Here is a 144,179-nt window from a genome sequence, read left to right as displayed (position 1 = left end):
CGGCGCGGCCCACGCTTGGATTGCGTCCTACCTGACAGGTCGCTCCTACCAGGTGGCGTGGCGAGAATCCGTCTCCACACCACGTGCTCTCACCACTGGTGTCCCCAGGGCTCTGTTCTAGGCCCTCTCCTATTCTCGCTATACACCAAGTCACTTGGCTCTGTCATAACCTCACATGGTCTCTCCTATCATTGCTAGGCAGACGACACACAATTAATCTTCTCCTTTCCCCCTTCTGATGACCAGGTGGCGAATCGCATCTCTGCATGTCTGGCAGACATATCAGTGTGGATGACGGATCACCACCTCAAGCTGAACCTCGGCAAGACGGAGCTGCTCTTCCTCCCGGGAAGGACTGCCCGTTCCATGATCTCGCCATCACGGTTGACAACTCCATTGTGTCCTCCTCCCAGAGCGCTAAGAACCTTGGCGTGATCCTGGACAACACCCTGTCGTTCTCAACTAACATCAAGGCGGTGGCCCGTTCCTGTAGGTTCATGCTCTACAACATCCGCAGAGTACGACCCTGCCTCACACAGGAAGCGGCGCAGGTCCTAATCCAGGCACTTGTCATCTCCCGTCTGGATTACTGCAACTCGCTGTTGGCTGGGCTCCCTGCCTGTGCCATTAAATCCCTACAACTCATCCAGAACGCCGCAGCCCGTCTGGTGTTCAACCTTCCCAAGTTCTCTCACGTCACCCCGCTCCTCCGCTCTCTCCACTGGCTTCCAGTTGAAGCTCGCATCCGCTACAAAACCATGGTGCTTGCCTACGGAGCTGTGAGGGGAACGGCACCTCAGTACCTCCAGGCTCTGATCAGGCCCTACACCCAAACAAGGGCACTGCGTTCATCCACCTCTGGCCTGCTCGCCTCCCTACCACTGAGGAAGTACAGTTCCCGCTCAGCCCAGTCAAAACTGTTCGCTGCTCTGGCCCCCCAATGGTGGAACAAACTCCCTCACGACGCCAGGACAGCGGAGTCAATCACCACCTTCCGGAGACACCTGAAACCCCACCTCTTTAAGGAATACCTAGGATAGGATAAAGTAATCCCTCTCACCCCCCCCCCCTTAAAATATTTAGATGCACTACTGTTCCACTGGATGTCATAAGGTGAATGCACCAATTTGTAAGTCGCTCTGGATAAGAGCGTCTGCTAAATGACTTAAATGTAAATGTACTTTAACAACTGTTACACGCGCGGCACTGTCAAACGAAGCACCACACTGTAAATCTATCTGCACCCACATATGCTAGTCCCAGCCTCATTCTATGACAAACACTACTTTTATTGAATTCAATACATTTCCCAGTTTATGCTTCAAAACCAACTTTGTAAGAGGTTTTAAAAATAGGTTATGTTTGACTCAAAATTATATGACAGTAAGGCATTGTTTGCAGAATAGATGGATGCAGCCAATTGCTTGATTAATATAATTAATCAATACATTTCTTGACAGTCCAAAAAATACTGCTATCAGGTTGTAAATCACAGCTGGCCTGGTACATTGTTTGCTCCCTCCACCAATTTAGGATGCACTTTCATTTTCAATGGCTCAATATTGCTAACGCATTTATTTATGTAGCTATTTACTTAGCAAGTTAAAACCATGGAACCTAACATTAGCTAGCATGCTGGAAGGATGTCATGTCATTGGAGGAGTGGGTGAGTGACCGACCGATTTTTTCCCCTCGTAGTTTTTCAGTGGCTAAAGCTAGAGATGCAGGTGTCATTTGGTTAGCTAGCAAGAAATGTGAATCACTTTGCTAGCTAGCAAGCTAGCTATGCTGAACACGAACGACTGTTATCCAGTTAGCATGTCTCTTGCGTTAGTAAATTCACTCTGGCTATCTACTCCGCTATGAATTTACGAACACACAACACCCACTGAATATGACCAGTGTCTATAAACATTGGCAAAAAAGCAAGCAACACAGTTAAGTCACTAACGCTCTAGATAACATGTAAACAGCCTAACCAGCTCTGCTATAGCGAGTAAAATTGTCAGAGTGAGATGTTCTCTCATTTGTTTCTGGAAGTAGCTAGCAAGCATAACTTAAGCCAATTAGTTGGGTGCTGGACTGCCGTTGTGAGGAACGCTTGGTTCAACCCTACTCCTCGGCCAGAGCTTTCAGTGTCAATGGTGCAGTGTGCGCTCTGAAACGCTTTAAATTTACGACAATCTGACAACGTTCTGAATTTATGAATGACCTAGAGCGCTTTTTTTTACACACTGGAGGCAATTTACAACGCACACTTAGTTGTCAATCAAATATATTTGGCATCGATCAAATGGGCGGGCAGGCAAGCTGCAGGAGGAGGAGCAGGCTACTGTTCCCCATTGTTTAGCAGTGCCCATTTTTGAAGCCAACTTGCTGAAAGAGTTTGAAAGGGGTTAGCTAATGTTCCTTCATTAGATTTTAGCTCAACTCGCTCTGACTAGCGTTAGTTGTTGATCTTGTTGTTGTTGATGTGCATAACTGAGTGAGAGAGATACTACATTTTCATGGTTTGACCAAAAGGACTGTAAAGTTCCCAAATGTAAGAGGACAATTGATTTTGTGGATTTCAGCGAATGCGATCCAATGATTTAAAGTCGCGCTATTGCTACTGACTGTAAATACAAAGTCCAGTTCAAAGTGAATGATACCAGGTCCATGTGGCTTATTTGCATGCAGGCCTATTGTTGCTTTGATTGGCTATTGCGCACCAGTCTGCTTAGACTCCGGTTCTGGACAGACAATATGTTTTTGTTTGGTTTTATTTACTGCACTGTCTATTAATCGTCCAAACGTATGGCCGCTTTCCCACTTTATATTGCTATAGAATTTTCACAAATGCCTTACTCTACATAATTCCCGTACATTCTATGAATTTAAGAAAATGATCATATCTAAGTGCTCGCTTGTCTGAAAATGTTTAAAACGTGTCATATTCTTCCAGGGGGTGTATATGAACCGATTTTTATTAAGATTTCATGTTGCTAAAACGCTGTCAGTTCCACTTTAATGTAGCCATTGGCTGTATTATAAAGCCAAAACATTAAGTAACTAACAGATTCTCTCTCTCCTTGTCTTTCTGTTTTCTTCTATTGAATTATATGTAGCAAACACTTAGCTAAGTGGCCAGGGCGGAGCACATGCCATGCACTAATTTGAAATGTGTAGTTAGGCTGTTATAGGGTATTATACTGTATAAGCCAATGGTGATGGCTAAGGCATATATTCAGTGATATTCTTCTTTTAATAATCATTAGTAGTATTTTTGCAGTCCCTAATCTAAAGTGAGTGCTATTTATACTTTATAAATGTGTTGAATGACCAGTGTAATTTCTCACAGAAAGATGATAATGCCATGGGTAGACATTCCTGCACACAACACAGGATGTTTAAGGAAATATATAACATGTGGGAATAACTAGCTTATTTACAATGTGGGAGTAATGATTAATAAATGCCCAAACTGTTTGTAAATGTCTTTATAAATACCTTATAAATGGTTTATTATGGACCCTCAAAGTGTTACCCTAGGATGTTGCTGGGCCCAGCACAGGCAGTGGGGTCCCCTGGTCGTCTGTTCCCAGTGATGCTTACAGCTCAGCTGCTGCTGCGGCAGTCAAGTGTAGTTGACGTAGGGAAAATGGAGAGAGAGAGACAGAGAGAGACGCTGACACATACTGCCAGTTTATTGATATTTTGGCTCTATAATATATATGTAATAGTACTTAACCCTTAGGATAGGGTTATGTATGACAGCCAGGCACTTATATTTGCAATATAAGTAGTTATGCTTTCATAAGGTATTATGAGCCAATGGTCATCTATTAGGCATTTATTGTAATTTTTCTTTTTTATCTTATGTGTTTATTCATTCACAACTATGATATTGTTGGGCCCAGCACAGGCAGTGTGGTCTTCCGGTACCAGTTTTGTGGGAAAGGATGCTTAGCAGAGACACTGCCAGTTCCTTAATATGTTGGCTCTATATGTCACTTAGGAGTGACAGACAGACAGACAGACAAGACAGACAGACAGACAGACAGACAGGACAGACAGACAGACAGACAGACAGACAGACAGACAGACAGACAGACAGACAGACAGACAGACAGACAGACAGACAGACAGACAGACAGACAGACAGAGGAGAACAAGGAGAAGCACAGACAGTGACAGAGAGTCAGAGAAACAGCACGTGCGGGATGTGGGCTTGTGTGGCTAAAATTCAAGTGCACACACACTTTGGACCTGGGCCTGTGACTATGACAGGCAGTGTTGTCTGCATCTCCTCTGAGTCAGGGGAAGGGAATGGAGAGGAATGCTAAGGATCCAAGAGAAGCCAAGCATACAATTTCATTCTGGGAGGGGGAGGGAAAAGGAGGGGTACGTTTATAACATAAACTCTCTTTCTTTTCTTCTCTTCTTCCTTTCTCCTCACCATTCTCTCTGTCTGCAGAGACCTTGTGTGTGTCAGCCAGGCAGTAGAGCATCCCATCTGTTTCTTTCTTCCTTATCAAACCATCTTTATTTTTTCCCTTTCCACACTCCTGTCTTTCACTCTCTCTCTCTGCTCTCTTCTGTCTCACTCTTTTTATTCTCTCTCTGAACCAGTTTTCTGTCTCTGGGCGTCCTTGGTTGCATTATTTGAGAGTTTAACAGCTCTGCATGCCTCCGTCCCCAAACGTTGAGGGGGAGAGAAAGGCAGAGAGAAGTTATAGAGGTGTACAGTTTGGAAGAGAGCGAGAGAGAGAGAGGAGAAATGGAGTTAGGGCTGGTATAATTGGCTCAAAGAGATGGTCCTAATAAGGAAGAGAGAACGATGTGGAGAATTCCAATGAGAGGGAGAAGAGGGCTAGAGAAAGAGGGGGGAGGGGTGAGTAAAGTTGGAGAGAAAGGTGAAGGAAAAGAGGCAGTGAATGGCTACAAGTTAGATGGAAACAAAATGTCTGCAAGAGAGGGATGGGATAAGATTGAAGCAAAGCTGTAGCCTAGAAGACTAGAGAGAAGGATAGAAATGGGAGGTGGATATAGACGATCGGTGAGACAGCGAGAGAAATACGAAGAGAGAGAGAGAGAGATGAGTCAGTCCTGGTGAGTGTCCATTTGTTTACAAGTTCTCCTGCCGCAGGTGTCAGCAGAAGAAGAAAGAGGAAGAGAGAAAGAGGGAGAGAGAGACATGGAGGGAAATGGCAATTACCCGGGCCGGTTTGGAGCGTTTTGTTTTGTTTGTGGAAGCAGCATTGTGTGGCTGGCCACTAACGAGGCCCACAGAGCTCGTTAATAATGAATTGGGGAGAAGGTGACGAAAAGAGGAGAGGAGGGGGGCAGGGTGCTGTCTCAATGGAGACTGTTGACATTCTCTCTGATAGGCCCACAGACTGAATATGGTACCACAGTGTTGATGTTTGATATGAATCTGAGCATACACACATTCATACAAACATACAGTTGAAGTCGGAAGGTTACGTACACCTTAGCATGCAGACACACACGTAGCTTTTTGCAGAGCATATTGCACTCAGATTTTAGTTAACCTATTATAAAATGTATCTTACCTGTAGGTGCCTATTCCTTTCACCCTCTGTCCCTTCATCTCACACTCCTCCCATCCCATCCCCCTGTCATTCCTTCCCTCATTCCATCTGTCTCATGCTGTGTGGCTGAGAGGAGAGAGGGGGAATTTGGGCTGGATTTGCTACTCTGGATCTGATGAGACAGCTGACTGGCAGCCGTGATAAGGACATCCATTCCCACTCACTCTCCCATTCCATATCCTACAGTATATTATGATATAGGTACAGTTGAAGTCGGAAGTTTACATACACAAGGTTGGAGTCATTAAACTCCTTTTTCAACCACTCCACACATTTCTTGTTAACAAACTATAGTTTTGGCAAGTCGGTTAGGACATCTACTTTGTACACGACACAAGTAATTTTTCCAACAATTGTTTACAGACAGATTATTTCACTTATAATTCACTGTATCGGGCCTCCCGGGTGGCGCAGTGATTAAGGGCGCTGTACTGCAGCGCCAGCTGTGCCACCAGAGACTCTGGGTTTGCGCCCAGGCTCTGTCGCAACCGGCCGCGACCGGGAGGTCCGTGGGGCGACGCACAATTGGCCTAGCGTCGGGTTAGGGAGGGCTTGGCCGGTAGGGATATCCTTGTCTCATCACGCACCAGCGACTCCTGTGGTGGGCCGGGCTAACCAAGGTTGCCAGGTGCACGGTGTTTCCTCCGACACATTGGTGCGGCTGGCTTCCGGGTTGGATGCGCGCTGTGTTAAGAAGCAGTGCGGCTTGGTTGGGTTGTGTATCAAAGGACGCATGACTTTCAACCTTCGTCTCTCCCGAGCCCGTACGGGAGTTGTGGAGATGAGACAAGATAGTAGCTACTAAAACAATTGGATACCACGAAATTGGGGAGAAAAAGAGGTAAAAATGTAAAAAATGTTTAAAAAATAATTCACTGAATCACAATTCCAGTGGGACAGAAGTTTACATACACTAAGTTGACTGTGCCTTTAAACAGCTTGGAAAAGTCCAGAAAATGATGTCATGGCTTCAGAAATTCTATTTGACAATAGGCTATTTGACATCATTTGAGTCAATTGGAGGTGTACCTGTGGACGTATTTCAAGGCCTACCGTCAAACTCAGTGCCTCTTTGCTTGACATCATGGGAAAATCAAAAGAAATCAGCCAAGACCTCAAAGAAAAAAATTGTAGAACTCCACAAGTCTGGTTCATCCTTGGGAGCAATTTCCAAACGCCACATTCATCTGTACAAACAATGGGACCACGAAGCCGTCATACCGCTCAGGAAGGAGACGCGTTCTGTCTCGTAGAGATGAATGTACTTTGGTGCAAAAAGTGCAAATCAATCCCAGAACAACAGCAAAGGTCCTCGCGAAGATGCTGGAGGAAACAGGTACAAAACTATCTATATCCACAGTAAAACGAGTCATATAATGACATAACCTGAAAGGCTGCTCAGCAAAGAAGAAGCCACTGCTTCAAACCGCATAAAAAAGCCAGACTACGGTTTGCAACTGCCCATGAGGAGAAAGATCATACTTTTTGGAGAAATGTCCTCTGGTCTGATGAAACACAAATAGAACTGTTTGGCTGTAATGACCATCGTTATGTTTGGAGAAAAAGGGGGAGGCTTGCAAGCCGAAGAACACCATCCCAACTGTGAAGCACGGGGGTGGCAGCATCATGCTGTGTGGGTGCTTTGCTGTAGGAGGGACTGGTGCACTTCACAAAATAGATGGCATTATGAGGAAAGGAAAATTATGTGGATATATTGGAGCAACATCAAGACATCAGTCAGGGAGTTAAAGCTTGGTTGCAATTGGGTCTTCCAAATGGACAATGACCCCAAGCATATTTCCAAAGTTGTGGCCAAATGGCTTAAGGACAGCAAAGTCAAGGTATTGGAGTGGCCATCACAAAGCCCTGACCTCAATCCTGTATAAAATGCATGGGAAGAACTGAAAAAGTGTGTGCAAGCAAGGAGGCATAGAAATGGGCCAAAATTCACCCAATTTATTGTGGGAAGCTTGTGGAAGGCTACCTGAAACGTTTGACCCAAGTTAAACAATTTAAAGGCAATGCTACCAAATACTAATTGAGTGTATGTAAACTTCTGACCCACTGGGAATATGATGAAAGAAATAAAAGCTGAAATAAATCATTCTCTCTACTATTATTCTGACATTTCACATTCTTAAAAAAGTGGTGATCCTAATTTTTACTCGGATTAAATGTCAGGAATTGTGAAAAACTGAGTTTAAATGTATTTGGCTAAGGTGTATGTAAACTTCCGACTTCAACTATATGTGTATGCTTGCACATGCTTCACCTATTACTTTGTGTAATGCTGATGGCCACCATTCATTCTTCCACATGGTAATGGAAATACATCAATACCTGGTGACACATACCATGCAGTACCCACCTGTCTATTTTTCATTATTTCAATTTATACAGTATGGAAGATCAATTTACAGTTTGAAAATACTTCACATGGACTCAACTTGTGTGGGCATGTGCATGTGTGTGTCAGAGAGAGAGAGAGAGAGAGAGAGAGAGAGATAATTATTCCTCTCACAGTGGTGTCCAAACAAAACCCCTCAGATTCCTCCAGACTAACACCCCCCTGAGGAGAGAGGGGATCAGACAGTCTGCCAGAACCATGGATCACTGAGGGTGTGTGTGTTGGTGTGCCTGTGGTTGTTTCTAGTTGGTGGAGGAAGCTGTTTTCACACTTCTTTCTTCTTTCCAACTCATCCTGCTCTCTCTCTTCTCCTTCTTTCTTCTTTCCAACTCATCCTGCTCTCTCTTCTCCTTCTTTCTTCTTTCCAACTCATCCTGCGCTCTCTCTTCTCCTTCTTTCTTCTTTCCAACTCATCCTGCGCTCTCTCTTCTCCTTCTTTCTTCTTTCCAACTCATCCTGCTCTCTCTTCTCCTTCTTTCTTATTTCCAACTCATCCTGCTCTCTCTTCTCCTTCTTTCTTCTTTCCAACTCATCCTGCTCTCTTTCTTCTCCTTCTTTCTTCTTTCCAACTCATCCTGCTCTCTTTCTTCTCCTTCTTTCTCCTTTCCAACTCTTCCGTCTTCTTCATCGACTTTCATCTCTCCCTGTTTCCCTCCCCCTATTTTCTCCCTCCATTAATGCAGTTGAAGTCGGAAGTTTACATACACCTTAGCCAAATACATTTAAACTCAGTTTTTCACAATTCCTGACATTTAATCCGAGTAAGAATTCCCTGTCTTAGGTCAGTAAGGATCACCACTTTATTTTAAGAATGTGAAATGTCAGAATAATAGTAGCTTCCCACAATAAGCTTATAAGCTTCCCACAATAAGCTTTCCACAATAAGTTGGGTGAATTTTGGCCCATTCCTGCTGACAGAGCTGGTGTAACTAAGTCAGGTTTGTAGGCCTCCTTGCTCGCACAAGCTTTTTCAGTTCTGCCCACAAATTATCTATAGGATTGAGGTCAGGGCTTTGTGATGGCCACTCCTGTCACGTCCTGAACGTGGTTCCTTTTTTATGTCTCTGTTTTAGTTTGGTCAGGGTGTGAGTTGGGGTGGGCATTCTATGTTTTGTAGTCTAGGTTTTGTATTTCTATGTGTTTGGCCTGGTATGGTTCCCAATCAGAGGCAGCTGGCAATCGTTGTCTCTGATTGAGAGCCATACTTAGGCAGCCTGTTTTCCCACTATGGGTGTGGGTAGTTGTTTTCTGTCTTTGTGTGTCTGCACCAAACAGAACTGTTTCGTTTGTTACGCTTTGTTGTTTTTTTGTTCTAGTGTTCAGTTTCTTTATTAAATCTACCATGAACACGTACCACGGTGCACCTTGGTCCTCTTCACCTTCTTCCACCTACGACAACCGTTACAACTCCAATACCTTGACTTTGTTGTCTTTAAGCCAGTTTGCCACAACTTTGGAAGTATGCTTGGGGTCATTGTCCATTTGGAAGACCCATTTGCGACCAAGCTTGAACTTCCTAACTGATGTCTTGAGATGTTGCTTCAATATATCCATATAATTTTACTTTCCTCATGATGCCATCTATTTTGTAAAGTGCACCAGTCCCTCCTGCAGCAAAGCACCCCCACAACATGATGCTGCCACCCCCGTGCTTCAAGGTTGGGATGGTGTTCTTCGGCTTGCAAGCCTCCCCCTTTTTCCTCCAAACAGAACGATTGTCATTACGGCCAAACAGTTCTATTTGTGTTTCATCAGACCAGAGGACCAGTTCCCACATGATTCAAGAGGGCCACCATTGTCCCTGTTCCCAAGAAAGCTAAGGTAACTGAGCTAAACGACTACCGCCCCGTAGCACTCACTTCCGTCATCATGAAGTGCTTTGAGAGACTAGTGAAGGACCATATCACCTCCACGCTACCTGACACCCTAGACCCACTCCAATTTGCTTACCGCCCAAATAGGTCCACAGATGATGAAATCTCAACCACACTGCACACTGCCCTAACCCATTTGGACAAGAGGAATACCTATGTGAGAATGCTGTTCATCGACTATAGCTCAGCATTTAGCACCATAGTACCCTCCAAACTCGTCATCAAGCTCGAGACCCTGGGTCTCGACCCCGCCCTGTGCAACTGGGTACTGGACTTCCTGACGGGCCGCCCCCAGGTGGTGAGGGTAGGTAACAACATCTCCACCCCGCTGATCCTCACAACTGGGGCCCCACAAGGGTGCGTTCTGAGCCCTCTCCTGTACTCCCTGTTTACCCACGACTGCGTGGCCATGCACGCCTCCAACTCAATCATCAAATTTGCGGACGACACTACAGTGGTAGGCTTGATTACCAACAACGACGAGACGGCCCTCGGAGTGTGGTGTTAGGAAAATAACTTCACACTCAACGTCAACAAACCTAAGGAGATGATTGTGGACTTCAGGAAACAGCAGAGGGAGCACCCCCCTATCCGCATCGATGGGACAGTAGTGGAGAGGGTAGTAAGTTTTAAGTTCCTCGGCATACACATCACAGGCAAACTGAATTGGTCCACCCACACAGACAGCATTGTGAAGAAGGCGCAGCAGCGCCTCTTCAACCTCAGGAGGCTGAAGAAATTCGTCTTGTCACCAAAAGCACTCACAAACGTATCACCGCCTGGTACGGCAACTGCTCCGCCCACAACCGTAAGGCTCTCCAGAGGGTAGTGAGGTCTGCACAACGCATCACCAGGGCAAACTACCTGCCCTCCAGGACACCTACAACACCCGATGTCACAGGAAGGCCATAAAGATCATCAAGGACAACAACCACCCGAGCCACTGCCTGTTCACCCCGTTATCATCCAGAAAGCGAGGTCAGTACAGGTGCATCGAAGCAGGGACCGAGAGACTGAAAAACAGCTTCTATCTCAAGGCCATCGGGCTGTTAAACAGCAACCACTAACATTGAGTGGCTGCTGCCAACACACTGACTCAACTCCAGCCACTTTAATAATGAGAATTGATGGAAATTGATGTAAAATATATCACTAGCCACTTTAAACAATGCTACTTAATATAATGTTTACATACCCTACATTACTCATCTCATATGTATATGTATATACTGTACTCTATATCATCTACTGCATCTTTATGTAATACATGTATCACTAGCCACTTTAAACTATGCCACTTTGTTTACATACCCTACATTACTCATCTCATATGTATATACTGTACTCGATACCATCTACTGCATCTTGCCTTTGCCGTTCTGTACCATCACTCATTCATATATCTTTATGTACATATTCTTTATCCCTTTACACTTGTGTGTATAAGGTAGTAGTTTCGGAATTGTGAGGTTAGATTGGTCGTTTTGTTATTACTGCATTGTCAGAACTAGAAGCACAAGCATTTTGCTACACTCGCATTGACATCTGCTAACCATGTGAATGTGACAAATACATTTGATTTGATTTTTGATTTTGATTTGCACTTTTCACACCAAAGTATGTTAATTTCTAGGAGACTGAACGAGTCTCTTTCCTGAGCGGTATGACTGCTGCGTGGTCCCATGGTGTTTATACTTGCGTACTATTGTTAATACAGATGAACGTGGTACCTTCAGGCGTTTGGAAATTGCTCCCAAGGATGAACCAGACTTGTGTAGGTCTACAATTTTTGAGGGCTGATTTCTTTTGATTTTCCCATGATGTCAAGCAAAGAGGCACTGAGTTTGAAGGTAGGCCTACATCCACAGGTACACCTCCAATTGACTCAAATGATGTCAATTATCCTAACAGAAGCTTCTAAAGCCATGACCTCATTTTCTGGAATTTTCCAAGCTGTTTAAAGGCACAATCAACTTAGTGTATGTAAACTTCTGACCCACTGGAATTGTGAAACAGTGATTTATAAGTGAAATAATCTGTTTGTAAACAATTGTTGGAAAAATGACTTGTGTCATGCACAAAGTAGATGTCCTAACGATTTTCCAATACTATAGTTTGTTAACAAGAAATTTGTGGAGTGTTTCAAAAACTAGTTTTAATGACTCCAACCTAAGTGCATGTACACTTCCTACCTCAACTATAGGTCCTGTCATAAGCAACAATCCTCTCTCTCTGTCAGTTTATCATACATCTAGTTAAAGGTGAATGCTTTCAGGTATTTGCCTGTTGTCTATGTAGTCTTTTTTGACACTACCATCCCCACTGCTTCCTTCTTATTCTCTCTTTATTAATTCTCTTTACTCTCTCTACCCTCCTCTCTCTCTCATCCAGTCTTTCTGCCTGCCTTCCACATAGACTGGGACCAACCTCTGCAATCTTATTTGAAAAACAAACTTGTATTTCTCCCTCCAGCCATTTAGCCTCTCTCTTTTCATGTCTCCTTTAATTTCTCTCCTTTTCCTCCCTCGTTCCTGTCCACCCTGAGAGAGGACGTGAGATGCATTTTGCCACTGGCCTGCTTAGTTGCTTATTTATTTGCGTTGCACAAAAGGTCTTACTGTGTTTTAGCATCCATCTCCCATGCTAAATCATTCTCTCTCTCCCTTCCTCTACTTCTCTCCTCTTCACTATCTGTCATGATTTGAGGTGTCTTTTCAAACTGTCTGTCACTTACAAAATCAAACTTTATTTGTCATACCTGGCAAATACAACAAGTGTAGACTGATGGGGGTCACCTTGGGGTCATGATAGGGGCTGCACCAAATGATTGATGTATTATAATAATTGATTATGCTTATGTTGTATTAATAGAAGGGGAAGGGCTATAAGACCCCTCCCCCACTACATTTATAGGGTCCTGGACTACAGATTAGCAATATATATATGCATTATATTGTTCCACAGTTCTTTTCTAGTCTCAGAGAGATGTGAGTTATTGCAGTCAAAACAGGGTGTCTGTGAGAAAGCACCTCATGGCTAAAGAGATGCATAGACACAGAACCCTGCATGAGAGTGAAAGAGATAAGAGACAAGTCAGACATACCACTATAAATCAACTTGGGGAGTGGAAAATAACTGCTGAGCCCTTAGAAAACACGAACTATTGTTCTCTCCTGTAAGTTTGTATAACTGTATATGCATGGGCTTGGTCTCATGAGTAGAAGGTGTTAACGTAGGCAGCTACATCACTAGGGGTTGACTGCAAGCATATTAAAGCAACTTGGACCTTTTCTATTTTCAGAACTCTGGAGAGACATAAGTTGTATGTTTGATCTTTGACTTCTGTCTACAGCTGTATTCTAATTAAAATATCTTAAATTTTGTATATATTTATATACATTCAGAGTATTCATTATTTGTTAAGTAAATAACGGAGCCCAGTGTAATGGGTGCATGCTGGTGGCAGGGAAGCCAGGCGCAGGAGAGTGAACTTGGTATAAACGGAGCAGTTTAATAAATATTCAAAAACTCCGGAAACCAACATATACAAAATAAAATAAGAGGGTGCAAAACCCATCGCACACCAGAACATAACTAGCACCAATACATACAGCAAACAATCACCGACAAGGACATGAGGGGAAACAGAGGGTTAAATACACAACATGTAATTGATGGGATTGGAACCAGGTGTGATGGAAGACGAGACAAAACCAATGGAAAATGAAAAATGTATCAGTGATGGCTAGAAGGTTGGTGACGTCAACCGCCAAACACCGCCCGAACAAGGAGAGGGGCTGACTTCGGCGGAAGTCGTGACACCCAGAAAAAAAAGAAACCCAACAAGACCTTACCCTGAAATGCGTACTTACAAGCCCTTAACCAACAGTGCAGTTCAAGAAGAGTTAAGAAAATATTTACCAAATAAACTAAAGTAAAAAATAATAAAAGGTAACACAAAAACAAGGCTATATACAGAGGGTACCTGTACCAAGTCAATGTGTGGGGGTACAGGTTAGTCGAGGTCATTTGTACATGTAGGTAGGGGTGAAAGCAGGTTTTCATCCAACCCTTTTATGCCAGTAAAGTATGTCATAGAAAAAAATGTAATGACAGGCATAATGGAAACGTTCCAAATGTCGACAAAACAAGATACGCTGGACAAGGTGGGATATTTTTGTTTGTGTTAAAATTAATTATGAGAGAAATGGCGGTGGAAGCGGCTTTATGCGCAAATATTGATATAATAATGTCCAAGTAAACGTGCAGTCAAGCGATGATAGGGTGTGTGGTCCTCCCACTACAACTCGGGAAATCATGCAGTTTTTTAGGCTACAGATTAAATTAATTATGAACTTCACAGGGTGGTGGAAGTGCACTGTGCATTGCGTGATGTTTTTTCCAATATATATCGAGGGGCTTATTCTGGTGACATGATAATCGATGCTTGGCTGCTGTTTGACAAATAAAAATGATCTCGCTCTTTTTCCATAATAATCTCATCATATAGTAGGCTATACATGCACTGTATCTACGAGTTCTTGGCTAGAGCAGAGTGGGCAGAGTGGGCACATTCCCTTTATAAAGCAACATTTTACCATCAGTAGAGTTAAAAATACAATGGAAACCCATTTCACTTGTATATTTTATTTGGGACATGGGAATTTAACCGCATACGTTTTTTTAATGTGCACTACATATCACACACAGCCTTTTATCCGCAACAAGCAAATTTGGTGAGAAAATGTGCATATTGTTTATTAATTACATGAAAATCTGTCCCAACTGGATGGAAACCTAGCTACTGAAGCAAAACATATTGTTGGTGGGGGGAGGGGTGGCGGGGAATTTAACAGACACAATTAGGGTTAAGTGCCTTGCTCAAGGACACATCAACATATTTTTCACCTAGTTAGCTCTGGGATTTGAACTTTCTGGTTAATGGCCCAAAGCTCTTAACATCTAGGGTACCTGCCAGGCTAGGTTGAAGTGACATCCCGGACTCCCCTCCACCTTTGATTGTGTGTGGGTGTGTGTGTGTTTGTCACAATTGTGTTTTTGTTTGGTGCATCTCTGTATTTGTCTTTGTTGCATCTGACTATGTGTATTTGTCTTTGTTGCATCTTTCTGTTTGTATTAGTCTTTGTTGTGTCTGTCTCTGAGTGTTAGGCTCTGTCACTGCCTGGTGGAAGGAGGTGACCTGCTGGATACATGGTGGAGCCTGGAGGGCTTTTCCCTCTGTGCTCAACGCGATCCTCAGAAGAAAGTCTCTCCTCCAACCGCCCCCACTTAAACACACACTCACACAGAGCCACACAAACACACATACACCCTGGGTTGGTAGATGAGAGCTGAGTAGATCAGGTCAAATCAGATTGTGTCTATTCCTGTCTCGTCCCCCCACCCCTCAGTATACCTCTACTCCACTGTCCTTCTTTGATGACACTGACGTCCCCGCTGGTGTGTCGTCTGACCCCCCCCCCCCCCCCTCACTCTGGGCTTGTCAAATTGACTGACAGCTGTCAATCAAAGTCAAGCCTGAGGTGTGATGAGAAGGGCTGATGGATAGTCTGAACCCCCCTCCTGGTGTTTTTCTGTCTGAACTCTTGTTCTCATTGTTTCAATGTTCTTCTCTAGTTGTTTGTTAGGCTACTACTCATTCTATTGTGTGGCTCGGGTACATTTAGCCCAAGAAAGCTGTATAATGTTAGAGTAATAAGGCATTCTATCATTTTACAGTATAGATTACCAATTTGTTATTTAGTCTGATGGACATTATTAACAGGTAAGTTGACAGTCACTTATTTAGCTGTTCTGTACCAATATTCTTGAGCAACAGTAAAACATACGGACATAATAGCTGTAAAATCAATTATTCTAAACCTTTTCCCTCCTGAATACAGTACTGTTGCTTGTAACTATTGTTATTTTAACCAGCATTTAATATTACCAGCTAACAAACATAAATATTGCATAACATCAATCTAAGCCTGATTGTGACATAAGGGATCTCATTCTTCTCATGACTGTCAGTGAACATCAAAGGTTCACTGCCAATGAACATTTTCATAAGCGTTGTAGGAAGTCATTAATTAGGCCTTAATTGGACCTGACTACCGTTAGTGTGTGGAGTGTGTTAACCACCTAGTCATAAACTATGGGAAACCCTGATTGGGATATTGTTGTGGTGTGTGCATATGCGTGTTTTTGTGTGTGTGTGTGTGTGTGTGTAATGTCAGATATGACACCAGGACCAGCACTGATCCACTGATTGGTTCTGCTTTGATCAATCAGGCCTGTGTGTGTGCATGTGTAGTTTGGTTGGAACCTCCTGCTGGTCCTGATGAAGACGAATGGGCTAACAAGACATGGCGGAATTGCTTTTTGGGAGGGGGGGTGAGTGCATTGTGAAAGGAAGGGGCGATTTGTCATTGATTTATCGTTCTAGCTAGTGCATAGCCACCGTCATCTGTAATTATGAAGTGCTTTGAAAGGCTGGTCATGACACATATCAATACCATCATCCCAGACACCCTAGACCAACAAATTAGCATACCGTCCCAACAGATCCATAGATGACTCAATCTCTATTGCACTTCACACTACACTCTCCCTCCTGCACAAGAGGGGAAATAACAATGTGAGAATGCTGTTCATAGACTACAGCTCAGCGTTCAACACCATAGTCCCCTCCAAGTTTATCACCAAGTTAGGGACCCTGGGACTGAACCCCTCCCTTTGCAACTGGATCCTGGACATCCTGACGGGCCGGCCCCAGGTGATGAGGGTAGACAATAACACCTCCGCCACGCTGACACTCAATACGGGGGCCCCTCGGGTGTGTGCTTATTCCTCTCCTGTACACCCTGTTCACCCACGACTGTGTGGCCTTTCATGATTCCATCATCATCATTTTCTGATGACATGACGGTGGCGATGAGACAGCCTACAGGGAGGAGGTCAGAGACTTAGCAGTGTGGTGCCAAGACAACAACCTGTCCTTCAATGTCAGTAAGACCAAGGAGATGATCGTGGACTATAAGAGAAAGAGGTGAGAGCACGCCTCCATCTACATCGACAGGTCTGTTATGGAGCGGGTCGAGAGCTTCAAGTTCCTTGGCGTCCACATCACTAAGGAATTAACATGGTCCACACACACCGACACAGTTGTGAAGAGGGAACGGCAGCGCCTCTTCCCCCTCAGGAGGCTGATAAGATTTAGCATGGGCGCTCAGATCTCCAAGAAGTTCTACAGCTGTACCATTAAAAGCATCTTGAATTGCGGTGCCCTTGACCCGCAAAACGCTACAAAGGGTACGTCACTGGGGCCGAGTTCCCTGCCATCCAGGACCTCTATATCAGGTGGTGTTATTTTTTTAAATTGTATTTTATTTCACCTTTATTTAACCAGGTAGGCTAGTTGAGAACAAGTTCTCATTTGCAACTGCGACCTGTCCAAGATAAAGCATAGCAGTGTGAACAGACAACACAGAGTTACACATGGAGTAAACAATTAACAAGTCAATAACACAGTAGAAAAAAAGGGGAGTCTATATACATTGTGTGCAAAAGGCATGAGTAGGTAGGCGAATAATTACAATTTTGCAGATTAACACTGGAGTGATAAATGATCAGATGGTCATGTACAGATAGAGATATTGGTGTGCAAAAGAGCAAAAAAGTAAATAAATAAAAACAGTATGGGGATGAGGTAGGTGAAAATGGATGGGCTATTTACCAATAGACTATGTACAGCTGCAGCGATCGGTTAGCTGCTCAGATAGCAGATGTTTGAAGTTGGTGAGGGAGATAAAAGTCTCTAACTTCAGCGATTTTTGCAATTCGTTCCAGTCACAGGCAGCAGAGAACTGGAACGAAAGGCGGCCAAATGAGGTGTTGGCTTTAGGGATGATCAGTGAGATACACCTGCTGGAGCGCGTGCTACGGGTGGGTGTTGCCATCGTGACCAGTGAACTGAGATAAGGCGGAGCTTTACCTAGCATGGAGTTGTAGATGACCTGGAGCCAGTGGGTCTGGCGACGAATATGTAGCGAGGGCCAGCCGACTAGAGCGTACAGGTCGCAGTGGTGGGTGGTATAAGGTGCTTTAGTGACAAAACGGATGGCACTGTGATAAACTGCATCCAGTTTGCTGAGTAGAGTGTTGGAAGCAATTTTGTAGATGACATCGCCGAAGTCGAGGATCGGTAGGATAGTCAGTTTTACTAGGGTAAGTTTGGTGGCGTGAGTGAAGGAGGCTTTGTTGCGGAATAGAAAGCCGACTCTTGATTTGATTTTCGATTGGAGATGTTTGATATGAGTCTGGAAGGAGAGTTTACAGTCTAGCCAGACACCTAGGTACTTATAGATGTCCACATATTCAAGGTCGGAACCATCCAGGGTGGTGATGCTGGTCAGGCGTGCGGGTGCAGGCAGCGAACGGTTGAAAAGCATGCATTTGGTTTTACTAGCGTTTAAGAACAGTTGGAGGCCACGGAAGGAGTGTTGTATGGCATTGAAGCTCGTTTGGAGGTTAGATAGCACAGTGTCCAAGGACGGGCCGGAAGTATATAGAATGGTGTCGTCTGCGTAGAGGTGGATCAGGGAATCGCCCGCAGCAAGAGCAACATCATTGATATATACAGAGAAAAGAGTCGGACCGAGAATTGAACCCTGTGGCACCCCCATAGAGACTGCCAGAGGACCGGACAGCATGCCCTCCGATTTGACACACTGAACTCTGTCTGCAAAGTAATTGGTGAACCAGGCAAGGCAGTCATCCGAAAAACCGAGGCTACTGAGTCTGCCGATAAGAATATGGTGATTGACAGAGTCGAAAGCCTTGGCAAGGTCGATGAAGACGGCTGCACAGTACTGTATTTTATCGATGGCAGTTATGATATCGTTTAGTACCTTGAGCGTGGCTGAGGTGCACCCGTGAGCGGCTCGGAAACCAGATTGCACAGTGGAGAAGGTACGGTGGGATTCGAGATGGTCAGTGACCTGTTTGTTGACTTGGCTTTCGAAGACCTTAGATAGGCAGGGCAGGATGGATATAGGTCTGTAACAGTTTGGGTCCAGGGTGTCTCCCCTTTGAAGAGGGGGATGACTGCGGCAGCTTTCCAATCCTTGGGGATCTCAGACGATATGAAAGAGAGGTTGAACAGGCTGGTAATAGGGGTTGCGACAATGGCGGCGGATAGTTTCAGAAATAGAGGGTCCAGATTGTCAAGCCCAGCTGATTTGTACGGGTCCAGGTTTTGCAGCTCTTTCAGAACATCTGCTATCTGGATTTGGGTAAAGGAGAACCTGGAGAGGCTTGGGCGAGTAGCTGCGGGGGGAGGGGGGGGGGCGGAGCTGTTGGCCGAGGTTGGAGTAGCCAGGTGGAAGGCATGGCCAGCCGTTGAGAAATGCTTGTTAAAGTTTTCGATAATCATGGATTTATCGGTGGTGACCGTGTTACCTAGCCTCAGTGCAGTGGGCAGCTGGGAGGAGGTGCTCTTGTTCTCCATGGACTTTACAGTGTCCCAGAACTTTTTGGAGTTGGAGCTACAGGATGCAAACTTCTGCCTGAAGAAGCTGGCCTTAGCTTTCCTGACTGACTGCGTGTATTGGTTCCTGACTTCCCTGAACAGTTGCATATCGCGGGGACTATTCAATGCTATTGCAGTCCGCCACAGGATGTTTTTGTGCTGGTCGAGGGCAGTCAGGTCTGGAGTGAAACAAGGGCTATATCTGTTCTTAGTTCTGCATTTTTTGAACGGAGCATGCTTATCTAAAATGGTGAGGAAGTTACTTTTAAAGAATGACCAGGCATCCTCAACTGACGGGATGAGGTCAATGTCCTTCCAGGATACCCGGGCCAGGTCGATTAGAAAGGTCTGCTCACAGAAGTGTTTTAGGGAGCATTTGACAGTGATGAGGGGTGGTCGTTTGACTGCGGCTCCGTAGCGGATACAGGCAATGAGGCAGTGATCGCTGAGATCCTGGTTGAAGACAGCGGAGGTGTATTTGGAGGGCCAGTTCGTCAGGATGACGTCTATGAGGGTGCCCTTGTTTACAGATTTAGGGTTGTACCTGGTGGGTTCCTTGATGATTTGTGTGAGATTGAGGGCATCTAGCTTAGATTGTAGGACTGCCGGGGTGTTAAGCATATCCCAGTTTAGGTCACCTAACAGGACAAACTCTGAAGCTAGATTGGGGGCGATCAATTCACAAATGGTGTCCAGGGCACAGCTGGGAGCTGAGGGGGGTCGGTAGCAGGCGGCAACAGTGAGAGACTTATTTCTGGAGAGAGTAATTTTCAAAATTAGTAGTTTGAACTGTTTGGGTATGGACCTGGAAAGTATGACATTACTTTGCAGGCTATCTCTGCAGTAGACTGCAACTCCTCCCCCTTTGGCAGTTCTATCTTGACGGAAGCTGTTATAGTTGGGTATGGAAATCTCAGAATTTTTGGTGGCCTTCCTGAGCCAGGATTCAGACACGGCAAGGACATCAGGGTTAGTAGAGTGTGCTAAAGCAGTGAGTAAAACAAACTTAGGGAGGAGGCTTCTGATGTTGACATGCATGAAACCAAGGCTTTTTCGATCACAGAAGTCAACAAATGAGGGTGCCTGGGGACATGCAGGGCCTGGGTTTACCTCCACATCACCCGCGGAACAGAGGAGGAGTAGTATGAGGGTGCGGCTAAAGGCTATCAAAACTGGTCGCCTAGAGCGTTGGGGACAGAGAATAAAAGGAGCAGATTTCTGGGCATGGTAGAATATATTCAGGGCATAATGCGCAGACAGGGGTATGGTGGGGTGCGGGTACAGCGGAGGTAAGCCCAGGGTGATGATGAGAGAGGTTGTATCTCTGGACATGCTGGTTGTAATGGGTGAGGTCACCGCATGTGTGGGAGGTAGGAGGAGGTATCAGGCGTATGAAGAGTGGAACTAGGGGCTCCATTGTAAAGTAAAACAATGATAACTAACCTGAACAACAGTATACAAGGCATATTGACATTTGAGAGAGACATACAGCGAGGCATACAGTAATCACAGGTGTTGAATTGGGAGAGCTAGCTAAAACAGTAGGTGAGACAACAACAGCTAATCAGCTAGCCGACAGATAAAACATAAACAAGCAGAATGGAGTACCGTGATTAATGGACAGTCCAGCATGCATCAGCTATGTAGCCAAGTGATCAGTGTCCAGGGGGCAGCGGTGGATGGGGCAGGGAAGCTGGACTGGCGAGTGTTATCCAGGTTTAAAAAAACTAACAATGACTAAATAGCTTGTAGCTAGTTAGCTGGTTAGCTTCTGGAGGTTCTTGAGTGTGTTCTAAAAATTAAAAATAATAGCGATTCCGTATCACATTGGGTGAGGCAGGTTACCGGAAGGTATAAACAAATTAAAAATCGAAAAGAGATAGAAAGTAAATATGGGTCCAGTGAGTGTTTGGGACGCGGCGATTCAGACGGTTAGCAGGCCTGTGCTAACAAGCTAACAGTTAGTAGGCCGGGGCTAAACAAGGTAGCAGTTAGCGGACCGGGGCTAAACAAGCTAGCAGTTAGCAGGCCGAATTAGCAAGCAAGGAGATAGCAAGGGCTAGAGAGTTAGCCTTTGGGGGACGTCACGATGGGGTGAGTCTGTTTATTCCTCTTCATGCGGTGACATCGATAGACCGGTCATGGGTCCGGATATTGTAGCCCAGGAGTATACTACGGTGGTAGCACAGGAGCTCTGGCCGGGCTAGCTTCAAGCTAAGTGGGTGGAAACGCTAGCCAGGAGTAATCATCCGGGGTTGCGGTTAGCTAGATAGCTAGTTGTGAAGATCCAGCTGAAAAATGTTCCGTTTGCGGTGGGAATCCGGTGGGAATCCGGGGATAAAAAAATAATAGGTCCGTTATGCTCTGGTTAGAGTCGCGTTGTTCGAACTGGCGAGAGCTTTCCGAGCTAAAGGTTAGCTGATGACTGGTTAGCTGAAGACCGCTAGCAATGTTTTGCTGACTGATAGCTGGTAGTTAGCTGGCTAGCTTCAGTTGAGGGGTTCCGGATCCGAAGTAAATATAAATACTTTAGGAAAAATAGCTACATTGAGTGAGGCGGGTTGCAGGAGAGTATTTAGAAGTTGAGGTTTAGCAAAATGTTTTAAAAGATATGCGAAGAAAAATATGTAAAAATGAAAAAAACGATATATACAAGGGACATGACACGACAAGACGTCTTACTGCTACGCCATCTTGGTTACAGAGGAAAAATTGGCAAATTGGCAAAGACTCCAGCCACCCTAGCCATAGACTGTTCACTCTGCTACTGTAGCAGACTTTGCTACTGTAGCCGGAGCTTCGACTCTCGGACCAACAGGCTCCTGAGACAGCTTCTACCCCCAAGCCACAAGACTGCTAAATAGCCAGAATAGTCAATTAATGGTACCTGAACTATCTGCACTGGCTATCTTGCACTTACCCTACGAACACTCACTAGACTTTATATACACAGCATGTACAGTGCATTTGGAAAGTATTTAGACCCCTTGACTTTTTCCACATTTTCTTACGTTACAGCCTAACACAGAACCCAAACCGGCTGCTCGCGTGCGCCATCGTGCACCACCGTGCATAAATGTATTTTGTTCCCCTACACCAAACGCGATCACAACATGCAGGTTAAAATATCAAAACAAACTGAACTAATTACATTAATTTGGGAACAGGTCGAAAAGCATTAAACATTTATGCCAATTTAGCTAGTTAGCTTGTACTTGCTAGCTAATTTGTCATATTTAGCTAGCTTGCTGTTGCTAGCTAATTTGTCCTGCGATATAAACATTGAGTGGTTATTTTACCTGAAATGCACAAGGTCCTCTACTCCGACAATTAATCCACACATAAAACGGTCAACCGAATCATTTCTAGTCATCTCTCCTCCTTCCAGGCTTTTTCATCTTTGAACTTATATGGTGATTGGCATCTAAACTTTCATAGTATTACTACACCGACCGGCAACACAGTTCGTCTTTCAATCACCCACGTGGGTATAACCAATGAGGAGATGGCACGTGGGTACCTGCTTCTATAAACCAATGAGAAGATGGGAGAGGCAGGACTTGCAGTGCAATCTGCGTCAGAAATAGGAGTTCTATTTTAGCCCTTGGCAACCCAGACGCTCGTTGATGCGACGCGTGCGGTGTGGTCAGCCTATTATTTTAAAATGGATCCAGTTGTTTTTCCCCCTCATCAATCTACACACTACACCTCATGATGAAAAGTTTTTCAGTAATTTTAGCAAATGTATTAAAAATTTAAAAAACAGATACCTTATTAAGTATTCAGACCTTTTGCTATGAGACTCAAAATTGAGCTCAGACGCATCTTGTTTACATTGATCAACTTGAATGGAGTCCACCTGTGGTAAATTCAATTGATTGGACATGATTTGGAAAGGAACACACCTATCTAATATAAGGTCCCACAGTTGAAGGTGCATGTCAGAGCAAAAATGCCATGAGGTCGAAGGAATTGTCCGTAGAGCTCCGAGACAGGATTGTGTCGAGGCACAGATCTGGGGAAATGTACCAAAAAATGTATGCAGCATTGAAGGTCCCCAAGAACACAGTGGCCTCCAAAATTCTTAAATAAAGAAGTTTGGAACCACCAAAACTCTTCCTAGAGCTGGCCGCATGGACAAACCAATCTGGAGAAGGGCCTTGGTGACCAAGAACCCGATCATCACTCTGACAGAGCTCCAGAGTTCCTCTGTGGAGATGGGAGAACCTTCCAGAAGGACAACCATCTCTGCAGCACTCAACCAATGGCCAGACAGAAGCCACTCCTCAGTAAAAGGCACATGACAGCCCGCTTGAAGGTTGCCTATAGGCACCTAAAGGAATCTCAGACCATAAGAAACAAGATTTTCTGCTCTGATGAAACCAAGTTTGAACTCTTTGGCCTGAATGCCAAGCGTCACCATCTGGAGGAACCATGGCCCCAACCCTACAGTGAAGCATGGTGCTGGCAGCATGGGTATGATTTTTCAGCGGCAGGGACTGGGAGACTAGTCAGGATCGAGGGAAATATGCACAGAGCAAAGTACAGAGAGGTCCTTGATGAAAACCTGCTCCAGAGGAACTCCGACTAGGGTGAAGGTTCACCTTCCAACAGGACAACAACCCTAAGCACACAGCCAAGACAATGCAGGATTGGCTTCGGGATAAGTCTCTGAATGTCCTTGAGTGGCCCAGCCATAGCCCGGACTTGAACCCAATCGAACATCTCTGAAGATACCTGAAAATAGCTGTGCAGCGACGCACCTCATCCGATCTGATGGAGCTTAAGAGGATCTGCAGAGAATAATTGGAGAACCTCCCCAAATACAGGTTTGCCAAGCTTGTAGCGTCATACCCAAGAACACTCAAGGCTTTAATTGCTGCCAAAGGTACTGAGTCAAGGGTCTGAATATTTATGTAAATGTAATATTTCAGTTAATTTTTTTTGCAAAAATGTCTAAAAACCTGTCTTTTCTTTGTCATTATGAGGTATTGTGTGTAGATTGATGAGGGGGAAAAAAACAATTTAATCAATTATAGAATAATTTCCTCTGCATGGAGGAATGGGCCAAAATACCAGCAACAGTGTGTGAAAACCTTGTGAAGACTTACAGAAAACATTTGACCTCTGCCAACAAAGGGTATATAACAAAGTATTGAGATAAACTTTTGTTATTGACCAAATACTTATTTTCCACCATCATTTGCAAATAAATTCATTAAAAATCCTACAATGTGATTTTCTGGATTTATTTTCCTAATTTTGTCTGTCATAGTTGAAGTGTACCTATGATGAAAATTACAGGCCTCTCTCATATTTTTAAGTGGGAGAACTTGCACAATTGGCTGACTAAATACTTTTTTGTCCCACTGTACATACCGATACAACATAAACAAAAAGTACATGCACATACATACACACTTTTACACATTTGCTGCTGCTATTCAGTACGTTATTTGACTCTTATTATTATCTATCTATCCGAATGCCTAGTCACTTTACCCTGCCTTTATGTACATATCTACATCAAATACTTTGTACCTCTGCACATTGATCTTATACTGACACTTCCGGTATATATGTGTATTTTATTTTATTCCTCATGTTAGTTACTATTATTTTTGTATATATATTTTTTTAAACTGCATCGTTGGGAAAGGTTTATAAGTAAGGATTTCATTATAAAGTCCACACCAGTTGAATTCGGCGCACGTGATAAATAAAATGTTATTTGATCTCCCTTCCCCAGTTCCTCCCAGGACCCTTGTTCTTTAATTACATCCCCCCCCACCCCTTCACCCAAGTCCTTATTAGAATCGTCATGCCAACCATCATACATCATTGCTAATGGGGGGTGGGGGTGCAATGGGGGGGAGGTGGGGGGCCCAAAATGTCACAGGAATGTTGATTTTTGCATTTCATTACTCCTTCACTCTGCCTGGGAGAGGGAGTATATGGGGGGGGGGGACAGACAAGGAGAGAGTGATGAAGAAGGGTGGGTGAAGGTCAGGAAAATTAGGAAAGAAAGCGGGTGACAGGGAGGAGAAGAGGGATAAGTAGGCGATTAAGGTGTGTAGATGATGGGAGCGAGGGATCAGGAATGTCAAATGGAGAAATGGAGAGATCCACAAAAACAGAGAGAAGGGGAGAGGGTAAAGAGACATTAAACGCTGTGGGAGACTCAGAGGTGGGGTGAGGTCCAGTGTTTAAACATGATGCAGGAGAAAGACTGGAGAAGAGCAGAGCAGACGAAGAAGAGAATATGAGAGGAGGGGAGAAAATGGTGACAAGAAAGGAGAAGGGACAAATGAATGGCATGACTGAGAATTAAGAAGGAGAGAATGATAAAGCTAAGGAGTGGAGTGTGAGAGAGGGATGACTGACTGTTATTATGCAGCAACATGTATTTGACCTGTTAACATTAAAAACACAATGACATTAAACCCCAGACCAGGTTCACACATTAACTCTGAACTCTGCTGTGAGAGAAATAGAGACCAAGAGAAAAGGGGGCCACGCTCCTCTAACACGATTTATCACCACATTGCCATTCCCACTCTAAAATATTGGCCTATTAAAACATTAATTGAGCTGATTAAACTGCAATAAAATCTAACATAACTTGTACCGACAGTTTCAGCGCCTGATTTATTCGTCCAGCGCTTTGCATCCTCAAGTATCCTCCTCCATCAGAGACCAGACAGACTGAGAATTGTGGTGGGGAAACAGCAGATGTTGCTTCCACCTACTGGTGGCTTTAGAGTGCTGCAGCTGCGTGCATTGGAACCCAAAAGAGAGCAATAGTTATGTTGTCTTCTTGTAGGCACTAACAGACTAATTGCGCCATGGCACGTTGGCCAAAGCCTATGGGGAATGTTTTAATGTTTTTTGGGATAATCGCCAAAAATAATATATATGGTAAACACAGGCTTATACATTTTGCTCTATGAGATCATCAGCAGCAGCTAACGTCACTTTTTGTGAATTTTGATGCATTTATGTAATCAATATAAGCACATAAAAGCTTCATAATTCATGAAGGTCATGATAACTGACTGATATTATCTCATAGAACCAAATGTAAGGTAGCCTAAACCTGTGTTAACATCAGACCTTATTTTTGTTGTTTTTCCTTTAAAAAAACATTAATTTCCCCCATAAATAAAGGTTAAATAAAAAATAAAAATGAATGGCTGAACGAACCAGAGATTTCATTTCCGTTTTTTAGGACTACAAACTGGCGAACTCTATAGCTTGTATCATAAGCAACAGACATGCTAAATTATGAAAACACCAATTTCTCATTGGAAAGACGCATGTAATATAACTGGTATCGTAACGTATGTCAACAGACTAGGATGCAACGACTCAAAAGGAACTTTTTGCCGGTGCGCAGATTTTCGTCACTTATTATTTGGACAAATCCCGATTTCGCAGGTGTCTTTCAAATTTCGGAAGGGGAGGAGACATTTGTACCATAGTCTTGCCCCTAACCAAAGATTGTCTATTATATTGACAAGATAGTCAAGTGACTGCTTTATCAATGGAAATCAAATCAAATGCATGTCCTCATAGATGGGAGGCAGGCAGGAGGAGGCAAGACCAGGTGGGAACATTCTAGCCAATGAGATGGCAGATATGCATGTGGACAACAGCCATTGAGATGGATAAATGACTCATCTTTGTATCTATGCCATTATAGCATCTGTGACAGCATTTTACAGTAGTAAATTTTTTTCTTCATTGGCTGGTTGCGCCTAACTCAGGAATCCCCACAATCAATCAATCAAATGTATTTATGAAGCCCTTTTCACATCAGCCCAATGTCACAAAGTGCTGTACAGAAACCCAGCCTACACCCTAAACAGCAAGCAATGCAGATGTAGAAGCACAGTGGCTAGGACAAACTCCCTAGAAAGGCCGGAACCTAGGAAGAAACTTCGAGAGGAACCAGGCTCTAAGCGGTGGCCAGTCCTCTTCCACACAGTTGACTACTTAAAATGGCGCAACAGTACCTTTTCAACCTCAGGAGGCTGTAGAAATTAGTCTTGGCCCCTAAGACCCTCACAAACTTCTACAGATGCACCATTGAGAGCATCCCGTCAGACTTTATCAGCGCCTGGTATGGGAATTGCACTGTCCGCAACTGCAAGGCTCTCCAGAGAGTGGTAAAGTCAGCCCGGGGCAAACTGCCTCTGCCCTCCAGGACATCTACAGCTCTGTCAGAGACAGTACAGGTGCATCAAAGCTGGCACAGAGAGACTTAGCAGACCACCAGACTGTTAAACATTCACCACTAGCCGGCCTCTGTCCAGTACCCTGCCCTGAACATTAGTCACTGTTACTAGCTGGCTACCACCCGGTACTCTACCCTGCACCTTAGAGACTGCTGCCCTATGTACATAGTCATTGAACAATGGTCACTTTAATAGTGTTTGCATACTGTTTTACACACTTTATAAGTATATACTGTATTCTAGTCAAGGCTCATCCTATATACAGTTAAAGTCGGAAGTTTACATACACCTTAGCCAACTATATTTAAACTCAGTTTTTCACAATTCCTGACATTTAATCCTAGTAAGTCCCTGTCAGTTAGGATCACCACTTTATTTTAAGAATGTGAAATGTCAGAATAATAGTAGACAGAATTATTTATTTCAGCTTTTATTCTTGGGGTCATTGTCCATTTGAAAGACCCATTTGCTACCAAGCTTTAACTTCCTGACTGATGTCTTGAGATGTTGCATCAATATATCCACATCATTTTCCTGCCTCATGATGCCGTCTATTTTATGAAGTGCACCAGGCCCTCCTGCAGCAAAGCACCCCCACAACATGATGCTGCCACCCCTGTGCTTCACGGTTGGGATGATGTTCTTCGGCTTACAAGCATCCCCCTTTTTCCTCCAAACATAACGATGGTCATTATGGCCAAACAGTTCTATTTTTGTTTCATCAGACCAGAGGACATTTCTCCAAAAAGTACGATCTTTGTCCCCATGTGCAGTTGCAAACCGTAGTCTGGCTTTTTTAATGGCGGTTTTGGAGCAGTGGTTTCTTCCTTGCTGAGTAGCCTTTCAGGGTATGTCGATATAGGACTCGTTTTACTGTGGATCTAGATACTTTTGTACCTGTTTCCTCCAGAGTTTGAAGGTAGGCCTGGAAATACATCCACAGGTACACCTCCAATTGACTCAAATTATGTCAATTAGCTTATCAGAAGCTTCTGAAGCCATGACATCATTTTCTGGAATTTTCCGATCTGTTTAAAGTCACAGTCAGCTTAGTGTATGTAAACTTCTGACCCACTGGAATTGTGATACAGTGAATTACAAGTTAAATAATCTGTCTGTAAACAAGTGTTGGAAAAATTATTTGTGTCATGCAGAAAGTAATTAATGACTCCAACCTAAGTGTATGTAAACTTCCGACTTCAACTGTAACTACTACTGTCCATACTGTCAATACACACCACTCTCTCTCTCTATATATATATATATATATATATATATATATATTGTTGCAACCCCTATTACTAGCCTGTTCAACCTCTCTTTCGTATTGTCTGAGATTCCCATAGATTGGAAAGCTGTCGCGGTCATCCCCCTCTTCAAAGGGGGAGACACTCTAGACCCAAACTGCTACAGACCTATATCTATTCTACCCTGACTTTCTAAGGTCTTCGAAAGCCAAGTTAACAAACAGATTACCAACCATTTCGAATCCCACCTTACCTTCTCCGCTATGCAATCTGGTTTCAGAGCTCGTCATGGGTGCACCTCAGCCACGCTCAAGGTCCTAAACGATATCATAACCACCATCGATAAGAGACATTACCGTGCAGCCGTATTCATCGACCTGGCTAAGGCTTTCGACTCTGTCAATCACAACATTCTTATTTGCAGACTCAACAGCCTTGTTTTCTCAAATGATTGCCTCGCCTGTTTCACCAACTATTTCTCTGACAGAGTTCAGTATGTCAAATGGGATGGGCCTGTTGTCCGGACCCCTGGCAGTCTCTATGGGGTACCACAGGGTTCAATTCTCGGGCCGACTCTCTTCTCTGTATACATCAATGATGTCGCTCTTGCTGCTGGTGATTATTTGATCTACCTCTACGCAGACGACACCATTCTGTATACCTCTGGCCCTTCTTTGGACACTGTGTTAACTAACCTCCAGCCGAGCTTCAATGCCATACAACTCTCCTTCTGTGGCCTCCAACTGCTCTTAAATGCAAGTAAAACTAAATGCATGCTCTTCAACCGATCGGTGCACGCACCTGCCCGCCCGTCCAGCATCACTACTCTAGACGGTTCTGACTTAGAATATGTGGACAACTACAAATACCTAGGTGTCTGGTTAGACTGTAAACTCTCCTTCCAGACTCACATTAAACATCTCCAATCCAAAATTAAATCTAGAATTGGCTTCCTATTTCGCAAAAGAAGCATCCTTTACTCATGCTGCCAAACATACCCTCGTAAAACTGACCATCCTACCGATCCTCGACTTCGGCGATGTCATTTAGAAAATAGCCTCCAACACTCTACTCAACAAATTGGATGCAGTCTATCTGTTTTGTCACCAAAGCCCCATATACTACCCACCACTGTGACCTGTACGCTCTGGTTGGCTGTCCCTCGCTTCATACTCGACGCCAAACCCACTGACTCCAGGTCTTCTACAAGTCTCTGCTAGGTAAAGCCCTGCCTTATCTCAGCTCACTGGTCACCATAGCAGCACCCACCCGTAGCACTCGCTCCAGCAGGTATATCTCACTGGTCACCCCCAAAGCCAATTCTTCCTTTGGCCTCCTCTCCTTCCAGTTCGCTGCCAATGACTGGAACGAACTGCAAAAATCACTAAAGCTGGAGTCTCTTACCTCCCTCACTAGCTTTAAGCACCAGCTGTCAGAGCAGCTCACAGATCACTGCACCTGTACCTAGCCCATCTGTAAATAGCCCATTCAATCTTCCTCATCCCCATACTGTATTTATTTATTTATTTATCTTGCTCCTTTGCAACCCAGTATCTCTATTTGCACATTCATCTTCTGCACATTCTACCATTCAGGTGATTTATTGCTATATTGTAATTACTTCGTCACCATGGCCTATTTATTGCCTTACGTCTCTTACCTCATTTACACATGCTGTACAGTGCCTTGCGAAAGTATTCGGCCCCCTTGAACTTTGTGACCTTTTGCCACATTTCAGGCTTCAAACATAAAGATATAAAACTGTATTTTTTTGTGAAGAATCAACAACAAGTGGGACACAATCATGAAGTGGAACGACATTTATTGGATATTTCAAACTTTTTTAACAAATCAAAAACGGAAAAATTGCGCGTGCAAAATTGTTCAGCCCCCTTAAGTTAATACTTTGTAGCGCCACCTTTTGCTGCGATTACAGCTGTAAGTCGCTTGGGGTATGTCTCTATCAGTTTTGCACATCGAGAGACTGAATTTTTTTCCCATTCCTCCTTGCAAAACAGCTCGAGCTCAGTGAGGTTGGATGGAGAGCATTTGTGAACAGCAGTTTTCAGTTCTTTCCACAGATTCTCGATTGGATTCAGGTCTGGACTTTGACTTGGCCATTCTAACACCTGGATATGTTTATTTTTGAACCATTCCATTGTAGATTTTGCTTTATGTTTTGGATCATTGTCTTGTTGGAAGACAAATCTCTGTCCCAGTCTCAGGTCTTTTGCAGACTCCATCAGGTTTTCTTCCAGAATGGTCCTGTATTTGGCTCCATCCATCTTCCCATCAATTTTAACCATCTTCCCTGTCCGTGCTGAAGAAAAGCAGGCCCAAACCATGATGCTGCCACCACCATGTTTGACAGTGGGGATGGTGTGTTCAGGATGATGAGCTGTGTTGCTTTTACGCCAAACATAACGTTTTGCATTGTTGCCAAAAAGTTCAATTTTGGTTTCATCTGACCAGAGCACCTTCTTCCACATGTTTGGCGTGTCTCCCAGGTGGCTTGTGGCAAACTTTAAACAACACTTTTTATGGATATCTTTAAGAAATGGCTTTCTTCTTGCCACTCTTCCATAAAGGCCAGATTTGTGCAATATACGACTGATTGTTGTCCTATGGACAGAGTCTCCCACCTCAGCTGTAGATCTCTGCAGTTCATCCAGAGTGATCATGGGCCTCTTGGCTGCATCTCTGATCAGTCTTCTCCTTGTATGAGCTGAAAGTTTAGAGGGACGGCCAGGTCTTGGTAGATTTGCAGTGGTCTGATACTCCTTCCATTTCAATATTATCGCTTGCGCAGTGCTCCTTGGGATGTTTAAAGCTTGGGAAATCTTTTTGTATCCAAATCCGGCTTTAAACTTCTTCACAACAGTATCTCGGACCTGCCTGGTGTGTTCCTTGTTCTTCATGATGCTCTCTGCGCTTTTGACGGACCTCTGAGGCTATCACAGTGCAGATGCATTTATACGGAGACTTGATTACACACAGGTGGATTGTATTTATCATCACTAGTCATTTAGGTCAACATTGGATCATTCAGAGATCCTCACTGAACTTCTGGAGAGAGTTTGCTGCACTGAAAGTAAAGGGGCTGAATAATTTTGCATGCCCAATTTTTCAGTTTTTGATTTGTTAAAAAAGTTTGAAATATCCAATAAATGTCGTTCCACTTCATGATTGTGTCCCACTTGTTGTTGATTCTTCACAAAAAATACAGTTTTATATCTTTATGTTTGAAGCCTGAAATGTGGCAAAAGGTCGCAAAGTTCAAGGGGGCCGAATACTTTCGCAAGGCACTGTATATAGACTTTTCTACTGTATTATTGATTGTATGTTTGTTTATTCCATGTGTAACTCTGTGTTGTTGTATGTGTCGAACTGCTTTGCTTTATCTTGGCCAGGTCGCAGTTGTAAATGAGAACTTGTTCTCAACTAGCCTACCTGGTTAAATACAGATGAAATAAAATAAAAAATAAAAAATATATACATATATTTTTTTATATACACTACATGACTAAAAGTATGTAGACATCTGCTCGTCGAACATCTTGTTCCAAAATCATGGGCAGTAATATGGTCCCCCCTTTGCTGCTATAACAGCCTCCAGTCTTCTGGGAAAGTTTTCCACTAGATGTTGGAACATTACTGCGGGGACTTGCTTTCATTCAGTTAGGCCTGGTTCGCAGTCGGTCTGAATTCTGTGCAAGCAGAGTAGAGTACTAGTCAAGTTCTTCCACACCGATCTCGACAATCCATTTCTGTATGGACCTCGATTTGTGCACGTGGCATTGTCATGCTGAAACAGAAAAGGGCCTTCCCTAAACTGTTGCAACAAAGTTGGAAGCACATAATCATCTAGAATGTTATTGTATGCTGTAGCTTAAGAGTTCCCTTCACTGAAACTAAGGGGCCTAGCACAAACCATGAAAAACAGCCCCAGACTATTATTCCTCCCCCACCAAACTTTACAGATAATCATTCCGCCAAACCCAGATTAGTCCGTCGGACTGCCAGATGGTGAAGTATGATTCATCACTCCAGAGAACGCATTTCCACTGCTCCAGAGTCCAATGGCGGCGCGCTTTACATCACTCCAGCCGACACTTGGCATTGCGCATGGTGATCTTAGGCTTTTGTGTGGCTGCTCGGCCATGAAATAGGTTTCCTGACGAACAGTTAATGTGCTGACATTGCTTCCAAAGGCAGTTTGAAACATGGTAATGAGTGTTGCAACCGAGGACAGACGATTTTTACGCTCTACGTGCTTCAGCACTCAGTGTTCCTGTTCTGTGAGATTGTGTGGCCTAACGCTTTGCGGCTGAGCCGTTGTTGCTCCAAGATGTTTCCACATCACAATAATAGCACTTACAGTTGACCGGGGCAGCTCTAGCAGGGCAGAAATTTGTCAAACTGACTTGTTGGAAAGGTGGTATCCTATAACGGTGCTATGTTGAAAGTCACTGAGCTCTTAAGTAAGACCATTCAACTGCCAATGTTTGTCTATGGAGATTGCATGGCGGTGTGCTCGATTTTACACACCTATCATCAATGGGTGTTGCTGAAATAGCTGAATCCAGTCATATGAAGGGGTGTTCACATACCTTTGTATATATATTTTATTTAAATATATTTATATTCCGGCCTCTGACATTGCTCGTTACGAAGGTTTGGACACACCTACTCATTCAAGGGGTTTTCTTAATGTTTGACTATTTTCTGCATTGTAGAATAATAAGGAAGACATTAAAACTATGAAATAACACATATGGAATCATGTAGTAACCAAAAGTGTTGAACAAATCTAAATGTATTTTTAAATTTACGTCGTTTAGCGGATGCTCTTATCTAGAGCAATTAGGGTTAAGTGCCTTGTTCAATGGCACATCTACAGATTTTTCACCTAATCTGCTTGGGGATTCGAACCAGAGACTTTCCAGTTACTGGCCAAATGCTCTTAAACCGCTAGGCCACCTGCTGCCATCATTGACCTATTCTCTATTCAGACACCATGATGTGATCTATTTGCTAATTAGTTGCCATAACAAGTGCCTCTGTGCCAATTACCATAAGTCAAATGGCCTGTTTTATCATGGCATGTCTTGACATATTGTCATACATTTTGTAATTAAGTTAGGGCCTGTATATTTCACATGGTGAAGTAATATCTGACAGCATGGGCACAACTTTCACTGGGGAAGGGGGGGACATGTCCTCCCCACATTCTGAAATTGAATTTTTGTTCCCCTTAGTTTTATCATGGGAATGTGATACAATACTAGGCCACAGTGTGCTTTAGGACCATGTGGACGCCTCCGGTCAGTCGGGTTGGCTGTTTGGAGTGTTTATCCGACTGGATTAAAATGTGGTTCCCCCAATTTCTAAAACCAAAGTTGCGCCCCTGCCTGACAGCATGCAAAACATAGAAAAGCTCAAACAAAATCAGCATGCTGTATAACATATCAAGACAGAATGTCACAGATGTGCAACATGATCCTTCTAACATGGTGTGGCGCGTGTAGAGGGTCAATTAAAACAAACTGAAGAAATGGATCGAAACAGGGAGGGATTACATAGACTTGTCCAATAGGAAGCAATTTAAAATATTTTAAAACTTGTTCTGTTCTGTGCCCTAGTGAATATGACCCAGTTTCTGTGGGGTCATGTGTGGAGGTTGGAAACACTTGTAGACCGACAGCCTGGTTGACTGGCTGGCTGTTGTTATATTGCACTCTGCTGGGGGTGAGAGGACTAAACAATGTGAATTCTGTCTTAGTCTGCTCAACATAAATACATATACTATAGAATACTACAGTACTTACTATAGAATTATATAGTAAACTGTAGTATACTATACTCTGTAGAATCCCTTGATCATGTGTAGTACATACAATAGAACGTTGTAGAATAGTACATATTAAATATTTATTATTATTAAATATTATACTAAGTATTATCCTCCCAAAAACCACAAAGTAGTTGATGTAGGGTTTAATCTGCCACAAGGTAAGTCACACCTTGTGATTTCTGAGGTGGGCATGTCTGGGGTTATTATGTTTTATAATAGGTACATTTCACCTCGTGATTTTGGTGTTTTATAAAATGTTATAACTGTGGGATCGCCTTGATCTGGAATGAGTGGTGTGTGTGTGTGGGGGTTGTTAATCTTTGATTAGTTTAGGCAATCAAGGCTGAGAGGATGTATCCATTTGAAAGAGTGTCCTGCTCTTGGTCAGGATTGATGGTTGTAACAGCAGCAAGACAATTTGGTGCCCCAGAGTCTGGAGTGGAACTGTGGGGTGGGCATGTTGATTAGAATATTTTTTCCTATTTCCACAATATGTAATTTCCTAGACAAAGATGGGAATTTAAAATGATGACAATCATATTTTATTTACAGCTCTGGAAAAAATGATCAGACCACTGCAAAATTATCAGTTTCTCTGGTTTTACTGATTTATAGGTATGGTATGAGTTTGGATAAAATTAAAATTTTTGTTTTATTCTATAAACTACTGACAACATTTCTCCCAAATAAAAATGTCATTTAGAGCATTTATTTGCAGAAAATGACAACTGGTCAAAATAACAAAAAATATGCAGTGTTGTCAGACCTTGAATAATGCAAAGAAAATAAGTTAATATTCATTTTTAAACACAATACAATTTTTTTTAACTTAGGAAGAGTTCGGAAATCAATATTTGGTGGAATAACCCTGATTTTCAATCCCAGCTTTCATGCGCCTTGGTATGCCCTCCACCAGTCTTTCACATTGATGTTGGGTGACTTTATGTCACTCCTGGTGCAAAAATTCAATTAGCTCGGCTTTGTTTGATGGCTTGTGACCATCCGTCTTCCTCTTGATCACATTCCAGAGGTATTCAATGGGGTTCTGGAGACTGGGCTGGCCACGACAGGGTCTTGATCTGGTGGTCCTCCATCCACACCTTGATTGACCTGGCTGTGTGGCATGGAGCATTGTCCTGCTGGGAAAAAAAACAATCCTCAGAGTTGGGGAACATTGTCAGAGCAGAAGGAAGCAAGTTTTCTTCCAGGACAATCTTACACGTGGCTTGATTCATGCGTCCTTCACAAAGACAAATCTTCCCGATTCCAGCCTTGCTGAAGCACTCCCAGATCACCAATCCTCCACCAAATTTCACAGTGGGTGCGAGACCTGGAGAGGCCTACAAGCCACAGTGTCTCACTCCCACTCTGAAAATTGGGGTGTATGTGTGTGGAGGCTTCCGTCACCCATGATGGAACATCTCATCCTACATCCAGGACAACACTCCTTGGTACCAGACGGATGCAGCCACTGCAACACTGGAATGGCCTGAGACTGCATGGGAAACTCACTGCTCTGAACTGTGCTGACCAGTCTCCCATTCCATGTACCAGAATGCTGCCATTGGCGAGGACATTCTCACCTTTACTGTGAAGGCACAGCTGCAAGTTCTACCAACAACATAATCTAGCACTCTGCTACCTTGCAAACCATGACCGATTTTGTATTCTACATGAATCAAATGTAATGGAGTCCGTTGCCCATGTTGTGAATGGCTGCTGTTCATTAATAGACATGGCCACCTTGATGACCTGATAGCAAGTGGTCTCACCAACAGCACACATGTATAAACATTCTTGTATAAGGGGAAGCTGGTTTGATGTGTTTTCCGGTGTGCCAAATACACCAGATATTGATGTGGGGAGAAGCCAGGGTGAGGAGCTCATTTTGGAAGTGGGCTGTTCATTGGACGGCTACATGGAGCAGGCCTTTGCCTAGAAGCCGCTTAAGTACCAGCCCCTTATGGCACGCTGGGACATCCTCGGGTGTAGGTGCAAGCTGGTAGAGCTGATATTCGGCAGTCTCGGCCACGTACATAGGCTTGCAGTGTGTGACCTCCAGATTGTGGGCCTGACAAAAACTAGGGCAAAGCAATTGGCTATACTGCTCTGTTTCTGCTGTCGTGGGCAGCCTAGCTGTTTGGAGGGAGGTGCTTTCTGATCCCTTGAGTGCCATGCATACTGAGCCTTTGAAATGTTTGGATGTTTTTTTTGTCAATTTGATTGGTGGATTCAAATAGTATTTGAAATGTGTGTGGGTGTCTGCACCTAGGTGTGAGGGGTTTGTGATCTTGGGGATAGTGCATTGGGCTATATGTGAGACAATAGACTTGGTCAATTATGGGACAAAGTTCTATTTCACCCTTGATCAATGGTAGTGTATTAGGTTATTTGGGGAGCCAAAATGATTACTTGAGCAAGTTAATGGAGTTGAGAGGGGGGTAGTTGGGCATGTTGAAACAGTTTGTGTTGAGGGTAGGGTATTGGTTGGGGGACCTGTTGAAACAGTTTGTGTTGAGGGTAGGGTATTGGTTGGGGGACCTGTTGAAACAGTTTGTGTTGAGGGTAGGGTATTGGTTGGGTGGCCTGTTGAAACTGTTTTAAAGGGGGTGTGTTTGGGGGTCTGGGAGGAAATCCAACATTGTATTCAGACTAGTGACGGGTAGCCTTAGGCGTCCCAGAGGACTCCAAACGGGCCCAGTGGGGAATCAACAAGCAGTTGTCTGGACTTCAGAGCCTTGAAAATACATTTCTTTTTCAATCACTTTGGTGACATTTTTACAAGTACTGTATGTGTAACATTTTCCAATCTATATGCACAAAGATCAAATCAGATCATCATCGCTTATGTTGTTTCAAAGCTCTAAGCTTTTTCAATTGAATACAGCAAACAAATTGTCACTTGTTCATTGCAACAAATCACTCTTTCAATGTGGATACATATTCCATCTAAGTATCTGTTGCAAAATGCAACATTCACTTTACATCTAATAACAGTATAATTAACTATCAATTATTAAAAGTCTAAGCCATTGGGGGTGGGGGGGTGTGATGGTGTGATGGTGATTTGCTGGTGACACTGTCAGTGATTTATTTAGAATTTAAGGCACACTTAACCAACATGGCTACCACAGCATTCTGCAATGATACACCATCCCATTTGGTGGGACTATCATGTTTTTCAACAGGACAATGGCACAAAACACCTCCAGGCTGTGTAAGGGCTATTTGATCAAGAATGAGAGTGATGGAGTGCTGCATCAGATGACCTGGCCTCCACAATCAACCGACCTCAACCCAATTGAGATGGTTTGGGAGGAGTTGGGACTGCAGTGAGAAGGAAAAGCAGCCAACAAGTGCTCAGTGTGACAATAGTGCTAGAACAAACTTGAACCCAGATGCAGAGAAACAGCAGGCAGAGGTAAGGGTACATACAGAATATTTACCTAAGGTCTTCATAGCAAAACAAAGCAAGGGAACACTGAACAAAACATGAGACCTGAGCAACTGGCCCAGTCCACAGAGGAACCTAAATAGTCATCCAGCAGGTGATCCCAAAAAGCCCAATCAGGGTCACCTGGATACTAGAGGAAACCCAAGGCTGCTCTCCAGTGGCAATGACAGGTACATACAGTCATTTAGCAGACGCTCTTATCCAGAGCGACTTACAAATTGGTGCATTCACCTTATGACATCCAGTGGAACAGCCACTTTACAATAGTGCATCTAAATCTTTTAAGGGGGGGGGGGGTGAGAAGGATTACTTTATCCTATCCTAGGTATTCAAGACTGTAGTACACTCCAGGAAGAAACCCTGGCCTGTGACACTCAGTATATGTGGGAACTCCTTCAAGACTGTTGTAAAAGCATTCCAGGTGACCCTGGTTGAGAGAATGCCAAGAGTATACAAGGCTGTCATCAAGGCAAAGGATGGTTACTTTGAAGAATCTCAAATATATTATGATTTGTTCACTTTTTTGGTTACTACATGATTCCATGTGTTATGTCTTAACTATTATACAAAATACTTGAATGAGTAGGTGTCCAAACTTCTGACTGGTAATTATATATAATTACATGCACACAACCCCTTTTTGGGTAGGCACAAAACTACCTTCAAACTTTTTACCGGTTACCTTCAGATAATTCCGTGACACGTGTGTGTGTGTGTGTGTGTGTGTGTGTGTGTGTGTGTGTGTGTGTGTGTGTGTGTGTGTGTGTGTGTGTTCGTGAGTTTGTAGGTCAAACCGTTCAGATGTTTGTGAGAAAACAGATTTTCTAGATGTCTCATGGTCTCTAGCTCTGCCACCTTTCACCATAGATGCAGAAGTGTGACATCGGCAGATATTTACCATTATATTGGCACAGGGCGAGACCCAGTTGCAGACAGGAGGCAGATGTTAGTCTGATATTTATTATAATCCAAGGAGCAGGCAAGAGAATGGTCGTGGACAAGAAAAATATCATAAATAAGGTCTGAGTCCAGGAGGTACTGAGTGGCAGGCAGGCTCGAGGACAGGGACAGCAGTATGGCCAGGCAGGTGGGTTCAGAGTCAAGGTATGCAAGGATCAAAACTGGGAGAACTAGCAAAATAGAGATAAGAAAAAGCAGGAGCACTGTGAAGGACCTCGGCGTTACTCTGGACCCTGATCTCTCTTTTGAAGAACATATCAAGACTGTTTTAAGGACAGCTTTTTTCCATCTACGTAACATTGCAAAAATCAGAAACTTTCTGTCCAAAAATGATGCAGAAAAATTCATCCATACTTTTGTCACTTCTAGGTTAGACTACTGCAATGCTCTACTTTCCGGCTACCCGGATAAAGCACTAAATAAACTTCAGTTAGTGCTAAATATGGCTGCTATAATCCTGACTAGAACCAAAACATTTGATCATATTACTCCAGTGCTAGCCTCCCTACACTGGCTTCTTGTCAAGGCAAGGGCTGATTTCAAGGTTTTACTGCTAACCTACAAAGCATGACATGGGCTTGCTCCTATCTATCTCTCTGATTTGGTCTTGCCGTACATAGCTACACGTATGCTATGGTCACAAGACGCAGGCCTCCTAATTGTCCATAGAATTTCTAAGCAAACAGCTGGAGGCAGGGCATTCTCCTATGGAGCTCCATTTTTATGGAATGGTCTGCCTACCCATGTGAGAGACGCAGACTCGGTCTCAACCATTAAGTCTTTACTGAAGACTCATCTCTTCAGTGGGTCATATGATTGAGTGTAGTCTGGCCCAGGAGTGTGAAGGTGAACGGAAGGGCTCTGGAGCAACGAACCGCCCTTGCTGTCCCTGCCTGGCCGGTTCCCCTCTTTCCACTGGGATTCTCTGCCTCTAACCCTATTACAGGGGCTGAGTCACTGGCTTACTAGGGCTCTTTCATTACCGTCCTTAGGAGGGGTGCGTCACTTGAGTGGGTTGAGTCACTGATGTGATCTTCCTGCCTGGGCTGCCCCCCCCCCCCCCCCCCCCCCCCTTGGGTTGTGCATTGGCGGAAATCTCTGTGGGCTATACTCAGCCTTGTCTCAGGATGGTAAGTTGGTGGTTGAAGATATCTCTCTAGTGGTGTGGGGGCTGTGCTTTGGCAAAGTGGGTGGGGTTATATCCTTCCTGTTTGGCCCTGTCTGGGGGTGTCATCGGATGGGGCCACAGTGTCTCCTGACCCCTCCTGTCTCAGCCTCCAGTATTTATGCTGCAGTAGTTTATGTGTCGGGGGGCTAAGGTCAGTTTGTTATATCTGGAGTACTTCTCCTGTCCTATCCGGTGTCCTGTGTGAATTTAAGTATGCTCTCTCTAATGCTCTCTTTCTTTCTCTCTCTCGGAGGACCTGAGCCCTAGGACCATGCCTCAGGACTACCTGGCATGATAACTCCTTGCTGTCCACAGTCCACCTGGCCGTGCTGCTGCTCCAGTTTCAACTGTTCTGCCTGTGATTATTATTATTTATGAACATTTGAACATCTTGGCCATGTTCTGTTATAATCTCCACCCGGCACAGCCAGAAGAGGACTGGCCACCCCACATAGCCTGGTTCCTCTCTAGGTTTCTTCGTAGGTTTTGGCCTTTCTAGGGAGTTTTTCCTAGCCACCGTGCTTCTACACCTTCATTGCTTGCTGTTTGTGGTTTTAGGCTGGGTTTCTGTACAGCACTTTGAGATATCAGCTGATGTACGAAGGGCTATTTAAATAAATGTGATTTGATTTGATCATTATCAGATGTATTGGGTCGATTTTCCATATCCGTCCCCCATCACTAGTAAATATTGATGTTCCTACAAACAATATAAAACTATATAGTAAGTTTTTTTCAGGACCTTTACCACACTGCTGAATTCCTTATTTAATACTGAACCATCGTTCAGATGAAACACAGACGTTGTAATACAATCTGTTGTAATACAAAAATCAGTTTTGAGCATGCTTTAATTTACACATAAAAATAAAAACATTTGCAGGTTGAATGTCAGTAAGAAGTAATATAATTTTGTGGTATGACTTTATAATGTGTAGCTACACCTTATAGCTTTATAGGAATCAGTTCGTAATCCACTGAAACTTCTTCATGGCCAAGTTGTTTTATTTAAACATTCTAACATATCCCCCAGTTTCTTAGTACTAAAGTTTTTCCATACCACATCTTGAGAATTATATTGACTGACCCTTGGTTTTTGATGGATATGACATGACAATAGTTTAGCAGCCACATTTCACATGTTTATACTCCAAAAATACATTTTTACAGGAGAGTGAAATATTGTTTATTCACTACCGTTCAAAAGTTTGGGGTCACTTAGAAATGTCCTTGTAGGCCTCCCAGGTGGCGCAGTGGTTAAGGGCGCTGTACTGCAGCGCCAGCTGGGTTAAAGTCTCTGTCGTAACCGGCCGCGACTGGGAGGTCCGTGGGGGGATGCACAATTGGCCTAGCATCGTCCGGGTTAGGGAGGGCTTGGCCGGTTGGGATATCCTTGTCTCATCGCGCACCAGCGAATCCTGTGGCGGGCCAGGCGCAGTGCGTGCTAACCAAGGTTGCCAGGTGCACGTGTTTCCTCCGACACATTGGTGCGGCTGGCTTCCGGGTTGGATGCGCGCTGTGTTAAGAAGCAGTGCGGCTTGGTTGGGTTGTGTATCGAGGACGCATGACTTTCAACCTTCGTCTCTCCTGAGCCCGTACGGGAGTTGTAGCGATGAGACAAGATAGTAGCTACTAAACAATTGGATACCACGAAATTGGGGTAAAAATGTAAAAATATGTTATAAAATAAAATGTTTTTGTTTTTGAAAGAAAGCACATTTTTTGTCCATTAAAATAACATCAGATTGATCAGAAATACAATGTAGACATTGTTAATGTTGTAAATGACTATTGTAGCTGGAAACGGCAGATTTTTTGTGGAATATCTACATAGGCGTGCAGAGGCCCATTATCAGCAACCATCCCTCCTGTGTTCCAATGGCACGTTGTGTTAGCTAATCCAAGTTTATCATTCTAAAAGGCTAATTGATCATTAGAAAACCATTTTGCAATTATGTTAGCACAGCTGAAAACTGTTCTGATTAAAGAAGCAATTAAACTGGCCTTCTTTAGACTAGTTGAGTATCTGGAGAATCAGCATTTGTGGGTTCAATTACAGGCTCAAAATGGCCAGAAACAAAGAACTTTCTTCTGAAACTCATCAGTCTATTCTTGTTCTGAGAAATTAAGGCTATTCCATGCAAGAACTGAAGATCTCATACAACGCTGTGTACTACTCCATTCACAGAACAGCACAAACTGGCTCTAACTAGAATAGAGAGAGGAGTGGGAGGCCCCGGTGCACAACTGATCAAGAGGACAAGTCCATTAGAGTGCCTAGTTTGAGAAACAGACGCCTCACAAGTCCTCAACTGGAAGTTTGATTAAATAAATTCAGCAAAAAAACAAATGTCCTCTCACTGTCAACTGCATTTATTTTCAGCAAACTTAACGTGTAAATATTTGTATGAACATAACTAGATTCAACAACTGAGACGTAAACTGAACAAGTTCCACAGACATGTGATTAACAGAAATGGAATAATGTGTCCCTGAACAAAGGGGGGTCAAAATCAAAAGTAACAGTCAGTATCTGGTGTGGCCACCAGCTGCATTAAGTACTGCAGTGCAGCTCCTCTTCATGGACTGCACCAGATTTGCCAGTTCTTGTTGTGAGATGTTACCCCACTCTTCCACCAAGGCACCTGCAAGTTGGCCCTAGCCCTCACCCTCCGATCCAACAGATCCCAGACGTGTTCAATGGGATTGAGATCCGGGCTTATCGCTGGCCATGGCAGATCACTGCCATTCCTGTCTTGCAGAAATCACGCACATAACGAGCAGTATGGCTGGTGGCATTGTCATGCTGGAGGGTCATGTCAGGATGAGCCTGCAGGAAGGGTACCACATGAAGGAGGAGGATGTCTTCCCTGTAACGCACAGCGTTGAGATTGCCTGCAATGACAACAAGCTCAGTCCAATGATGCTGTGACACACCACCCCAGACCATGACGGACCCTCTACCTCCAAATAAATTGATCCCGCTCCAGAGTACAGGCCTCTGTGTAACGCTCATTCCTTCGATGATAAACGCAAATCCGACCATCACTTCTGGTGAGGCAAAATCGCGACTCAGTGAAGAGCACTTTTTGCAAGTCTTGTCTGGTCCAGCGACGGTGGGTTTGTGCCCATAGGCACCGTTGTTGCCGGCGATGTCTGGTGAGGACCTGCCTTACAACAGGCCTACAAGCCCTCAGTCCAGCAGTGGTCTGCCACTGCGAGGACGATCAGCTGTCCGTCCTGTCTCCCTTTAGCGTTGTCTTAGGCGTCTCACAGTACGGACATGCAGTTTATTGCCCTGGCCACAGCTGCAGTCCTCATGCCTGCTTGCAGCATGCTTAAGGCATGTTCACACAGATGAGCAGGGACCCTGGGCATCTTTCTTTTGGTGTTTTTCAGAGACAGTAGAAAGGCCTCTTTCGTGTCCTAAGTTTTCATAACTGTGACCTTAATTGCCTACCGTCTGTAAGCTGTTAGTGTCATAACGACCGTTCCACAGGTGCATGTTCATTAATTGTTTATGGTTCATTGAACAAGCATGGGAAGCAGTGTATAAACCCTTTACAATGAAGATCTGTGAAGTTATTTGGGTTTTTACTAATTATCTTTGAAAGACAGGGACGTTTCTTTTTTTGCTGAGTTTGGTACCCGCAAAACATCAGTCTCAACGCCAACAGTGAAGAGGCAACTCCGGGATGTTGGTCTTCTAGGCAGAGTTGCAAAGAAAAAGCCATATCTCATACTGGTCAATAAAAATAAAAAATTAAGATGGGCAAAAGAACACAGACACTGGACAGAGGAAGATTGGAAAAAAGCGTTATGGACAGACACATCTATGTTTGAGGTGTTCGGATCACAAAGAAGATTTGTGAGATGCAGAAAAAATTAAAAGATGCTGGAGGAGTACTTGATGCCATCTATCAAGCATGGTGGAGGCAATGTGATGGTATGGGTGTGCTTTGGTGGTGGTAAAGTGGCAGATTTGTACAGGGTAAAAAGGATCTTGAAGAAGGAAGGCTGTCACTCCATTTTGCAACGCCATTCCATACCCTGTGGACGGCGTTTAATTGGAGCCAATTTCCTCCTACAACAGGACAATGACCCAAAGCACAGCTCCAAACTATGCAATAACTATTTAGGGAAGAAGCAGTCAGCTGGTATTCTGTCTATAATGGAGTGGCCAGCACTGTTATGCAGGTGAGTGAGGACCCAAAAGCGGTTTAACAAAAACAGAGTCCTTTAATGTCAAAACACAGGGAAGACATAGATCCTCTTCAGATGTATATAATGGCAAAATAGACAACCCGCAGAGAGGGCGACAAATGAATCATTAAGTCCTTCTGATATATACAGAAGAGTCCCCTTCTTAGCAGCAGAGGAGAATAGCAGGGTTAGCGGCGACAGACTGCTGGTCTCTCTGGGTAGGCGCGGGTCGTAGAGGACAGAGGTACCTGATCACACGTAGCATCAGATGAACAGGCAGATTCCGACAGGACGGGACAAGGGTGAAGCAAACGAGACGATAGTTTGGTTCTGGCATGAGAAACTCAAAGGAGAATCTGACAAAGACAGAAGCAGGAACAGAGAGAGAAATAGAGACCTAATCAGAGGGAAAAAGGGAACAGGTGGGAAAAGGGTGAACGAGGTAGTTAGAGAAGATGAGGAACAGCTGGGGGAAGGAGAGGAAGAGAAGGTAACCTAATACGACCAGCAGAGGGAGACGGAGTGAAGAGAAAGAACAGGAACAAGACATAATATGACAATACATGACAAGCACAGTCACTGGATCTCAACCCTATTGAGCTGTTGTGGGAACAGCTTGACCGTATGGTATGTAAGAAGTGCCCGTCAAGCCTATCCAACTTGTGGGAGGTGCTTCAGGAAGCATGGGGTGAAATGTCTTCAGATTACCTCAACAAATGTACAACTAGAATGTCAAAGGTCTGCGGGGCTGTAATTGCTGCAAATGGAGGATTCTTTGACGATAGTAAAGTTTGAACGACACAATTATTATTTAAATTAAAAATCATTATTTATAACCTTGTCAACGTCTTGACTATATTTCCTATTCATTTTGCAACTAATTTAATGTATGGTTTCATGGAAAACAAAGACATCTCTAAGTGACCCCAAACTTTTGAATGGTAGTGTATGTTTGACTGTTGAGAAAAATAATCTTTGGTGAAACAGGGATACACAGATATATTATATACTACTCGTTCTGATAATAAACAAGTAGCTTTATACTTTTAAAGGATGTTACAAAATATATTTTAGTTGTCAAGATATGCCAGTACTGTACTACTACACTAATACTACATTGTAACATACTACTACTACTATGTCGTTTTTTACCACTGTAATTGAGAAAGTGAAGTGGTTATGTGTGTATATGAACTGTTTTGGACCCAATTCTACTTTAGTATTAGATTAATATGTTTTTTTTAAACTCAGATAACATTTGAAAACATATCTACAACTATTATTTAACAATCAGATTAACTTGACAAATATATGAATAAATTCTCAATATTAACCAGAGATATTGATTCTAAACATAAACAACGTGTTTCAAGTCTTGCCATAGATTTTCGATACGATTTTAGTCAAAACTGTAACTAGGCCACTCAGGAACATTCAATTTAAAAAATAAAATCAAAATCCAAGATGGCGTAGCAGTCAGACGTCTTTTGTCCTCGTCTTGTCGTGTCCCGTGTATATATCTTTTTCTTCGCATAACTTTTTAATATTTTTTCTAAAACTGAACTTCAAAACACTCTCCTGCAACCCGCCTCACCCAATGTGGTGCAGATCTGTTTTTTTCACCTCGAATCCGAAATCCCTGGACATTTTCACCTGGATTTTCGCAGCTAGCTAGCTGCTATCCGAGTACTGGCTAACGTCGGTCCCGGAGCAAGCACCAATTATCCTGTAGCTAGCACATGCTAGGCCCTTTCTCCCGGCTAGCTAAAGAGGCCCATCAGCCACTCCTGGGCTACAATACCTGGACCCCTTCTACTGCCAGTGCGGGGCACGTAACCCCGCCGATCCTTAACGACTGGATCTGCTCGAGGGGGTACTCAACTGGCTCTACATTACATCGCGACCACCCCTAAATGCCCACCGCTAGCTGCGGCCCGCTAGCTGCTAGCTGTCTAGAGCATATTGGACTGTTAACTGTATAGATCCATCGGCCATTTTCTTGGGCTACACTGTACCTATTTTGCCAATTGGACTTGGACCCCTCTGCTACTCGGAACCCTACTAATCCATCATGACTGGTTTATCGATGTCACCGCACGCGGAGGCCAAAACAGACTTTCCTCCGTCGAGACGTCCCTCTATAAGGCCCTTCTGCTACCTTGCTAGCCCCTGTCTGCTAGCTTGCTAGCCCCGGTCTGCTAGCTTGCTAGCCTTGGTCTGCTAGCTTGCTAGCCCTGGCCTGCTAGCTGTCTGAATCGCCATGTCTCCAGCCAGCCCAACCACTCACTGGACCCCTATTGATCACCCGGCTACGCATGCCTCTCCCTAATATCAATATGCCTTGTCCATCACTGTCCTGGTTAGTGATTATTGTCTTATTTCACTGTAGAGCCTCTAGCCCTGCTCAATATGCCTTAGCCTACCATTTAGTTCCACCTCCCACATATGAGGTGACATCACCTGGTTTAAATGTCTCTAGAGACAATATCTCTCTCATCCTTACTCAATGCCTAGGTTTACCTCCAATGTACCTACCATACCTCTGTCTCTACATTATGCCTTGAATCTATTCTCTCACGCCCAGAAAACTGCTCCTTTCACTCTCTGCTCTGAATGCACTAAACAACCAGTCCTGATAGCCTCTAGGTGTACCCTCATCCTACTCCTCCTCTGTTCCTCTGGTGATGTAGAGGTTAATCCAGGCCCTGCAGTGCCTAGCTCCACTCCTACTCCCCAGGTGCTTTCATTTGTTGACTTCTGTAACCGTAAAAGCCTTGGTTTCATGCATGTTAATATTAGAAGCCTCCTCCCTAAATTGGTTTTATTCACTGCTTTAGCACACTCTGCCAACCCGGATGTCTTAGCCGTGTCGAAATCCTGGCTTAGGAAGTCCACCAAAAACACTGAAATTTCCATCCCTAACTATACATTTTTCCGACAAGATAGAACTGCCAAAGGGGGTGGTGTTGCAATCTACTGCAGAGGTAGCCTGCAGAGTTCTGTCATACTATCCAGGTCTGTACCCAAACAATTCGAACTTCTACTTTTAAAAATGAATCTTTCCAGAAACAAGTCTCTCACTGTTGCCGCTTGCTATAGACCTCCCTCTGCCTCCAGCTCTGCCCTGGACACCATATGTGAATTGATTGCCCCCCATCTGTCTTTAGAGCTTGTGCTGCTAGGTGACCTAAAGTGTGACATGCTTAACACCCCGGCCATCCTACAATTTAAGCTTGATGCCCTATATCTCACACAAATTTTCAATGAACCTACCAGGTACAACCCCAAATCCGTAAACACGGGCACCCTCATAGATATCATCCTAACCAATTTTCCCTCCAAATACACCTCTGCTGTTTTCAACCAAGATCTTGGCGATCACTGCCTCATTGCCTGCATCCGTAATGGGTCTGCAGTCAAATGACCACCCCTCATCACTGTCAAACGCTCCCTAAAACACTTCAGCGAGCAGGACTTTCTAATCGACATGGCCCAGGTATCCTGGAAGGATATTGACCTCATCCGGTGAGTAGAGGATGCCTAGTTATTCTTTAAAAGTGCCTTCCTCACCATCTTAAATAAGCATGCCCCATTCAAAAAATGTAGAACCAGGAACAGATATAGCCCTTGGTTCTCTCCAGACCTGACTGCCCTTGACCAGCACAAAAACATCATGTGGCGTTCTGCATTAGCATCGAACAACCCCCGTGATATGCAACTTTTCAAGGAAGTTAGGAACACATATACACAGGCAGTTAGGAATGCTAAGGCTAGCCTTTTCAAGCAGAAATGTGCATTCTGTAGCACAAACTCCAAAAAGTTCTGGAACACTGTAAAGTCCATGGAGAATAAGAGCACCTCCTCCCAGCTGCCCACTGCACTGAGGCTAGGAAACACTGTCACCACCGATAAATCCACTATAATTGAGATTTTCAATAAGCATTTTTCTACGGCTGGCCATGCTTTCCACCTGGCTACCCCTACCCCGGTCAACAGCCCTGCGCTCCCCACAGCAACTCGCCCAAACCTCCCCCACTTCTCCTTCACCCAAATCCAGACAGCTGATGTTCTGAAAGAGCTGCAAAATCTGGACCACTGCAAATCAGCCGGGCTAGACAATCTGGATACTCTCTTTCTAAAAATGATCTGCCAAAATTGTTGCAACCCTTATTACTAGCCTGTTCAACCTCTCTTTCATATAGTTTGAGATTCCCATAGATTGGAAAGCTGCCGCGGTCATCCCCCTCTTCAAAGGGGGAGACACTCTAGACCCAAACTGCTACAGACCTATATCTATTCTACCCTGCCTTTCTAAGATCTTCGAAAGCCAAGTTAACAAACAGGTTACCGACCATTTCAAATCCCACCGTACCTTCTCCGTTATGCAATCTGGTTTCAGACCTGGTCATGGGTGCACCTCAGCCACGCTCAAGGTCCTAAACGATATCATAACCGCCATCGATAAGAGACATTACTGTGCAGCCGTCTTCATCGACCTGGCTAAGGCTTTCGACTCTGTCAATCACAACATTCTTATTGGCAGACTCAACAGCCTTGGTTTCTCAAATGATTGCCTCGCCTGGTTCACCAACTACTTCTCTGACAGAGTTCAGTATGTCAAATCGGAGGGCCTGTTGTCCGGACCTCTGGCAGTCTCTATGGGGGTGCCACAGGGTTCAATTCTCGGGCCGACTCTCTTACATTTACATTTACATTTAAGTCATTTAGCAGACGCTCTTATCCAGAGCGACTTACAAATTGGTGCTTTCACCTTATGACATCCAGTGGAACAGCCACTTTACAATAGTGCATCTAGGTCTTTTAAGGGGGGGGGGTGAGAAGGATTACTTTATCCTATCCTAGGTATTCCTTAAAGAGGTATATATCAATGATGTTGCTCTTGCTGCTGGTGATTCTTTGATCTACCTCTACGCAGGCGACACCATTCTGTATACCTCTGGCCCTTCTTTGGACACTGTGTTAACTAACCTCCAGATGAGCTTCAATGCCATACAACTCTCCATCCTTGACCTCCAACTGCTCTTAAATGCAAGTAAAACTAAATGCATGCTCTTCAACCGATCGCTGCCCGCACCTGCCTGCCCGTCCAGCTTCACTACTCTAGACGGTTCTGACTTAGAATATGTGGACAACTACAAATACCTAGGTGTCTGGTTAGACTGTAAACTCTCCTTCCAGACTCGCATTAAACATCTCCAATCCAAAATTAAATCTAGAATCGGCTTCCTATTTTGCAACAAAACATCCTTCACTCATGATGCCAAACATACCCTCGTAAAACTGACCATCCTACCGATCCTCGACTTCGGCGATGTAATTTACAAAATAGCCTCCAACACTCTACTCAACAAATTGGATGCAGTCTATCACAGTGCTATCTGTTTTGTCACCAAAGCCCCATATACTACCCACCACTGTGACCTGTACGCTCTCGTTGGCTGTCCCTCGCTTCATACTCGACGCCAAACCCACTGGCTTCAGGTCATCTACTAGTCTCTGCTAGGTAAAGCCCCGTCTTATCTCAGCTCACTGGTCACCATAGCAGCACCCACCCGTAGCACGCGCTCCAGCAGGTATATCTCACTGATCACCCCCAAAGCCAATTCTTCCTTTGGCCGCCTCTCCTTCCAATTCTCTGCTGCCAATGACTGGAACGAACTGCAAAAATCACTAAAGCTGGAGATTCTTACCTCCCTCACTAGCTTTAAGCACCAGCTGTCAGAGCAGCTCACAGATCACTGCACCTGTACATAGCTCATCTGTAAATAGCCCATCCAATCTACCTGATCACCATACTGTATTTATTTATTTATCTTGCTCCTTTGCAACCCAGTTTCTCTACTTGCACATTCTACCATTCCAGTGTTTAATTGCTATATTGTAATTACTTCGCCACCATGGCCTATTTATTGCCTTACGTCTCTTATCCTACCTCATTTGCACATGCTGTAATAGATTTTTCTACTGTATTATTGATTAAATGTCTGTTTATTCCATGTGTAACTCTGTGTTGTTGTATGTGTCGAACTGCTTTGCTTTATCTTGGCCAGGTCGCAGTTGCAAATGAGAACTTGTTCTCCACTAGCCTACCTGGTGAAATAAAGGTGAAATAAAACATTTAAAAAATAAAAATGTCATCTTGGTAAGCATTACCAGTGTATATTTGGCCTTTGTGTTTTAGGTTATTGTCCTGCTGAAAGGTGAGTTTGTCTCCCAGTCTCTGTTGGAAAGCAGACTGAACCAGCTTTTCCTCTAGGATTTTGCCTGTGCTTAGCTCCAATCCTTTTCTTTTTGTCGTCCTTACCGATGATAAACATACCCATAAAATCATGCAGCCACCACCATGCTTGAAAATATGAGGAGTGGTACTCAGTGATTATGTGTTGGATTTGCCCCAAACATAACGCTTTGTATTCAGGACATAATTTTCTTTTTTTGCCACATTTTTCTTCAGTTGTGCTTTAGTCCCTTATTGCAAACAGGATGAATACTTTGGTTGATGATTTATACTCTTACTTTTGATACTTAAGTACATTTAAAACCAAATACTTTTAGATTTTTACTCAAGTAGTATTTTACTGGGTGACTTTTACTTTTACTTGAGTCATTTTCTTTTAAGGTATCTTTGCTTTTACTTAAGTGTGAAAATGGGATACTTTTCCCACACCTGGCTGTGTGTCAACATTACAGGCTGCTGGTGGTGGTGTGATGGTGTGGGGTGTGTTTTCATGGCACACATTGGGCCCCTCGATAAATGTGGAGCAACATTTGAATGCCACAGGATATCTGAACATCATTGTCAATCAGGTGCATCTTTTCATGGCAGCAGTGTATGGACAGTACCCTGCCTATGTACCCTGATTATGTCACGCCCTGACCTTAGAGATCCTTTTATGTCTCTATTTTGGTTTGGTCAGGGCGTGAGTTGGGGTGGGCATTCTATGTTGTGGGTTCTATGATTTCTATTTCTGTGTGTTTGGCCGGGTGTGGTTCTCAATCAGAGGCAGCTGTCTATCGTTGTCTCTGATTGAGAACCATACTTAGGTAGCCTTTTCCCACCTGTGTGTTGTGGGTAGTTGTTTTTCTGTTTTGTGTCTTTCTGCACCAGACAGAACGGTTTTGGTTTTGTTCGTTGTTTTTTTGTTAAGCAGTGTTCAGTTCAAATAATAAAGATGAACACGTACCACGCTGCACCCTGGTCCTCCACTCCTTCCAACAGCCGTTACAGATTAGCTGTGTTCGTTTCAACTGAGCTATCATGTCAACACATTTAGACATTGATCAGCTTCCATACTTATTTGCATAGACTACCTAAATAATATTGAATAGTTGAAAACAGTGGAGGCTGGTGGGAGGAGCTATAGGAGGAAAGGCTAATTTTATTGGCTGGAATGGAATTAATGGAACTGTATCAAACATATGGAAACCACATGTTTGACTTTGTTCCATTAATTCAATTCCAGCTTTTACAATGAGCTTATCCTCCTTTAGTTTATCCCACCACCCTCCTAATTGAAAGTAAGTCTAACTTTTCTTACACAAGCTGTATGTGAAAGTAAAAGTGAGGTTGGGTTTATGTAGGCTAAATTGACATCTGATTTGCCCAAATGCCTATGAGCATGGTGAAATTATTAATTACACTTTGGATGGTGTATCAGTACACCCAGTCACTACAAAGATACAGGTGTGCTTCCTAACTCAGTTGCCGGAGAGGAAGGAAACCGCTCAGGGATTTCACCATTAAGCCAATGGTGACTTTAAGGCACCAATGTTGTACTGGACTGTCATTCAGTCTGTTGCACTGCACAATTTGTGTCAGCCTATTTCTTCCTCTTTCATCAATGACCTGTTTTTGACCACTGGCCTGCCGTTGGCTGGATGTCCTTTGGGTGGTGGACCATTCTTGATCCACATGTAAAACTGTTGAGTGTTAAAAAACAGCAGTATTGCAGTTCTTGACACACTCAAACCAGTGTGCCTAGCACCTACTACCATACCCTGTTCAAAGGCACTTAAATATTTTGTCTTGCCCATTCACCCTCTGAATGGCACATATACAATATCCATGTCTCAATTGTCTCAAGGCTTTAACATCCTTCTTTAACCTGTCTCATCCCCTTCATCTACACTGATTGAAGGTGACATCAATAAATGGTCATAGCTTTCACGTGGATTCACCTGGTCAGTGTATGTCATGGAAAGAGCAGGTGTTCCTGGTGTTTTGTACACTCAGGATGAATATAGGATGACAAATATATCAGCAGGATGCAATTTCAACATATACATAGTTCTAATGATTATTGGATTGATGTAGCAACCTGTTACATCAATCCAAGTCATTGCATTTAAGTTTAAGTTTTACCCTAATTTCAATGTTTACAACGCGGATTGAAATGAGATGAAAACTGTACTGGTTGATGACTTTTTGCTAATCCAAATGTGTATTCCACATAGATTCCACGTCACAATAGGTTGACTAATGACGTTGAAACAATTCAACCAGTGGGTTTATTCTTCCGGGGGATTGCAACATTCAGCAGGCTATCTGATTGAAAGCATTAGTCATGGCATTAGATAGTTAGTTAACATTTAGGAAAAATAGATAACTTAATTATGACTATTGGAGATGTATATTTATGCATGCATTTAGAACATTTAAATTATTTTATTGCTAGCTGCTTTAATGTTTTAATCACGTATTATAAAAGTCGAATTTACAATCATGGATCAGAGATAGAACATTTGAAAAAGTCAGACAGATCAACATCAGAGTGCTATTGCTGGTTATCTGTTGTTCTTAAACACTGCAGGTGGAAATACGTTTTCATGTTCTGATGGAACAGCAGATGAGGTGTCCACTAACCATGGCCTGCTATCAACACAGGAGGATTGTGAGTTCAACATTTATCAAAGACATTCATTTATGCTTCAATTGATAGTAGTTTGATATGAGGGTACCCATACACTTTCAATACAGTACACTCAAGTTCATTCTCAATGAAGATCTTTATTCCAACAAACTCACTGTATCTTCCCAAACCACTGTTGTCCATGGTATGTTGTTGATAGGCTCAGTGTAGTCTTGGAGAACCTATTCTGTGATTGCTGCTTACCAAGCTTTTTTGATTGTACACTGTGCATGAAGGCACATGCTGTGACGGTGGTTGGTTTTATATTTAGTTTAGAGTCGAGAGTGGTGTGTGTTGCATGTGTGTATATGTATTTGCTTGTATGAGTACTACCACTGCTCTGTGTGTATTTTTGGTTTTACCATCCTTGTAGGGACCAGAGGTCCTCACAAGGATAGTAAAACAAGGAAAATTGCCTTAGGGGTTAGGGCTCGCACAAATCACACCAAATGTGGACCCAGTGTTCATCTCCCTATCATTCAGCGCACTGTGTTTTCATTCGATTCTACTTGTAAAATTGGTGCTCACTCGGTTTCGCAAGTTATGTTCAGAGGTGCTAACGCTATTGTGTGTCTGAGCCCTTAAGGTTAGGAGTTAGGGTTATGGGTTTGGGATTAGGGTTAAGGTTAAGGTTAGATTTAGGGTTAGGGGAAAATAGGATTTTGAATAGAAATCAATTGCTTGGTCCCCACAAGGATAGTAAAAAAAAACATGTTTTTGTATGTGTGTATGTGCGCGTGTGTGCGCGTGCACACAAGTGTACGTGTGTGTGGTGTGTGAATGCACAAGTGGGCGTGAGAGGTTGTGTGTGTTCACACTCTCTCATCAGTGGTGGAAAAAGTACCCAACCGTCATACTTGAGTGAAAGTAAAGAAACCTTAATAGAAAATGACTCAAGTAAAAGTGAATGTTACGCAGATTTAAAATACACTTAAGTATCAAAAGCAAAAGTAAAAGTATTAATCATTTCAAATTCCTTATATTAATTTACGTAAAGCCAGGGGCAGACTCCAAAATTCAGACATCATTTACAAACGAAGCATGTGTGTTTAGTGAGTCTTCCAAATCAGAGGTGGTAGGGATGACCAGGGATGTTTGGTTGATAAGTGTGTGAATTTGACTATTTTCCAGACCTCAAAATGTAACAAGTACCTGAGTGCCAAGTCTAGGTCCAAAAGGCTCCTTAATAGCTTCGGCCCCAAGCCGTAAGACTGCTGAACAATTCATCAAATGGCCCCCCGGACTATTTGCATTGACCCCCCCCCACCCTTTGTTTTTACACTGCTGTTACTCACTGTATATTATCTATTCATAGTCACTTTACCCCATCTACATGTACGAATGACCTCGACATACCTGTACCCCAGCACATTGACTCGGTACCGGTACCCCCTGTATATAGCCTCATTGTTATTTTATTGTGTTACTTTTTAAATTTTTTACTTTAGTTTATTTAGTAAATATTCTATTTTCTTTACTGCATTGTTGGTTAAGCACTTGTAAGTTAGCATTTCACGGTAAGGTCTGTTGTGTTCGGCGCATGTGACAAATAAAATGAGATTTTAAGTACTTTCGGGTGTCAATGAAAATGTATGGAGTAAAAAGTATAATATTTTCTTAAGGAATGTAGTGAAGTAAAAGGTGTCAAAAATAGAAATAGTCGAGTACAGAAACCCAAAAAAAACGTTGAAAGTATTTTTACAACACTGGCTCTCATCACGCACGTGCCTCAGATTCCTGTCAAGCAGGGGGGGGGGTTAAACTGTGCCCCCCTGTCCCATTCAGTCACTTTCCTAGTCAGGCAGGCAGAGAGAGTGAGAGGAGAGAAAGAGGTGAGAGGAGAGAGACACTCTACTGCATTAAACCACACACTATAGGCTAGGCTAATCCTTCTCTGCCATCTTGTCTTTCTCTGCCTTCTCCATTCATAGGCAGATCCAGGACCATGGCACATCATGAAGCACCCCATAAAGACCCCAGAAAGATGGGCATCGGCCGCTCCATCGCCGTGCTGACCTCCGGAGGCGATGCCCAGGGTGAGTGGGACGGTCGAGGGCAGGGGGGTTCCAGGGGACTGGTAGGGGGAAGCTACAGCTCCAAGGGCATGGGAAATATGAGGGAGGACAGACAGCCCAGAGGCTTGTTGGTAATCTGCAGGTGGCTGAGTCGGGCCAGAGTAATATCAGTATTTGGGAACAGTTCCCATTTGCATGTAGCAGCAGCAAACTGTGAGGCGTTTTACTTCAAGTCAACAATTCCCATAATTCACGCTCAGAGCTCTCAGAGGCTCTCATGGAATTTGGAGTAGGAAAACAATAGATTATAGGGAGTTAAAGTAAGAAGTGATTTGTAAATATAATTTGTGCTGTTCAAAGTCATGGCTGTACTTCAGGGGGGTGCATAGACTGACTGTACTACAGAAATGCATTGATTTTTGTTCAAAGTGAAGTGTGTCACAGCACATATGTACTGTATCAACTAATAGAAAGCATGCCTCTTATTCTTGTAGTTTGAAGTCCAACTGTTGACAGGGTGGTTCAGTCACAGTTACAGTCCCACAGTTTGCCACACCCACTACTAAATAAACTGTAATGATTGTAGAATGAGGAGTTCTGATATTAAAATGATATGTTGTCACACTGTTGAACATATGAGATGTATTACATGTATGACATGGCACGTAAAGACCCCTCCTCTTGGTTGTCACCAAGATATCTTATCACATGGAAAGGGCAACGTGAAATCTTCCATCCAAGGTTTCCAGGGTCACCGGAGCATTCACACTTGTTCACTACTCCCCACAAATTAAAAATCATTGGATTGGTGTAGGCATGGCTAGAGGGAGTTTCCATAAACCAGTCATTTTGTTTTAAATCAATCAATGGAAGAGAACAAGTACACACTTTGGGAGAAAGGAAAGATTATTAGGACATCCCAGAAGCCTTCCCCCTGACCTTTAGCTGGATGATAAATACCTCCCCTTGGAACTTTGGGATGTCTGCCGCTGACCACATATGACCATATGTCAGGGAGCTGTCTGTCTGAACTTTACATCATTATGGAGCTGGGTGGCTCTTGTCGGCTAGACGTTAATCCAAGGTTCTCTCTCTCTTTCTGTTGTTTATTCTATTTCTAAACACCCTGGCTGCTCTGTTCTTTAAATATTCACCCGTATCTTTATCTTTCCTCTATTTCCCTCTCAATCTCTCAGTGTCTGTTGGAGGGGGGTAATTTTAGAGGGGTGACCTTTCTGTCATATGACATGGAGAGGTGGAGGAGGAGGAATAGTGAAGTGTGCCACCCCTCTTCCACCTATTTTTTTACTCCATGCATGTTGAAAGGGGAGACACTCTTGCCACCTCAACAGACACACTATCCACATGTGTTGCCCTTTAGACTGGAGCTGGTGTTTTGAGACAATGAGCTGGTGAAATGCACCTCTCTCCCCTGTCTGTCCTGTCTCCCCTGTCTCTCCTGTCTGCATTACTTTCCCTGTCTGCCCTGTCTCTCCTGTCTTTCCTGTCTGCCTTACTCTCCCTGTCTGCCTTACTCTCCTTGTCTGCCCTGTCTCTCCTGTCTGTCCTGTCTGCCTTGTCTGCCCTGTCTCTCCTGTCTGTCCTGTCTGCCCTGTCTATCCTGTCTGTCCTGTCTGCCTTGTCTGCCCTGTCTCTCCTGTCTGCCTTACTCTCCCTGTCTGCCTTACTCTCCCTGTCTGCCTTGTCTGCCCTGTCTCTCCTGTCTGTCCTGTCTGCCTTGTCTGCCCTGTCTCTCCTGTCTGTCCTGTCTGCCCTGTCTATCCTGTCTGTCCTGTCTGCCTTGTCTGCCCTGTCTCTCCTGTCTGCCTTACTCTCCCTGTCTGCCTTGTCTGTCCTGTCTGCCTTGTCTGCCCTGTCTGTCCTGTCTCTCCTGTCTGCCTTACTCTCCCTGTCTGCCTTGTCTGTCCTGCCAGTTCAGTGACACAGAGACATAGGCAGTTACATTCCAACTACATGTCCAGGAGAGCTTAAAAGTGCATTGTCATTCCAATTGTGTGAATGTGACAGGAGAACTCTTCAGTGTTCCACTATGCTATGGTTCCTCTCAGCCATATATGACGATCAGGGGCCCAAGTTATTCCTGACCATGTGAACTCACAGTCAAGCCCTACACGGGCATGCATTTTAAGCCTGAACCCTACCCTCTTGACCCTAGTACAAGATTATCATCATGATCGGGTACATGTACATGCTTATTTGATGTTCAGTAAAATCACAAAAATTAGACAAGTCTGTTAAGAATGAAGTGATAGAGTAAAGAGATACCAGCTGTTATGAGGGTTTAACCTTGTCTGGGGTCCTGAACTGTTATTTAGCCCATTTAGCTTCCATATAAACCAGTCACTCTGGTACTAATGTGGCTGGCCCCTGGTGTTTCCTATATACACTGAACAACAATAGAAACACAACATGTAAAGTGTTGGTCCTATGTTTCATGAGCTGAAATAAAAAATCCCATAAATTGTCTCTAAGCACAAAAATAGTATTTCTCTCAAATGTTGTGCACAAATTTGTATACATCCCTGTTGGTGAGCATTTCTCCTTTGCAAAGATAATCCATCCATCTGACAGGTGTGGCACATCTAGAAGCTGATTAACATCATGATCATTACACAGGTGCATCTTGTGCTGGGGACAATGAAAGGCCACTCTAAAATGTGCAGTTTAGTCACACAACGCAATGCCACAGATCTCTTGAGGGAGCATGCAAGTGGCATGCTGACTGCAGGAATGTCCACCAGAGCTGTTGCCAAATAACTCAATGTTCATTTCTCTACCATAAGCTGTTTTAGAGAATTTGGTAGTACGTCGAACTGGCCACACAACCACAGACCATGTGTATGGTGTTGTGTGGGCGATGATTTTCTAATGTCAACGTTGTGAACTGAGTGCCCCATGTTGGGGTTACAGTATGGTATGGACAGGCATTAGCCAGGGACAATGAATACAATTGCATTTTATCAATGGCAATTTGAATGCACAGAGATACTGTACCATGACAAGATCCTGAGGCCCAAGGATCTGTACACAATTCCTGGAAGCTGAAAATGTCCCTATTATTTTATGGCCCGCATACTCACCAGACATGTCACCCATTGAACATGGTTGGGATGCTCTGGATTGACGTATACAACAGTGTATTCCAGTTCCCGCCAATATCCAGCAACATCGCACAGTCATTGAAGAGGAAAGGGACAACATTCCACAGGCCACAATCAACAGCCTGATCAATTATATGCAAAGCAGACGTGTCACGCTGCATGAGGCAAATGGTGGTCACACCAGATACTGACTGGTTTTCTGATTCATGGCCCTACCTTTATTGTAAGGTAACTTTGACCAACAGATGCATATCTGTATTCCCAGTCATGTGAAGTCCATAGATTAGAATTTATTTCAATTGACCAATTTTCTGTAACTCAGTAAAATCTTTGAAATTGTTGCATGTTACGTTTATATTTTTGTTCAGTATAATTATGCATATGTCAAATTTTTAGCACACAGCATGAAAGCTTAATCACAATGTGTTGTGCGTCATAGTTCAAAACCACCTGTGCAGGTGGGACTGTGTCAGTGATATTTAAACAACCATTCTGTGCTACAGGTATGAATGCTGCTGTGAGGGCCACAGTCAGAATGGGCATCTACACTGGGGCCAAGGTCTACTTCGTTCATGAGGTTAGTACCTGACTTGTATCCACCCCATCTCATCTACTATTTCATGTTACCCATACTCTATTATTGTCTATAACTGTTAAAGGTCCAATGCAACCTCACTGTGACTGTTTTCAATTAAAATTGTGAAAATAAACAAAAATAACTTTTTTAGCAAAGAGCAATTTCTCAAGCAAGAATTTTGCTGGGACTGTCTGGGAGTGGTCTGAGTGGGGAGGGGAAAACTGAAAACTAGCTGTTATTGGCAGAAAGTTTTGGACCTCTCTTTCTTATTGGTCTATTAACTAATTAACCACCTGGTGATGTCACCAGGCAGGCCAAAACTCCATCCCACCACAACAGGCTGAAATTTCAGGCAGTCTTCACAAAAAGCTCATACAATAAAAGTACATTATCATAATTTTCACAATTTCACATTATTATTGCAACCTCGTAGTGTGGAAAATGAAATATAGAGTACCAGTCAAAAGTTTGGACACACAAAGGTATTTCTTTATTTGTACTATTTTCTACATTGTATAATAATAGTGAAGACATCAACACTGTGAAATACCACATATGGAATCATGTAGTTACCAAAAAAGTGTTAAATCAAAATATATTTTACATTTGAGATTCTTCAAAGTTGCCACCCTTTGCCTTGATGACAGCTTTGCACACTCTTGGCATTCTCTCAACCAGCTTCATGAGTCACCTGGAATGTCACCTGGAATGCATTTCAATTAACAGGTGTGCCTTGTTAAAAGTGAATTGGTGGATATTCTTTCCTTCATAATGCGTTTGAGCCGATCAGTTGTGTTGTGACAAGGTAGGGGTGGTATACAGAAGATAGCCCCAAGTCCATATTATAGCAATAACAGCTCAAATAAGCAAAGAGAAATGTCAGACCATCATTACTTAAATACATGATGGTCAGTCAATCTGGAAAATGTCAAGTTTCTTCAAGTGCAGTCGCAAAAACCATCAAGCGCTATGATGAAACTGGCTGTTATGAGGACCGCCACAGGAAAGGAAGACCCAGAGTTATCTCTGCTGCAGAGGATAAGTTCATTAGAGTTAACAGCCTCAGAAATCATCCATTAACTGCACCTCAGATTGCAGCCCAAATAAATGCTTCACAGAGTTAAATTAACAAACACATCTCAATATCAACTGTTCAGAGGAGACTGTGTGAATCAGGCCTTCATGGTCAAATTGCTGCAAAGAAACCCCTACTAAAGGACACCAATAAGAAGAACAGACCTGCTTGGGACAAGAAACATGAGCAATGGACATTAGACAGGTGGAAATCTGTCCTTTGGTCTCATGAGTCCAGATTTGAGATTTTTGCATCCAACCACCATGTCTTTGTGAGACGCAGAGTAGGTGACCAGATGATCTCCGCATGTGTGGTTCCCACCGTGAAGCATAAAGGAGGACGTGTGATGGTGTAGGGGTGCTTTGCTGGTGACACTGTCAATGATTTATTTAGAATTCAAGGCACACTTAACCAGCATGGCTACCACAGCATTCTGCAGCGATACACCATCCCATCTGGTTTGCGCTTAGTGGGACGATGACCCAACACACCTCCAGACTGTGTAAGGGCTGTTTGACCAAGAAGGAGAGTGATGGAGTGCTGCATCAGATGACCTGACCTCCACAATCACCCGACCTCAACCCAATTGAGATGTTTTCGGATGAGTTGGACCACAGAGTGAAGGGAAAGCAGCCAACAAGTGCTCAGCATATGTGGGAACTCCTTCAAGACTGTTGGAAAAGCATTCCAGGTGACTACCTCATGAAGCTGATTGAGAGAATGCCAAGAGTATGCAATCATCAAGGCAAAAGGTGGCTACTTTGAAGAATCTATAATATAAAATATATTTTGATTTGTTTAACACTTTTTTGGCTACTACATGATTCGTTGTGTGCTATTTCATTTTTTTTTTTAAATTGTAGAAAAATTTTAAAAATAAAGAAAGATCCTTGAAAGAATAGGTGTGTCCAAACCTTTGACTGGTACTGTATATAAAACACTGGAAAATCCCATTTTGACTGCACTGGGCCTTTAAATAATACAGATTACAATGGGGGTACTTCGACTTGCGCCTCAAACTCCACAGCGCTGCAGGATTTACTACTCCATGGTACTTAATTGACTGAGTAATGTTATTGCCCAGAGATTCCATCTACCCGGTGTCTCAAGTTTCAATCAATCCCTGATTAGAGGGAATAGGATGTAAACCAGCAGTGCGAAAGGGCGATGTTACTTTCAATTTTCCATGCCCTACCATACCTTAACGTAAAGGTCTGTCAGATAAGCCACCTCAGTTACCCTGGGTTTCACCTTAGATACTCCCACGACTGCGAGTGACAGGTTTGTGTCTTCGTCTCCAGGGTTACCAGGGTCTGGTGGATGGAGGTGACAACATCAAACTTGCCACCTGGGAGAGTGTGTCTATGATGCTGCATCTGGTGAGCACACATATTGTATACAGTATACACACACACTCACCCACACAAAATCACATGCATAGACAAAAAGCATGCTTGCACACACTCACACTCATTCACCACATGCATTCATAGACACACGTGTATATAGACACACAGACACTCCCAAAAACACGCAAGCACATGCATGACACATACATACGCATGTGCACACACACACACACACACACACACACACACTCACTCTCCAATTACCTCCACCCTCACACTGTCTTGAGCTCTCCTTAGTTCCTAACCAAATGTAACCTTTCAGTGAAGGACATGGAATCTGTCCTCTGTAACTCAAGCTGGTCCTAGACCAGTGACCCTCTGGCCAGGAGGAACTAATCAAATGTCAGAGTTCACTGGATTTAATGGGCTTCAGAAGGAGAGGTTGGGGTTTCATTTTCCTCCTTTCCTTTCTCTCTCTCCATTCTCTCTCTCTCTCTTCTCTCTCTCTCGCTCCCTCTCTCTCTCTCTCTCTCTCGCTCTCTCTCCCTCTCTTTTTGTGGTGTTTTTAGTGTAGAGGATGGCTCATTAAAGTAAGACAAAAAGTATCTCCCTCTCTCACACATACACACACTATATTCATAACCACAATCTCTCTCATCCCCCTCTATAACCCACATCCTTTCCTTCTCTACTTCCTCCTCCATCTCTCCCTCTTTTTTAGCCCAACTGAATGTGTTCTGTTGGCAGACTATGTGGGTTCTGTTTGTGTCATTCACTGATCCCGCCCCGTCTACTGTCTCTTCTCAGGGTGGAACTGTGATTGGCAGTGCCCGCTGTATGGACTTCAAAGAGAAGTGGGGACGTCTGAAGGCCGCCTGCAACTTGGTCAAACTGGGCATCACCAATCTGTGTGTGATCGGCGGTGATGGCAGCTTGACTGGTGCTAACCAGTTCCGTACAGAGTGGAGCGAGCTGCTGGCTGACCTGACAAAAGGGGGTGAGATACCTGGGTCACCAAAAATACTACATTACCCAGCAACCTTCACTCAAAAGCACCCAACTACTATAAAATTGAATGTAACCCACTACTACAACCAGTCACGTTTTAGATGATCAAATCAAATTTCAAATCAAATTGATTTATATAGCCCTCTTAGATCAGCTGATATCTCAGTGCTGTGCAGAAACCCAGCCTAAAACCCCAAACAGCAAGCAATGCAGGTGTAGATGCAAGGTGGCTAGGAAAAATTCCCTAGAAAGGCCAAAACCTAGGAAGGAACCTAGAGAGGAACCAGGCTATGAGGGGTGGCCAGTCCTCTTCTGGCTGTGCCAGGTGGAGATTATAACAGAACATGTCCAAGATGTTCAAATGATCATAAATGACCAGCATGGTCAAGTAATAATAATCACAGTAGTTGTCGAGGGTGCAACAGGTCAGCACCTCAGGAGTAAATTCCATAGCCGCAGGCAGAACAGTTGAAACTGGAGCAGCAGCACGGCCAGGTGGACTGGGGACAGCAAGGGGTTATCATGCCAGGTAGTCCTGAGGCATGGTCCTAGTTCTTTATATTTTCTGGGTCAAGGTTTGGCTTTTTCAAGAGAGGCTTTATTACTGCCACTTTTAGTGAGTTTGGTACACATCCGGTGGATAATCCTAAAAGGAGGGGATTAGGTTATCATTCCTTATGATCTAAAAGCCTAAACTGTTCCATATGTGGCTCCTTATAGTGTACTTTAATGCCTCCTTGTGGATCCAAGTAATTTATCCAAAGTGACTTACAGTAGTGCTTGCATTTCTTTTCAAATGGGTGGCCCCAGCTGGCATCAAGCCCACGACCTGGGTGTTGCAAGGGCTATGTTCTACCAACTGAGCCACACAGGCTGTAGTGTATTAAATGTGAGAGTTGTCTTCTAGTTTGTGTGTCTACCACCAGGAAAGATCTCAGCGGAGGAAGCTAATCGTTCTTCTCATCTCAACATCGTGGGCATGGTGGGCTCTATCGACAACGACTTCTGTGGCACTGACATGACCATCGGCACCGACTCCGCCCTGCACCGCATCATAGAGGTGGTTGACGCCATCACGACTACTGCACAGAGGTACACACATAACACACACACACACCAATATTAAGGCATTTGTGAACATGAGTAAATCTCTTTCACTTTTTTCTGTTGACAGTCACCAGAGGACCTTTATCCTGGAGGTGATGGGCAGACACTGCGGGTGCGTGCCTGACTGTGTGTGTGTGTGTGTGTGTGTGTGTGTGTGTGTGTGTGTGTGTGTGTGTGTGTGTGTGTGTGTGTGTGTGTGTGTGTGTGTGTGTGTGTGTGTGTGTGTGTGTGTGTGTGTGTGTGTGTGTGTGTGTGTGCCTATGTACGTGCCTGTGCGTGCCTGTGTGTGTGCGTGCCTACGTACGTGCCTGTGCGTGCCTGTGTGTGTGCATGCCTGTGTGTGTATTAACATTAATCTCTGTCTCCACAGCTACCTGGCCCTGGTGACTGCTCTGGCCTGTGGTGCTGACTGGGTGTTCATCCCAGAAATGCCCCCAGAGGAAAACTGGGAGGAACATTTGTGCAAAAGATTGATTGCGGTACCACACCTCCTGTCCTTCTCCCTCTATCCCTCTATTCTTCTATCCCTCAATCCTTTCTCCACGTCTTCTGATTGAGCATCTCTTTGACCCTCTCTCTTCCTCATATACTAACACACAAAACAACGCTCTCTCTCCGTTTCTCTCTCAGCAAAGGGGGCGTGGTTCTCGTCTGAACGTCATCATTCTGGCAGAGGGAGCCCAGGACCGTAACCAGAAACCCATCACCTGTGACCAAGTCAAAAATGTGAGATATGACATCCCCCAGTCAGTAGAAGCTGGCCCTAACCTCTGAAACAGGCTGAGATGGCGGTGATGAAGAGGGCTCGTGTATTGCTAGTTCCTGCTCTACTCTTCTTTTTTATGGCCCAATTTTTTTATTATTACTTTGCTTGCTATACTTATGCAAAAACATTAATTATATTCTACCGAGCCATTTACTTTATGTTTGTATTCTTTTATTATTTATTATTGTTGTTGCATTGTCCAGAAGGAACCTGCAAGTAAGCATTTCGTTGGATACCATGTTCATTCCGTATATACAGTATGACTAATAAAACTTGAAACGTGGCCCAAATGGCATTTTATTCCCAATATAGAGAATGGGATGCAGGCACAGATCCCCTAATGGTTAAGGTTATAACGGGCTAGCGTAATGTGATCTGACAGAGGACTGATGCTGTAATTTCTCTGTGTCACTCTATACAGCTGGTATCCAAGAAACTTGGCTTCGACACCCGTTCCACAATCCTGGGACACGTACAGAGAGGTGGCACCCCCTCTGCTTTTGACAGAATCCTGGTAATCCATCTGTCTGTCACCACTTTTTGTCTGTCAATCAGTCTGTCTCTGCCTGTATTATTTTCACTCTGTTGTCTAATCTTTCTTGACCTTCAGGGTCATTATATAGTGCCTGCAATGTCCCTGTAATGATAATCAATCCTTTATTCATGAATTAATGAATTAATTCTCTCTCTCTCTCTCTCTTTCTGTCCCCCAGGGTAGCAGGATGGGTGTGGAGGCTGTGATGGCTCTGTTGGAGGCCACCCCAGAAACCCCAGCCTGTGTTGTCAGTCTTTCCGGGAACATGGCCGTCAGGCTGCCTCTCATGGAGTGTGTCCAAGTGGTGAGCTATACACCTACGCCACATCTAACTGTTATATTTCCTCTCTTATTGTTGATAAATCACCTTTATTATCTACAGAGAGTTCTATTTCCTATCTAACATTTTCATTCTCTCCTCGCTCCATTACCCCCTTCCTCCCTCTCTCTCTTTCTCTCAGACTAAAGATGTGACCGTAGCTATGACGGAGGGGAGATTTGAAGATGCTGTAAAGCTCAGGGGAAAGTGAGCCTTTTACTTGGCTTCTTTTATTCCTTTATTTGCGCTTCGAGATAAAAAAAAACGTTGGTCATTTTCTTTTCACTGTCTGTTTGTAGGAGCTTTCAGAATAACTGGGACACATACAAAATGCTGGCTCACGTGACCCCCCCAGAAATGAAGGTGAGCAGCATTTCCTTTTTCTTGCTGTCTTGGTCACGTGTTTGGGCAACTGGTTGCACATTTGAAGGCGTTATAGGGCTTTTTTCCCACAGTGTAGTTCTTATAATCATGTTGCGCCCAAAATACATCCTCTCTCTCCTGTTCTCCCACTCTCAGAGCAACATCAACATTGCCATTATAAATGTGGGCGCCCCCTGTGCTGGGATGAATGCAGCAGTGCGTGCAGCTGTCAGGGTCGGTATCATCCAGGGACATCAGATGCTAGCTGTACATGACGGCTTTGACGGCCTGGCTAACGGACAGGTGGGTCATTCCCCCTGTGGATTTCCTGTAGTGGACAACTTGTTCAAACTGTTAGGAGTCACTGGGTGCATCCCAATAATATCTCCTATCTCTTGAAGGGTGCACTCCTTCACTACTTCCCACAAATCGTAGAGCCTGATTCCAATTTAGGACATTTCTTTCACACACCTTTCCTATGCACTTCTCAGTGAACGAGTGTAATGGGCTTTGCAGGCGTGGTTCCCTTGCACACGCTGAATACATTTCATTCAAGTGCTGAAATCCCTTCCACTTGCTGGCAAACAAATGTTCTTTTTGAGTTTTCATTCAATAACATTTTCAGTACATTTATCTTAAGCCATCCCTTTCAATACGGTGTGCCTTTTAGTTATAATTTTGTCAACAGACTCACTAGAATATATCGAGAGAACGGGTTCAGAATATTAGGGCCCGATGAAAGAAAGCCATCTAAATATATGCAGATTCCTCTCCGTTTCAGCATCAATTGGTAGGGAAAAATGTTTGTAGATTATTTAGGGTTAGGAAAGTATTTATGAATCATAAAAAAACAGTTTTGGAGAGCTTTTACGCACAAAAGAATAGTGTACAATATTAGTGTCACGGCCTTCGAAAGAAGTGGACCAAAGTGCAGCGTGGTGAGCATACATTTTCCTTTTTATTTAAAATGTCGCCAACAAAACAACAAATGAAGAAACAACCGTGAAGCTTACAAGGCTATAGTGCCACTAACAAAGATAACTTCCCACAAATAACAAAGGGAAAAAGGCTACCTAAGTATGATTCCCAATCAGAGACAACGAATGACAGCTGTCCCTGATTGAGAACCATACCCGGCCAAAACAAAGAAATACAAAAACATAGAAAATAGAACATAGAATGCCCACCCAAATCACACCATGACCAAACCAAAATAGAGACATAAAAAGATCACTAAGGTCAGGGCGTGACAATTAGGCTATACTCTCGTTTGTTGCCTGCGCTAACTAAGGAACTGTGTGATGGCACCGTCAAGTTTTGCGCCATGTGTCAGGTTCAAACTGTTATGGCTTGGTCTGTGCTCCGAACGAGTTAATTAGCCTACATGTCATGTTTATATTATCAACTGTTACTAATGATCCTCAGCAACAACCACACGGCAGTGACGGCGTTTACAGAGGAAGCAAATGAAGGTAAACGAAACAATGGAATTAAATGGAATGATAATGTAGTCTATACCGACTGAAGAGAACTAACAGTAAATTAGCAGTGTAATATGTGTTGTTATTAGGCCTACTGACAGTCGATACTGATACTGTCTAATATTCAACATGATAGAAATAGGAAGCAGAGAAAGTCAGGGGTGCCTATAATTAAGACAATCAAGAGTGCCCATTCCTCCAACTTAAAAGGCCGTACAATTAAAATTCTGCGTAATGGCACATCATTTCAACTTTACTGGGGGAAAGTTGATATGTTGATGTGCTTTAGTTTGCTGCCATATGACTGGTTTCATATTTGTCTCCAGCCATTAGAAGGTCAAATATATCTATAACAAGTGTCATTTATATTTACAATTCCCTTATCCAAACAGATTACTCATTTACCCATCTATTTTCAATAGCTCTTATCAAGTTGTAAATGACAGAGCATGGAGAATGGTGTTATTTATATTGTAAAAAAATTAAGTAGTTGCTTTTTCCACTTGGAACCGGTAGGTTCACTAGACCTTATTCATGGTTTTCTGGCACATAAAGGGGGTGGAATTATTAGGGAATTAAGTCAAGGTCAGAATATGGTGTGTCTGTACACACACCTCCACCACATCTTCATATATTTGATCCCAACCAAAATGAATAGCAGGTGAATAGCACACTATTCTCATGCTTAAGTTCAAGGTCAGAAAAGGCATAGAGAGAAAAGTGCATAAAAAGGGAATTTACGCACTCTTAACTCGGGTCAGAATCGGGGCCTTAAAGCATTGGATTGGTGGAGGCCTGGGCTAGTGGAGGTTTCCACCATTTTCTTATACTACGTAATCATTTCCTTTAAATTCAGCAAAGGGAAGTGAACAAGTGACATCCTCAGGAACATCAGTTCATTGCCAAGTTGTTGGACAGCTCAACACAAATGACACACACGCATGTGCACACGCACGCACAAACATATCATACTCATCTCTCTTTCCCCTTCTCCAGATTGAGCCTATCATCTGGGCTCAAGTGGGTGGATGGACTGGGAAGGGAGGGTCCAATCTCGGTACCAAGAGGTGAGACATCTCCACAGAGCACACACACCACTATGTAGTGCCTCGAGGTCTTCCTGACCATGTGACCTGTCCAGGAAAAGCTAAAAGTCACATGTTTAGGATGAACACAAGGCCCTAATTATAGGAATAGAAGCTTCTGTTGACAGATTAACCAGATGATCACATTTAACTCTCTGTTTCTCCTCTCTGGTGTGAAGACACCTGCCAGGTAAAAACATTGAGCAAATCAGCCTGAACATTACCAAGTTCAACATCCATTCTCTGATCATCATCGGAGGCTTTGAGGTGAGGATCAAGGGGTTGGATTAGAGAGAGTGTTATGATGGTTCACTGGCCCACCGTCATGACACTTCATAGAATCGGTCCTTAAAGTATAAGTGTACAAATATTCTTGATTGAACATATTCATTAAGCATAAGCACTATAGTTGACAAACTATTAGTATCATGAATATTGTCATGTCTGTTGATGCCTAATCCAGATGTTGATGCCGTTGTCTCCTTGTCAGGCGTATCTGGGTGGTCTGGAGCTGGTGACAGCCAGGGAGATGTACGAGGAGCTGTGTATCCCCATGGTGGTCATTCCCGCCACCGTCTCTAACAATGTTCCTGGATCGGACTTCAGCATCGGAGCTGACACCGCCCTTAACACCATCACCATGGTCAGACATATCCTGATGCTTCGTCACTTTACCCTGCCTTTATGTGCATATCTAACTCAAATACTTCATACCTCTGCACATTGATCTGGTACTTATACTCCCTGTATATAGATTCATTCTGTGTATTTTATTCCTCTTGTGTTACAATGTATTTTATTTACTCTGCACCGTTGGGAAGGACTCCCAATAAGCATTTCACGGTAAAGTCTACACCCATTTAATTCAGCGCATCTGACAAATAACATTTGATTTGACACACACACGATGTACCCCAGATACACACACGCAGGCAAACACACACACACACACACACACACTCACACACACACACACACACACACACACACACACACACACACACACACACACACACACACACACACACACACACTGTACCCCAGATACTCACATGCAGACAAACTCACACAAACACACTGTACCCCATACACACAAAGGTTTAAATACACATATGACAATACCCAGACACACATCCCTCCTCATACTTGCCCCTCTCTCTTTCTCTTCTTTCCTCTGTCAGACTTGCGACAGGATAAAGCAGTCTGCTGCTGGCACTAAGAGGAGAGTGTTCATCATTGAGACCATGGGGGGATACTGCGGTTACTTAGCAACCATGGCTGGCTTGTCATCTGGGGCTGATGATGCCTACATCTATGAAGAGCCTTTCCATATCCGTGACCTAGAGGTCAGAGGCCATATTCAGAATAACACAGATGGATGGATAGATTATGTGGTATATTTCAGATATATCCCAAAAAATGGGGACCTTGGGCTGTTGAATCATGGTTTTACTGTTGTATTGTTTTATTGTAGCTGAACGTGGAGCATCTGATAGAAAAGATGAAGACCTCAGTGAAGAGAGGCCTCATTCTCAGGTGGGTGTGCTCTCCTCAAAAACACATCCTTGCCTGATATCTCTCAGATATTATCATTCTCTTGTTTCTCTTGTTACTACAACTAACAAATGATGGATTGTCTTATAATAATACCGCCCTCCTCCTGCCCACAGGAACTCTAATGCCAATGAGAACTACACCACACAGTTCCTCTACAACCTGTACTCAGAGGAGGGAAAGGGCACGTTCGACTGCAGGATGAATGTCTTAGGACACATGCAGCAGGTCTGATGGATGCTTCTTCTAGCTGTTTCATGGACTCAACTCTAAACCTGTAGATAATATTTCTGAAGTAATATAAGGATTCCAGGGTTTTTTTTTATCATAAAGGGGCTTAGGTGGTGGGTGTGGCAGGGGCGTGGCAGGGAGTCTGCAGGGGGCGTGGCAGGGGCGAGGCAGGGGGTGTGGCAGGGAGTGTGGCAGGGGTGTGGCAGGGGGCGCAGCAGGGAGTGAGGCAGAGGGCGTGGCAGGGGGTGTGGCAGGGGCGCAGCAGGGAGTGAGGCAGAGGGCGTGGCGGGGGTGAGGCAGGGGGCGTGGCAGGGAGTGTGGCAGGGGGTGTGGCAGGGGGTACTGTTGGCCCTTGGTTGCATTTTAGAGATCAAAATATATACTGTTAAATGTATTTTTTAAATGTTTTTATTATATTTTCCCTGACTGTCAAATTTTTATTTGGTGATTGTTAGTTCTTAAAGATAAAAAACAAAAAAAAAAAAAAAATATATATATATATATATATATATATAGGTCCATTATCTTTTCCACATACTTTATATCTGGTTTTAGTTGTTTTAGTTAATACCGAAAGTGTTTTTCTCATCCCTAAAATGTTTTGTACACTGAGTTCCTAATATTGAGTTGCCTTTTGCCCTCAGAACAGCTTCCTTTCGTCTGGCATAGACTACACAAGGTGTCGAAAGCCTTCCAAAGGGATGCTGGCCCATGTTGATTCCAGTGCTTCCCACAGTTATGTCAAGTTGGCTGGATGTCCTTTGTTTGGTGGACCATTCTTGATACACACATAAACTGTTGAGTGTGAAATCCCAGGCAACGTTGTAGTTCTTGACACACTCAAACTGGTGTGCCTGGCCCCTACTACCATACCCTGTTCAAAGGCACTTACATCTCTTGTCTTGCCCATTCACTCTTTGGTGCTCTTTGGTGCATTCAACTGTGTCAAGGCTTAAAAAATCTTCTTTAACCTTTCTCCTCCCCTTCATCTACACTGATTGAAATGACATCAATAAGGGATCATAGCTTTCACCTGGATTCACCTGGTCAGTCTATGTCATGGAAAGAGCAGGTGTTCTTATGTTTTGTACACTCAGTATATATATATATATATATTATATTTTTTTCCCTGGAATCAATTTATGTATATGCTCAAATGGGAATACCTCTCTCTATCTCTCTCACAATCTATCTATATATCTTTCTCTCTCCCCCACTCTCTCTTGCTCTCTTGCTCTCTCTCTCAATGTCTCTCTCTCTTTCTCTGTGTCTCACCACCAGGGTGGAACCCCCAGCCCCTTTGACAGGAATTTTGGTACCAAGATGGGATCCAAGTCTGTCCTGTGGCTGACTAACAAGCTGAAGGAGTGCTACAGACACGGTGAGGATCATTGACACGCCGGACCAAATGTCTTCAAGCATATGGAATTGACTTAATTTCTTCGATCACCTCAATACTTTTTCCATCAAGAAGCACAATGTCTTCATAACTTGCTCCTCTGACTACTATTGTCCTGCCATGAGAGAGGAGCTGGATAAATCCCATACAAACAGGTCTGGGATCAGCCAGGCTACTGCCCTCCTATACTGATGCTGGCCCTCTTTGTGTCCCCAGGACGTATCTTTGCCAACATGCCAGACTCAGCCTGTGTGCTGGGCATGAAGAAGAGATCCCTGGTCTTCCAGCCCCTGGCTTCCCTCAAGGACGACACTGACTTTGAGTAAGTCCTAGTCATCCCTCTGTTTCCACACTTCCTTTCTCTCCTCCTTCTCCCTCCTGTTTGTGACTATTCTTTATGCGTTCCACATTGAGTTCAATTGGGGTTTACTGACGACCAATGGTAGTTAAGTTGAAAGTGCTGTTGTCTGGAAGTCTATGCCAATCCATTTAGAACCATCAAATGTTTCTTTGAACAGATTGCTCACAGAAAGCCAGCCCAGGTTCCTTCTAGCATTTCCCTTGTTTTTTTCCCTCTATTTCCTGTTTTCTTCCTCTGATCCCTTTGTCCTCCTCCTCACTCCCCTCTTCCACCACCCTGTCTTCTCTCTCCTCCCCCTCTTCTCCCTCACTCCACCCTTCCCTCCTCCCTCCATAGGCACCGTATCCCAAAGACAGAGTGGTGGCTGAGGCTAAGGCCCATCCTGAAAATCCTGGCCAAATATGACACTGTGGAAATGGACACCTCTGAGGTGGCTGCCATGGAGCACGTCATCAAGAAGACAGGCCTAGTCAAGGGGGGCAAAATGTAAACACACAAATAAACACACACATATAAACACAACCTCACATAAACACATACATACCGACCCTTGGTATTGCATCTCGGCCCACCCACTCCTATGAAGAGAAAGGGATGGTAACAGTCAACCATTCAGTCAACAGATGTGTGTATCATCTCAGTGTAGTCCTAGTGGTTATGAGGAAGAGACTGTACATACAGTTTGTTGTGTGGAGCTTTGAACTGTTCTACATCACAGAAGTCATTCTACACCATTCTACAGAAACCCTGCAACAATACTGTGCAGATCTCTCAGTGGAGTCAGTCTAACACTTTTATCTCAAAGCCACAAAAACACTCTCGGTGTGCTGTTTCCTGTGTCTGGCTCACTGCTTTCTCCCCTATTTGTATGGCAGAACAGAAGACTTCTTTCTTGCATTGAAACTGAACTAATTAATTAAACTCTGCTTCATTTCTGGAGGTTTTATTTGTTTTTTTGCTACACACATGACATGATAAAAGATCATGTCAAATTTACTATGTTTAATGAATATTGAATATTTAGTGATAAAATAGTAACAATGTATTGCATAGAAAATGTGACAAATTTTGTGGGGCTTTTTATCACAATAACTTACATAGTCTTTTATTAAATTATGCCTAATAGGCTGACTAAGTACAGCCAACCCAAATAATACAATTGTTATGAATTTAGTAATTGAACAAATAAAAAATGTAAGGTATGAGTTCAAAAATGCTGAAAAGGCTAAATGTTCTTAGGCTGATTGGTAACAATGATGATGATGATGACTGACAGAAGAGATGAAGACCGTGGCACCTGCTAGTGCAAGGTCTCCTGGTTTCTATGAGTCATGAAGCTTAACCATTACCATTTCCCTCTTTACTCTTTCTCCTTCAGTTACAAATGTTATAAAGTGTACCAAACGTGTGTGTACACAATATGATGACTATCTAACTACAGGTAGTCTCCCAGCCAGTCAGAAAGGTTGCACTAAGTCTGTGGTTTGTGCTAGTCAACGTCTGCTCCATTTCAGAGCCAGACAGGTCAACTTCCTTCCCAGAACATGTGCTGTGTGTGTATGTATGAGAGAGACAGCGAGAGAAAGAGAGCATATCTTGGATGAGGCCCATAGATATGGGTCTGTAATGCCCAAAAGCCAAGTTCAAAGCAGGCCTTGAAATGTATGAGTGTAATGTATGTAAAGTAGGTGGATGAGCAGCTTTTTTTAAACGTTGGGTATAGTTGTGGATGAGTAAGAACACTGAACAAAAATATAAATGCAACATGCAACAATTTCAAAGATTTTACTGAGTTATATAAGGAAATCAGTCAATATAAATAAATTAATTAGGACCTAATCTATGGATTTCACATGACTGGGAATACAGATATGCAATTGTTTGGTCAAAGATACCTTACAAAAAAAATGCAAGGGGGCCTCCCGAGTGGCACAGCATTCTAAGGCACTGCATCTCAGTGCTAGAGGCATCACTACAGACCTGGGTTTGATCCCAGGCTGTATCACAATTGGCCCAGGGTTGTCCGGATTAGGGGATGGTTTGGCTGTGGGGTTTTACTTGGCTCATTGCGCACTAGCGACTCCTTGTGGCGGGCCGGCGCCTGTAGGCTGACGTCGGTTGTCAGTTAAACAATGTTTCCTCCGACACATTGGTGCGGCTGGCTTCCGGGTTAAACGGGCGGATGTGAAGAAATGCGGTTTGGCGGGTCATGTTTCAGAGGATGGATGATTCGACCTTCACCTCCCGAGCCCGTTGAGGATTTGCAGCGATGATACAAGATCGACATTGGGGAGAATATACAACAACAACAAAAATATAATAAATAAAAATAAGTAGGGGTGTGGATCAGAAAACCAGTTAGTGTCCGGTGTGACCACCATTTGCCTCATGCAACGCGACACTTCAAATCAAATCAAAGTTTATTTGTCATGTGCGCTGAGACCTTACAGTGAAATGCTTACTTACAGGCTCTAACCAATAGTGCAAAAAAGGTATTAGGTGAACAATAGGTAGGTAAAGAAATAAAACAACAGTAAAAAGACAGGCTATATACAGTAGCGTGGCTATAAAAGTAGTGAGGCTACATACAGACACTGGTTAGTCAGGCTGATTGAGGTAGTATGTACATGTAGATATGGTTAAAGTGGCAATGCATATATGATGAACCGAGACTAGCAGTAGCGTAAAAGAGGGGTTGGCGGGTGGTGGGTGGGACACAATGCAGATAGCCCGGTTAGCCAATGTGCGGGAGCACTGGTTGGTCGGCCCAATTGAGGTAGTATGCACATTAATGTATAGTTATATGTATAGTGACTATGCATATATGATAAACAGAGAGTAGCAGCAGCGTAAAAAGAGGGGTTGGTGGAGGCACACAATGCAAATAGTCCGGGTAGCCATTTAATTACCTGTTCAGGAGTCTTATGGCTTGGGGGTAAAAACAGTTGAGAAGCCTTTTTGTCCTAGACTTGTCACTCGGTACCGCTTGCCATGCGGTAGTAGAGAGAACAGTCTATGACTGGGGTGGCTGGGGTCTTTGACAATTTTTAGGGCCTTCCTCTGACACCGCCTGGTGTAGAGGTCCTGGATGGCAGTGATGTACTGGGCCATAAGCACTACCCTCTGTAGTGCCTTGCAGTCAGAGGCCGAGCATTTGCCGTATCAGGCAGTGATGCAACCGGTCAGGATGCTCTCGATGTTGCAGCTATAGAACCTTTTGAGGATCTCAGAACCCATGCCAAATCTTTTTAGTTTCCTGAGGGAGAATAGACTTTGTCGTGCCCTCTTCACGACTGTCTTGGTGTGTTTGGACCATTCTAGTTTGTTGTTGATGTGGACACCAAGGAACTTGAAGCTCTCAACCTGCTCCACTACATCCCCGTCGATGAGAATGGGGGCATGCTTGGTCCTCCTTTTCTTGTAGTCCACAATAATCTCCTTAGTCTTGGATACGTTGAGGGATAGGTTGTTATTCTGGCACCACCCGGCCAGGTCTCTGACTTCCTCACTATAGGCTGTCTCGTCGTTGTTGGTGATCAGGCATACCACTGTTGTGTCATCTGCAAACTTTATGATGGTGTTGGAGTCATGCCTGGCCATGCAGTCGTGGGTGAACAGGTTGTACAGGAGGGGACTGAGCACGCACCCCTGGGGAGCTCCAGTGTTGAGGATCAGCGTGGCAGATGTGTTGCTGCCTACCCTCAAGCACCTGGGTGTGGCCTGTCAGGAAGTCCAGGATCCAGTTGCAGAAGGAGTCCCATGATCCTTAGCTTAGTGATGAGCTTTGAAGACACTATGGTGTTGAACGCTGAGCTGTAGTCAATGAATAGCATTCTCACATAAGTGTTCCTTTTGTCCAGGTGGGAAAGGGCAGTGTGGAGTGCAATGGAGATTGCATCATCTGTTGATCTGTTTGGGCGGTATGCAAATTGGAGTGGGTCTAGGGTTTCTGGGATAATGGTGTTGATGTGAGCCATTACCAACCTTTCAAAGCACTTCATGGCTACGGACGTGAGTGCTACGGGTCTGTAGACATTTAGGCAGGTTGCATGTCCTTTGCATAGAGTTGATCAGGCTGTTGATTGTGGCCTGTGGAATGTTGTCCCACTCCTCTTCAAAGGCTGTGCGAAGTTCCTGGATATTTGTGGGAACTGAAACACGCTGTCATACACGTCAATCTAGAGAATCCCAAACATGTTCAATGGGTGACATGTCAGGTGAGTATGCAGGCTATGGAAGAAATGGGACATTTTCAGCTTCCAGGAATTGTGTACAGATCTTTTCGACATGGGGCCTGCATTATCATGCTGAAATATGACATGATGGTGGTGGATGAATGGCACAACAATGGGCCTCAGGATCTCATTCCGGTATCTCTGTGCATTCAAATTTCCATCAATAAATATAATTGTGTTCGTTGTCCGTAGCTTATGCCTGCCGCTACCATAACCCCACCCCCACTATGGGGCACTCTGTTCCCAACGTTGACATCAGCAAACTGCTCGCCCACACGCCATACCTGCTGTCTGCCATTTGCCCAGTACAGTTGAAACTGGGATTCATCCACGAAGAGCACAGTTCTCCAGCGTGCCAGTTGCCATCGAAGGTGAGCATTTTCCCATTGAAGTTGTTTCCAATGCCGAACTGCAGTCAGGTCAAAACCCTGGGGAGGATAATGGGCACGCAGATGAGCTTCCCTGAGACGGTTTCTGACAGTTTGTGCAGAAGTTCTTTGGTTGTGCAAACCCACAGTTTCATCAGCTGTCCGGGTCGCTGGTCTCAGACGATCCCACAGGTGAAGAAGATGGATGTAGAGGTCCTGGGTTGGCATGGTTACACGTAGTCTGCGGTTGTGAGACCAGTTGAACGTACTGCCAAATCCTCTAAAATGACGTTGGAGGCGTTTTATGGTAGAGAAATTAACATTATTTATCTGGCAACACCTTTGGTGGACATTCCTGCAGTCAGCATGGCAAATGCATGCTCCCTCAAAACTTGAGACATCTGTGGCATTGTGTTGTGTGACAAAACTGTACATTTTAGAGTGGCCTTTTATTGCCCCCCAGCACAAGGTGCACCTGTGTAATGATCATGCTGTTTAATCAGCTTCTTGATATGCCACCCCTGTCAGGTGGATGGATTATCTTGGAAAAGGAGAAATGCTCACTAACAGGAATGTAAACACAATTGTGCAACAAATTTGAGATAAATAAGCTTTTTGTGCATATGGAAAATATTTCAGCTCATGAAACATGAGACTAACACTTTACATGTTGCATTTATATTTTTGTTCAGTATGTATTTGTAAATGTAAGAGTGATATTCAAATCACTATAATTCTTTGATCCTATCATGTGTGATCATACTAATATAGGAACTTCAGGGGAACGTTTCTGAAGTAGAAATAAGGTTTGGTTTAGCTTTGAGTTTCATTTCTCACATGAAGGAGATTGGAGAAAGCCTCTGGTGTCAAACTAGTGACTCAGAATTGGTTGTGTGTTATTTTTCTTATTTCCAAGAGCACCGACTACAGAAACTTCCGAAAATGAAGTATGTAGGTGGTAGGTGGTTGACAATTTGTGAGAACTCAAGGGGAAACGGTTTGTCTGCTGAGTTCTGTCTGCCTCCTGCTTCCGTCTTCTCACAACTCACTTGATTTTTTCTATCCAGGAGAAGTCCCTAATCCTCTCTGTCTGTCTATTTCTCACTCCATCGCTATCCTCAGGCAATGGTTGGCTTCTTTTTATTAGGAACCTTTATTTTGTACTGTGTGGGACAGATCCAAATTCAAGGTAAGTCTCATCTACAACTACTAGTCAGGGTTGGGGGTATCCCATTTAAATTGAATTGAAGTGTCATTTAATTACAAATTAGGATTTTGCAATTGTTGAATTAGAATTCCCTTTCTGAATTGACAAGGCAGACATGGGTAATGGCAGCTCCGTTATGAGAGCAAACACAATCTCCTCAATCTCTGCTGTGTGTCTGAAAGAGTCAGGGGTAATTACATATTTCACTGTTTTGTTTGGTGTGTCAGGGATCCCCCAAATATGTGTGTCCCAGCCCTCATGTTCAGCCTGCCTGAGGAGCCCTGGATGTGCTTGGTGCAAACACAAGGTCAGCCTTATCATGTATCAACTGGCTTGCTGCTGCTGCCTGTATTTGTTTAAAACTGTATCATGTTTTATCCTTGAGTTTTGCTATACTTTCTCTACTCTTAATTCTTGAACTCAATGGCCTTTGAATGCTTTGTGAGTTGACTTACAACATGTAGGGACAACGACATTAGGGCCACTGTAGGAGCTACTTACAATAGGAGCCGACATACTATAGGTCTTCATTGCGGTCTGAATGGTAATATCCTTGTGCATTTTTTGTGAGATCTTAGACAATGACGTCCCATCAAGCTCATGTAAGATAATATATATCTTATTTTTTCAACATTTTCAACAGCTTCTACAGTTTGGCAGACATTTGGCTAACGTGTCAAAATAACAACTCTTTACCTCCTGATGATAAGAGGTGTGAGAGATTGACTGAAAGACAGTTAGGTCAAGTGAATGTTTCAATTCCTCCTTCACATTGTTATACATTTAAAGAAAAAGGTTATAGGTATCCTCAGCCATTTATACTAGTATCAAATGACTGAAGTATTTATTTTAATTTTATTTTTTATTTCACCTTTATTTAACCAGGTAGGCTAGTTGAGAACAAGTTCTCATTTGCAACTGCGACCTGGCCAAGATAAAGCATAGCAGTGTGAACAGACAACACAGAGTTACACATGGAGTAAACAATTAACAAGTCAATAACACAGTAGAAAAAAAGAGTCTATATATACATTGTGTGCAAAAGGCATGAGGAGGTAGGCGAATAATTACAATTTTGCAGATTAACACTGGAGTGATGAATGATCAGATGGTCATGTACAGGTAGAGATATTGGTGTGCAAAAGAGCAGAAAAGTAAATAAATATAAACAGTATGGGGATGAGGTAGGTAAAATTGGGTGGGCTATTTACCGATAGACTATATACAGCTGCAGCGATCGGTTAGCCTGTCAGATAGCAGATGTTTGAAGTTGGTGAGGGAGATAAAAGTCTCCAACTTCAGCGATTTTTGCAATTCGTTCCAGTCACAGGCAGCAGAGAACTGGAACGAAAGGCGGCCAAATGAGGTGTTGGCTTTAGGGATGATCAGTGAGATACACCTGCTGGAGCGCGTGCTACGGGTGGGTGTTGCCATCGTGACCAGTGAACTGAGATAAGGCGGAGCTTTACCTAGCATGGACTTGTAGATGACCTGGAGCCAGTGGGTCTGGCGACGAATATGTAGCGAGGGCCAGCCGAATAGAGCGTACAGGTCGCAGTGGTGGGTGGTATAAGGTGCTTTAGTAACAAAACGGATGGCACTGTGATAAACTGCATCCAGTTTGCTGAGTAGAGTATTGGAAGCTATTTTGTAGATGACATCGCCGAAGTCGAGGATCGGTAGGATAGTCAGTTTTACTAGGGTAAGTTTGGCGGCGTGAGTGAAGGAGGCTTTGTTGCGGAATAGAAAGCCGACTCTAGATTTGATTTTAGATTGGAGATGTTTGATATGAGTCTGGAAGGAGAGTTTACAGTCTAGCCAGACACCTAGGTACTTATAGATGTCCACATATTCTAGGTCGGAACCATCCAGGGTGGTGATGCTAGTCGGGCGTGCAGGTGCAGGCAGCGAATGGTTGAAAAGCATGCATTTGGTTTTACTAGCGCTTAAGAGCAGTTGGAGGCCACGGAAGGAGTGTTTTATGCAATTGAAGCTCGTTTGGAGGTTAGAGAGCACAGTGTCCAAGGACGGGCCGGAAGTATATAGAATGGTGTCGTCTGCGTAGAGGTGGATCAGGGAATCGCCCGCAGCAAGAGCAACATCATTGATATATACAGAGAAAAGAGTCGGCCTGAGAATTTAACCCTGTGGCACCCCCATAGAGACTACCAGAGGACCGGACAGCTGATTTGACACGCTGAACTCTGTCTGCAAAGTAGTTGGTGAACCAGGCAAGCAGTCATCAGAGAAACCGAGGCTACTGAGTCTGCCGATAAGAATATGGTGATTGACAGAGTCGAACGCCTTGGCAAGGTCAATGAAGACGGCTGCACTGTACTGTCTTTTATCGATGGCGGTTATGATATCGTTTAGTACCTTGAGCGTGGCTGAGGTGCACCCGTGACCGTCTCGGAAACCAGATTGCACAGCGGAGAAGGTATGGTGGGATTCGAGATGGTCAGTGACCTGTTTGTTGACTTGGCTTTCAAAGACCTTAGATAGGCAGGGCAGGATGGATATAGGTCTGTAACAGTTTGGGTCCAGGGTGTCTCCCCCTTTGAAGAGGGGGATGACTGCGACAGCTTTCCAATCCTTGGGGATCTCAGACGATATGAAAGAGAGGTTGAACAGGCTGGTAATAGGGGTTGCGACAATGGCGGCGGAAAGTTTCAGAAATAGAGGGTCCAGATTGTCAAGCCCAGCTGATTTGTACGGGTCCAGGTTTTGCAGCTCTTTCAGAACATCTGCTATCTGGATTTGGGTAAAGGAGAACCTGGAGAGGCTTGGGCGAGTAGCTGCGGGGGGGGGGCGGAGCTGTTGGCCGAGGTTGGGGTAGCCAGGAGGAAGGCATGGCCAGCCGTTGAGAAATGCTTGTTGAAGTTTTCGATAATCATGGATTTATCGGTGGTGACCGTGTTACCTAGCCTCAGTGCAGTGGGCAGCTGGGAGGAGGTGCTCTTGTTCTCCATGGACTTCACAGTGTCCCAGAACTTTTTGGAGTTAGAGCTACAGGATGCAAATCTCTGCCTGAAGAAGCTGGCCTTTGCTTTCCTGACTGACTGCGTGTATTGGTTCCTGACTTCCCTGAACAGTTGCATATCGCGGGGACTATTCGATGCTATTGCAGTCTGCCACAGGATGTTTTTGTGCTGGTCGAGGGCAGTCAGGTCTGGAGTGAACCAAGGGCTATATCTGTTCTTAGTTCTGCATTTCTGGAACGGAGCATGCTTATCTAAAATGGTGAGGAAGTTACTTTTAAAGAATGACCAGGCATCCTCAACTGACAGGATGAGGTCAATATCCTTCCAGGATACCCGGGCCAGGTTGATTAGAAAGACCTGCTCACAGAAGTGTTTTAGGGAGCGTTTGACAGTGATGAGGGGTGGTCGTTTGACTGCGGATCTGTAGCGGATACAGTATCCCACTGGGCACAGACGTCAGTTCAACATATTGTTTTGATTTACATTTGGTTGAGTTGTCAGCTAACGTGAATGCAATGTGAAATCAACTAAACATTTTACCATGTCATTGGATTTAGGTTAAAAGTTGGGTGAAAAAAAAGATGAAATGCACTTACGCTGATGACTTTGCAAATCCAATTAGTTTTCCACGTTGATTCAACGTCATCACATAGATTTTTGGGGTTGAAATGACATGGAACAATGTTCATTCAACCAGTTTTTGACCAGTGGGATGGGACTGTAGAACCCTTTTAGATCCAGGTAAAAAAAAACTTTGGGTTCTGTTTAGAACTGTTTGCATGTAGGGTTCTACATGGAACACAAAATAGTTTTACCTGGAACCAAAAAGGGTCGATATTTTAATTGTGTATTGTGCTGCTGCAGCTCTCTGTGATTTCTTATGACAGCGTTATGCTACTGGTGTCAGACTCACTTCCGTCTTTCTATTTCCACGTTCATCTCCTGCACATTTTACTTTCAATACTTTAAATTATCTGTATTTTTTTCTCTGTGTCATTTTGTTGTTGACTGCTTTTTTTCCCGACATGAATCAAGATATTCAAATGTTTGTTGGCTTTTGACTTCTTCTCTGTCATTTCTCCTTGCAATCTAACCCTTTCTCGGTCTAATCTATAGGTCCTATGTATCATAATCACATGTCCCATATATGTTTAAAAATAATAACAATGTTTTTGTGTAAGAATTGTAAGCCTAAAACAGAGATGTAACCCCATCTGTTTAACTGATAAGAGGCAGGCCCACATGATAACCTGGCACCCCACTGGTATGAGTCAGTGTCTTATTGTCTATATCATTATGAACTAAGACCATAATACCTATCCTCCTGACAGGACTTCCTGAAGTCTGGGGAGTCCACTGAGCGGAGGTGTGACACTGCTGAGTCTCTGAGGACCAGAGGCTGTGAGCAGACAGACATCATCAACCCCCAATCAGAACTGGTCTTCCTAAAGAACAATGAGCTCAGCAGCGACCCAGACAATGTGGTCCAGCTTAAGCCACAAAACCTCCTCTTCAAACTCAGAGTCGGTGAGAATTATATGACTCGTACACAGCAGCTGCTCAGTATTTCTCAGTGAACAAGCAAGGACAGGTCCAAATCTGAAATTCTTTGTGGTGCTTTATTGATCCTTTATTAAGGAGTGTGAAGTACTAGACATAACAGTACTAACAGTACATAACAGTCTCCTATTGATGCATGCTTTGCCATACCTGTACTAACTGACCCGTCTGGTTTCAGGAGTCCCTCAGACCTTCAGTGTGTCATTCAAGAGAGCCGAGGGCTACCCCATAGACCTGTACTACCTAATGGACCTGTCCTTCTCCATGAGGGACGACCTGGACACCATCAAGAATCTGGGCCAGGAAATCCTCTCTACGCTAAAAAACGTCACCAATAAGGTCCGCATAGGTGAGTTCTGAGGAGACAGACTTTTGCAGAAGTAAGGATTTCAAGTTAGGATTTAATCAACTGTGTGTAGTCATCTGACTATGCCACCTATCCTCATTTTGTCCATCTCTATCACTCGCCTCTCTCCCTATCAGGCTTTGGCTCGTTTGTGGACAAGGTGGCTCTGCCGTATGTCAGCCAGGTTAAGGACAAGAAGAACAACCCCTGTCCCAGCCGCCTGTACACCTGTCAACCTGCCTTCAGCTTCCAGAACATTCTGGGACTAACCCAAGACGTGGCCGAGTTCAAGACCAGGGTCAGCAACCAGATCATCTCTGGAAACCTGGACTCCCCCGAGTCTGGCTTTGACGCCATCATGCAGGCAGCTGTCTGCCAGGTAGGACTGTCATACATGACCAAAGACAGTTACCTCTGTATAGAGGCTAGGATGTCTACAACCAATGCGGTCTCAGAGCATTTAGTAGTAAATCCCGAGACATTCCATTTTGTATGATATGTTACAAATTGCAATTCATACGATATCTTACGAATTTGCAAAATGTACGATATGCTATGAATTTTCAAAACGTATCATATGTTACAAATTCCATTTTGTTGTGGCTAATGTTAGCTAGGGGTGGATAGCTAGGTGGCTAACGTTAGCTAGGTTGGGGGTTAAGTAACCTTCCATCTTACGAAACCATACCAAACGTTACATATCATATTAATGTGAATGCCCCAGATTTACATTTACTATGTTACGTTTGGTCGAGGAGACCAGTCTGTTACAACGTATGTCTACATTGTCCCTTTCTCTCCCTTTCTCTCCCTTTCTCTCCCTTTCCCTCCCTCCCTCCCTCCCTCCAGGGTGTGATTGGTTGGAACAATGTCACTCGGATCCTGGTTTACACGTCAGATGACACCTTCCACATTGCCGGGGACGGCAGGCTGGCTGGGATATTCGAACCTAATGATGGGAAGTGTCATCTCAATGGCAGCGGCTTCTACGATGGCACTAAATATGTGAGTTATCAACAGAGGGGTGGGATGATCAACACTTAGAAGAAGTGAGCTTGTTTCAGTGACATTTGTTGTGGAAGAGCTGGGCAACTACGACGCCTTTCTGTGGTTATTTAATCCACTTCCTATGTGTCTAAGGACTACCCATCGGTTGGCCAGCTCGCCAGGGTCCTGGCAGCCAATAACATCCAGCTCATCTTTGCTGTCACCGAGGACAGTGTTGCTGCCTACAAGGTCAGGACTGATAGGAGAGATAGTTTGTTAAAGCAAATTCCAAAAGTTCACAAAATGTTTAACCTCTGTATTTCTACCTTCACCCCGTCTCTCTCTATTGTGCCCACACCTAAACAAACACATATACACACACACTTCTCTAGGCATTGAGTAAGCTAATCCCTCAGTCAGTGCTGGGAGTCCTGAAGAACGACTCCAGCAACGTGGTCCAGCTCATCTTAGAGGCCTACAGTGTGAGTATCTCAACGGTCTCAAGCCTAGAACACAGTTGACAATAATTAGTGCCAAGCTACTGCAAAATTGTGAAATACTTCAATGGCAAAAGGCTGCAATGACCAATAAAATGCATATTCAAAAGAGGACATAAAATCATGTCTGTGGTTATGGCCATGACTCACACAGCAGACTAAAATAGTAGAACCAGCTCCCATACGTATTTTCACTGGAATCCCTAGCCTCATGGTTAGCTAGTGACGGATATAGTGTGTGCTATGCTCTCACAAGTAGAAAAATATACTGGCAAATTATGTGTCAATCTTCCTAGTGGTAAAGTTAAGGTTTCATACATGATAGACCTACATTTCTCTAGGAATTTAAGACATTTAGGCCTAGAGAAATATAAACTACTTTTGAAATGTATTACTTACAAACAAACGTATCACTGTGGCTTTGCAATGAAATTCCATTTATTGGACACATAGACAAAAATGTAAAATCATCAACTCTCCTGTCTATAGTAATGCATATCTGTTCACAGAACCTGTCCTCCACTATCTTATTGGAGCACCATGGAGCCCCCTCAGGTCTGGACGTGACCTACAGATCCCACTGCACCCCTGCAGAAGGGGACAACACCCCGTGGCAGAGGAGGGGCGAGTGCATGAACGTCAAGCTCAACCAGCAGGTCTGGCACAAAGCAGGGGTGGAGGGCAAAAACAAGATATGAACAAGGAAAGCAAGGCTCATGTCTTTAATGGATTTAGTCATGTAATATATGTAGTTATGTAATAGTTGTTCACTTGAAATCAATGGCAGAAAACAACAAAACCAGCATACACTGGGTTTATTTAATGGTTTACTGTATAGGACTTGTGTTACAGACCAATTTATTGTGTATTATCCTCTCCATTGCACCCAGGTTGACTTCACAGTGAGTCTGAATATTTCAATGTCTGAAGGAGAATGTCTGAAGGAGAAGAAGCAGTTTGTCCTCAAACTGCAGGGCATCAGCGAGACCCTGAAGGTCTCCGTGGAAACCCTGTGTGACTGTGACTGCCATGACAGAGAACAGCAGTCCACACACTGCAATGAAAAGGGAACGCTCAACTGCGGAATCTGCAGGCAAGTCTTCAAATTATGACGAGAACTCACAGCACCTCCTGGTTGGTGAGATTAGAGAACTGTGCTTACAAATTGCACACAGTAAGGGAAACAGCTGCAGACTGCAGTTTGACTGTTACCACATAGCAGTAAACAAGTTTCTATAGTTAAAGAAATGTATCAAATATAAAAGTTATCCAAATCAAAACTTGAGGGGATTCAAGTTAATAGTTTTCCATTGTTACAGTGATTAAAGTGTTTTTGAGGTACTGATGAGTAGGGCTAGAAGTCTTCCCTGATTACCTGACCTGACCAGAAAAAAACTCCTAGCCCAAATTAAGTCCCAGAATGTCCCGTTTTTTGTTGTTTTACCCAATTTTTTTCATTGTTTTTGTAAAATGCTGTGCCCTTTAGCTGTGACGAGGATCACCTGGGTCAAAGGTGTGAGTGTGAGCAGCCTAAGGACATGATCTCTGCCGACTCTATGGACACAACATGTCGCCAAGACAGCTCCCCGCTGCTATGTAGCGGGCACGGGGGCTGTGAGTGTGGCATATGTGTGTGCCAGGGCACCCACCGTGGTGATTTCTGCCAATGTGATGACAACAGCTGTGACCGCCACAACAACATGCTCTGCAGTGGTGAGTAAACTAAAACAGTTAGTTCAGGCCATGCATTTTGATTGGTTAAGAATGTGTTCCTTATAGCTGCACCTTATTGGAGCCCATTTTTCAGCTGTGTTTGACAACGTTTGCCGCCTGTCTCCTGCAGGTAATGGGCAGTGTGACTGTGGAACATGTAAGTGTAATGCCAATTACACAGGCTCTGCGTGTGACTGTTCCACCCTCACCGACCAGTGCAGGACTGCTGGGAAGCTGTGCAATGGCCAGGGAACATGCCAGTGTAACCAGTGCCAGTGCAACAATGACTTCTTTGGCATGAGCTGCTCAAAGATTGCTAATGCATGCGCAAAATTCCTGTGAGTACAAGAAAATAATTTAGTAATTTTGGATTGAGTTTCCAGGTTGCCAAAGTTTGGTACTTCAATTGTGACCTTACAGGAACACTTTACATTACAATAATGCAGTGTCTGTGTGTGTGCTTGTGTGTGTGCCTGTGTACCTTCAGTATGTCTGTTAACCTGTCTTTGTGTAACATTTCCAGGGCCTGTGTGACGTGTGAATTGGCCAATAAGGAAAGTGACGGACTAAAGAGTAACTGTAGCCGACCATGTGGCTCAGTCAAGCCCACTTGGGTTGAGGGACCCCAGGAGTTCCCCTGCAGAGAAGACACCACCTCCTACAAAGTGGAGCTGTTCCCTGACGGCAACATCCTGGTCCTCTACGCAGATCTGCCCCGTGATTATCCTTTATTTTCAAGATTTTAACATGGCTATGTATCCAACTGGCTTACTGTTTTTACCATTTCTATTCTCACTGCTCATTGGAGCAATTCATAATATTGCTAGCTCTTAGGCACACCTTATTCTGCGTATATGGACCTATTCTGCTATACTTGTTTGATCAAAGATGCTTTGCGTTAGACAAAAAGTCAGGACTCATGTTCTACTACAAACTCTTCCTCTTCACATCCCTGGCAGGCTCTGTTGACAAGACTTATGTGATCATTGGCAGCTCGGTGTCCAGCATCATCTTCATTGGGATCGCAGTGATCCTCATCAGCTGGCTGATGCTGGAGTTCCACTACCGGAGAGAGTACGCCAGCTTCCTCAAAGCAACGGAGACTGTAGTCTGGAAAAATGTGAGAGAAAGAACAGTATACACATGATAATGAATCACCATGATATGTCAAATAGGATAGATGTCTCTGCGTTAACTGGTCGTTTCTCATAACCAAATATCTGTCCATTGTTCTCAGTCTCATAGTTTATTGTATGAATAGTGGATTTCTTTATTATTTGTGAATGTGTTTGTCCTTCTTGTTGTTGTTTTGTCATTTTTTTAAAGCAAATAATCAACTTAAGGAGTCTTTAATGCAAGATTTATAATGTTAAGTGTTGGTTGTTGATAACATGATGCTCGCTCTGTACTAAACTTATCTCTTGTTGGTCCTTTGTGTTTCAGATCGAAAATCCTTTGTTCCAGGACGCCACAACCATAGTTATAAACCCCATACACATTCAAGAGGACTGATCCAAACCCATTCAACTCTGAAGCCGACCAACACTTTACTTCAGGAAAATCTGTTACATACAGTAATAAGCGAAAGTGGGACCATATACTGATCCTAACTTCTAGAAGAGGAACTGCTTGTTCCTTTATCCACTTTAATTGGAAAAATTCAATGAGCCGATTTGTATAATAAATATAAATTTGAAGGACTAAAATTATAAAATATTAGAATATTGAATCTCCCTAAAGGCTTAAGTCATATAAAAGTTATACTTAAATCGGAACTGGTTCTCTAGCAGATTAGTAAGAATGGCTCACCCCTTGTTCAAAAATGGCCTTTTTCCCTTTGTCCATATTATAACCTCTCAGTTTCGGTTATTTTAAAATTAAAACCTCTCCAAAATATCCCTATTTTTGAAACAAGCCATAGAAAGATGGTTACAATTTCAGTTTAATTTTTCCTACCGAACCACATGACCTTTGGAGGTGTTCAGAACCAGGTTAAGGGCAGAGAAAGCTTGTTGGACACTAAGGAAGCTTTGTTGTAGAGCTTTTAACACATAATCCAAGGAGGGGCCAGTTTAGAATAAGACTGCTTCCTACTGCTTGACCTATGTTGTTGATGTAAATTGTATATGGAGAATACAACCATCCCAGCTCTACAGATTTTGCTGCGAAGAGACAGAATCATTAGATACGTTGTTTTGGTACTGCTCATATGTATGTAGCTTGTTTTTGGTTACAAGTTCAGGAATGGCTGAAAAATCACACCATTTACCTAGAACTTACTCTGAAAATAGCACTGCTGGCTGACTTGAAAAGCCATAGTCAATCAATCAATAATATAATAATACTAATTTTAATCTTTAATTTACCATCTGTAGAAACCAATGGCGGTCGGTGCCGTTTAAGATTAGGGAGGACAATATTTTTTTATGAGCATGGTCTTATTTCTATTTAAGCAATAAGGAATGGGGGGGTATATGCCTTGCAAGTGTTCATCACTCCCTGAGGTTTTGGTTAAATTTGTAATTTAAATTGATTTTTTTTATTTATTGTTTTTTTTATATATATATATTTTACCTTTATTTAACTAGGCAAGTCAGTTAAGAACTAATTCTTATTTTCAATGACGGCCTAGGAACAGTGGGTTAACTGCCTGTTCAGGGGCAGAACGACAGATTTGTACCTTGTCAGCTCAGGGGTTTGAACTTGCAACCTTCCAGTTACTAGTCCAACGCTCTAACCACTAGGCTACCCTGCCGCCCCAATGTAATGGACATACACAAAATTGTCCAAATTTGTTTAAGTGAAATGAAAAAAATTACTTGTTTCAAAAAAATTAACAACTGAAAAGTGTTGCGTGCAAAAGCATTCACCCCCTTTACTATGAAGCCCCTACATAAGATCTGGTGCAACCAATTACCTTCAGAATTCACATAATTAGTTAAATAAAGTCCATCTGTGTGCAATCTAAGTGTCACATGATCTGTCACATGATCTCAGTGTATATATATATATATATATATACACCTGTTCTGAAAGGCCCCTTAGTCTGCAACACCACTGCGCACCGGGCACCACCAAGCAAGCGGCACCATGAAGACCAAGGAGCTCTCCAAACAGGTCAGGGACAAAGTTGTGGAGAAGTACAGATCAGGGTTGGGTTATAAAATAATATACGTAACTTTGAACATCCTATGGAGCACCATTAAATCCATTAGTAAAAAATGGAAAGAATATGGAATCACAACAAACCTGCCAAGAAAGGGCCGCCCACCAAAATTCACAGACCAGGCAAGGAGGGGATTAATCAGAGAGGCAACAAAAGACCAAAGATAATTCTGCTTACCACTTTGTAAAGAAGAAAGACAAGAAATAAGACAACAAAACAGAATTTGAGCATGCTTAACTATTCACCCCCCAAAGTCAATAATTTGTAGAGCCACCTTTTGCAGCAATTACAGCTGCAAGTCTCTTGGGGTATGTCTCTATAAGCTTGGCACATCTAGCCACTGGGATTTTTGCCCATTCTTCAAGGCAAAACTGCTCCAGCTCCTTCAAGTTGGATGGGTTCTGCTGGTGTACAGCAATATTTAAGTCATACCACAGATTCTTAATTGGATTGAGGTCAGGGCTTTGACTAGGCCATTCCAAGACATTTAAATGTTTCCCCTTAAACCACTCGAGTGTTGCTTTAGCAATATGCTTAGAGTCATTTTCCTGCTGGAAGGTGAACCTCCGTCCCAGTCTCAAATCTTTGGAAGACAAACCGGTTTAGGCAACTACCTATCCTTGAATTGTCCCTATACCCATCATGGCATTGCTACAACCTAGCCTACGAATGAAAGTTTACAACAGGACAAGAGAAAAATGTGAGTAATCAGGGTGACAGACAGTGACATAATCAATACCGCCTTGTACACTCTTGCCTGCTTCTAGCTGATCTAGAGTGTAATTATTAGTCCAAAAAGTTGCAAACAAAAGTTTCTATTGGACAAATCCAAGTATGTTTATCCCCAGGTGAAAAAAACTTTCCAAGCCAAACCTTCATATCATAACTGCTAACCACTACACACATCCTACGTCGTTGTCACCATATTAGCTAATGTCATAGTCAACATGGCTACTAGAACTAATGATTTAGTAAACACGCTACAATCATGCAGTGTAGTGTACAGCAAGCAGTTTAGCAGTTACACTGGGGGGGCCCAGTGGCAATAAATTCATAAAACCGAAAACGTACCTTGCGTTGGAAGAGTTCCCGTGTTGGATATCCTGAACCAGCTAGCTAACATAGCATCCGTCTCTGTTTGAGCCAGGTGTTTGAATAGGCTAAATTAGCTAGCTGCCTTAGCTAACTAAGTAAGTGAAAGTGAATAAAATACAACTAAATATAATTCTCTCTCTCTCTCTCTCTCTTGCTTCTCCTTCATTTTTTGAGAAATGAATTAGTTCAAAACTGTTCAGGCTTTGTATTGAATTCAATGTACCCAGAGGAGGACGGACACTAGCTATAAAATGTACCATGTCCGTCAAATGTTTATAGTATGTTTAAGCTGGAAGTAGAAGTCTAAGTATTGTTATCCATTAGTTTATTCCAATTAGGGGTGTGGTGGTAGGGTTAGGGGAGAATAATACATAAGGGATTTTTATTTATTTATTATTATGCAGCAAACATCAGATACAGCCAGCTCTTTGCATTCCGGCGGAAGTAATTCATTGTCAATGGAGCAGTCCGCAACGCTATGTTGGGGGCTGCACTAAGCTGCGGTGAGTTCGGTGTACCGTATGCTTTCAGTATTTTAAACACGTGCATTGCTTTACTGTATGGCGATACAAACAGATGTAGGTCTAAACACACAGACTCCAACTAGTAATCTTTTAGCTAGTTGAAAAGTGAAGCACTTGTGTCAAGTACGGAAAAACAAAACGAATATGCCTCTGGTGGACATCAGGCTTAGAGGAACAAATGACATTGTCATGAGAACATTACAAAATGCTTAGATAGATTAAATGTTCTGAAGCTTGGTATGAAACCTTGTGAAGTGTCATTCCTTTCCAGTTTGTGCACATGGTATTGCATTACATTCAGTTTTTCTTAATTAATTATTTTTGTGTTTTGGTCTGAATTAAGAAATATAGCTATCAAATCATCAAATCAAATTTTATTTGTCACATACACATGGTTAGCAGATGTTAATGCGAGTGTAGCGAAATGCTTGTGCTTCTAGTTCCGACAATGCAGTGATAACCAACAAGTAATCTAACTAACAATTCCAAAACTACTGTCTTATACACAGTGTAAGGGGATAAGGAATATGTACATAAGGATATATGAATGAGTGATGGTACAGAGCAGCATACAGTAGATGGTATCGAGTACAGTATATACATATGAGATGAGTATGTAGACAAAGTGGCATAGTTAAAGTGGCTAGTGACATAAGGATGCAGTGATGTGGGATAATGTTCTTGTGAGTATGTTTCTCAATATTATTACATAAAGTATTCTCTGTACAGTGTATTCATTATATAGGCCTATGTGGCTATTGTCTGTGTCATTGATCATATAGTACCGTTTTTAATAATAAATGCCTGGATTGTACCGTATTTGCCCATTATTATTTTCAAAGTTCTTCAAGCTCCATCAAATTGCTTGTTGAGTATTGCTAGACGAACATTGTCAAGTCTTGCCACAGATTTTCAAGCAGGTTTAAGTCAAAACTGTAACTCGGCCTCTCAGAAACATTCATGGTCTTCTTGGTAAGCAAGTCCAGTGTAGATTTGGCATTGGTTTTTCCAATCAGATTAAATGAAATTATCATCAAATGTATTTATAAAGCCCTATCATCAGCAGATGTTGCAAAGTGCTTATTGTCCTGCTGAAAGGTGTCTTAATATCCCAGTGTCTGGTGGAAAGCAGACTGGTTTAGCTCTAGGATTTTGCCTGTGCTTAACTCCATTACACTTCATTTTTATCCTGAAAATCTCCCCAGTCCTTAACAATTACAAGCATACCCATAACATACCCACTATGCTTGAAAATATGGAGAGTGGTACTCAGTAACATATTGTATTTGCCCAAAACACAACTTTTTGTATTCAGGACAAAATGTTAATTGCTTTGCCAATTTTCTTTGCAGTATTACTTTGGTGGAACTTTGCAAACTGTTGGAATATTTTTTCTGTCCTTCTTTTCACTCTATCAATTAGGTTAGTATTGTGGGGTAACTACAATGTTGTTGATCCATTCTCCGTTTTCTCCGATCAACAAGGCAGGCCCTACAGGCCCTAATTTTGTCGCACCTTGACTACTGTGGTCAGGTGACACGAAAATTGCAATCGGCTCAGAACAGGGCAGCAAGGCTGGCCCTTGGATGTACACAGAGAGCTAATATTAATAATATGCATGTTAATCTCTCCTGGCTAAAAGTGGAGGAGAGATTGACTTCATCACTACTTGTATTTATGAGAGGTATTGACATGTTGAATGCACCGAGCTGTCTGTCTGAACTACTGGCACACAACTCTAGGATTTTGCCTAGACATGTCACAAGAGGTCTCTTCACAGTCCCCAAGTCCAGAACAGACTATGGGAGGCGCACAGTACTACATAGAGCCATGACTACATGGAACTCTATTCCACATCAAGTAACTGATGCAAGCAGTAAAATTGGAAAAATATTTAAAAAACACCAGCGAGGACTGTGAAGCAACACAAACATACGCACTATACACACATACACATGGATTCAGTACTGTAGATATGTGGTAGTGGTGGAGTAGGGTCCTTACAATACATCTGTGAATGTTTTGTAATGTTTTTAAAATGTTATAAACTGCCTTAATTTGGTTGGACCCCAGGAAGAGTAGCTGAGCTAATGGGGATCCATAATAAATACAAATACCCACAAAGCCTGAGAATGCTGGAGGTGGAGCCAGAGACTCCATCTCCAGGTAGTTTCTGCCATTCTCTGTAACATTACCAATCATGTTCTGGTTCTCCTATGGACTACTAATGGGTAGCAGAAGGTGGAGGTGAAGTTCAAACCAAGGAAAGGCCGTCCGACACCGAAGCCAAAGTCTCCCCTCCCCAATGGTGAGGAAGACTGTCAGGCCTTCCTGAGCACCCGCTGGTTCCCCAAGGAGCCCATCGAGAGGGACCGTTCCAGCTCCCCACCCCTCAAAGCCCAGCCCCAGCATTGGCTCTCTCCTCCCTGGGCCATGGGGAAGACTGCCACTGTCCCTGCGGCTCCGAGCCCAGCCTGACTGCTCGCTGGGCCACCACACAGGCTCCAGCTAAGCACCACTGACAACTGAGCCAGCCGTCAGTTCCAAATGGCCTCCCTGGCCCGCTGCAAGAGCATTATTGCCAAGATGGCTGCCAAACTGGCTAGCTCGTCCCCCTCAAGACCCTCCCGCCCAAACCCTGTAGCTCCAGGACCTGATGGCACTGGTGCTCCTGCGCATGGTCCTGTCAGGTTCGGAGCTAAGGCTAGGGAAGGCTGCAGGTACCTGGAAAGTCCTGGAAGCTGGTTTGGCGTTCGTGGCCTCCAAGTCCTCTCTGGATCTGGGGACCCTGAAGGCCAGGTTTCTGGGGGCTAAAGCTCTGGCCTCCTGTCTGGCCTCCTCTGCGTCCTCCTCCTCCCAGTCTGCAACGGCCAGGAGAGGCAGGCCAGAAGACAGCAGCCTGGACAGGGACAGGACACAGTGAGGAGCCAGAGCGGATGAAGATCATTCAAGAGGAGGTGGATGCTGTTGGACGGCCCAGACATATACTTTGAGGTCCTGAGGAGGGACCTGTGTGGTGATAGAGAGAAAAACTGTCTGTCTAAGCTGAGGAGTGGGGGGCACACATGGAGGGTCCTGCAAGCCCAAGCCCACCTCTCTCGCTCTAACACTGGACCAGGTAAGGCTGACGGCAGCACCCTGCTACAGCGCTAATGAACATGGTTTTAGGGTGAATAGCAGTCCTCAGTTTAAACCGAACACTTCTCCCCTCCTCCCCCTTTCTCTGTTCTCTCCATATAGATGTGGAGGCAGTGCAGTCTCTGCCTCACTCCGCCTGGTTGGCTCTGCAGCATTTCCCCCCACCCAACCTCTACCCCCGCCTCTGTGGTCTACTGGCCCTGTCACTGGGGCAAAGGGATCCCGTCCCCATGGCAAACCTCCATGCCTAATCCCTGGGCATAACCACCCGCCCACACATGACACAATACCTGGCCAATCGCCTCATGTAAGTGTGTGCTGAGTGGATGCTGAGAGAATTTCTCCCCGCGCTGCTGATGGTCATTTTGTTGTCCACTCATCCCTGGTGGAAAAAGTACCCAATTTTCATACTTGAGTAAAAATAAATATACCTTAATAGTAAAAGTCACCTAGTAAAATCCTACTTGAGTAAAAGTTTTAAAGTATTTGGTTTTAAATATACTTAAGTATCAAAAGTAAATGTAATTGCTACAATATACTTAAGTATCAAAAGTAAAAGTATAAATAATTTCAAATTCCTTATATTAAGCAAACCAGTCGGCAGGATTTTCTTGTTTTTATTTTATTTACAGATAGCCATGGGCACACTGCCACACTCAGACATAATTTACAAACAAAGCATTTGTGTTTAGTCCACCAGATCAGATTCAGTAGGGATGACCAGGAATTTTCTCTTTTAAGTGTGTGAAGTAGACAATTTTCAGGTCCTGCTAAGCATTCAAAACGTAGTGAGTACTTTTGGATGTCAGGGAAAATGTATGGAGTAGAAAGTACATTATTTTCTTTAGGAGTAAAAGTAAAAGTAGTCAAAATATAAATAGTAAAGGACAGTTCCTACAAAAAACTACTTAAGTAGTACTTTAAAGTATTTTTACTTGTACTTTACACCACTGCCCCTCATACAGGAGTAATAAAGTCCTAGTGTACTACTTTTGTGAGAGAAAATATATATATATTCTATTCTGATTTATCAGAGGATGCTGCAGCGCCCTCAGCACCCCTACTTCCTGTGGCTATGTGGGGGACACCATCCTGCTGTTCCGGCTGGAAAGAGGCTCAGTGTAAAGATTTTCGTCCTCCTCTTCCTAGGAGGAGTAGGAAGGATCGGAGGACCAAAATGCAGCGTGGCAAGTGTTCGTCATGTTTTAATTGAACAAACTGAACACTACACAAAATAATAACGAAGAGAAAACGAAACTGTTCTGCCAGGTGACCAGACACTAAACAGAAATTAAACACCCACAACCAAAATGGGGAAAACAGGCTACCTAAGTATGATTCTCAATCAGAGACAACCAACGACACCTGCCTCTGATTGAGAACCATACTAGGCCAAACACATAGAAATATAACAACCTATAAAAAAGAACATAGACTACCCACCCCAACTCACGCCCTGACCAAAGTAACACAAAGACATAAAAAAGGAACTAAGGTCAGAACGTGACACTCAGCTCCCATCATTCCTTCGACATCCCTATGGCCCAACGAGAGGTAGGGGATGTTCCCCAGAGGTACACACCAGAGTTGGGACCAAGTCACTATTATTTGAGTCACAAGCAAGTCTCATGTCGCAAGGTCAGTCTGAAGTCGAAAAAATAAAAAATAATTGTGCAGAAAAAATCTGCATAAACCCACTTGACTTGAGCCTACATGTCGCCTGCATTAACTTTACAAAAAATATTGTGATCAAAGGTTATGAAGTTTTGGCTACAGTCAACTCCAAGTTTCTGCAGTTGCTCTTCACCAACTTCATCCTGCAGCCATCGCCTGCTTGTGGGAGTCTATTGTCAATTAGGGTGTTTTTGTTTGAAACAGGAACCAATTTAGACGCAATTCATGTATACAGTTGCTATGTACGAATTAATGTGATATTTGAGGCTTTCTCTCCCACCAATTGATTGTACAATGTATACACGTATATTTGCAGTTTGTGAGTGTGTGATATGGGAGTTGGAGACATGTTTATTTCAACATTATAAAGAAAAACTTTTATAAACAATGGCAACACTGCCATGTTGCACTAAGCCTTGCTGTTGGAAAACCACATCAGTGTCTGAGTTTTGGCTGTCACAGATATACCACCCCCGACTTCACCCCTCAGCTTTTGTCTAGTCAGTTGCTTTTGCCTTACCACTCAAATGAGCACCTTCTCACCACGCTAACTCACTCAACCTGTGTTGATTGACAGTTTGCTGGTCCAATCAGAGGGAAGAGTGTACGTTTTACTTGCAAAACATTTTCCCAACTTCTGTTTGTAGCGTCCGGACCGTTTGGGTTACAAACTAATATGACCCCACTATGGAAAGGGGAGAATCTCACAAAAATGATGGTGTTCTCCGTCTTGCTCTACAACCCCCACAACTATTACGGGGCTTGTCTGAAGGTACCGGTTAAAAAAATGAATGGACATGTGGAAGTAGTTTTTTGTGCCAACAAAAAAAGGGGTTCAATGTGTCCAAAAAACATCAATATTTTCAGAGCTTTCTTATATCGCCTAGATATAGGACAGACATTTCAAAACCTTATTCCTTATGGGGACGGTTTTTCCATTTATGAATGTGTTATTCAATGCGTTTCTTTGGGCTATAGTATTAAAGGCCAAATTCAATATTTTATCAAATATTTGTTTATGTACCTACAGGGGTCCTAGAATTCTAAATCAAATAGCTAAATCATCCATGGTATGATCATCTTAAAACAATTCCATATGTTAGCTTAGTAGAGCCCACCCCCCAAAGGCTTAGACTTTGAGATTAATTATCTCTCTTCTCTGTCTCTCTCTCTAAACCTTTAATAGTTTTCTCAACCTTGGATGCTACTTGTGAGTGACCTCTGTCTTTCCTTTGTATCAGCAGCACCCTATCAGCTGGCTGGTGCAGGAGATGGCTAATATTCAGAAGGAGCAGAAGGCTGTGAGCTGTGTGTCAGAGAAAGCCAAGTGGTGGGACAGGAGGAGGGCCCTGAACACACAGATGGAGGTAAGACTCACTCAGACTGGTGTGAAGGGAAGTACATCTGGGGTTGGTTGAAAAGGGATAAAGTAAAATGAGAGGGGTTCTGTTCAAAAACGTATGTTGAAGGAATGTTTATACTCTCGGTAAGATTGGTTGGTGGGTGGGTAAGAGAAATAATGTACAGTAGACGCAAAATGGTGTGGCATAGATTACTACATATCTCTTTGTGGTTTATGGTGATGATGAGATCATTTTGGTATGTCCCTAAATATCCTTTTAGACTCTCTCACTCTCCTCAGAGGCTGCTGGAGGAGATGGAGGGGTTGCTGGGCTGCTGGCGGGGGCACCTCCTACCCCTGACCTGTGACCCTGAGCTGTCTGTCCAGGTCAAACGCCTTCAGAAGACCCTCACTGCCTGGGGGGCACTGGCATCAGAGGAAATGCTCAAGGTGCTTCTACATGCCTTATAGTGTACTGTATATCATAGATATCACATTTATCTCTAAAAACCCTTTTTACATATGCGGTTGTTACAAAGTGCTTTCACAGTAATCAAGACAAGACAAGCAAAACCAGAGGCACATTGGCTAAGAAAAACTTAAATAACTGTTATTTCAATCCTGTGTGTTCCAGGCTGTGCTGTCTGCCTCTCCCCTGCCCTCCCAGTCCCAGCTGCAGTGGTTAGCCCAGGGAGTGTTTGGACCTTCTGCAGACAACTGCGGCTGTACTGGCAGAGAGGCCCGACTCCACAGGGACACATGGTGCTCATCTTGGACAGGATGGGAGTCTCTCACACTTGCACCCTACACTCAAATCGACTCTAATGTGCAAGATCAACGTACAAAGCGGAACAATGCACTTTCTTTGTGTAGAGGAGAGTTGAGGAAAGTCTACCGTGACATGAACACATTGCCTATGAGTGTGACTGCTGTGATAATGCCCAGTGAAATGTTTGTCTTGTCCTATCTTGCAGTACCTCCAGAAGCTGCCATGGGAGAGCATCTCCTGCCTCAGGCCTCGCTCTGTCACCCACATGCCCTCTCTACACTCACTGCTTGGCCAGTGTGCTCTAAGAGAGGTCAAACCACACACACACACATTTGCCAATTAAAACGTTAATACAGAAAACGCTATTTTATTTCATAAAGATGAGTTGTTGACTACTTATGCATGCACGTCTCTCTCTTTCTCTTCTGGCCCTCAGTCTGACCGGGAATCTCCTGAATGGAGGTGTGGACCCCAAGCAGGTGTTCTACGTGCTCAACCTTGATGACAACTTGTGGTTCACCAGGTGAGTACAGTACCAACAGCACTGTATCAGGGGGCTTTATTTGTCTGCCTTATCTCTGTGTCCTTTAGAATTTGATGAATCTCTCTCTCGCTCTCTCTCTCTCTCTCTCTCTCTCTCTCTCTCTCTCTCTCGCTCTCTCTCTCTCTCTCGGCTCCTGACCCAGATCTACTGCAGGAGGCTGTGACTGCCAAAGACCTCTACATGCTAAGGAGAAGTGTATGACAGCAGAGATGTCAATAGTTTGCCTTACTACACACACACTGTCAAATGTTGTTTAACATGATACTTGACTTTCTCTCATGACTTGTATCATGTTAGATGCTTTGAATTGGTGTCAGAATTCAACCGTTCTTACTTAAAGCTGGAATCCTTAATGGTGAAACTGCTATAAAACAACAACAAAGAAGTTACTGCAAACAACAAACACTGTTTTTTTCCCCCTCGGACATCATTGCACACACGATAGAAGAGCAGAATATGTAGTGATTAAGGCAGCCCCCTGCACCTCCCTCATTCAGAGGTGTTTGGTTAAATGCGAAAGACACATTTCAGTTGAATACATTCAGTTGGACAACTGACTAGGTTCCCTTTTTTATTTCTCATAGATGTGTGTGATTTTGCCTGTCTATGTGTGATTTTGACATGTAGCCCATTGGTTCTGGGGACCCTGTGGATGTGATGGACTGAGACATTTAGAGCTTCAACAAGGCTCTGCTGGAGTCCTGGCTGTCTGCAGGTCCCAGGGCTCCACTCCTGGACCACATTTGGCGGCAAGTAGCCTAGTGGTTAGAGTGTTGGACCAGTAACCGAAAGATTGCTAGATCGAATCCCTGACCTGACAAGGTAAAAATCTGTTGTTCTGCCCCAAACAAGGCAGTTAACCCACTGTTCCTAGGCCATCATTGTAAATAAGAATTTGTTCTTCACTGATTTGCCTAGTTAAATAAAAACATGGCCCTGTCCTGCCAGGCCTCAAGCACCCATGGTCTACGGACTCCCCATCTACCTGTGAAAGGACATCCCCAAACACACAAACTTGAATGAATTTAGTAACACCATTGATCCGAAGCCACTGATCCCCAAAACATGAATTGGAGGATGTGATTTTAGACTTGCTTGTGTGTATTATCTGCTAAGGCTGCCTTCTTAAATATAAACAATGTTTTATCCTTTGATTTTCCTTTTTGAATGCTAGTGAAATGTGTACATAAATGTATAAATAAATGCTTGACAATAAAAATGCAGTATATTTGCCAAGCATTCCTTGCACTTTGGTTTAGAAAGGAATATCCCTCAGTAGGGGTCAGTATATCACTACTTCTGCACCTTCGCAATGAAAAGGGCGTTTTCTCAAACTGGAAATACGTTAGTCAGAAGGGTCAATCTGATTTGTCTCACTTTTCAACATGGCGGTAAATCTGACAGAGCTTTCCCTTCCTCAATTGGAGGGACTAAAGACTCAATTTGAACAGGTAACAGAGGGATCTTGAATCTCGGTTGAAGTCATTCTGGGGCCATTATTTTCTACTGTTTGCTTGTGCCAGCCCAGCTGATTAGCTAGTCATGCCATCTGAGTAACTAACGTTAGCTAATTACATTACCGGTTGGCAGAAGATTCAGATCCTACCACTGCGCTTGTTTACACCGAGCTGTTTTGGGTTTGGAATGTAATTATGGTTGCGAGGCAGTGTCTACACTTGGCAGTTTATGCAGCTTTTGTATTCTGATAATGGAGTTCTAGTCATGGAATTCCGAACAGGTCATGCGTCTACAGTACACCTACATTTTAAATGTTTACTCTGTCCGGATTCCCTTTTTCGCGCGCTAGCTTATATTCAAATACCTGTATGCATTCTGCAAACTGGAACAGGCTATATCTGATAAAACAACAACTTGGTGGCAGTAGCCAACCACTGTAGTTAACAAACCAACCAACCTCTAAATTGCTAGTTCACGTGACCCTCCGCTTGTACTGTAAAATAAATTGAAAGCCCATAAATAACTAATGACCCTATGATTATAAACGTGGATATCGACTTTGACACTTAAGCATGATATTGCGGCTCATTCGATGCTACGCAGGGCGAATATTGTTACTTTAAATCAGTGCGCACGGGAGCACTCTGCCATAGTCTTTCTCTCCCCATGAATTCCATTAACATTGCATCCAAAATAGATAATCCTGTTCAAAATGTAGATATACACTACCTGTCAAGTTTTAGAACACCTACTCAATCAAGTGTTTTTCTTTATTTGGACTATTTTCTACATTGTAGAATAATAGTGAAGACATCAACACTATGAAATAACACATGGAATCATGTAACCAAAAAAGTGTTAACCAAATCAAAATATATTTTATATTTCAGATTCTTCAAATAGCCACCCTTTGCCTTGATGACATATTTGCACACGCTTGACATTCTCTCAACCGAAAGTCTTGAAGGAGTACTCACATATGCTGAGCACTTGTTTGGCTGCTTTTCCTTGACTCTGTGGTCCAACTCATCCCAAACCATCTCAATCTAAGATTGATACCCTCAATCTCACACAAATTATCAATGAATTTACCAGGTACAACCCCAAATCTGTAAACACGGGCACCCTCATAGATATCATCCTAACCAACTCGCCCTACAAATACACCTCTGCTGTTTTCAACCAAGATCACTGCCTCATTGCCTGCATCCGTAATGGTCTGCGGTGAAACGACCACCCCTCATCAGTGTCAAACGCTCCCTAAAACACTTCAGTGAACCGGCCTTTCTAATCAACCTGGCCAGGGTATCCTGGAATGACATTGACCTCATCCCGTCAGTAGAGGATGCCTGGTTATTATTTAAAAGTGCCTTCCTCACCATCTTAAATAAGCATGCTCCATTAAAAAAACAGGAATAGATATAGCCCTTGGTTCACTCCAGACTTGTCTGCCCTTGACCAGCACAAAAACATCCTGTGGTGTTCTGCATTAGCATCGAATAGCCCCCGTGATATGCAACTTTTTAGGAAGTTAGGAACCAATATACACAGACCGTTAGGAAAGCTAAAGCTAGCTTTTTCAAACAGAAATTTGCATCCTGTAGTACAAACTCAAAGTTCTGGGACACTAAAGTCCATGGAGAATAAGAGCACCTCCTCCCAGCTGCCCACTGCACTGAGGCTAGGAAACACTGTCACCACCGATAAATCCACTATAACTGAGAATTTCAAGAAGCATTTCTCTACGGCTGGCCATGCTTTCCACCTGGCTACCCTTACCCCGGTCAACTGCCCAGCACCCTCCACAGCAACCCGCCCAAGCCCCCACCATTTCTCGTTCACCCAAATCCAGATAGCTGATGTTCTGAAAGAGCAGCAAAATCTGGACCCCTACAAATCAGCCGGGCGAGACAATTTGGACCCTCTCTTTCTAAGATTATCTGCCAAAATTGTTGCAACCCCTATCACTAGCCTGTTCAACCTCACTTTCGTATCGTCTGAGATTCCCAAAGATTGGAAAGCTGCTGCGGTCATCCCCCTGTTCAAAGGGGGAGACACTCTAGACCCAAACTGCTACAGACTGATATCTATCCTAACCTGCCTTTCTAAAGTCTTCGAAAGCCAAGTTAACAAACAGATTACCGACCATTTCGAATCCCACCGTACCTTCTCCGATATGCAAATTGGTTTCAGAGCTGGTCATGGGTGCACCTCAGCCACTCAAGGTCCTAAACGTTATCATAACTGCCATTGATAAAAGACAGTACTGTGCAGCCGTTTTCATCGACCTGGCCAAGGCTTTTGACTGTCAATCACCACATTCTTATCGGCAGACTAAACAAGAAGCCTTGGTTTCTCCAATGACTGCCTCACCTGGTTCACCAACTACTTCTCTGACAGAGTTCAGTGTGTCAAATCGGAGGGCCTGTTGTCTGGACCTCTGGCAGTCTCTATGGGGGTGCCACAGGCTTCTATTCTCGGGCCAACTCTCTTCTCTGTATACATCAATGATGTCGCTCTTGCTGCTGGTGATTCCTTGATTCACCTCTACGTAGACGACACCATTCTGTACCTAGGTGTCTGGTTAGACTGTAAACTCTCCTTCCAGACTCACATTAAGCATCTTCAATCCAAAATTAAATCTAGAATTGGCTTCCTATTTCGCAACAAAGCATCCTTCACTCATGCTGCCAAACATACTCTGGTAAAACTGACCATCCTACCGATCCTCGACTTTGGCGATGTCATTTACAAAATAGCCCCCAACACTCTACTCAACAAATTTGATGCAGTCTATCACAGTGCCATCCGCTTTGTCACCAAAGCCCCATATACTACCCACCACTGCGACCTGTACGCGCTCGTTGGCTGGCCCTCGCTTCATATTCGTCGCCAAACCCACTGGCTTCAGGTCATCTACAAGTCTCTGATAGGTAAGGCCCCGCCTTATCTCAGCTCACTGGTCACCATAGCAGCACCCACCCGTAGCACGTGCTCCAGCAGGTATATCTCTCTAGTCACCCCCAAAGCCAATTCCTCCTTTGGCTGCCTTTCCTTCCAGTTCTCTGCTGCCAATGACTGGAATGAATTGCAAAAATCACTGAAGCTGGAGACTTATATCTCCCTTACTAGCTTTAAGCACCAGCTGTCTGAGCAGCTCACAGATCACTGCACCTGTACATAGCCCATCTGAAAATTGCCCAACCAACTACCTCATCCCCATACTGTATTTATTTATTTATCTTGCTCCTTTGCACCCCTGTATCTCTACTTGCACATTCATCTTCTGCACATCAATCATTCTAGTGTCTAATTGGTATATCGTAATTACTTCGCCACCATGGCCTATTTATTGCCTTACCTCCCTTTTCTTACCTCATTTGCACACACTGTATATAGATGTATTATTGACTGTATGTTTTGTTTATTCCATGTGCAACTCTGTTTTAGTATGTGTTGTACTGCTTTGCTTTATTCTTGGCCAGGTCGCAGTTGTAAATGAGAACTTGTTCTCAACTTGCCTACCTGGCTAAATAGAGGTGAAATAAATAACTTCTTTTTTTTAATTGGTTGCGGTCGGGGGATTGTGGAGGCCAGGTCATCTGATGCAGCACTCCATCACTCTCCTCCTTGGTCAAATAGCCCTTACACAGCCTGGAGGTGTTTTTGGTCATTGTCCTGTTGAAAAACAAATGATAGTCCCACTAAGCCCAAACCAGATGGGATGGCGTTTCACTGCAAATTGTTGTGGTAGCCATGCTGGTTAAGTATGCCTTTAATTCTAAATAAATCACAGTGTCACCATTAAAGCACCCCCACACCATCACACCTGCTCCATGCTTAACGGTGGGAAATACACATGCAGAGATCATCCTTTCACTAACATGGTGTCTCACAAAGACAGGTCGCAACCAAAAATCTCAAATTTGGACTCTTGACCAAAGGACAGATTTCCACTGGTCTAATGTCCATTGCTTGTGTTTCTTGGCCCAAACAAGTCTCTTATTATTATTGGTGTCCTTCAGTAGTGGTTCTTTTATCAACCCATTGAGGTCTGGATTTGGAGTCACACTCAAAATTAAAGTGGAAAACCACACTACAGGCTGATCCAACTTTGATGTAATGTCCTTAAAACAAGTAAAAATGAGGCTCAGTAGTGTATGTGTGGTCTCCACGTGCCTGTATGACTTACCTACAACGCCTGGGCATGCTCCTGATGAGGTTGCGGATGGTCTCCTGAGGGATCTCCTCCCAGACCTGGACTAAAGCATCCGCCAACTCCTGGACAGTCTGTGGTGCAACGTGGCGTTGGTGGATGGAGCGAGACATGATGTCCCAGATGTGCTCAATTGGATTCAGGTATGGGGAACAGGCGGGCCAGTCCATAGCATTAATGCCTTCCTCTTGCAGGAACTGCTGACACACTCCAGCCACATGAGGTCTAGCATTGTCTTGCATTAGGAGGAACCCAGGGCCAACCGCACCAGCATATGGTCTCACAAGGGGTCTGAGGATCTCATCTCGGTACCTAATGGCAGTCAGGCTACCTCTGGCGAGCACATGGAGGGCTGTGCGGCCCCCCAAAGAAATGCCACCCCACACCATGACTGACCCACTGCCAAACCGGTCATGCTGGAGAATGTTGCAGGCAGCAGAACGTTCTCCACTGCGTCTCCAGACTGTCACGTCTGTCACATGTGCTCAGTGTGAACCTGCTTTCATCTGTGAAGAGCACAGGGCGCCAGTGGCGAATTTGCCAATCTTGGTGTTCTCTGGCAAATGCCAAAAGTCCTGCACGGTGTTGGGCTGTATAAGTACAACCCCCACCTGTAGACGTCGGGCCGTCATACCACCCTCATGGAGTCTGTTTCTGACCGTTTGAGCAGACACATGCACACTTGCGGCCTGCTGGAGGTCATTTTGCAGGGCTCTGGCAGTGCTCCTCCTTGCACAAAGGCGGTAACGGTCCTGCTGCTGGGTTGTTGCCCTCCTACGGCCTCCTCCACGTCTCCTGATGTACTGGCCTGTCTCCTGGTAGTGCCTCCATGCTCTGGACACTACGCTGACAGACACAGCAAACCTTCTTGCCACAGCTCGCATTGATGTGCCATCCTGGATGAGCTGCACTACCTGAGCCACTTGTGTGGGTTGTAGACTCCGTCTCATGCTACCAGTAGAGTGAAATCACCGCCAGCATTCAAAAGTGACCAAAACATACTACCCAACCGTCTAAGTTGCATCACCTGATTCTTTCTTAATTTTATTTGCAGGAGGCAGAGTTTTTGACCTCCTCTATAGGTCAGCTCAAAGTTGTCCAGATGAAATATGTAGAAGCTAAGGACAGTTTGAGTGTCCTCAACAAAAACAATGCAGGTGAGCTCCTCGAACTACACTGTTAATGCATCCTATGTTTTGTTCAGTTTTTGTTTTGTATGGAAGCTTTTACAGATACTGAAATAAATTGATTGAAATGATATTTTATGAAGATCTCACCCCACATTGGTGTTTGTAAGTATGACACTTCAATTGATAATTTACATTTGATCTTTTTCTTTTAGGAAAAGAATTGCTGGTGCCGCTCACAAGCTCTGTATCCTTATGTTAATGATCGGAGATGCCTATATACGTATTTTTTTTGTACTTGCCTACTGAAATTGCCTACTGAAAGCCTCTTAGTCTTCAAACATACAAGCAAACTAATTTTTCTCACATTCAACACACTTGATTACTCTAATTTGAGATTGATTGAAGGTGCATTGTTAAATACAGTATTTAAAAAATGAAAATGAGTCCACAGCACCTTCTCTGCCATTTTATATTGTAGAAACCTTAACCCAATACCCAACAACCTCATCAAAAGGTTCAGACCTTTTGGTGTAACAGTTGAGGTATCCCAGTCGGGGCTAGGGTAGCCTAGTGGTTAGAGCGTTGGACTAGTAACCGGAAGGTTGCAAGTTCAAACCCCCGAGCTGACAAGGTACAAATCTGTCGTTCTGCCCCTGAACAGGCAGTTAATCCACTATTCCTAGGCCGTCATTGAAAATAAGAATTTGTTCTTAACTTACTTAGTTAATTAAAAATAAACAAATTCGCTACATTGGTATCAGAAGTGGGATGGTGCCTGTGAGGCAATCGGAGAAGTGTGTATAAGTGAAGGACTTAGTATAGAGAATAGTGGGGACATAATCTCTCGTAAGAAAGGGGGTAGTGTAGCGACCTTAACCCAACTATAATACCTCGTCAAGAGGTTCGGACCTCTTGGCGTAACGGTTAAGGTGTTGACTTGACAGTCACTGGACCCGAGTTCGGCTACAATATCTTCAGTATGCATTAGTGTACCGTAGTTGGAAGTTTTCTGTTGTCCTTTTAACATCACTTGCTATTAGATGTACGTCCCTGGAACACTTAATGACGTGGAACATGTCTTAGTGGATGTGGGGACAGGATACTACGTTGAAAAGGTGGGCAGAAAAGTAATTGATAACAAATTGCTAATACTCTTCATTGTACAGTTGACGCATAAGTTCACTTTGGGTAAGTAATCTGTTTTCCAGGACCAAATATATATTTTTTTATTTTAACCTTGCCCAGCTGGAGCAATAATATCTTCTAATTTTGTGTATGCTGACATGACCCAATCCTTTGCATTTATCAGGGTTGTGTTCATGAAGGCACACTGTAGCAAAGGAAAAAGGAAAACAAGACCCATTCTGAAAGATCGTTCCTACAAGTTTCACTTGTTTTTTAAACTTTGTTTTGTTCAGAGAACCCAGGAGTCATTTGACTATATTTTGTTCAACTCTGCTGTTCCATATACATTTATTTGCTTGTTAGTACAATTATTTGGAAATCTGTCTGTATAATATGAGTTTGTAAGCCTCATTTGAAATGTTTCTGCAGAATGTTGATGGCACAAAAGAGTTTTTCAAGCGCAAAATAGAATTCCTCACCAAGCAGATAGAGAAGGTTCAACCGGCTCTGCAGGAGAAACATGGCTTGAAACAAGGTAACACACACAAATACAAACGTTTGTCATATTTGTAATACAAGTATTTCACTTAAATGCAATATAACTTGTATTTTATTTTGCTCATCCCTTCCTATCTGTGTTTTTTGTTCTGTCTTCTAGCTGTAATTGAGGTGATGAATATTAAGATCCAACAGCTTCAGAGTCAACAGGCTTCACAGTTGGGGACCACTGAAGCCTAACCAGGTGAAGATGGGGCTTACACCAGTCTGCTTGGGTTCTTTATGATGGGGATTTAGAGTTACTGAAAACAAATTCTGCATGAACTGTTAATTGGATGATCTAAGGTAAAAGTGAACAAAAGACAAGAATGTACTACAAATGTGTGCCAACAGTACAATGGTGAAGAGCAGCCAAGTTAGTGTTTTAACAAACACTTCCTGAAAATTTGAGTCTTACCTGGATTCAGTGTACGTTCAGTAGCCAGATTGCTATATCAATGTTGAATTTGACTAAATAGGCTTCTCTTATCACCCTCAGATTATCATTTGTGATGACATGAAATCTGCAACAGATGTTTTGAATGGAGAACATGTTAGTGCCCTCATATTACACTGTTTGTCTTTCAGATTTTGCTCAATGACTGTTTTACTGAAACATTTTGTTCAAATACACAGATCAAAAATAATAAAATTTTAAAACTACCATAAAACAGTCCCAACGTAGTGGCGTCACTAGTTACCACAGCCACAAAGTCATAATTATGGCTAAACCTGCCTATTTGTATTATTTCTTAAAATCTGATTTTAAAAGGTCCAATGCAGCTGTTTTTATCTTGATATCAAATAATTTGGGAGGAACAATTAAGTACCTTACTGTGATTGTTTTTCAATTAAAATGGTCAAGCAGAAACAAAAATACCTTAGAAAGAGCAATTTCGCAAGCAAGAATTTAGCTAAGACTGTCAGGGAGTGGTCTTTGTGGGGAGAGGAAAACTGAAAACTAGCTGTTATTGGCAGAGATGTTTGGAACTCTTTCTTATTGGTCTAAACTAATTTACATTCTGGTGCCAAAACGCCATCCCACCACAACCGGCTGAAATTTCAGGCGGCCTTTTCAAACAGCTTACGCTAAAAGGGCATTATATTGTGAAAAATATATTACAATTTCCAACGTCCATAGTGTGGAAATGTGTGTGTGTGTGTGTGCGTATATACACACACAGTGAAATCATATTTGACTGCACTGAGCCTTAAACCTAACTATAACCACACTGCTAACCTTATGCCTAACCTTTTTTAAAATAAGACCAAAAAGCTATTTTGACTTTGTGGCTGTGACAACCAAAACCTCCAGCTGTGTGGAGCCAGGAAGTGGAAGTATGTAGTTCACTTTTGGGTTTCTGTTTCAAAAATGCAGTATATGTAAACCTTGGCAACAGTCCAAACTCAAAGTAGACATCCCTCGGCCCCAAACCCTCAGCTCTTGAATTACGTTTTACATAGTCACATCCGAGTGTACCTTAAATGTCCCTTGCCCAAGCGAGGGAGAGTGATGATCGGAGATGCAACGTCCTTGGTGGAAATCTTGAAATTGAGCTTAAAAACAACCAACCTACAGCTATTAAGTACCTAGCAAGCTAACGTAGCTAGCTACAGTTATAACTGGCTAGTTTGGACATTTATACCAATACATTTCAAAATTCCCAAAAACATGTGCATGAAGCTAATTTAGGCCCGTTCCTGTAGGTTCATGCTCTACAACATCCGCAGAGTACGACCCTGCCTCACACAGGAAGCGGCGCAGGTCCTAATCCAGGCACTTGTCATCTCCCGTCTGGATTACTGCAACTCGCTGTTGGCTGGGCTCCCTGCCTGTGCCATTAAACCCCTACAACTCATCCAGAACGCCGCAGCCCGTCTGGTGTTCAACCTTCCCAAGTTCTCTCACGTCACCCCGCTCCTCCGCTCTCTCCACTGGCTTCCAGTTGAAGCTCGCATCCGCTACAAGACCATGGTGCTTGCCTACGGAGCTGTGAGGGGAACGGCACCTCTACCTCCAGGCTCTGATCAGGCCCTACACCCAAACAAGGGCACTGCGTTCATCCACCTCTGGCCTGCTCGCCTCCCTACCACTGAGGAAGTACAGTTCCCGCTCAGCCCAGTCAAAACTGTTCGCTGCTCTGGCCCCCCAATGGTGGAACAAACTCCCTCACGACGCCAGGACAGCGGAGTCAATCACCACCTTCCGGAGACACCTGAAACCCCACCTCTTTAAGGAATACCTAGGATAGGATAAAGTAATCCTTCTCACCCCCCCCTCCCCCTTAAAAGATTTAGATGCACTATTGTAAAGTGGCTGTTCCACTGGATGTCATAAGGTGAATGCACCAATTTGTAAGTCGCTCTGGATAAGAGCGTCTGCTAAATGACTTAAATGTAAATGTAAATGAAGCTAGCTATGTTTGATAGGCTCCTCGCTACGAGACTAAGCCAATTTAACAACGGAAATCAATTTCATCTATCTATCTATACACACACACACACACAGTACCAGTCAAAAGTTGGAGACACCTACTCATTCCAGAGTTTTTCTTTATTTTACTATTTTCTACATTGTAGAATAATAGTGAAGACATCAACTATGACAACACATATGGAATCATGTAGTAACCAAAAAAGTGTTAAACAAATCAAAATATATTTGAGATTCTTCAAATAGCCACCATTTGCCTTGACAGCTTTGCACACTCTTGACATTCTCTCAACCAGCTTCATGAGGTAGCTGTTTGGAATCAATTTCAATTAACAGGTGTGCCTTAAGTTAATTGGTGGAATTTCTTTCCTTAATGCGTCTGAGACAATCAGTGGCGTTGTGACAAGGTAGGGGTGGTATACAGAAGATTTGGTATTTGGTAAAAGACCAAGTCCATATTATAGCAAGAACAGCTCAAATAAGCAAAGAGAAACGACAGTCCATCATCATGAAGGTCAGTCAATCCAGAAAATTCTCAAGAACTTTGAAAGTTTCTTCAAGCGGTATGATGAAACTGGCTCTCATGAGGACCGCCACAGGAAGGGAAGACCCAGAGTTTCCTCTGCTGCAGAGGATAAGTTCATTAGTTACCAGCCTAAGAAATCGTCAATGAACTGCACCTCAGATTGCAGCCCAAATAAATGCTTCACAGAGTTCAAGTAACAGACACATCTCAACATCAACTGTTCAGAGGAGACTGCGTGAATCAGGCCTTCATGGTCGAATTGCTGCAAAGAAATCACATCTAAAGGTCACCAATAAGAAGAAGAAGACTTGCTTGGGCCAAGAAACACAAGCAATGGACATTAGACCCCGGTGGAAATCTATTCTTTGGTCTCATGAGTCCAAATGTTTGATTTTTGGTTCCAACCGCCGTGTCTTTGTGAGACGCAGAGTAGGTGAATGGATGATCTTGAAATGTTTGATTCCCATCGTGAAGCATGGATGTGGGGGTGTTTTGCTGGTGACACTGTGATATATTTAGAATTCAAGGCACACTTAACCAGCATGGCTACCACAGAATTCTGCAGCGATACGCCATCCCATCTGTTTTGCACTTAGTAATACTATCATTTGTTTTTCAACAGGACAATGACCCAAAACACACCTCCATGGTGTGGAAGGGCTATTTGACCAAGAAGGGGGGTGATGGAGTTCTGCATCCCCCTGACCTCAACCCAATTGAGATGGTGAAGGAAAAGCAGCCAACAATTGCTCAGCATATGTGGGAACTCCTTCAAGATTGTTGTAAAAGCATTCCAGGTGACTGCCTCATGAAGCTGGTTGAGAGAATGCCAAGACAAGGCAAAGGGTGGTTACTTTGAATCTCAAACATAAAATATACTTTGAAGTGTTGAACACCTTTTTTGGTTGTATCATAGTTGATGTCTTCACTAGTATTCTAAAATGTAGAAAATAGTAAAAATTAATAAATAACCCTTGAATGAGTAGGTGTGTTCAATCTTTTGACTGGTACTGTATATTTTAAAGCAAGCTAGCGTCATAATTTTGACAGACATGCCGAAATGTTGATTTAAATTTGACACTTCGTGGCCACCAGAGTAGGAAAAGGCTTCCTGAGTGGTGCAGCGGTCTAAGGCACTGAATCGCAGTGCTAGAGGTGTCACTGCAGACCCTGGTTCAATTCTGGGCTGTAACACAACTGGCTGTGATTGGGAGTACCATAGGGCAGCAAACAATTCGTCTGGGTTAGGGAAGCTTTTGGCCGGGGTAGGCTGTCATTGTAAATAAGAATTTAACTCAGTTGCGTAGTTAAATAAAGGTCAAACATAAAATAGAATAACACGTGACTACAGTTTGCACTGAATTGTAGGTCATATCAACCCCACAAGTGATCAAAGTTCTTCACTCACTCCCTCAAACGAAATTGGGGGCCAAGGGGGCAACGGTAATGAATTGGACTGGCACTTAAGATGGCAATCAAACTGCATCTGGTTGCAACAGGGATTCCCCGAAAGTGGCTAGTGTAAGGGCTGAGGAGATTCAAATAAAGTGCTTGGACTGCAGCCCTTGTACCTCAGTTGTATAAACAGAGGAAGAGGAGAAGTGAGAGGGATAACCGCACAGAATTTTCACCGAATATATAAATGTGAAGCATCCATTTGGTGTTTCCACTCACTACCAAATATGATGATGAGAGGAAGCACAGTGGCTGGCAGTGTGAGAAGCGATGGATTTTGGCCGACATTCTGCACATTTTCTCATCGATGAAACATTTGATCTCCATACAGTTTTCTGTATTCCAAAACTAGAATCTGTAAAGACTGCCAAAGTTTGAGTGCAAGGGCTAATTTAGTTGTTGCACACGTGCACTTCAGAAGTAAGCGTTCCCCAACGGAAATGTGCAAATAAATTCTAGAACGTGCCAATAGCTCATCCTAGCCTCTGCCCACCTCCTTGCTTATTCTGCCCACTATGATGAATTTGCTCCCATTGGAAACGACAGGCTCTGCTCTATCTTTGGTTAGTTATACAAATATTGTACAACCCTGGCTAAAATGAATATTTTTGGGGGTCAAAATAACGGCAATTTTAATTTTGGGGGATTTTAGCTAATCCTAACTATTTTCCTAACCTTAACCCCCAAAAAAAGCATGATCCATCCTAGCCATGAACATGTAACTGCGCCCCAAATAGCTCTTCTCCAGCAGGTGGGGTTTTGTATTTTTTTCGCTCACCAAGCAAGGAGTATAGCAGTCAATGAGTTTCGAATTTGGTTAACATGAAATGGAATGGCATATTTGATCGAATATAAGTTTCGTAATGCTTCGGTTGTTACAAGTGTACTGATGTAAAGTAGAACACGTGTGACATCCCGGCAGCTTTGGAGAAAAAAAGCACTTTACAGCTGAGTTGTGCCTTTTGTCCACACACCTATCTACCTTCTCATTGGATAGAATGGTCCCACTTGATGTTGCCTCCTTCCTACTGCCTTCCATTTTAAGACTTCTCTTCTCATTGCAAGAGCGGCCACTTAAGTATCTGGTAAATATAATGGATAATCTGTGGTATGCATGTAGGAGTCTACAATCTCACTATGTCAGTATTAGAAAACACCCGATTCGACTACAATCACCCCATTAAAAGGTATACAAGTATGGGCTAAGAATCCGAGCTGGAAATTAATGGGAGAGACGTATAATGCTCTGCCCAGCAGACTGTCGACCACTTGAGTTCATGTTGTCATGTTGCGTCACGCGGTTGCTAAATTAGCAAATTGTCACGCAATCCCTTCTTAATAAAAGTCAGGGTATGAGTCGAGAAACCAGACTATTTCCTTGAAGTACGGTATGTCACGAGTTGAAAGCTATACGATACTATAGAGAACAAGTTAATTATCTCACATCTCTGAAAATAATTGTAATGTTGTACTTCATGCTAATGTTGGGTTTTTGAGCTATCGACTTCTTGAGGGAGTGTTCTTGTCCAGAATCGCCCAGAATGCATCGCGCGACCCATGGAAGATAATTGGGGAACGTACACGATGGAGTTCTTTGGCTGTTTGAAAGTTCATTCATTTCTGGCGTGCACGATGCAGTACTAGAACGTAAACCTAAATAAATTAGTTTCGTAGTCCGTGGTTTCTCGAATAGCTAGCTAAGTTATTACATTTATTGTACAAATAATTATTTGTATTGCAAACACTAGCCTGAGTGAATCAGAGTTGCCTGGATGAAAAGTATAGTAAATGCCAATATGATAAAGGAAAACGGATGGAACATACCTCCAAATGCCCCCGCGTGTATGGAGAAGCATTTGGAGTCGGCGCAGTACAGGGGAGGTAAGCAAAGTCACACAGCTAGTGTTTGATGCAGCCTTGTGTGATAGTTAGCTTCCAGACACATGGGTATTAGAAAGGGCTAGCTAACTACCGGCACAGCACGTTGTTGTCGCAAAATAAAGTGACACAAGTCATAACCTATATCATTAACAGCAATAACACACAGTAAAGTCATGTTTGTTCTATGGTAAAATTGACTGTACCACACTTTAGCAAGCTACAGCTAACTTGTTATTTCGAAGAGAATGATAATTGATATTTCTATAGTGCTTTTCATAACAATCTCAAAGCGCTTCAATGGTGCGTTACTAGTTCCTCTAACGTTATCATATTGCAAGCTAGCTAGCTAACGTTGGACCTAAACTAACAATTATAGTTAGCTAGCTATGCTAAATAACCTGCCACCCTATTCTATGGCACTTCAGCACAGGCACAAGACACCATATGATTCAACTATTGACATTTTTCTATTTTCTTCCCATAGATGGCACCCTGTTGTTGGGGGCCTCCAGTCTGACAGGCAGGTGCTGGCAGGGCTCCATCTGGATCTACTGTGATCCCAAGCAGTCTCCCAACGAGGGCTTCTGTAAGGCTGGTGTCCAGACAGAGGCAGGCATCACAGATGTAAAGTGGGTTTCAGAGAGGGGTGTCCTAGTTGCATCTGACTCTGGTAAGTAGGAATGACAGTAATCATTACTAAATGCATATCATATTCTGCTGTAAATAAGGCTGGTCTAAAGTGAGGGAAATATAGTTAAAAGTACAATGATTACATTTAACATTTTTACATTTAAGTCATTTAGCAGACGCTCTTATCCAGAGCGACTTACAAATTGGTGCATTCACCTTATGACATCCAGTGGAGCAGCCACTTTACAATAGTGCATCTAAATCTTTTAGGGGGGTGAGAAGGATTACTTTATCCTATCCTAGGTATTCCTTAAAGAGGTGGGGTTTCAGGTGTCTCCGGAAGGTGGTGATTGACTCCGCTGTCCTGGCGTCGTGAGGGCGTAATTCAGGCAGACATCATCTAGATTATTTGCGAGCTATACAAAAGTGTTGATGCAAATGTGGTTTGACTGGTGTTGTAGGTGCTGTTGAGCTGTGGGAGCTATCAGAGGATGAGAGTCTGCTGGAGAAACGGTTCGCCAAACTCGAGCATGATCACATCGTTACCAGCGTGAGCCCTGCTGGGTCAAGCCATGCCATCAGCGGCAGTATGGACAACCGGTCAGTAGGGGGCAGTCTCTACTTGTGTGTCTCATTCAGAGTATGTGTGCGAGGAGCGGAGTGTGACCAATTTGACTGAAGCGTTCGAATTGCGATATTCCCAAAGGCTGGGAGCGTTGGCCTTCTCACCCACTTGTAATTTCAATCCAGTAAGCGCTCACTTCACAAGCTCGGGGCTTTCCTGGCCAAGCATGCATTTGTGTGCTGCATGCATTTGTGTGCTGCGGTACCCCCTTGCTTTAGCTACTAACATAGGGTTCACTTAATATTTTCATAAAGAAACTGGTAAAACATGGGTGCAAAATCAAGGTGCGCTACAAAGATGAGGACCAAGTGCAAGAGGGAGTGCAGTGATAGTGTCCAACTATTAAATCAAATTTTAATGGTCACATACGTTTATTTAGCAGATGTTATTGCGGGTGTAGCGAAATACTTGTTCCTCATTCCAACAATGCAGTAATATCATAACAATTTATAACAATACACACATCTAAAGTAAAATCTATATAAATATTAGGACAAGCAATGTCGGAGTGGCACTGACTAAACTACAGTAGAATATAATACAGTATATATATTTTGAAATTAGTAAATCAGTTTGTAAACATTTATTAACCTCTCTGAGATATGTGGGACGGTAGCGTCCCACTTGGCCAAAAGCCAGAGGAAATGCAGAAGGCCAAATTCAAATCAATTCCTATAAAAATCTAACTTTCATGAAATCACACATGTAAGATACCAAATTAAAGCTACACGTGTTGTGAATCTAGCAAACATGTCAGATTTCTTAAAGGCTCTTTGGCGAAAGCAAACAATGCTATTATCTGAGGATAGCACCTCCATAAACAAAATAACATTTCAACCCTGCAGCTGCGACACAAAACGCAGAAATAAACCTTTGACAAGCTTCTTCTTTTGGCACTCCAATATGTCCCATAAACATCACAAATGGTTATTTTGTCCGATTAATTCCGTCCATATATACCCAAAATGTCCATTTATTTGGCGCTTTTGATCCAGAAAAACACCGGTTCCAACTTGCACAGAGTGACTACAAAATATCTCAAAAGTTACCTGTAAACTTTGCCAAAACATTTCAAACTAGTTTTGTAATACAACTTTAGGTATTTTTAAAAGTAAATAATCAATGAAGTTAAAGATGGGATGATCTGTGTTCAATACAGGAATAAATCAAACTGAAGCATGATTTCTGGTCATGCGCCTCTATCAAACAGTACACATGAAGTGACCCTCGTTCAAGATGGCCGTACTTCATTACACAAAGGAATAACCTCAAGCAATTTCTAAAGACTGGTGACATCTAGTGGAACGGCAAGCAAGTACCTTAGAAATCTGGATTCCCAATGAAAACTTATTAAAAAGAGGGTGACTTCAAAAAAAATAATCTGAATGGTTTGTCCTCTGGGTTTGGCCTGCTACATAAGTTCTGTTATACTCAGACATGATTCAAACAGTTTTAGAAACTTCAGTTTTTTCTATCAAAATATACTAATAATGTGCATATCTTATCTTCTGCGGATGAGTAGCAGGCAGTTGAATTTGGGCATGCTTTTTGTCCAAAATTCCAAATGCTGTCCCCTATCCTAGACTATTTAAGTCTGCTGGCCTTCCGATAGCTGTTTTTCAGTCTCTCGTCCCAGCTTTGATGCAGCTGTACTGACCTCACCTTCTAGGTGGTAGCGGGGTGAACAAGCCGAGGCTCAGTGGTTGATGTCCTTGATGATCATTTTGGCCTTCCTATGACATCAGGTGCTGTAGGTGTCCTGGCGGGCAAGCAGTGTCCCCCCTGGTGATGCGTTGTGCAGACTGCACCACCCTCTGGAGAGTCCTGCGATTGCGGCAGCCCGACCCGATGCTCTCAATTGTGCATCTGTAAGAGTTTGGTTCTTAGTGGCCAAGACAAATTTCTTCAGCCTCCTGAGGTTGAAGAGACGCTGTTGCGCCTTCACCACACTGTGTGTGGGTGGACCATTTCAGATTGTCGATGTGTAAGCTGAGGAACTTGAAGCTTTTCACCTTCTCCAATGTGGTCCTGACGGTGGATATGGGCGTGCTCTCTCTGCTGTTTCCTGAAGTCCACAATCAGCTCCTTTGTTTTTTTGATGTTGAGTGAGAGGTTATTTAATTGGCACTACTCTCCCAGGGCCCTCACCTCCTTCATGTAGGCTCTCATCATTGTAGCTAATAACACCTATAACTAATGTCATCTGCAAACTTGATGATTGCGTTGGAGGCATGTGTGGCCACAGTCATGGGTGAACAGGGAGTACAGGAGAGGGCTGTGCACACACCCTTGTGGGGCCCCTTTGTTGAGGATCAGCAAAGTGGTGTTGTATCCTACTTTGACCACCTGGGGGTGGCCCGTCAGGAAGTCCATGACCCAGTTGCACAGTGCGGGGTTCAGACCCAGGGCCCTGAGCTTAATGATGAGCTTGGAGGGTACTATGCTGTTGTGTTGAAGGCTGAGCTAAAGTCAATGAACAGCATTCTTACATGGGTATTCCTCTTGTCCAGATGGAATAGAGCAGTGTTCAGTGCGACAGCGATTGCATCGTCTGGATCTATTGGGGCGGTATGCAAATTGAAGTGGGTCTAAGATGTAAGGTAGAGGTGATATGATCCTTAACTAGCCTCTCAAAGCACTTCATGATGACAAGTGAGTGCTATGGCGCAATAGTCATTTAGTTCAGTTACCTTTGTTCCTGTACACAAGAAAGCAATGGTGGACATCTTGAAGCATGTGGGGACAGCAGACTGGGATAGGGAGATTGAAAGTGCATGCCCTGAGGAAGCAGCTAGGGATGCTGCATGGGCAGGCAGCCTTGTGAGGGTTAGCATATTTAAATGTCATATTCACGTCGGCCATGGAGAACCTGAGCACACAGTCCTTGGGGAGTGGGCCGTGTCGGTTGCAATATGTCCTCAAAGCGGGCGGCGGTGTTTAGCTTGTCCTGGAGCAAGACGTCGGTGTACGACGTAGCTGGTTTTCCCTTTGTAATCTGTGATTGTCTGTAGACCCTGCCACATATGAGCCATTTGAATTGCGACCCCACTCTCTCTACTGACATTTTAGTAGTGGTTAGAGCGCTGGACTAGTAACCGGAAGGTTGCAAGTTCAAACCCCCGAGCCGACAAGGTACAAATCTGTCGTTCTGCCCCTGAACAGGCAGTTAACCCACTGTTCCTAGGCCGTCATTGAAAAATAAGAATTTGTTATTAACTGACTTGCCTGGTTAAATAAAGGTAAAAAAAAAAAAAACAATCCCAGTCACCTTGCCATGGTTAAATGCAGTGGTTTTGTGCTTTCAGTTTTGCACAAATGCTGCTATCTATCCATGCTTCTGATTTGGGTTTTAATAGTCAGTGGGAACAACATCCGCTATACACTTACTGATGAACTCAGTCACTTGTGTCGCAGAACACATCCCAGTCCGCGTGATCACAATCTTGAAGCGTGGATTCCGATTGGTCAGACCAGCTTTGAATAGTCCTTAGCACGGGTACTTCCTGTTTGAGTTTCTGGCAATAGGAAGGGAAAAGCAAAATGGAGTCGCTCTGATTTACCGAAAGGAGGGTGGAGGAGGGCTTTGTAGGTACTCCAGAAGTTGGAGTAGCAGTGGTTGCATGTTTTAGCACCGCGAGTACTACAATCAATGTGTTGATAGAACTTCGGTAGCGTTTTCCTCAAATTTGCTTTAAAATCCCCAGCAAGAACATGCGACTTCAGGATATGTGGTTTCCAGTTTGCGTAAAGTCCAATGTAGTTCCTTGAGGGCAGTCGTATCGACTTGATGGAGAATATACATGGCTGTGACTATAACTGAAGAGAATTCTCTTGGGGGGGAGTACGTTTGGCATTTTCGGTATTCTATGTTGTGTGAACAAAAGGACTTGAGTTTCTGTATGTTATCACAATCGCACCATGTGTAGTTAATCATGAAACATACACCCCTGCCTGCCTTCTTCCCAGACTTCTTTATTCCTGTCTGCGCGATGTACTGAGAACCCAACTGGCTGTATGGATGGGGACAGTATATTTGGCAAGAGCATGGTTCCGTGAAACAGTATGTTAGTCCCTGATGTCTCTCTGGAAGGAGAGCCTTGCCCTGAGCTCGTCTACTTTAATGTCCAGAAACTCCAGAGTACAGGCCTTTGTGTAATGCTCATTCCTTCGACGATCAGCGCAAATCTGACAACACCCCTGGTGAGAGACAACTGACTCGTCAGTGAAGAGCACTTTTTGCCTGTCTTGTCCAGCCACTGTGGGTTTGTGCCCATAGGCTGCGTTGTTGCCGATGATGTCTGGTGAGGACCTGCCTTACAACAGGCCCTCAATCCAGCCTATTGAGGACAGTCTGAGCACTGATGGAGGGATTGTGCATTCCTGGTGTAACTTGGGCAGTTGTTGCCATTCTGTACCTGTCCCGCAGGTGTGATGTTCGGATGTACTGATCCTGTGCAGGTGTTACACGTAGTCTGCCCCCACGAGGACGATCAGCTGTCCGTCCTGTCTCCGTGTAGCGTTGTCTTAGGCATCTCACAGTATGGACATTGCAATTTATTGCCCTGGCCACATCTGCAGTCCTCATGCCTCCTTGCAGCATGCCTAAGGCACGTTCACGCAGATGAGCAGGGACCCTGGGCATCTTTCTTTTGGTGTTTTTCAGAGTCAGTAGAAAGGCCTTTTTAGTGTCCTAAGTTTTCATAACTGTGACCTTAATTTACTACTGTCTAAGCTGGTAGTGTCTTAATGACTGTTCCACGGGTGCATGTTCATTAATTGTTTATTCATTGAACAAGCATGGGAAATGTGCAACATCAAATTGATCAGAAATAGTGTTGACATTGCTAATGTTTTAAATGACTATTGTAGCTGGAAATGGCTGATTTAATCCATGTAACGTTTACAAATTTAAAAAATCTACATAGGTGTACAGAGGCCCATTATCAACAACAATCACTCCTGTGTTCCAGTGGCACATTGTTAGCTAATTCAAGTTTATAATTTTAAAAGGATAATTGATCATTAGAAACCCATTTGTAATTGTTAGCACAGCTGAAAACTGTTGTGCTGACGAAGTAATAAAACTGGCCTCCTTTAGACTAATTGAGTATCTGGAGCATCCGCATTTGTGGGTTCGATTACAGGCTCAGAATGGCCATAAACAAAACTTTATTCTGAAACTCGTCAGACTATTCCTTTTCTGTGTAATGAGAAAGAAACTGAAGATCACGTACAACGCTGTATACTACTCCCTTCACAGAACAGCGCAAACTGACTAACCAGAATAGAAAGAGTGGGAGGCCCCAGGGCACAACTGAGCAAGAAGACAAGTAAAGAAAAATATATATATATATATTTCACCTTTTATTTAACCAGGTAAGCTAGTTGAGAACAAGTTCTCATTTACAACTGCGACCTGGCCAAGATAAAGCAAAGCAGTGCGACAGAAACGACAGTTACATGGAATAAACAAGCGTACAGTCAACACAATAGGAAAAAAACTTATATTTATTTGTATTTTTTTACTTCACCTTTATTTAACCAGGTAGGCTAGTTGAGAACAAGTTCTCATTTACAACTGCGACCTGGCCAAGATAAAGCATAGCAGTGTGAACAGACAACAACAGAGTTACACATGGAGTAAACAATAAACAAGTCAATAACACAGTAGGGGGAAAAAATTGTGTATATACATTGTGTGCAAAAGGCGTGAGGAGGTAGGCGAATAATTACAATTTAGCAGATTAACACGAGTGGTAAATGATCAGATGGTCATGTGCAGGTAGAGATACTGGTGTGCAAAAGAGCAGAAAAGTAAATAAATAAAAACAGTATGGGGATGAGGTAGGTAAATTGGGTGGGCTATTTACCGATGGACTATGTACAGCTGCAGCGATCGGTTAGCTGCTCAGATAGCAGATGTTTAAAGTTCAGCAAAAAAAAAAAAAGTTTTTTTCTCTATTTGTTCCAGTCACAGGCAGCAAAGAACTGGAAGGAAAGGCGGCCAAATGAGGTGTTGGCTTTAGGGATGATCAGTGAGATACACCTGCTGGAGCGCGTGCTATGGGTGGGTGTTGCCATCGTGACCAGTGAACTGAGAAGACGGAGCTTTACCTAGCATGGACTTGTAGATGACCTGGAACCACTGAGTCTGGCGACGAATATGTAGCGAGGGCCAGCTGACTAGGGCATACAGGTCGCAGTGGTGGGTGGAATAAGGTGATTTAGTAACAAAACGGATGGCACTGTGATAAACTGCATCCAGTTTGCTGAGTAGAGTATTGGAAGCTATTTTGTAGATGACATCGCCGAAGTGGAGGATCGGTAGGATAGTCAGTTTCACTAGGGTAAGTTTGGCGGTGTGAGTGAAGGAGGCTTTGTTGCGAAATAGAAAGCCGACTCTAGATTTGATTTTAGATTGGAGATGTTTGATATGAGTCTGGAAGGAGAGTTTACGGTCTAGCCAGACACCTAGGTACTTATACTAGGTCGGAATCATCCTCGGTAGGAATGCTAGTCCGGCGTGCGGGTGCAGGCAGCGAACGGTTGAAAAGCATGCATTTGGTTTTACTAGCGTTTAAGAGCAGTTGGAGGCCACGGAAGGAGTGTTGAATGGCATTGAAGCTCATTTGGAGGTTAGATAGCACAGTGTCCAAGGAAGGGCCAGAGGTATACGGAATGGTGTCGTCTGCGTAGAGGTGGATCAGGGAATCGCCTGCAGCAAGAGCAACATCATTGATATTTACAGAGAAAAGAGTCGTCCTGAGATTTGAACCCTGTGGCACCCCATAGAGACTGCCAGAGGACCGGACAACATGCCCTCCGATTTGACACACTGAACTCTGTCTGCAATGTAGTTGGTGAACCAGGCAATGCAGTCATTAGAAAAACAGAGGCTGCGGAGGCTGCCGATAAGAATATGATGATTGACAGAGTCGAAGCTTTGGCCAGGTCGATTAAGACGGCTGCACAGTACTGTCTTTTATGGATGGCGGTTATGATATCGTTTACAGAGCTGTTGGCCGAGGTTGGAGTAGCCAGGAGGAAGGCATGGCCAGCCGTTGAGAAATGCTTGTTGAAGTTTTCGATTATCATGGATTTATCGGTGGTGACCGTGTTACCTAGCCTCAGTGCAGTGGGCAGCTGGGAGGAGGTGCTCTTGTTCTCCATGGACTTCACAGTGTCCCAGAACTTTTTGGAGTTGGAGCTACAGGATGCAAACTTCTGCCTGAAGAAGCTGGCCTTAGCTTTCCTGACTGACTGCGTGTATTGGTTCCTGACTTCCCTGAACAGTTGCATATCGCGGGGACTGTTTGATGCTATTTCAGTCCGCCACAGGATGTTTTTTTTTCTGGTCAAGGGCAGTCGGGTCTGGAGTGAACCAAGGGCTATATCTGTTCTTAGTTCTACAATTTTTGAACGGGGCATGCTTATTTAAGATGGTAAGGAAATTACTTTTAAAGAACGACCAGGCATCCTCGACTGACGGGATGAGGTCAATGTCCTTCCAAGATACCTGGGCCAGGTCGATTAGAAAGCCCTGCTCGCAGAAGTGTTTTAGGGAGCATGTGACCGTGATGAGGGGTGGTCGTTTGACCGCGGACTTATTACGGATGCAGGCAATGAGGCAGTGATCGCTGAGATCCTGATTGAAAACAGCTGTGTATTTGGAGGGCAAGTTGGTCAGGATAATATCTGAGGGTGCCCGTGTTTACGGATTTAGGGTTGTACCTGGTGGTTTCCTTGATAATTTGTGAGATTGAGGGCATCTATCTTAGATTGTAGGACTGCTGGGGTGTTAAGCATATCCCAGTTTAGGTCACCTAACAGAATGAACTCTGAAGATAGATGGGGAGCAATCAATTCACATATGGTGTCCAGGGCACCACTGGGAGCTGAGGGGGTCTATAACATGCGGCAACATTGAGAGACTTATTTCTGGAGAGATTCGTTTTTTAAATTAGAAGCTCGACCTGTTTGGGCATAGACCTGGAAAGTATGACAGAACTTTGCAAGCTATCTCTGCAGTAGATTGCAACTCCTCCCCCTTTGACAGTTCTATCTTGATGGAAAATGTTGTAGTTGGGTATGGAAGTCCCAGAATTTTTGGTGGCCGCCTTAAATCAGGATTCAGACACGGCAAGGACATCGGGGTTGGCGCAGTGTGCTAAAGCAATGAGTAAAACATACCTAGGGAGGAGGCTTTTGACGTTAACATGCATGAAACCAATGCTTTTTCGAATACAGAAGTCAACAAATGAGAGTTCCTGGGTTAGCCTCCACATCACCAGAGGAACAGAGGAGGAGTCTGATGAGGGTACGGCTAAAGGCTAGCAAAACTGGTCGTCTGGTGCATTGGGGTCAGAGAATAAAGGAGCAGATTTCTGGGTGTGGTAGTATAGATTCAGGGCATAATGTGCAGACAAGTATGGTGGGGTGCGAGTACAGTGGAGGTAAGCCGAGGCACTGAGTGATAAGAGGTTGCATCTCTGGACATGCTGTTTATACTGGGTGAGGTTACCGCATGTGGGAGGTGGGACAACGGAGGTATCTAAGGCATGTACAGTGAGACTAGGGGCTCCACAGTAAACTAAAACAATAATAATTATCCTAAACTGTATACAAGGCATATTGACATTTGAGACATAAAGCGAGGCATAAAGCAATCACGTGTTGATTGGGAGAGCGAGCTAAGTCAACAATGGGTAAGACAACAGCTAATCAGCTAAGTCAACAACAACAGGTAAAATGGCGATGAACAAAGTGGATTACCGTGATAAATGAACAGTCCAGCGGGCATCAGCTATGTAGCCATGTGATCATAGGCTCCAGTGTACAGCAATAGATGAAACAGGGAAGCCGCTAGGTAGTTACTACGCTAGCACGCGGGAGACAGCGTTTAAAGTTAGCAGTCCGGGGTAAGTAGAAGCGTCTGCTCCGTCGTCCAGCAAAGGCCGGTTGAAGGCACAGCTGATGTAATTACGTCTGCTGACCAGTCGTGGTGGTACAGCGGGGCGCTGTGTCGACTAAGGGACCGGCCAGATGGCGAAAGAGGTAATGTAGTTGTGGGAATAGCTGGCTACTTTTTGATGAAAGTTTTAGCTATAGGGTCTATAAAAAAATGCGGATTCGTGTCACAATGAGTGAGGTGGATTACCGGAAGGTATATAAAATACAAAAAGTAAACGAGAGGACAACAAACCACGTCTGCACTACTACGCCATCTTGGTGTCTAGTTTGAGAAACCGATGCCTCAAGTCCTCAACTGGCAGCTTCATTAAATAGTACCTGCAAAACACCCGTCTCAACGTCAACAGTGAAGAGGCGACTCAGATGCTGGTTTTCTAGGCAGAAAAGGTCATGTATACAAACAATAGGCCATAATTGATTTTTGGCACAATAGGCCTGGCATATTCCCACTTTCAAAGACCTTTTCTGTTTTGATTGGGTAATTTTGCCTAAAAACCTTTTAGGGCTACCTATAGAACAATGAAACTTGCCTGGCAAGAGTGGCCAAAAGGGTGTTTAGTGTCCCCAGTGGCTCTGCAAGTGTGGAGAGTCTTTTCTCCGCTGCTGGCCGGCTCTCCAGTCACCATCGCGTGAGCCTGAAGCCCCAGACTGGCCAAACTCGTGTTTCTAAAAATTATACTTTTTTTTAGTTTGACTTAAAAGGAAATACAAATTAGTCACAGCCTATGTGCTGTTTATAGACTAATGATTTAATTCAACAAAATGTTTAAATGCTGAGCACTTTGTCCCTACCAGCCTATTGTGTCACACTCCAATGCTTCACAATTTATTCCTTTGTAGGCTATAGCCTTGAAATAATGAAAATATAGCCTACATTCATTTTCGTTCCTTGGGCTCCCTGTCTGGCTCCTGACATATTTAGTATTTTCTGTTTAATGACATGTATCCTATTTGAAATGAGTTCTTCCTACATTCACCTTTTCATGTTTATTAAAATACTTTTCATTAATCATATGGTTTGGGTTCTATACTTCAAAAACCAAATGGTAGGTCCAAGTAGTTAAAAAATAAATTGGTGTTGGTTCAATTGTGATTTTAATGAATGGAGTGAATTTGGGGCAGCAGTTTGTTTTCCTGTGAGCGAGAGTTGGAAAGGTGGAGCGCCTGAGCGGTGTGCAAGCAACGCTCCTTGAGTGATGAGCGGGATGTCAGACCGCTCAACTCCACTCACATACTCTGGTCTCGTGCAAATTTAGGATTACTGGCATGACAGACCTAGGCCCTCTGTGTAACTGGCCTGGCTGTGAGTCTATTTTAACAGCTGCAGGTAATGGGAGTGTTGTAGCTTGGTTTGCATTTCCTGGTGTAGATATCATTTTAAAGCTGTCATAGCCCTAAGACTTGCTCAGTTCTTTCTTTTTTATGCCTGCTGCAGAATCAAAGTCTGGGACCTTATTCAGGGTGAAGTGGTCAGCACATATAATGGTAAGGAAACTAAACCTCATCTCTGTATTTTGAGCTGCACTATGGTGAACATGTCAGTGGCAGTTTCTCATGTTTCTATAGCTTGTCTATTTAACTGGATTGGTCACCTGTTCCACAGCTCACTCGAAGCCAGTCACTTGTGTGTCCTGCAATCCATCCGATGACTCCCTCTTCCTCTCATGTGGCCAGGTAAGAGCCAATACTAATTAGAGGGTTGTCTGTTTTAATCGGTTCGGTTTGGAATACGGCTTTTCTATTGTGTGCTATGAAATATGAAGCTAGATACAGTAAGTTGTAACTTACTGAAAGGAGAACATTGTTCTTGTATGAACTTGTTAATGTCTCCTCTCATTGATGTCTCTCTCCATTCCCCTTCCCTCAGGATGGTCGTTTGTTGCTTTGGGACAGGAGGAAACCCACCAAACCAGCCTCTAGATTAGGTGAATAGAACCACTCTGAACTGCAGTCAGCTAGGCAGCAGGATTTTCACGGGGCCGAGATGCGTAGTCTTCTGTTGCCAATGGATTGACGGTGACAATTTATCTTGGCTTGTCAGTGGTTCGTGATTTTTAGGTAGCCTTGGATTCTGTTGTCGAAGTGTATATCCTTGAGTAACCCAATCTTATGAATTCTGATAAATGCAGGGCGGGTCACTGCAGTAGGAACTTATAACAACATGTTGAAAAACAGGGTTATTTGGAAAATGTGGTTTAATTTTCCTAATGTATAAAACTTTTCCAGCGACCCTAGTAATTTCAATAATTGTGTGTTGGGACAATTCTGTGTGTTTTGTAAATATCCACTTCAAAAGTATCTAGACATCTACAGCACACCAATTACCCATTTGTTGTGTTCAAAGTGCACATGCAATGCATGTGAAGTGTGGAAATCAAAAACATGTACATGGTCAGGTGTGCCCAACCATGTTGTCCAGTGCATGTTGGTGGTTTCCCAGCTGACTTTGGAGATTTTATCTTGTCTCAGACGTAGAGCCCAGCTGTTGTCCTACATCAGTAGCCTGGCATCCCCACCACAGGACCACAATCGCCTACGGTAAGGACCAGTGCTACATTTCCCATGATGCATAGTGGTCCAAGCACATTGTTTTCAATGATTGATCTGCCAAGCTTTAATGATATGTTTGTTGAGAATGGCGTTTGTGTTGATTTAGGTGACGAGCTGGGACGAGTGACACTGAAGGACTTTCAGGGAGCAGAGCCTGGCCAGACACAGAGCACCCACAGCCGCAGGGTCTCCGGCCTAGCCTTCTCATCACACAGGTAAACACCAATTCGCACATCTACAGCAGTCAATGGTTTGTCAGACTAAACTAACACAATGATCTCTTACCTTCCAACACAGTGCCCCCTTGCTTGCCTCAATCAGTGATGACTGTACTGTTGCTGTGATGAACTCTGCGCTTAAGGAAACGTAAGTGTCGATGTATGGGCTGTTTACAATTGCTCCCTTGTTCATCCTTTTGGCTTGTTAACTCAAGCTATGAAATAAAATTGTGAAAATGTATTTGTACGCAGTCTCTTAAACATGTGGCTCTACTGCTCCACTCCAGGTTGAGAGACAAGAGGCACCAGGACTTTGTTCGGGGTGTCTGCTGGGCCCCTGGCGGTTCTGACACACTGACCACTGTGGGCTGGGACCACCAGGTCCTCCACCACGTCACGGGACAGGATGGACCCGCCACTGGATACTCCACGTCCCCACTGTAGACCCACCGCCCAGCCTGGGTCAGGAGATGGGAGGGGGTTGTAAAAGTATGTTTTTGTGGGGGAGAATTTGAGGGGTTGGCATGAGGGTCGAAATTGTCAACACCGGAGCAGAGCAGTATGAAGATGTTTTTTTTCCCTAGTCTAAGTACCCCTTGCCATGGTGGGTTATCTTTTCAACTGATTTGTTAAATCATGTGTGAAGGTAGTTGGTGATAAACAAATGTAAATTGGGATGTTTTTCACATGTGCCTACATTTGTGGGGAGTGCAGTCTTGCGTTGCATATTTTCTGTTCATGGCAACGTCATATGCTGAGTCTGTTTTAAGGTGTATGTTAACCACGTTTTGGACATCACCTTTGTTTTGCAGTTTGTAGGGACATGAACAGATGGCTTGGTGTCCAGTTATCATGAGGGGTACTTTTAGACTTGGATTTTGGAATGCTGGCAATGGTAATCTTTAATCTAATGAACCCATCTGATCACGCTTATTCTCCAGTGAGTCCAACCCCATGTAACCTTTGTTTACCCACCCTGGGGGTGCTGTATTACGTGGCATGTAAGCCAGTCTGAGAAGTGGGAGCCACTGGCTCATTGGATAGCAAGATTGTGGGTTAATTGGACTCAATTAAACCATGGCTCATCCAAGCATTCTGAAATCACACTAGACTAGAATGACATGGTTCAAGTTGTAACCATAATCAATACCATTGGCAATTTGTTTTCTAAATGAATCATTTCTGTAAATGTGTAAAGTCCTTAACTTCACTACATGGCTTATTTGTCCCAATGAGATTCCATATTCTTCCCCCCTTGGCATTTTCTTTTGTTTAGATGGTCTCGTCTCATGTGTGCCAGAAACAGAAAGTACACTACATGTCTGGTGTTGCTTTTTGGATGTCCGAGCAGAGTTACTTAACTGAATCTACTTGTTTTTCCATCCTTGAATAAAGTATGTCTGAATACTGTATAGTCATGAGTTGCTGTTGGTTTTCAGAGCACTTGAATCTTACTGAACTTTAGACCTCTGTAGGAAATTCTTCTCAGACAATTTGGTAGAAACTAATTAGTAACTTTACTACATTTTTATTATCACATGTAAATAATAATACAAAGGAGTGGCCTGTGCCCTGACCTTTGTACTGGTATATTTGGCATAATTCAATGTTTAAAACCAGAAATCCAGGGAAGGCAATCCAGGGTAATTATAGTTTCAATTGTTTCTGAAGGTGGTGGCTTTTGTGCCAAATCATTATAAAAGGACTTGGAACATGCCAAAGTTACCAAAAATCAGATGGTCATGTCAACTTACACTCCTGTCAGGAGATATCAACAGCCTTGATACATCATGGTTTAACTACATTAAAACCAATATTTATTTTTGTATAAATGAGCAGCTTTAGTAATGACAGACACAATGGCAAAAGTAGCATGCAGGGGCATACCTCTATGTATTTGAACTGTTTAGGTCACTCCTGGTGACTTAAGAACGTTCTACTCCAAAATGAATCAATTAAATTGACGCCATCTGAAATATAATTTTCAGGCAAGGTTTTTCCACTCAATTGTCCAGTGTTTGATCGCGTGCCCACTGGACCTGCTTTAGCTGATACGAGTGGAACCCGGTGTGGTCGTCTGCTACTAGAAGGACAGACTAGTTGTGCGTCCTGAGATACTGTTTTCACACCACTGTTGTACTGTGCCGTTATTTGCCTGTTTGTGTCCTGCCTGTTAACTTGCAAGATTCTTGCCACTCTCCTCCGACCTCTCAACGACCTGTCTTCGCCCACTGGACTGCTGCTGACTGGATCTGTTTTTGTTTAACGCACTATTCTCAGTAAACCATAGACACTGTCGTATATGAAATGCCCAGGAGGCTGGCTGTTTCTGATATAGTGGAACCAGTGCACCTGTCACCGACAATCATACCTCGCTCATAGTTGCTTAGGTCACTCATTCTGCCCATTCTAATGTTCAGTTATATAACAAACCACGGCCACTTGACTGTCTGTAGGAGCAAACTATTTTTGTTAATGGGGCTGGTGTACCTAATAAACTGACCACTAGGTTCTACAGACCATGGAGACCATATTGCTTCTCCTGTCCTTATGTGGTAAATGGCTGACATCTGTTTTGCTTCTATTTAGTCCTCCATTGTATGGAACATCTTGCTCACCTGACTAAAGTAGAAGATCAAAAGATAAACAGTTTACATAGTTGTTGCACCCTTAAGTATAATATAGTGAACAATATACATTTGTTAATGTATTGTAGTAGACTAGTTCAATTCCCTTTATGCTCTAAAAATATACAGAATGTACAGGTACAGTGACACAATGGAAACATAAGCAAAAACAATCTGTACACATCCGTATAGTAATTCTTCAAGACATTTATAAAAATATCCTTATGCATGACATTCAGTGTATATTAAGGCTGGCAAATTACAGCTCCTATTTTTAAAAACAGCCTCACAATCTGCTTTGAATCTATTAGGTAAAAAATAAGGCAATGTGTACTAGCACTGATTTAAACCGTAGCAGTCAGATACTGTTGAAAGCTGTTCCAACAGTCCACTCACTCTAGACTTTGGCACCTAGACAAGAAGCTATTTGACACCACCTCTGGGGGGCAGGTTTATGTGCTGTGGTACAGCAAAACCTTTTCTAGACAAATGCTTAGCACCTTGTATTCTCTCCAGGGGCTTGGTGAAAACATCCTTGGCATACATGCTTAGTGTTTTATTGGAAATATCCATTTTTATCAGTATTTAAGGTGCTCTCTTTCCATTGTCCTTGCTCTTGACAGGGGCTGTATGGTACAGTATGTGGTATAATTGAGTTGGATCCTCATTTGCTGACAACAGTGATTGGTTGTTTGGTTCCGGGTTGTACCATGAAAGTCATGCCATACGCCTGCTTTGACCGTGGCCCATTGCTAAAAAGTAGAGGAACAAATCATTAACATCAGGTTGATCTAGTTGCATTTAGCAATATTTTTTAATACATCTAGCTAACATTATTTACTATGAGTCAAACTACTAGACAAACAGAAACTAAGTCCAACTAGTCACAACACCCTAATCTTAAACAATAATGATGTTTTTCCCCCCACATTTTGTCAAAAACCAAGTGGACAGAGAGCAAGTCCTACCTTGTGGGAACTCTTGATGCCTCTGACAAACCCTGACCTTTCATGGCCATTTTTGTCTCCAGCTCCTTCATGTCAAGTCCTTGTGTTGTGGCTGGCACAGTGGCACTCTTGCTCTTTGCAGTGATAACAGGGTTTTTCGGGGTGACTCTGGGGACAACCGGGAACTTGGTCTCCTCATCAGACAAGGGAGACCCCCAGTCATCAGAGTCTGTTTCCTTCATGGCCAGCATTTTGTTGTCCATTTTGCAGTCCATCTCTAGCATCTTCTTCTGCAGGATGCTCTGGAGCGTGGCCTGGCTGGCTGAGAGGGAGGAGAGGGCCTGGGTAGGAGGCGGCTTGGGTTTGATCTGAACAGGCAGTTTCGGTTTGTTCTCCATGACAGGAGGTGGGAATTTGGGAGGGCTTGGAGATTTAGGTTTTGGCGAGGGAGTTTTGACAAGAAGGACAGGGTTGGCAGTAGAGGACAGGACTGGAAGGACAGGGCTGGGAGTGGGAGGCAGGACCTTCTTCAGGGGAGGGTCAGGTGGAGGTGAGCTGGGAGGAGAGCCCACGACATCATGGTCATCGAATTCGGGAGGGGGAGGGAGTAATGGCATGCATAGGTTCTTGTCATCCCTGACAAGGCTAGAGGGTGAATCAATCCTCTGCTCTCCACTTTGCTTCTCCACGGCTAGACTGCTGGAGGATGAGGACCTAGAGGTGGGCAGAATCCTTTTAACTACTGGATTTGCAATTGGCCCCTTCACCGCTGACTCAATATTCTGGGGTTTTGCTGGAATCTGGATTACCACTGTGGCCTCCAGTGGGACCACAGACTGTGGTTTATGTTGTGAGGTTACAGAAGTGAATGAGGTGGCCCTAGGGATGACGGTGAAAGAATTGGGATTGAATTCACTGTGCTGGATGCTGGCTAATTGCTCATTACTCTTCGTGCTGTTTTCAAGGGAAAGACTGAACCTGTGCCTCTCTCGCTCTTTAGCCGCCATGAGAAGAGCCAGGGGGGAAGCGGCAGGACCGTCCCTCATCCCAGTGACATCACTGGCCTTCAGGTTGCGTAGTTTACTGTCCAGCATAGGACTGAACTTGTTATTCCGGCCTGGAGACGCTTCCTGCTTGACCTGGCTAGCCTCTGTGATTACAGGGGCAGTGACCACCTTCTGAAGCTTGGGTGACATTTTAGGGGGCGCTATGGCACGTTTGTTCATACCCTGTTGTGCTGATAAAGACAAAGGCTCCACTTCCTCCCAAGTCTCGGGTGGGGTGGGTTGGCCTGGAAGGGTGGCTTGCAAGTTTTCCTTTAAGTCCTGCAGGTCTTGCTCCAGCTGCATACCCAAGCTATTTCTCTGGGCTGGCTTACCTGGAGGTGCCACAGAGGGGTCTTTCCCATTGACCTGGAGGAGTAGGATCTGCTTGGGCCTATTGTCACGGTCCAACTGTCTACCCAGAATGCCAGTCTTAGGAACACTGTAGAGCTTAGCTGTGTTCTGGGGGTTGAAGCTGGAGGGTGTCGGGGTCTGTACTGGGGAAGCTTGGGCTGGAACCTGGGAGGCTTCGTCCATGCTGTGGATGGAGGACAGCCTTGTTGGCTTTGGAGGCGGGGTCTTCAGGGCTTTCAGAGCAGCTTGTCTCATGTCTATAGGGGCTGTGGAGGGGCAAACTTTGGGGGCTCAGTAAAATCAGGGACTGGTGTTGGTGTAGAAATGGACAAAGTTGAACTAGAAGCACTGGAGGAAGTTGATGGGGGCTTCGGGGGGCGCATTAGTGGAGGTTTCAGGGAGGTGAAATCCTCGTACTCTTTAGACAGAACCACTGATGGAGGTTTTGGAGGGGGCATGGAGGGAGGGCGAAGGGAGTCCAAGTCACCCAAGAAATCTGGTGGGGGAGGGATGAACATGGGTGGGGGGGGTGGGGGTGCCATTGTAGGGGGAGGTGGAATAAATATCTCCCCATCCACCAAATCGGGCACAGATATAGCCGATCCATTGGAAAACCGATCGGCATTTACTATAAAGAGAGAACTACCATCAGACAAGTGTTTTATTGATTTAACTTGTCAAAATAAATTATTTTACTTTTAGTTCTGTTGGCCTGATTTATGGTGAAACTGATTAAATTACATTTGATCTGTACCCTCCCACTCTGCAAACATGCTTGTGAATGGCTGTTTGGAGTTTTGTAGTGTTCTTGTGCAAGATCTTAGACAAACATTTACAGTGCTTCCAGAAAGTATTCATACCCCTTCACTTATTCTACATGTATTTGTGTTACAGCCTGAATTCAAAATTGAAGATTTCTCTCACCATCTACACCCAATACCCAATAATTAAAGTGAAAACATGTTTGTTTTTTTAAATGACAATTAAATAACTTATGTACAATACCAGTCAAAAGTTGACACGCCTACTCATTCAAGGGTTTTCTTTATTTTCTACATTGTAGAATAATAGACATCAACTATGAAATAACACACATGGAATCATGTATTAGCCAAAACAGTGTTAAACAAATAAAAATATATTTTATATTCTTCAAAGTAGCCACCCTTTGCCTTGACAGCTTTGCACACTCTTGGCATTTTCTCAACCAGCTTCACCTGGAATGCTTTTCCAACTGTCTTGAAGGAGTTCCACATATGCTGAGCACTTGTTGGCTGATTTTCCTTCACTCTGCGGTCCAACTCATCCCAAACCATCTCAATTGGGTTGAGGTCGGGTAATTGTGGAGGCCAGGTCATCTGATGCAGCACTCCATCACTCTCCTTCTTGGTCAAATAGCCATTACACAGCCTGGAGGTGTTTTTTGGGTCATTGTCCTGTTGAAAAACAAATGACAGTCCCACTAAGTGCAAACCAGATGGGATGGCGTATCCCTGCAGAATGCTGTGGTAGCCATGCTGGTTAAGTGTGCCTTGAATTCTAAAAAATAAATCTGTGTCACCAACAAAGCACCATCACACCACCTCCATGCTTCACGGTAGGAACCACACGTGGAGATCAACCTTTCACCTACTCTGCGTCTCACAAAGACATGGCGGTTGGACTCATCAGACCAAAGGACAGATTTCCACCGGTCTAATGTCCATTCCTCGTGTTTCTTGGCCCAAGCAAGTCTTTTTATTGGTTTCCTTTAGTAGTGTTTTTTTGCAGCAGCAATTTGACCACAATGACCTGATTCACACAGTCTCCTCTGAAAAGTTGCTGTTAAGATGTGTCTGTTACTTGAACTCTGAAGCATTTATTTGGGCAATCTGAGGTGCAGTTAACTCTAATGAAGTTATCCTCTGCAGCGGAGATAACTCTGGGTCTTCCTTTCCTGTGGCGGTCCTCATGAGAGCCAGTTTGATCATAGCGCTTGATGGTTTCTGCGACTTCTTAATTTTCTGTATTGACTGACCTTCATGTCTTAAAGTAACGATGGGCTGTCGTTTCGCTTTTATTTGAGCTGTTCTTGCCATAATATGGATGTCACGTCTACTCATGCTCCCCCTCTCCGGCATTCGACGTCGCCATCAATACGCGCACCTCATGATGAGGCACACCTGGACTCCTCACTCATTAACTTCCCTATATCTGCCACTCACTTAGGGTTATTCCCCAGGCAGTATTGATGTTGTTTCATGTCCGTACGCTCCTCTTTTATTGTTTCGTTTATTATTAAACTCACCACCTGCACTTGCTTCCCGACTAAGTGTCTACGTTGCAATGGACTTGGTCTTTTACCAATTAGGCTATCTTCTGTATACCACCCCTACCTTGTCACAACTCAACTGATTGGCTCCAATGCATTAAGAAGGAAAGAACTTTAAACAAGGCAGACCTGTTAATTGAAATGTATTCCAGGTTCCAGGTTCCACCTCATGAAGTTGGTTGAGAGAATGCCAAGAGTGTGCAAAGCTGTCATCAAGGCAAAGGGTGGCAACTTTGGGAAGAATCTCAAATAACATATTTTGATTTAACACTTTTTTGGTGACTACATGATTCCATATGTGTTATTTCATAGTTTTGATGTCTTCACTATTATTCTACAATTTAGAAAATAGTAATATATATATATATTTTTTTACATGAATAGGTGTCAACTTTTTACTGGTACTGTATATTTAAGCCCTTTATGAAAACAGATTTGCTTTGAGTTTGTGCCGAAATTTGATCAATCAAGTGAATCTAAAACCAGCACTGCGGCTTAAGTTCATAGAAATGTAAATGATTTAGCTGCACAGCTTAACTCTGGTAAACACAGAGACTTGGGAGACCCTCACCTGCCCTGTTGATCTTTGGACTGTTGAAAGGGGGGAGGACAGGAACTTTGGGTGTTGGGACAGCAAACCCTTGCACAACATCAGAGGAGGACTGTGGGAAACAAGGACAAACGCCATCAGACAGTTGACATTTCACCCTGGTGTCAGTTTAGAGATTCACTGTTGAGATTGTAAGAGGAACTGAGTGTGAGAGGGAAGGGAATGGATTGTTTCTAGACTGCACTATGGCTTGCAGTGATCCAACCTGTTATCCAAATGACTACTTGCATCTACTTTAGAACAGGTTATCATGTTTGCTGCGTGATGACAACACTGATGCAAAAACTATTAATTTACTAAACCTTGCACTCAGAAAACAAGTACATCAGTGTACAAGTAGTGTCAATTACCAAAGACAGAGGAAGGCCAGGCACATTAAATCAGAAAGGGCTTTTCATCCAAAATTCCTTTTAGTCTAGGCTTCCCAACAGTTGGAGTCATTTTCTATAACAGCAAAGCCTCTTGGTGCAGATTGAGGCTACATGATCTCTGACACTGAGTATCCCACTTGAAATGATTCAGCAATATATTTTCCACTGGTGTACTGTGTCTAACCCCTTGCTAGACACTAGCTGAAGCTTACAAGCACCATTTTGGGCCCTTTTCAGAACAGTACTGCCTTTTATAGCCACGCTGTCATGCCTCGCCCACACCACGCCCTGCCTGTGGATAAGACACAGGCAACACTCCCATCTCTTCTTGTAAGAAAACGTTAAGTGGGTGTGACTGCCTCAGAGAAAAGGGGATGTGCCATCATGTTGCTGCCTGCCTGTGTGACTGACCGTTCGCATCACAGCCATAAATAAACAGACTGTGTTGACACAACACATGCCCTGCAGACAGAACAGAGATGTGCCCTTCCAACGCTGTTAGACTGTGGTCAGAATCACTCTACACCAGGAACTGCAAGTCACTGTTACAGACCAAAAAACACATTGACCAGTGTAACTATGGGCCTCTAATCTACCAAAACAATCCAAAGTTAGGTCCACCCCTGTAACTGTAAACTGTAATCAACTTACTGTGCTTGGCCTGATGGTCAGGCCACCATCACTTGCTTTGTTTAGAACTTGGTACACATAATTCTCAAGTTCAGGCAGCAGACACATAACTTTCATGCAGCTGTGTAAATATTAAGTTCAGGTGTGGTCCTTTCTCAAGAACCTCGGTTACACTGTATCTTTAAAACATCTAACGTGAACGGAACACCTCCCTTATGCCTTAAATATGTCTTCATGGCAGACTATTCATAGAGGCAGGCAGCTCATTGCAAAGGCATGAACATTTCACAAGGGGCAAAGGGTGCGGCATTAAATGCAGTTTCTAAACCGGCTTAATTCCTTATGTTTCTTTTCCATGACTCACAGGTGAAAATCAGAGCAGTCCAACCCCTGTGCTGCTGGGTGTGGCACATCTAACAAATAACAGAGGAGCTATCATATAGGACACTCCCCTTTGAGGTAGGCTTTCATACCTACAACAAAATAACAACGTAGTACAACTTTTTTTTTTTTTATCAGATACGGCTGTGCTTTTCTGGATCACCTACAGGGACAACATGTTGAATCGAGCACAAATGAGCTAGGTGCCATAATTGTGGCAGACTGTACAAGACCCAAGATTGTGTGAAACAAGGTGACATTCTTATAGTTACTGTCCTGCATGAGAATGTCTAAGTCAATAGGGTGAGAATTTCTGACGACAGAAATGACTTGAGAGGACTGGGTCAACATGCAAACAAATTGACCCTTGTCACAAGGATAGCCTAACTGCAAGTAAACTTGGGTTACTCCCTCTTTACATATGTGAAAAGCCTGCACAGGTGAAACCTGCCGGTTAGAAAAGTATGCTTTCAGAGTGACCAGGTGTGAGTGGTGGACAGGTCTAACTCTGAGGTGGTCACACAGTGATCAATGATTACAGGAATGCCCTTCATGAGGCAATGCAGTTTCTCTTTCAGAAACTGCAAAGGCCTTGTTGAGAAAGAATTCACAATTCCGCAGACTTATGCAAAAGTGGGAAAGTTATGTGGAGCCTAATGCATTGACAAGAACTAAAGACAAGGCCTATAACAAATTCCATGTGATTTTTCATCTTGAAGTGTTAGAGAACACCACCTAGATGCTGGACAGCAGTCTCAATAAATGCTGCAACACTGTCTCCAGTGTTGAAATGTAGATTTGAAGTAATAGATTTTTACCCACATCATGCAGAGGAACTTACCATGTAGTGCTTGACTGCGGGTCTGGACCTCACTTTGGCAGTGCCTGATTCAGGAATGGCTGATGAATCCAACACCAGCTCAACATTGTCTAAAAGAAAAAAAAGAACAGCACCAACGCACTGCTTAAAAACCAACAAGTTTACCATTCAACCGATCAGCGCAGCTCTGTAAGGAGATGCAGTCTAGTGACTGTGCAAAGTTCAGTAATTATGGATGTACATAATAGGTTATGGCATTTTGTCTGCAGTTCTCATAATTCTTGACAAACTACTATGTAATGCTATGCAGTGAACTCTGTCGGGGGGATTTCTCTTGTTGACAGCAAAATAGTAATTGGGTAAAGCAAACAACTATTCAAGCAGTTGAAGGATTAATCAAACCAATATAAAAAGTAATGTCACCCTATTGCTCAAACACTTAAGAATAAATGTAATGGGGTGCCATAGGGTAGAAAATAGAGTTCTTCACGCATCATCAATGAACCCCTATTTACAAATGGAATTTCAGTAGGGTCAGAGAAATGTGGTGCAACATTCATAATTCTGGGGGTCAACTTTCTGTTGGCCTCCCTGTCATGAGTGTTTGCAGTTCATCAATACTGACCTCAGGTTATTCCTGGGCAGAGAAGGGGGAGAGGGACCACCTGATTGTTTTCAGAGTAAAATACTTTACCAGAGATGGCTATCTATAATGTTTGCAACAGGCTTTGACGTTACTGTATAAAGAACCAACTTATCTGTAACTTCACAAAACAGCCATTCCAATGTCAGGCATGTCCCTGCCAAGTAACTAACTGATGAGAGAAATGTCATTGAGAGACAGCAGTTAGTGAGACACAGGTCATGCTCTGCATTCACGTCAAGCACAGAGACCTCAAAGAATTTCAAAGAGGACTCAGATTAACATGCATTACATTACCTGATATAACTATGAGCAAAACTTTGTTAACCGAGTATGGAAACAACAGGCAGTGTTTAAAGTATTTTGGCATCTACAGATACATTTCCCAATGGGGCATGGCAGGCATTTCCCTATTGAGTTCCTGCATAATTGAAATATGCAAATATTCCCATCCGGTGGCATGTTTGCACACAACCACTTGACGACGAGACAGCCTATAGGGAGGATGTCAGTGACCTGGCAGTGTGGTGCCAGGACAACAACCTCTCCCTCAATGTCAGCAAGACAAAGGAGCACTACATGAAACGGAAATCCGAGCACGCCCCCCATCGAAAGCTTCAAGTTCCTCTGTGTCCACAACACTAAGGAATGTTCATGGTCCACACACATCACAGTCATGAAGAAGGCACAGCAATGCCTCTTCCCCCTCAGGAAGCTTAAAAGATTCAGCATTGTGCACTCAGATCCTCAAAAATGTCTACAGCTGCAACATTGAGAGCATCTTGACTGGCTGCATCACTGCTTGGTATGGCCGCTGCTCGGCATCCGACCACAAGGCGCTTCAGAGGGTAGTGCGTATGTTCCAGTACATCACTGGGGCTGAGCTCCCTGCCATACAAACCAAATCACATTTTATTGGTCGCGTACACGTTTTGCAGATGTTCTCAGGTGCAGCGAAATGCTTATGTTTCTTGCTTCAACAGTGCAGTAATACCGAACAATACAAAACAATACACACAAATCCCAAAAACGAAGAAATATCAGAACCAGCAATGTTTGAGTCCGTAATATAAATATACTCATTCAGAGCAACACATCTCCTTCGCAAAGGCTGTTGATTGTAGCCTGTGGAATTTTGAATGGCACGACGATGGGCCTCAGGATCTCGTCACGGTATCTCTGCCATCGATAAAAGGCAATTGTGTTCATTGTCCGTAGCTTATGCCTGCCCATACCATAACCCCACCGCCACCATGGTGCAGTCTGTAAACAACATTGACATCAGAAAACCGGTACTCCACATGACGACATACACATGATCTGTGGTTCTGCAGTCGGTTACACGTACTGCCAAATTCTCGAAAACGACGTTCGAGGCGGCTTATGGTAGAGAAATTACCATCCAATTCTCTGGAAACAGCTCTGATGGAAATTCCTGCAGTCAGCGTGCCAATTGCACGCTCCCTCAAAACTTGAGACATCTGTGGCATTGTCTTTTATTGTCCCCAGCACAAGGTGCACCTGGGAAATGATCATGCTGTTTAATCAGCTTCTTGATATGCCACGCCTGTCAGGTTGATGGATTATCATGACAAAGGAGAAATGTTCACTAACAGGGATGTAAACAAATTTGTGCACAATATTTGAGAGAAATAAGATTTTTGTGCGTATGGAAAATTTCGGGGATATTTTATTTCAGCTCATGAAACATGGGACCAACACTTTACATGTTGCGTTTATATTTTTGTTCAGTATAATATATATTATATATATATATATATATATACACACACACAAAAGTTAATTTTTTACTATTTTGCACATTGTAGAATAATAGTGAAGACTTCAAAACTATGAAATAACACATATGGAATCATGAAAGTAACCAAAAAAGTATTAAACAAATGAAAATGTATTTGAGGTTCTTCAAAGTAGCCACCCTTTGCCATGATGACAGCTTTGCACACTCTTGGCATTCTCTCAACCAGCAAATTTGTGGAGTGGTTGAAAAACGAGTTTTAATGACTCCAACATAAGTGTATGTAAACTTCCGACTTCAACTGTTTACATACACTTACATTGTCCTTAAAACTCATTTTTCAACCACTCCACAAATGTCTTATTGACAAACTATAGTTTTGGCAAGTCAGTTAGGATATCTACTTTGTGCATGACACAAGTCATTTTTCTAACAATTGTTTACAGACAGATTATTTCACTTATCATTCACTGTATCACAATTTCAGTGGGTCAGAAGTTTACATACACTAAGTTGACTGTGCCTTTAAACAGTTTGGAAAATGGTGTACCTGTGGATGTATTTCAAGGCCTACCTTCAAACTCAGTGCCACTTTGCTTGACATCATGGGAAAGTCAAAATAAATGAGCCAAGACCTCATCCTTGGGGAGCAATTTCCAAACGCCTGAAGGTACCACGTTCATCTATACAAACAATAGTACACAAGTATAAACACCATGGGACCACGCAGCTGTCATACCGCTCAGGAAGGAGACGTGTTCTGTCTCCTAGAGATTAACGTACTTTGGTGCGAAAAGTGCAAATCAATCCCAGAATAACAGCAAAGGACCATGTGAAGATGCTGGAGGAAACAGGTACAAAGTATCTATATCCACAGTAAAACGAGTCCTATATCGACATAACCTGAAAGGCCGCTCAGCAAGGAAGAAGCCACTGCTCCAAAACCGCCATAAAGAAGCCAGACTAAGGGGACAAAGATCGTACTTTTTGGAGAAATGTCCTCTGGTCTGATGAAACAAAAATAGGACTGTTTGGCCATAATGACCATCGTTATTTTTGGAGGAAAAAGGGGAGGCTTGCAAGCCGAAGAACACCATCCCAACCGTGAAGCACGGGGTGGCAGCATCATGTTGTGGGGGTGCTTTGCTGCAGGAGGGACTGGTGCACTTGCACTTCACAAAATAGATGGCATCATGAGGAGGGGAAATTAGGTGGATATATTGAAGCAACATCTCAAGACATCAGTCAGGAAGTTCAAGCTTGGTTCCAAATGGACAATGACCCCAAGCATACTTCCAAAGTTGTAGCAAAATGGCTTAAGGACAACAAAGTCAAGGTATTGCAGTGGCCATCACAAAACCCTGACCTCAATCCTATAGAAAATATGTGTGTAGAACTGAATAAGTGTGTGCGAACAAGGAGGCCTTACAAACCTGACTCAGTTACACCAACTCTGTCAGGAGGAATGGGCCAAAATTCACCCAACTTATTGTGGGAAGCGTTGTGGAAAGCTACCCAAAACGTTTGACCCAAGTTAAACAATTTAAAGGCAATGCTACCAAATACTAATTGAGTGTATGTAACCTTCTGACCCACTGGGAATGTGATGAAATAAATCATTCTCTCTACTATTATTCTGACATTTCACATTCTTAAAATAAAGTGGTGATCCTAACTGAACTATGACAGGTCATTTTTATTCTGAATAAATGTCAGGAATTGTGAAAAACTGAGTTTAAATGTATTTGGCTAAGGTGTATGTAAACTTCCGACTTCAACTGTATATATGATGGTGTGTATTGACAGTATATGAATAGAAAAGGTGTTTACAGCAATAGTTATATAGGATGAGCCTTGACTAGAATACAGTACAGTGGCTTGCGAAAGTATTCACCCCCTTGGCATTTTTCCTATTTTGTTGCCTTACAACCTGGAATTAAAATAGATTTGGGGGGGTTGTATAATTTGATATACCTACCACTTTGAAGATGCAAGATATATTTTATTGTGAAACAAACAAGAAATAAGACATAAAAATTCAAACTTGAGCGTGCATTACTATTCACCCCCCAAAGTCAATACTTTGTAGAGCCAACTTTTGCAGTAATTACAGCTGCAAGTCTTTTGGGGTATGTCTCTATAAACTTGGCACATTTAGCCACTGGGATTTTTGCCCATTCCTCAAGGCAAAACTGCTCCAGCTCCTTCAAGTTGGATGGGTTCCGCTGGTTTACAGTAATCTTTAAGTCATACCACAGATTCTCAATTGGATTCCAAGACATTGAAATGTTCCCCTTAAACCACTCAAGTGTTGCTTTAGCAGGATGCGTAGGGTCATTGTCCTGCTGGAAAGTGAACCTCTGTCCCAGTTTAACATCTCTTGAAGACTGAAACAGGTTTCCCTCAAACATTTCCCTGTATTTAGCACCATCCATCATTCCTTCAATTCTGACCAGTTTCCCAGTCCCTGCCGATTAAAAACATCCCAGCATGCTTCACTGTGGGGATGATGTTCTCGGGGTGATGAGAGGTGTTGGGTTTGCGCCAGACATAGCATTTTCCTTGATGGTCTCATCTGACCAGAGTACATTCTTCCATATGTTTGGGGAGTCTCCCACATGCCTTCTGGCCACGCTTCCGTAAAACCCAGCTCTGTGGAGTGTGCGGCTTAAAGTGATCCTATGGACAAATACTCCAATCTCCGCTGTGGAGCTTTGCAGCTCCTTCAGGGTTATCTTTGGTCTCTTTGTTGCTTATCTGATTAATGCCCTCCTTGCCTGGTCCGTGAGTTTTGGTGGGCACTCTTGGCAGGTTTGTTGTGGTGCCATATTCTTTCCATTTTTTAATAATGGATTTAATGGTGCTCCGTGGGATGTTCAACGTTTCTGGTATTTTTTTAGAACCCAACCCTGATCTGTACTTCTCCACAACGTTGTCCCTTACCTTTGGAGAGCTCCTTGGTCTTCATGGTGCCCCTTGCTTAGTGGTGTTGCAGACTCTAGGGCCTTTCAGAACAGGTGTATATATACTGAGATCATGTGACAGATCATGTGTTACTTAGATTGCACACAGGTAAACTTTATTTAACTAATTATGTGACTTCTGAAGGTAATTGGTTGCACCAGATCTTATTTAGGGGCTTCATAGCAAAGGGGATGTAAGCATATGCACGCACCACTTTTCCGATTGTATTTTTTAGAATTTTTTTAAACAAGTTTAATTTTTTCATTTCACTTCACCAATTTGGACAATTTTGTGTATGTCCATTACATGAAATTTAAATTACAGGTTGTAATGCTACAAAATAGGAAAAATGCCAAGGGTGGTGAATACTTTTGTAAGGCACTGTATATACATATGAAGTGGGTAAAACAGTATGTAAACATGATTAAATTGACCAGTGTTCAATAACTATGTTATTGGGCAGCAGTCTCTAGGTGCAGTCTCTAGGTGCAGGGTAGAATACCGGATGGTAGCCGGCTAGTAACAGTGACTAAGTTCAGGGCAGGGACTGGGCGGAGACTGGCTAGTAGTGACTTTAACAGTCTGATGGCCTGGAGATAAAAGCTGTTTATCAGTTTCTCTGTCCTAGCTTTGATGCACCTGTATTGTCTCCGCCTTCTAGATGGTAGCGGGGTGAAAAGGCCGTGGATCCAGGACCTCTAAACCAGGCGGTGTCAGAGGAAGGCCCTAAAAATTGTCAGATTCAGCTAACCTAGTCATAGACTGTTGTCTCTGCTACCGCACGACAAGGGGTTTCCGATGCACCAAGTCTGATACCAACAGGAACCTGAACAGCTTCTACCCCCAAGCCATAAGACTGCTAAATAGTTAGTCAGAATAGCTATTTGGTTAACTATTTAACTGTTTGCATTGACCTTTTTTTGCACTAACTCTTTTGACTCATCACATACGCTGCTGCTACTGTTTATTATCTGTCCTGTTGCCTAGGCACTTTATACCTACATATATGTACATATCTACCACAATTACCTCATACCCCTGCACATCGACTCAGTACTGGTACCCAGTGTATATAGCCAAGTTATCATTACTCATTGTGTATTTATTCCTCATGTTATTTTTCTATTATTTCTAAATGTTTCTCTCTGCATTGTTGGAAAGGGCGGTAATTAAGCATTTCACTGTTAGTCCATACCTGTTGTTTAGGAAGTGTGACAAATACTAATTTTATTTGACCTTTCCATTGTTATAGAGGCCTCATCAAATAGAATACCCAGAAATCAGGGCAATGCAAAATATGTCAATTTGTCCCGTTTTTAGTTCTGAGAACCTTTGAACAGTTTTCAGATCTCTAGGGGGTTTATTCATATTCATTTTGAATTAGTCTCCATTTCCCAAGACCTGGACTAAAAAACCCTTTAGGTCTAATAATTATGCTACCATGTTCTCCTTTGACTATAATTATTCTATATAAAAAAAATCTAATTTTTTTTTAGGGCGCAGTCTGTTATAAGATCTCAATAACATATCTAGGCCTACTGGTAATAATAGGTAGGCCCACATAATGTTGTAATAAAAAAATGCAGGTTTTCACTCTCAAAGCCACCATGTTTTTGTAGAAAACCGACACAGTATTCATTCAAACTGAATCATGACTGAATTGCGCATTGCAAAGATTCAAACAAGATTTCGGAGCAATCTTTTGGTTCGCATACCCATTGTTGCTTTTTAGTTAGCATTTGCTAGTAGATATCTTACATTAAATCGTCTTTCCTCAACACGACCTACCTGTTACGGATGTCGTTATTCTGTGAGCTGCGCTCTATCCGACAACAAGTGGAGAGCTGCTCGCACTTGCTGCCTGACGGGCGATTATCCGCTGAAATTAGGCTGTGTGAGGTTTTACATGAATGGAACTCACGTGCTTTGCGTTTGTGTAGGCTGCTTTGAACATTATTTCTCTATTGTACTACATAAGTGATACAGTGTATACCTCCACCACACTACTTTTATTACGCATCAGCGGGCAGTATACGCAATTCCCAAGTGAAAAAATCTGATCTGTATTATTGTTTTGATTGACATGTTCTAAAATAATCGCAACGAAAATGGTTTATTTTATTCAATGCTGCAGCTATCTAATACTTAGTTAAAACAGACACCTTGCATTCTACCTGCATCGTCATGAACGCAGAGTCTAGTGACTGTCTCAGGTAAATGTAGGTTTACCACTGTTGGGAGACCTAATGACCCCCCTGGTTACTTTCAATGATTACTAGCATTGTGTAAAACATTGTGTATTAATTTGACTCAACCAGCATTTTTCTTATTCTAGAATGTGAACATTTAGGCCACATTTGCCATTGATCTGTCACTCTAACAAGTGCAAAGGTTGGGACAGTAGTGAGAAAATGCTGATCGGCATGATAGATTAAATATTCAATCACTATTATTAGTTCATTGTTAAATATGACAGTAAACACTTACCCATCTCCTTGATTTTAATATTGGTATCGAAGAGAGACTGGTTCTTTCGACCCAAAAAATGCAACGGTCCCTTTTTCATTTTTTTGTCCTATTGGTAAACCTATTGTACAGATGAATCGTTAACACGTGATATTATGCAGGAGCTTCCATAGCCAGTCGTCAAAAACGTATTAATTCATTAATTAGTCTTAACGACAGGTGTATTACTGAATCCTCACTGATTCGGTGAAATCTTCGAGGTAGAGAGAAAATGGCCACCGCCCCTGCCTCCTCCCCTTTCTCTGTGCCTCCCTCTTTTGTAAGCCCACAGAGGAAGCAGAGAAACAACAAACCATGCTCTTCATTAGAATCAAATTCAAATTACACTTACAGTGCCTTCAGGAAGTATTCATACCCCTTGACTTATTCCACTTTTGTTGTGCTACAGTCTGAATTCAAAATAGATTAAATTGATTACTTTGCTCACCACCAACACACAATTCCCCATAATGACAACATTAAAACATGTTTTTGGGGAAATGTTA

The 144,179-nt window shown here is 43.4% G+C and overlaps 5 protein-coding genes across 8 annotated transcripts; 4 read left to right on the top strand and 1 right to left on the bottom strand.

The window, feature by feature from the left end:
• The first annotated feature begins 55,236 nt into the window (after nucleotides 1-55,236).
• On the top strand, nucleotides 55,237-72,724 carry LOC115139750 (ATP-dependent 6-phosphofructokinase, muscle type-like). The gene is made up of 23 exons (XM_029677491.2): nucleotides 55,237-55,292; nucleotides 55,392-55,496; nucleotides 59,101-59,174; nucleotides 61,551-61,628; nucleotides 62,406-62,595; nucleotides 63,533-63,698; nucleotides 63,781-63,825; nucleotides 64,084-64,192; nucleotides 64,344-64,439; nucleotides 64,901-64,993; nucleotides 65,193-65,318; nucleotides 65,476-65,540; nucleotides 65,633-65,696; nucleotides 65,853-65,999; nucleotides 68,174-68,244; nucleotides 68,442-68,529; nucleotides 68,753-68,905; nucleotides 69,444-69,608; nucleotides 69,737-69,798; nucleotides 69,933-70,044; nucleotides 71,329-71,428; nucleotides 71,663-71,768; nucleotides 72,144-72,724. Exons 2-23 carry the CDS (start codon nucleotides 55,406-55,408, stop codon nucleotides 72,295-72,297), a joined length of 2,355 nt encoding a protein of 784 aa, XP_029533351.1. The 5' UTR covers nucleotides 55,237-55,292; nucleotides 55,392-55,405; the 3' UTR covers nucleotides 72,298-72,724.
• Nucleotides 72,725-77,266: 4,542 nt separating this feature from the next.
• LOC115139744 (integrin beta-7-like) lies at nucleotides 77,267-91,300 on the top strand. Its single transcript, XM_029677477.2, has 15 exons — nucleotides 77,267-77,599; nucleotides 77,845-77,924; nucleotides 81,930-82,125; nucleotides 82,337-82,507; nucleotides 82,642-82,883; nucleotides 83,354-83,509; nucleotides 83,645-83,740; nucleotides 83,884-83,973; nucleotides 84,498-84,644; nucleotides 84,879-85,081; nucleotides 85,475-85,701; nucleotides 85,832-86,039; nucleotides 86,225-86,418; nucleotides 86,661-86,821; nucleotides 87,145-91,300. Exons 1-15 carry the CDS (start codon nucleotides 77,536-77,538, stop codon nucleotides 87,211-87,213), a joined length of 2,304 nt encoding a protein of 767 aa, XP_029533337.1. The 5' UTR covers nucleotides 77,267-77,535; the 3' UTR covers nucleotides 87,214-91,300.
• Nucleotides 91,301-99,295: 7,995 nt separating this feature from the next.
• Nucleotides 99,296-110,362, top strand: LOC115139738 (prefoldin subunit 5-like). Of its 2 annotated transcripts, XM_029677465.2 has the most exons (7): nucleotides 99,296-99,404; nucleotides 104,682-104,784; nucleotides 104,970-105,001; nucleotides 105,798-105,872; nucleotides 106,312-106,417; nucleotides 106,541-106,624; nucleotides 110,002-110,362. In XM_029677465.2, the coding sequence occupies exons 1-6, from the start codon at nucleotides 99,339-99,341 to the stop codon at nucleotides 106,618-106,620; spliced, it is 462 nt and encodes a 153-aa protein (XP_029533325.1). In that variant the 5' UTR covers nucleotides 99,296-99,338; the 3' UTR covers nucleotides 106,621-106,624; nucleotides 110,002-110,362. The 2 variants fall into 2 exon arrangements, with proteins under 2 accessions (XP_029533325.1, XP_029533316.1); XM_029677456.1 differs by lacking the exon at nucleotides 110,002-110,362 and having other exon boundaries at nucleotides 106,541-107,095.
• A 1,546-nt stretch (nucleotides 110,363-111,908) lies between these two features.
• On the top strand, nucleotides 111,909-126,183 carry LOC115139726 (methylosome protein WDR77-like). Of its 2 annotated transcripts, none has more exons than XM_029677436.2 (10): nucleotides 111,909-112,715; nucleotides 113,200-113,385; nucleotides 113,807-113,945; nucleotides 124,376-124,425; nucleotides 124,544-124,614; nucleotides 124,808-124,865; nucleotides 125,404-125,478; nucleotides 125,597-125,705; nucleotides 125,788-125,856; nucleotides 125,996-126,183. In XM_029677436.2, the coding sequence occupies exons 1-10, from the start codon at nucleotides 112,607-112,609 to the stop codon at nucleotides 126,150-126,152; spliced, it is 1,023 nt and encodes a 340-aa protein (XP_029533296.1). In that variant the 5' UTR covers nucleotides 111,909-112,606; the 3' UTR covers nucleotides 126,153-126,183. The 2 variants fall into 2 exon arrangements, with proteins under 2 accessions (XP_029533296.1, XP_029533305.1); XM_029677445.2 differs by having other exon boundaries at nucleotides 111,911-112,715; nucleotides 125,410-125,478.
• Nucleotides 126,184-126,402: 219 nt separating this feature from the next.
• LOC115139717 (uncharacterized) lies at nucleotides 126,403-143,903 on the bottom strand. Of its 2 annotated transcripts, none has more exons than XM_029677414.2 (5): nucleotides 143,656-143,903; nucleotides 135,824-135,912; nucleotides 133,562-133,652; nucleotides 129,304-131,307; nucleotides 126,403-129,087 (listed from the first exon to the last, which is right to left on the bottom strand). In XM_029677414.2, the coding sequence occupies exons 4-5, from the start codon at nucleotides 130,932-130,934 to the stop codon at nucleotides 129,000-129,002; spliced, it is 1,719 nt and encodes a 572-aa protein (XP_029533274.2). In that variant the 5' UTR covers nucleotides 130,935-131,307; nucleotides 133,562-133,652; nucleotides 135,824-135,912; nucleotides 143,656-143,903; the 3' UTR covers nucleotides 126,403-128,999. The 2 variants fall into 2 exon arrangements, with proteins under 2 accessions (XP_029533274.2, XP_029533283.2); XM_029677423.2 differs by lacking the exon at nucleotides 143,656-143,903 and adding an exon at nucleotides 142,957-143,054.
• Between the last annotated feature and the right edge of the window lie 276 nt (nucleotides 143,904-144,179).

Source organism: Oncorhynchus nerka, linkage group LG2 (genome assembly GCF_034236695.1).
Source record: "Oncorhynchus nerka isolate Pitt River linkage group LG2, Oner_Uvic_2.0, whole genome shotgun sequence".
Lineage (NCBI taxonomy): Eukaryota > Metazoa > Chordata > Actinopteri > Salmoniformes > Salmonidae > Oncorhynchus > Oncorhynchus nerka.
Note: the sequence above shows the minus strand (reverse complement) of the source record. Positions and strands in the feature narration are given on the sequence as shown.

Excerpts from the sequence above, each read along its gene's own strand:
- LOC115139744 (XM_029677477.2), top strand. The coding sequence starts at position 77,536 with ATGGTTGGCTTCTTTTTATTAGGAACCTTTATTTTGTACTGTGTGGGA. Across the intron at positions 82,126-82,336 it reads CCTCTTCAAACTCAGAGTCG|GAGTCCCTCAGACCTTCAGT; the intron begins GTGAGAATTATA and ends GTCTGGTTTCAG. Across the intron at positions 83,741-83,883 it reads ACAGTGTTGCTGCCTACAAG|GCATTGAGTAAGCTAATCCC; the intron begins GTCAGGACTGAT and ends ACACTTCTCTAG.
- LOC115139750 (XM_029677491.2), top strand. The coding sequence starts at position 55,406 with ATGGCACATCATGAAGCACCCCATAAAGACCCCAGAAAGATGGGCATC. Across the intron at positions 64,440-64,900 it reads CCTGTGACCAAGTCAAAAAT|CTGGTATCCAAGAAACTTGG; the intron begins GTGAGATATGAC and ends CACTCTATACAG. Across the intron at positions 69,799-69,932 it reads AAGAGAGGCCTCATTCTCAG|GAACTCTAATGCCAATGAGA; the intron begins GTGGGTGTGCTC and ends TCCTGCCCACAG.
- LOC115139726 (XM_029677436.2), top strand. The coding sequence starts at position 112,607 with ATGAAAAGTATAGTAAATGCCAATATGATAAAGGAAAACGGATGGAAC. Across the intron at positions 125,706-125,787 it reads CTAGCCTTCTCATCACACAG|TGCCCCCTTGCTTGCCTCAA; the intron begins GTAAACACCAAT and ends CTTCCAACACAG. Across the intron at positions 125,857-125,995 it reads AACTCTGCGCTTAAGGAAAC|GTTGAGAGACAAGAGGCACC; the intron begins GTAAGTGTCGAT and ends GCTCCACTCCAG.
- LOC115139717 (XM_029677414.2), bottom strand. The coding sequence starts at position 130,934 with ATGAGACAAGCTGCTCTGAAAGCCCTGAAGACCCCGCCTCCAAAGCCA. Across the intron at positions 129,088-129,303 it reads GCATCAAGAGTTCCCACAAG|CAATGGGCCACGGTCAAAGC; the intron begins GTAGGACTTGCT and ends TCTACTTTTTAG.
- LOC115139738 (XM_029677465.2), top strand. The coding sequence starts at position 99,339 with ATGGCGGTAAATCTGACAGAGCTTTCCCTTCCTCAATTGGAGGGACTA. Across the intron at positions 104,785-104,969 it reads CCTCAACAAAAACAATGCAG|GAAAAGAATTGCTGGTGCCG; the intron begins GTGAGCTCCTCG and ends TTTTTCTTTTAG. Across the intron at positions 105,002-105,797 it reads TGGTGCCGCTCACAAGCTCT|ATGTACGTCCCTGGAACACT; the intron begins GTATCCTTATGT and ends ACTTGCTATTAG.